The 137,857-nt window shown below is 56.2% G+C and overlaps 5 protein-coding genes, 1 long non-coding RNA gene and 1 pseudogene across 16 annotated transcripts; 4 read left to right on the plus strand and 3 right to left on the minus strand.

The window, feature by feature from the left end:
• The first annotated feature begins 2,161 nt into the window (after positions 1 to 2,161).
• Positions 2,162 to 16,729, plus strand: FADS1 (fatty acid desaturase 1). Its single transcript, XM_017878417.1, has 12 exons — positions 2,162 to 2,685; positions 5,576 to 5,686; positions 6,249 to 6,446; positions 7,846 to 7,947; positions 8,042 to 8,170; positions 12,579 to 12,639; positions 14,230 to 14,306; positions 15,232 to 15,329; positions 15,538 to 15,634; positions 15,884 to 15,963; positions 16,072 to 16,197; positions 16,536 to 16,729. Exons 1-12 carry the CDS (start codon positions 2,311 to 2,313, stop codon positions 16,585 to 16,587), a joined length of 1,506 nt encoding a protein of 501 aa, XP_017733906.1. The 5' UTR covers positions 2,162 to 2,310; the 3' UTR covers positions 16,588 to 16,729.
• Positions 16,730 to 17,089: 360 nt separating this feature from the next.
• On the plus strand, positions 17,090 to 19,432 carry LOC108533601 (uncharacterized; annotated as a pseudogene). The gene has a single exon (XR_001886770.1). The product of XR_001886770.1 is annotated as an uncharacterized LOC108533601 (transcript).
• Positions 19,433 to 22,105: 2,673 nt separating this feature from the next.
• Positions 22,106 to 27,295, minus strand: FEN1 (flap structure-specific endonuclease 1). Of its 2 annotated transcripts, none has more exons than XM_017878419.1 (2): positions 26,299 to 26,691; positions 22,106 to 23,995 (listed from the first exon to the last, which is right to left on the minus strand). In XM_017878419.1, the coding sequence occupies exon 2, from the start codon at positions 23,972 to 23,974 to the stop codon at positions 22,832 to 22,834; it is 1,143 nt and encodes a 380-aa protein (XP_017733908.1). In that variant the 5' UTR covers positions 23,975 to 23,995; positions 26,299 to 26,691; the 3' UTR covers positions 22,106 to 22,831. The 2 variants fall into 2 exon arrangements, with proteins under 2 accessions (XP_017733908.1, XP_017733909.1); XM_017878420.1 differs by lacking the exon at positions 26,299 to 26,691 and adding an exon at positions 26,999 to 27,295 and having other exon boundaries at positions 22,114 to 23,995.
• TMEM258 (transmembrane protein 258) lies at positions 26,682 to 30,179 on the plus strand. Its single transcript, XM_017878421.1, has 4 exons — positions 26,682 to 26,772; positions 28,715 to 28,824; positions 29,401 to 29,537; positions 30,073 to 30,179. The coding sequence occupies exons 1-3, from the start codon at positions 26,770 to 26,772 to the stop codon at positions 29,525 to 29,527; spliced, it is 240 nt and encodes a 79-aa protein (XP_017733910.1). The 5' UTR covers positions 26,682 to 26,769; the 3' UTR covers positions 29,528 to 29,537; positions 30,073 to 30,179.
• Positions 30,180 to 30,795: 616 nt separating this feature from the next.
• Positions 30,796 to 67,394, minus strand: MYRF (myelin regulatory factor). Of its 9 annotated transcripts, none has more exons than XM_017878430.1 (27): positions 67,244 to 67,394; positions 53,854 to 53,941; positions 53,332 to 53,595; positions 49,989 to 50,043; positions 48,789 to 48,922; positions 47,544 to 47,794; positions 47,342 to 47,465; positions 45,148 to 45,343; positions 43,135 to 43,211; positions 42,796 to 42,906; positions 42,353 to 42,443; positions 41,766 to 41,966; positions 41,382 to 41,493; positions 40,761 to 40,870; positions 39,850 to 40,010; positions 39,703 to 39,775; positions 39,328 to 39,416; positions 38,969 to 39,037; positions 38,465 to 38,545; positions 38,212 to 38,300; positions 37,927 to 38,118; positions 37,432 to 37,683; positions 35,682 to 35,784; positions 35,380 to 35,454; positions 34,927 to 35,032; positions 33,443 to 33,517; positions 30,796 to 33,254 (listed from the first exon to the last, which is right to left on the minus strand). In XM_017878430.1, the coding sequence occupies exons 1-27, from the start codon at positions 67,287 to 67,289 to the stop codon at positions 33,174 to 33,176; spliced, it is 3,306 nt and encodes a 1,101-aa protein (XP_017733919.1). In that variant the 5' UTR covers positions 67,290 to 67,394; the 3' UTR covers positions 30,796 to 33,173. The 9 variants fall into 9 exon arrangements, with proteins under 9 accessions (XP_017733919.1, XP_017733915.1, XP_017733913.1 ...); XM_017878426.1 differs by having other exon boundaries at positions 35,682 to 35,769; positions 38,212 to 38,297; positions 48,789 to 49,068; positions 49,982 to 50,043; XM_017878424.1 differs by having other exon boundaries at positions 38,212 to 38,297; positions 48,789 to 49,068; positions 49,982 to 50,043.
• LOC108533606 (uncharacterized) lies at positions 61,978 to 65,998 on the plus strand. The gene is made up of 4 exons (XR_001886771.1): positions 61,978 to 62,410; positions 62,536 to 62,817; positions 64,321 to 64,382; positions 65,582 to 65,998. It is a non-coding gene; the product is annotated as an uncharacterized LOC108533606 (long non-coding RNA).
• Positions 67,395 to 73,122: 5,728 nt separating the features above from the next.
• Positions 73,123 to 101,700, minus strand: DAGLA (diacylglycerol lipase alpha). Its single transcript, XM_017878432.1, is given in 20 exon segments — positions 73,123 to 76,583; positions 79,002 to 79,189; positions 79,748 to 79,877; positions 80,660 to 80,856; positions 82,111 to 82,183; positions 82,555 to 82,623; positions 82,983 to 83,125; positions 83,975 to 84,055; positions 84,508 to 84,585; positions 84,680 to 84,787; positions 85,335 to 85,479; positions 88,893 to 89,017; positions 91,274 to 91,351; positions 91,961 to 92,095; positions 94,179 to 94,266; positions 96,701 to 96,839; positions 97,325 to 97,426; positions 99,410 to 99,621; positions 100,064 to 100,202; positions 101,332 to 101,700. Coding segments are annotated over 19 exon segments (3,147 nt in total). The 5' UTR covers positions 100,159 to 100,202; positions 101,332 to 101,700; the 3' UTR covers positions 73,123 to 75,622.
• Positions 101,701 to 137,857: the final 36,157 nt, after the last annotated feature.

The following is a 137,857-nucleotide window of genomic DNA, read 5'->3' on the forward strand; positions in this document are numbered from 1 at the left end:
GTGAGACTCCATCTCAAAAAAACAAAACAAAACAAAACAAAAAACCTTAAAATTTCGATATAAAGTTGTCAAACTATTTTTTTCCCAATTAACCAACTTACACTTCTAACAGCAGTATGACAGCTTTTATCCCACTGCACCATCACTATAGGAAAAATGGTTTATGTAAAGGACCTCTCTTCTGTTATTTAATACCCCTGAATTTCCTTTTTTTTTTTTTTTTTTGAGACGGAGTCTCGCTCTGTCGCCTGGGCTGGAGTGCAGTGGCCGGATCTCAGCTCACTGCAAGCTCCGCCTCCCGGGTTTACGCCATTCTCCTGCCTCAGCCTCCCAGGTAGCTGGGACTACAGGCGCCAGCCACCTCGCCCGGCTAGCTTTTGTATTTTTTAGTAGAGACGGGGTTTCACAGTGTTAGCCAGGATGGTCTTGAACTCCTGACCTCGTGATCCGCCCGTCTCGGCCTCCCAAAGTGCTGGGATTACAGGCTTGAACCACCGCGCCGGGCCCTGAATTTCTTATATAGTTGTCATCAGTGAACCCATACTACTTTGGGTTCTGCTTATTTCACGGGGAAGGATTCTGTATCTATCAATATAGTTCGCATTCTGGCCATTTAAAATCATTCTTTAATTCTTCATTGTGCTAACAGATCCCAATAAGCTTGGTGATTTTCTTATTGTCAGAACTCGGGGTTGTTTCCAGTTTTTGCTATTAAATTGGCTATTTCTGCAACTTTGCACAGTCTCCCCAACTTTATCAAGAGTGAAACTGCTTGATCAAAGAATAGAAAATGTTTTGTAGCTCTCATTAGACATTGCCAAGTTGTTGGGCAAGGTTTTTAAAAAAGGAGTACTGGCTGTACAGAGGTGCAGCTGTGTGCACCATCATTCTTGAGCAGGGTCCAATAGCCTGGCATCTTACCTGCAAGTCAGGACATCTAAACTTCCCTATGGGAACTTGGGAAGTCCCTTCTCCATTTCGAACCTCAAGTTTCTTGTCTATAAAATGAATAATTTGGATGGAATGAATTAAATCCTTTTCTACCAGAAACCTAGCCATATTTCACCTAGTCTGTTCTGTATCACTCTCTCCTGACTCCTCAGAATCTAGCTCAGTGCTTGGGACGGTTATGTTTCCTTTTCCTTTCAAGTGCCCAAATACCAGTGTAATCAGAAAGATGGCAGAGCCTGGGAGTTCAGAGCACAGGGTAGGGTCAAATCTCAGCCCTCCACTTACAAGCTGTGTGACAAAATAACCTCTCCCTGGCTCAGTTTCTTCACTGTAAACGAGGTTAATAGTTCCTACCTCATAGGGTTGCTAGGAGAATTAAATTGAGTTAAGGTTTGCAAAATGCAGTAAGTGCTTTATAGTGTTTGTTGAATAAATAAAATTTTGGACCTAAACTCTGGGTCTCTTTAGAACTGCAACAGCTTCCTAACTGGCATCCCCACTTTTGGGTGCGTTCCCACTCCTCTTTCTAAAACGCAGATATCTAAATGCCAAATCTCTTTGCTTAAAAAGTCTCCCAGGGCTCCCAGGCGCCTCCAGGCTCGAACAGAAATGCCTCAGCTTGAAGACCCAGGTTTTTCAGGTGAAACACCTAAGGGTCAGGAGATGCTACGATCATCACTCAAGGATCCCAGTGTTTTTTTCAAAATATATATATATATTTAAAAAAAAAAAAAGGCAAACAGGGTTATAAAAATTGTGGGGCATTTTAAATGTTTCATTGAACAAATTAAAGCATTAACAGCCCTCCCCCAACCACCACCAAGCCCAAGAAACCCTAAATATGTTGTTCACAAGATAACTGCAACTTTCAAGGGCTCTCAGGCTTCTACTTCGGGCAGCACAATTGGCGGGGCGACGTGGCGAGTAGGCAATAGTTTCCATCCCTGGAAGGTCATCGTCTGGAGACCCCGGCGAAGGCTTCCAAAGCCTACAGATGATGTCCGCAACCGCCCGGGCAGCCTCGTGCAAGAAAGGTCTCGGCCCCGGCCCCGTCGCCGACCACCCTTCCTGCGGCCACCCCGCAGCCCTGGACCCTCCGTCCATCCACTCCTGGAACGCGGCCCCGCCAGACCCGATCCGGCCAGGCCCGGCACCCGGGGCCTGCACGGGAACCGCTATTCCCACCGCGGCGCCCCCTGGGAGCCAACGCCGTGACGCCCGCCTGACGTCAGGAAGTGGAATCCGGCGGCGACGCCTTTAGGGAGCCCGCGAGGGGGCGCGTGTTGGCCGCCCCGCTGTGAGTTGCCCAAGACCCGCCGGGGGGCGGGGTCTCGCTCCCCGCGCCACGAGGCTCGGCCAATGGGAACGCGCGCTGCGAGGTCCGGAGGTCCGCACCGCGGTGCTGAAAACCCCGCGCGCAAGCGGCTGGCTGTGGGCGCGCGCCAGCAAACCCACTCCTGCAGCCCGCGGACCCAGAGCACGCGCTTGACAGGCCCTGCTGAGCCGGCGGCCGACGTCGCCAGGCTAGCCATGGCCCCCGACCCGGTGGCCGCCGAGACCCCGGTTCAGGGACCTACCCCGCGCTACTTCACCTGGGACGAGGTGGCGCAGCGCTCGGGGTGCGAAGAGCGGTGGCTAGTGATCGACCGTAAGGTGTACAACATCAGCGAGTTCACCCGTCGGCATCCAGGGGGCTCCCGGGTCATCAGCCACTACGCCGGGCAGGATGCCACGGTGAGCGCAGCCAGGCGGGGGCACAGGAGAGGGCGGGACCGGAGGCAGAGTGCAGGCGAGACAGAGTTACGCACCCCGAGCCAAACACCGACTAATTCGGAGGAAAGCCCGGACGCCTGAGCATACCTGTTGCCCGGTGATTGGGTGTCCTGCTGATGCGGGATGCAAAGGCGAGAGAGAGGCCCTGAGAAGTGGAGTCTGGGGAGTGGGGATGGAGGCCAGCAACACGCACACACAAACAAAGGGCCCCGCCGCCCAGTCGTGCATCCCGTCTGCAGCCCCGAGCCTCAGGTCTCCGGGCGAGGACAGGACCCCGGGCTGGGTGCGCTAGGAGCAAGGAGAGCAAGGATGCAGGCCGCCTGGGGAGGGAGGGGGTCAGTGGCCAGGGGAGGGAGTCACACCCTGTCTCGATGGCTAGGAGGGGCAGCGCAGCCGCGTCTGGACCTAGGTGCTGGTCTCCACTCGCCAGCAGGAGCGGAAAGGGAGCAGGAAAGGAGCCCATTCTCGAGGATGGGGCTGAAACGGGAAGCTTGGGGAGACCGCTGCCTTGGGGACCTCTGCGTCGTGTGAAGACTGGAGGACGCGAAAGGGACAGTACTGTTCGGGGAGGGCAAGCGTCGGCTGGCGCACAGAAGGGATTGGGAATGGCATACACTTAGCGAGGACCCCCAGAGCTGTCCTCGATTCGCCGGGGAGGCCACTGAGCCGCAGGCCAGCGAGGTCGTCAGCTATTCCGCGGAGCGGGTCGCTGTTTACGCTCTGGGGCGGTAGGCCCTTCGCGGGGTCCCGTCCCTTCTTCCCTTGGTCTCACTGTGGGGTCGGCGCGCATCCCAGCCCCGGGCCTGCTGCTTGTCTTTCTAGACCACAGCCCTAAGAGTTAAGGCCCCGGCGCCTCTGCTGGGTTGGAGTGCTGGGGACTCAGCCCTGGGAACTCGAAAGTCCGGGCGTTCGCTTCACCGCGTTTCCCCCTTGGCGGCCAGAATGGCGTCCCCTCCTCTTACATCCCTTTCTGATCTCGTGCCCTGCAGCGTGACGCCCTCCACTGTCCCTATCCACTACCCTGGCGTCCCAGAGTGCGCCGCGGGTCACCAGGGTTCCCATAACGTCGCAGCAGAGCTTAGACGCTGCGGGGCGAAGACCCGCCCCACCCTCAGGCGACCAGCCTAGAAGGCGAGGCCAGAGCTTGCGCGGGTCAACCAGAGCGACCACTCGGGAGCCCTGACTGCGGCCGAGGGCGCAGGCGTGGGCCGGCGCATGCGCAGACGAAACAGGCACCAACGCTGGGGCTTCCCGCAGTGTGATTTGGGGCGCGGGATGCCGCGGCGGGGACGGCCATTGGTCCGGATGTGTGGTGCCACCGGCCGCCGGCTCCGCCCCAGCCCCCGTTCCCCGCCCCCCCGCCCCACACGCCGCATCGCTTACAGGGTCCGGGGCTGCTTGACCGGTGGACGTGAATCTTACCGCTATGGACCTTACCTTGCACAACCCAAATTAGCTGCCTTGGGGCAGGAGGTGGCCACAGTGCTAAGGGAAATGTGGAGCCCTACCCAGAACAACGGTGGAGGGAAAAGGAAGAAATGCAGGTGCCCCAGTTCGGACATAGGGCAGTCTTTCTCTTTGTGGTTTTTGGAGAACTCCAGCTAAGAGAAGAAAGGGACTTATTAAAAGACCGGCAAGAAGAGATGGAAGTCTCATAGCCCTGAGAGGTGATGAAACCAGCTGAACTTCCTGGGTCTAGTAGGGACCTAGAGAACTTTTCTGTAGCTAGCTAGAGGTTTGTAAAATGCACCAATCAGTGCTCTGTAAAATCGCACCAATCGACGCTCTGTAGCTAGCTAGAGGTTTGTAAAATGGGCCAATCAGTGCTCTGTAAAATGGACCAATCAGCAGGACATGGGCAGGGGCAACTAAGAGAATAAAAGCTGGCCAGCCCAGTCAGCCGCGGCAACCTGCTGGGTCCTCTTCAGCACTGTGGAAGCTTTGTTCTTCACACTAAATTTTGCTGCTGCTCACTCTTTGGGTCTGTGCCACCTTTAAGAACTGTAACACTCACCACGAAGGTCCACGGCTTCATTCTTGGCCAGTGAGACAAACCCACCTGAAGGAACCAACTGCCGACACAGCCCCACCCATCCCTCCTGTTTCTCACCTATACCGAAATTATTGGGCAAAAGCTCTCTGTGGACACACCCAGGAGAAAGGCCAGCCCAGGCAGTGCTTCCCAATCCTTGATGGACCCTTCTAACTAGAGCAGATGCTGGGTGATCTTAAACTATGGACACCTGGGAAGGGTATGAGCACCCTCAAAAGGCAGCTGGGCCAAGGGAGATGGCCTGTGCTTCTGTGTCGGGAGTTGGTTCCTTCAGGTGGGTTCGTGGTCTGGCTGACTTCAAGAATGAAGCCACAGACCTTTGTGGTGTTAACAGCTCTTACAGGTGGCACCCAAAGAGTGAGCAGCAGCAAGATTTACTGTGAAGAGCAAAGAACAAAGATTCCACAGGTGGAAGGGGACCATAGGTTGTGGCTGCTGTGGGGGGGGGGGGGGGGCGGGGGGGGGGGCAGCTTTTATTCCCTTGTTTGTCCCCGCCCATGTCCTACTGATTGGTCCATTTTACAGAGCACTGATTGGTCCATTTTACTAAACCTCTAGCTAGCTACAGAGTGTAGATTGGTGTGTTTTTACAGATCACTGATTGGTGCATTTTATAAAACTCTAGCTACAGAAAAGTTCTCCAAGTCCCCACTCAACCCACGAAGTCTATCTGGCTTCACCTCTCACTTCAACTTGGGTAAAGCCTTCTGGCAGGCAGGAGAATGGCCTTTGGTGTGAACACTGCCAGAGTCCAGGGGGCTGGCTCCCTCACCTTTCATCTTCTCCCCGCACTTGCAGGATCCCTTTGTGGCCTTCCACATCAACAAGGGCCTTGTGAAGAAGTATATGAACTCTCTCCTGATTGGAGAACTGTCTCCGGAGCAGCCCAGCTTTGAGCCCACCAAGAATGTGAGACCCGGTGTTTGCTATGTGGCAACTCTTGGTTGTTGAGGGGGACAGAGAGGAGATAGAAGGACAGTCTAGATGGGATCACAGTCATAGTAGTCAGTCAGTAGTAGCTCTGGGGAGTCTTGAGTTCCCTGCTTCTTTTGCATAGTCCTGAGGTCACAGGCCCAAGAAAGCGTAACTTTGCAACCTATGGCTCTCCCAAGGCTGCCACTACCATGGCTTCCATCATTGTTATCATCATCAATATGAGCACTTACTATGCGCCAAGCATAAACTCATAACTCTCACACATTTACAGATGAGATAACAGGCTCAGGGAGGTTAAGCAACACAGCCAAGGATCACACAGTTAGTAAATGGCAGAGCAAGGACTTAAGTCCTCTGAACTCTTAGGCACTATCCCATAGCACCTCCTCCTGTCATCCTTATTGTCATGGTATCTTTGCCTAGGACTGTGGACTTCCTACAGCTACCTCAGTGGGAGGTCCTTGAGCCTGAGAGGGCCCTTGTCTCCAGTAGTGTTGGGGTGCAGATGAGAATAACAGCTCCTCCTCTTCTGCAGAAAGAGCTGACTGATGAGTTCCGGGAGCTGCGGGCCACAGTGGAGCGGATGGGGCTCATGAAGGCCAACCATGTGTTCTTCCTACTGTACCTGCTGCACATCTTGCTGCTGGATGGTGCAGCCTGGCTCACCCTTTGGATCTTTGGGACGTCCTTTTTGCCCTTCCTCCTCTGTGCGGTGCTGCTCAGTGCAGTTCAGGTGAGAGCCTTTGGCTTGTCAAGTACACATCAATGCTCAGTATCCCTGGGGAAAGCTCCTTCGGTATTTGAGAAAGGCCAAGAATTCCTGCCCTCCAAGTAGGGCAGATCTGAAGGTATGCGGGAGAGTGCAGGAACATGCATTCCACTGTCTTGGCCTGTCTGCTCTTTAGCTACATGGGCATCTTCATTTCTCTCACTGCCTTTTTAGCTGCTTCTCCGAGGGTTCCCTTCTTTCTACATGGTTTGTCCTCTGCCACAGCCCACCTGTGCCAAGAACCAAATTTCTGGTTTTTTAGCAAAGCCTGGCTCCCTCCCCACCACTGACATTGCCCAACATGTTAATAATGATTGAGCGCTAATTCTTGACCGTCAGGACCCATTTGGCAAACCTTCTGCTCATGTTTGAGTCCTTTCTGTATTCTGGATGTAGTCCATCATAAGTCATGGGCTTCAGGCCGGGCGTGGTGGTTTATGCCTGTAATCCCAGCACTTTCGGAGGCCAAGGTGGTTGGATCACTTGAGACCAGTTCAAGACCAGCCTGGCCAACGTGGTGAAACTCCACCTCTACTAAACACACAAAAAGGCACGGTGGCTCACGCCTGTAATACCAGTACCTTGGGAGGCCAAGGCGGGCAGATCATTTGCGGTGAGGAGTTCGAGACCATCTGGCCAACATGGTGAAACCCCATCTCTATTAAAATACAACAAGTGGCTGGGAGTGGTGGCAGGTGCCTGTAATCCCAGCTACACGGGAGGCCGAGGCAGGAGAATTGCTTGAACCTGGGAAGCAGAGGTTGCAGTGAGCCGAGATGGCACCATTGTACTCCAGCCTGGGCAACAGAGCGAGACTCGCTCTCAAAACAGGCCAGGTGTGGTGGCTCACGCCTGTTATCCCAGCAGTTTAGGAGGCCGAGGTGGGCAGATTACCTGAGGTTGGGAGTTCGAGACCAGCCTGGGGAACATGGTGAAACCCCCCCCAACTCTACTAAAAATACAAAAAAATTAGCCAGGCATGGTGGCGGGCACCTGTAATCCCAGCTACTTGGGAGGCTGAGGCAGGAGAATTACTTGAACCCAAGAGGTGGAGGTTGCGGTGATCTGAAACCACACCATTGCACTCCGGCCTGGGCAACAAGAATAAAACTGTCTCAAAAAAAAAAAGTCATGAGCTTTGGAGCTGGTGAAACTGAAGAACAGAGAAGGGATGGTGATTTGCCCCAACTCACGTGTGAGTCAGTGGCAGAGGCAGAACTAGGACCCGTGTTTCCTGACTCCTGAGGTGCATCATAGGCCTTAGCAGATGAAGGAAGTGGGAGAGGCTGAAGGAGGCACAGAGGTCAGTGAAGGGGACAATGGGGCTGGTGGGCTGCTCTCAGCATTGACTCTTCTCACCTAGGTCCAGGCTGGCTGGCTACAGCATGACTTTGGGCACCTGTCGGTCTTCAGCACCTCAAAGTGGAACCATCTGCTACATCATTTTGTGATTGGCCACCTGAAGGTCAGTGGGATGGGGAGGGGCTCTCTGAAACTCCAGGCAATGAAGGGCTGCCTTGGGGGAAGGTTTTCATACTCGTGTCCCTGCTTTTCTGTAGGGGGCCCCTGCCAGTTGGTGGAACCACTTGCACTTCCAGCACCATGCCAAGCCCAACTGCTTCCGCAAAGACCCAGACATCAACATGCATCCCTTCTTCTTTGCCTTGGGGAAGATCCTGTCTGTGGAGGTGAGTGGAGGTATCAGTGGAAAGGTCTTGGGGAATAGGAGGCAGCCAACATAGGGGGGTTGGGGAAGGTGCCCACAATGTTGTCAATGTGGGCAAGACACTAGAGCTGGGCTAGCTGGGGCTTTTGCCATTTTGGAAGTTCTAGAAGGCAACAGGCAATAAATGGGGGCTGCCCAGGAGGGAATCACCATCCTCCCTAGACCGTTCAGTCAGCAAACCGTTTCTGCATAAAAGGCACCTCATTTTGCAAAGGATCCAGAGGATGACCAGAAGCATCCAAAGGATGAGATGGCCTATCCTTGAAGGTGCTGATGGCACCTCCTGGAGGTGATTTTTTGACACTCTTGTCCCAGGCAAGCATTCCCCTTGCACTTTGTATTTCTCTCCCACACTTAGGTAGCCTTCTTGTCACAGTCTTCTCTGTCCAGGGTTGGACTGTCTTACTCTTCTTTGATGTCCAGTTATCTGGAACATTCATTCACTGAGTACTTCTTCCCACCCTGCTGATCCCCAGCCTGACTTGCTGGGTGGTCAGCGTTGGGTTTGAGTTGTCATCTGAGATTGTAAGCAGAAATAATGTAGCTGCTGAATGCCTGGGGGTGGAGATCTGGTGAACTTTTAGTGAGCATTAGGCAATGGAAGGTTCTGAAAGGCCAGCAGCGATCTTGGGAAAGTTAATTTAAAGCCCTTTGTCCCAAGCCTCTAGGCTGCAGAGTTCTTCCAGGTCCCCTCCTCCATTTTATGACGTTTCAGCTCGCCAGGAATTAATTTGTCGTTAAAACACATTTCAGTTCTAGGCATGAGTCCAAGGTAGCCTGGCTCTCCTCTCGCCCCAGCCGTGAGAACTTTGAAAGTGCTTTGGCAGCACTGGCTGGCCTGGCATGAGGAGCTCATAGCTTGAGGCTCATGCCCCACCTGTCCATAATGCTCTTATTTTCCCATCTCATGAGCATGGACTTGGGCTTGTTACATGTCCGATACCATTACGGTCAGTACTGTGTGGAAGATGAAGCAGCCCTGCCCGCCGTCTGACTCCCGTGGCTGCTTCAAGGGCAGTGTGGTTATTTGCTGGGCAGTAGCATGGGACTTGTGCATTTCTACTATCACTACAGAGGGTTTAAAAAAAGACAAGGGCAGGTTAAGTGGAAGGGAACCATCTCACACCACCACCTTTACTGCTTCCTGGTACTTGGGTTTTCAGGAAATTCCTATCAGCAGACATCAAAAATAGAGAATGGGCCGGGCGCGGTGGCTCAAGCCTGTAATCCCAGCACTTTGGGAGGCCGAGACGGGCGGATCACGAGGTCAGGAGATCGAGACCATCCTGGCTAACATGGTGAAACCCCGTCTCTACTAAAATACAAAAAAAAAAAAAAACTAGCCGGGCGTGCTGGCGGGCGCCTGTAGTCCCAGCTACTCGGGAGGCTGAGGCAGGAGAATGGCGGGAACCCGGGAGGCGGAGCTTGCAGTGAGCTGAGATCTGGCCACTGCACTCCAGCCCGGGCAACAGAGCGAGACTCCGTCTCAAAAAAAAAAAAAAAAAAAATAGAGAATGAAGGGACGCAATTGGCACGTGCCAGTGGTCCCAGCTACTTGGGAGGCTGAGGTAGGAGCATCGCTTGAGCCCAGGAGGTGAAGGCTGCAGTGAGTATGATCACGCCACTGCACACCAGCCTGGATAACAGCGTGACCCTGTGTGTAAAAATAATAATAATTTTTTAAAAAGATTAAAACCAAAAAATATTGTAAACAGAGCTCAAGGTGACTTACAGATTTAAAAAAGTAAAATATGACAGAAACTGAGAGGTAGTCATGATCAGATATGGCCTCCTTCAGGTGCTGACATCTGAACTGAGACCTGAATGATGAAAAGGGCCAGCACTGCAAAAATTCAGGGAAGGAACATTTGGAACAGAGAGAACAGTCAAGTACAAAGGCTCCTGGATGTTCAGGGACAGTAAGCAATGAGAGAATGAGAAGATCAGAAAACTAGGGAGGGGCCAGATCATATAGGGCCTTAGAAAGCCATGGTAATGGTGTGCTAAGAAGTTTGGATTTTATTCCAATAGCAATGGGAAGTCACTGGAGGGTTTCTGGTGGGTACAGCAATCTGCTTTGCACTTTAAAAGGCTTGCTCTGGCTGGAGGTGGAGAGGATGAATTATAGAGGGCAGGTATATTCACAGATGTAACCTCAGAGAGGAGGATGGAGCAAGTCCAGACCAGACCAGGGAGGAGCAGGTGAAGCCAATGGATTTGGGATATGTTTTGGAGGCAGTGTAAACAAGGCTTGCTGAGGACCTGGATGTGGTGGTGAAAATCACCCCATCTTGAACAACTGAGGGAAAACTGAAAGAGAGGCACCCTTGTTTGGTGGGATGAGTGGGGCAGAGCCCCACCCCACCAGGGTGGCCTCCTATTGTGGAACTGTTATGGAAAGGAGCCCCATCCATTGCTTCCTCCTTGAATGGCAAATGCCTTTATGACCCCTATAACTTGCCCCATTATGTTTAGATCCTTGGTGGTCAGAAGGGTTCTATTTCGGTCAGTGTCCCCTGCCCTTCCTTGTCCTCCAGGAATTTTGAGAGGCACTGATGTGGATGTCATGGGGTCAGCACAGGCATCAACATCCCCAGAGGGATGGAACCAAGCAGCCTGTTGCCCAGGCATTCACTAACAGGCAGCCCATCCTTAGCCTCATAGCTGGCAGAGGTGAAGAAAGGCTATTTTGGGTCCCAAACCTTTTTTTTTTTTTTTTTTTTTTTTTTTTTTTTTGAGACAGAGTCTCGCTCTGTCACCCAGGTTGGAGTGCAATGGTGCGGTCTCAGCTCACTACAACCTCCACCTCCCGAGTTCAAGAGCGTCTCCTGCCTCAGCCTCCTGACTAGCTGGGACTCCAGGTGCATGCCACCAAGCCTGGCTAATTTCTGTGTTTTTAGTAGAGATGTGGTTTTGCCATGTTGCCCGGGCTGGTCTCGAACTCCTGGGCTCATGCAGTCCCACCCACCTCAGCCTCCCAAAGTGCTGGGATTACAGGCGTGAGCCACTGCACCCAGTCTCTGTTTACAAATTTATCACTAGCTTCATCCCCTAAGGTTATAAGCTCCAAGAGGGTGGGAAGTCTGTATTGTTCACCTCTGTATCCTGAGCATGTAGAACATAGCCTGGCACACAGTAGGTGCTCAAGTACTTGAATCTGTTAATGTAGAAAGCATGCTTCGTTTAGCTGAAGTGCCTTGCACAGAATAAGCTCTCAATAAATGAACTGTGGACACATGGAAGGGTGAGCTAGTGCTCTGCTCAGGGGTTGAGTGCTCCTCTTGTGCCCTTGTGGTTAGTCTGGTTACCTGAACTAACTGGAGTGCGATACAGACAGTCATGGAGTGAGACAGCAGAACTTTGCTGTCTTGTTTGTGAGCCCACACCAGGGGTTCTAGGCTGGCTGGTTGACATGGTGGCCCCAGCCTATCTCTTCAGCAGCTCAGCTTATAAAAATATAAAAAATAACCACCACCTACTAGGGAAAACTGCTGGAACCTTCAGATTGCCAAATTGTTCTTGGTGTCTTTTCCAGAAATATTTGCCAAACTAGCCTTCAGGGGATTGATAAAATCCCCTGAAGTCAAGAGACCATGTTGAAGTCAAGAGACCAAAAGATTTTGATGGGGAGGATTAAGGGCTGGATATAGAGGGAATACTTAACCTGTATAGGGGCAGATATGGTTGTCCATGGACATTCTGATGTCAAAAAGTACAATGGCGGCTGGGCACAGTGGCTCACGCCTGTAATCCCAGCACTTTGGGAGGCTGAGGTGGGTGGATCACCTGAGGTCAAGAGTTCGAGACCAGCCTGAACAACATGGAGAAACCCCATCTCTACTAAAAATACAAAATTAGCTGGGTGTGGTGGCACATGCCTGTAATCCTAGCTACTCGGGAGGCTGAGGCAGGAGAATCACTTGAACCCAGGGAGGCGGAAGTTGTGGTGAGCCAAGATCATGCCATTGCTCTCCAGCCTGGGCAACAAGAGTGAGACTCCGTCTAAAAAATAAATAAATAAATAAGCACAATGGGAGAAAGGGGAGAGGGCAGTGGGGCCTGGAAACCTTATGACAAAGAGAATGAACACAAGAGGGCCTGTGGTCCTGTAGACTCTGTGCTGGGCACATCCCTCATGTGAGCATGGGCCATCCAGCTGCAGGCCATGGTGTGACACGCTCTGCAGATTACAGCCTAGGGCTTCATGTTCCATGTGCTGGAGGTAAGGCTGGGCCTCTTGGAGCTTTCCAATAGCACCAACAAGCTGTCAGCCCTGGAGGAGGCCTAAACTTCCAAGCAGGGAAAGGTCAAGGTCACAGAGGGAGGAATCACTGGTCTCTGAATGCTCATGTGTTTGCTTTTCTTCACAGCTTGGGAAACAGAAGAAAAAATATATGCCGTACAACCACCAGCACAAATACTTCTTCCTGAGTGAGTGTCCCCATCCAACACAGGGGAGCTGCCTCAGGAGGGAATGCTGAGGGAATGAGGAGGATGTGGCTCTCCAAGGGATTATGGTATTTTAAGGAAAGGGGCTACAGGAAGTACCCCACCCTCACCCCAGTTACTCCCTGCATGACAGCAGTTTGCCATTTCAACTGAGGGAAGTGAAGTTAGGCTGATGATTGGCTGAAGGTTATTTGGTTGGGGCAAACTAGTTCCTCCCATCCAACCCGTTTCCACTAGGAAGCTGGGTGTTTGGAGTATAGAGAGGCCTCTTGCTTTACCCTCAACCTTATCTTAAACTTTTGTCAAGATGGGCCAAGGTAACCTGGTAGAGCCCAGTCCAACCCCAGAGGAACAAAGGGACAGATAGTTCCGGAAGGATGGGTCCTGAGGAGACAGGAATTGCTGTTAGAACTGAGAAGATCTTTCTGATGACTCCATATATTCCCAGCTTTAAAAGTCTGTCCCAGCTACTAGGGAAACTGAGGTGGGAGCATCCTTTGAGCCCAGGAGTTTGAGGCTGCAGTAAGCTCTGATTGTGCCACTGCACTCCAGCCTGGGCAATGGAATGAGATCCTGTTTCTTAAAACAACAACAACTCTGCTCCGTAAGGCCTAAAATGAGCTTCAAACGCCTTTAAATTTTCAAATTTTTTAAAGAAGGAAGGGAAGGAGTCCACTGATTTATTTTAGTTTGAAGGAATTCATCCTAACTGCCTATCACCAACTATCACTAATAGAGAAAGGTGGATGGGGCAGAAGGGTAGACCAGAGACCTCTGGAAGAAATGATTTTAGAATCCATGGCACATCAAGATGGAGGAGCCGTGGGTGGTCATTGTCATGCTAGGAGTTATAGGTAGCATCAGGTGCCACAGAGAAGGGCTACAGAAAAGGAAATGAGGCAGCATGTAGAATGCAACACTTCTTCAACTCCCAGTTTTCTTTCAAGAGAGACCCCTCTGTTCCTTCCCACGATTGACCTCCAGGGCTTCAGATTGGGGTGGCACAAGCCCATCTCCCTAGTCTAAGGAAGTGAGCTTCACAGCCTGTGAAAGATCCACAGCGTCCCTCCCAACACACACACACTTTCCTGCTCCTGCCCCTTCACCTGCGTGGTGGAGCTGCCAGGAACAAAGGGCAGATGACTGTAGGGACAGGGCTGTGGCCAAGGTAAGTAAGAGAGTATTGGCACCCTTTTAAAGGTGTGGGATCCATGGAGTGTGTATGTAGAAAAGTGAAGAAAAATGAAAAATAATAAAGGTGTGGGAGCAGAGCAAGTCCGATGCGTGGGGCCTCAGTTCCCAGGCTGCCTGTCACTGAAGAGTGCCACTCACACCCCTCACCTTCCCTGGCATCCTCTTGGGAGTTTTTGCCCTCCCCATACTTGGATTTATGCCCACCTTCGGTGCCTGCTGTTTCCAGTAGATTGCAGAGCACTCAAGCAGCTGGAGGGGAGACAGAAGGGATGATTGGAAGAGGCAGTCCCCTGCTAGAGGCCATCTCTCCAGCATCAACTGGCCCTTTCATGACCGTCTTGTGCTCATGCCTCCTCTTTCTCTTGGTTTCCTCCCCAGTTGGGCCCCCAGCCTTGATGCCTCTCTACTTCCAGTGGTATGTTTTCTATTTTGTTATCCAGCGAAAGAAGTGGGTGGTGAGTATCCATGACCCAAGAAGCCCACGTCCTTGTCTCCAGCACCCAGAGTAGGGGATAGGGATTCCCCAGGGGAAACTGAGGCTGACTCCAGGCCTAATTTAGAGCAAACTAATAGAACCAGACACAGATCCTCACCTTCTCTAAGTGGGACAAAATGATTTGAGCTTAGCAGGCAGCCTGATTCCCAATGTGCAATTTCATGCAGCCAGTGTCTCCAGAGGTTCTTGTACTGGGCATAATGCCAGGGGGCTGAGTTGGGAATGGGCAAGATGAATGATAATACCTACTTTCAAGGAAACTTCTGATGAAGCAGAATGTGGTTGTTAAATCAGAAAAGAGGTATAGGCAATAGGTTTTGGGGACTCCAAAAGGGGCCTGACTGCACCTGACTTTGTAAAGTCACTTTTCTAGCTGGCCTTGAGGCTGGGCGGGGTTTCTGACAGGCAGAGGTGGGGCAGTGGGGATGAACTCCAAGCAGAAAAGCTGGAAATGGGGGGTAAGTTTGACCACCAGACATACTGTGGAGGACTAGTGTCAGGGGAAGAGTATGGTGCTTGGTTCAGTGTACAGAAAAGCAATGAGAGATTTGATCAGGGCACTGGCACGGACTGAGCCATGGTCCTGGAAGATTCATTTGGCGGCACGCTGAAGGATTTAGATTGGCTGGGAAGAGCTAGAGGCAAGGAGATCTTGTAGGCCTTGGTACTTTTGAAGGGGACAGGCAAGAAGAGCTGGGGGGTGCCAATGGGAATGGAAGAAAGGAGCAGTGGCACTAGATATTGCAGGATTGGACCCCTGAGAAGCTGAAGATGACTGAGTCTGGATACCCAGGAGAATGGCTGCACCATACAAAGAAAGAGCTGGTGACAGGAAGAGGAAGAGCTGTTCGTGACTATTAGGCTCACTGCTTTCCTCACTATAGGACTTGGCCTGGATGATCACCTTCTACATCCGCTTCTTCCTCACTTATGTGCCACTATTGGGACTGAAAGCCTTCCTGGGCCTTTTCTTCATAGTCAGGTAGTATTTGGTGGGGGCGGGTAGGGACTGGTGAAGGAAATGTTGGGGAGTGACCAGTCTGGTCTAGGGGCCGTGCTGGGGCTTTGGGTAACAGTGGGTGTTTCAGGAGTTGGCTTGGGAAAGTAGATAGGCTGGAGCAGTTATCTGAGGGGGAAATCAGAATTCTGGGCTCTGTGTATACTGTTTTTGTCTGTATAACATCCAATAGGTTCCTGGAAAGCAACTGGTTTGTGTGGGTTTCACAGATGAACCATATCCCCATGCACATTGATCATGACCGGAACATGGACTGGGTTTCCACCCAGGTAAGGGACAGTCACTCAGAAGACTGGAGCATAAGGTAACTATTGAAAAGGGTGGGTAGGTGAAAACAGAAAAAACAAAAAGTCCCCAAACAGCATTTTCTCATTAGCCTGAGGCTCTTGTCTGCTACCATGTGAAGGGAGTGACCAAGACAGTCTCACGTCCCTGCCTCAGCCAGCTTTACCTGGAGAATGCTGGGCTGGCCTTTTCATCTGATACTCAACATGCTCTCCCCTGACCTTTTCCTCCAGCTCCAGGCCACATGCAATGTCCACAAGTCTGCCTTCAATGACTGGTTCAGTGGACACCTCAACTTCCAGATTGAGCACCAGTGAGTAGGGAGCCTGGGGAAGCAGGGTCCTGGGGAGGGTATAAGTGTAGGGTACAGGTGGGAGCCGAGAAGCAGGAACTGACTCTCTGCTGTTCGTTCTCCCTGAAGCCTTTTTCCCACAATGCCTCGACACAATTACCACAAAGTGGCTCCCCTGGTGCAGTCCTTGTGTGCCAAGCATGGCATAGAGTACCAGTCCAAGCCCCTGCTATCAGCCTTCGCCGACATCGTCCGGTGAGTATCTGAGCCCAAGAAGATGGCTGGTAGGGAGGGAAGAGGGCAGGGCAATGGAAATGATGACAGGTAGGGTGGGGAGTGAACAGAAGGTGTTCCCAGTCGTGTGGGATGGAGTTCACCATGGCAAAGGCAGGATTCTTTATTGGTCCTGTGGCCAGGTCAGGCCTTTGCCCTCACTGGGCTTCCCCTCAGTACCATGGCCCAAGCTAGCTTTCTCTAAAGTAGAGGGGAGGAAAGCCTCCAGCTGGAAGAAGGCCTTAACCTCACTGCTGCATCTCTGGTGGGTTCAGCTCCGCTTGTCTCCCTCACTGTCTGCCCCCATTTTGTTCCTGCAGCTCACTAAAGGAGTCAGGGCAGCTCTGGCTAGATGCCTATCTTCACCAATAACAACAGCCACCCTGTCCAGTCTGGAAGAAGAGGAGGAAGACTCTGGAGCCAAAGCAGAGGGGAGCTTGAGGGACAATGCCACTATAGTTTAATACTCAGAGGGGGGTGGGTTTGGGGACATAAAGGCTCTGACTCAAACTCCTCCCTTTTATCTTCTAGCCACAGTTCTAAGACCCAAAGTTTGGTGGACACAGAAGTCCCCAGAAGGAGGGAAGGAGCTGTTGGGGCAGGGGTGTAAATTATTTCCTTTTTCTAGTTTGGCACACGCAGGTGGTTGGTGAGCAGAGAGAACCAGGAGGGTAACAGAAGAGGAGGGACCTACTGAACCCAGAGTCAGGAAGAGATTTAACACTAATGTTAAATGCTGGGCGTGGCGGCTCACACCTGTAATCCCAGCACTTTGGGAGGCCGAGGCAGGCAGATCACGAGGTCAGGAGTTCGAGACCAGCCTGACCAACATAGTGAAACCCTATCCCTACTAAAAAGAGAAAAATTAGCCGGGTGTGGTGGTGCACGCCTGTAATCCCAGCTACCCAGGAGGCTGAGGCAGGATAATCTCTTGAACCGAGGTGGAGGTTGCAGTGAGCTGAGATCACGCCATTGTACCCCAGCCTGGGCGACAGAGCAAGACTCCATCTCAAAAAAAAAACCACAAAAATCCACTCATATAAAGGGTGAGCTCAGCTCACTGGTCCACTTCTCAGTGCCTTCTCCATCCTCATTTGCAAACCTCAGAGGGATAAAGCAGTTGAACCTGATGAGCAAGAATTATAACAGCAAGGAATCATTAATGTTTAGAATTCTGAGGTCCAGCACAACTCAGTCTCTAGGAGCTCAGCTCCCTGCCCAGGGATAGGTATGACCTATGTCTGCCTTAGGCTGCTGGGAGAAGCCATTCTCCAGTTTCAGAAGCAGGCAGGGCAAAGGTCAAGACTGTGGTAACTGGAGTCTTTTGGCTCTGAAGGATCCTGGAACCACTGATTTTGGTTTATTCCCTCCAGGGTCTAAAGAGAACAAGAGGTGCTAGCTCTTACCAAAACAGATGGTAGAGAGTTGCTGGCTATTTAAAAGCCCTTTCATCTTTTAATTCACTTATTTTCACTTCTTAACCACCCCACAGGAACAGAACATTCCTAGGACTGGGAGTCTTACTTTTAGCTCCATAAGCAAGTGAGCAGATGGGACAGGTTAGTCTTTTCTCCCTAGAAACAAAGGGGATGTCTGGTGGTTTCCCTTTGCTTCCCAACCTAAAATTTCAAGTTTAATAAAATAGCAGTTAGCATAAGTGACCAAATTGGGAGATAATTATCAGTCATGAGAAAAGATACACATTTCAGTCATAAAGAATGTAAGGGCTATAAGCACAAACTTTCTATAACCTAAATGATGTTATAGCATTAGTATTTTTTAGCAGGAGCAGAAAGATTAAATATGATCACTTCATACTTCTAAATCAGAAATAGGAAGATTAAAACCACAGAACAGTTTGTGACTGCCGTTGCTATAGCTAGGTATCTTACTCTGTCCACTCTTGTTCAAGTGTCTAACTCTTCTGGAGACCAAGTAGGCTTTAGAAGAGATTATCCTAAATTCCTATCAGTGTAATATTAAACTATAACTTTTTAATCATCTGGTTTTTAAAAGATAAACACAGTTTAGCCCATCTCTCCAGAGAGCAAACATAGGAATATGCCTCAGGAGCCTTTACTCCTAGGGTTTATCATCAGCCCTCATACCCGTTTCCCCCTCCAACCCACAGTCTTTGCTTCCAGGTGGGGGGATTACTTCTTTGCCTCTTCAACAGCATCTACTCTAGGCATACTGATCACTTTGGACACTGGGAGAAGAGAACCTCAAACTAGGAAGACAGAGCCTACATTTAGTTTTGGGAGGGGATGGCAGACAGCAAGGAGATGAGCGTCCTAAGGCATGCTGGGATAGGGTCAGAGGCACCACCCATGGAGAGGTTTGGCAACACAAAGACATGGAAGGTTAGAGGTTTGTCAACACAAAGACACGGGAAGAATGGGCTGCAGAAGATTTAGATGTTTTCCATTTGGGCACATTTAACTTAGCTGGATAACTTGGTTTAAAACAGCCTGGGTAGGAAAATTAGAAGCAAGCTGGGTGCAGTAGCTCATGCCTGTAATCCCAACACTTTTGGGAGGTCCAGGCAGGAGGATCGCTTGGGCCCAGGTCAAGCCTGCAGTGAGCTGAGATCTCCACTGCACCACAGACTAGGGTGATAGAACAAGACCCTGTCTCAAAAAAAAAGGAAAGAAAAAGAATAAAAAATAGAAGCAGAATTGAGGCGCTGTACCTCATTGGCTTCCTGACTCCAAAATAGGTGCTGATCCTTCCTATTTGCCCCCTAAGGTTTGTTTGTGGTGTCACCAGCCTGTTTAGCCAAATGGCTTTGGGCCTAGGCTGCCCAATCTGAGCCAACACCAGTGAGGCTCTATTGAGCCAAGACCAGGTCCTCAAAGCACCTGAACCACTGTGGCCTTAGCCTACAGCACAGTGGTCTCTCACATGGCCACAAAGGGACACAGTGACAAAAGGCTCAGAATGTTAGTGGTAAAATGAGTGATCTCAAATCTACTGACAGATGTAAAATAGGCTTAGAGAGGAAAAGCTGCCTCTGGTCAAATAGATCATGGCAGAACGAATTCCAACTCACTTTTTTACAACTCCAACTTCTATGTTTATCTTTGTTCATTTTTTTTACAACCTGGCCAGAGGCATTTTTTTAATCAGGCCCAATATCAGTATCCTTTTTGTGTGTGCCAATTTTATTATCACATGCCTGTGAAGTTGAAAAATAAAGTTAATTTTGACCAAAAGACTTCATTTGTAACCCATGATGTTCCTCTGTGTGCGCAGGATTCCTGAGTGCCTCTGCTACGAGTTACTGTTCACCTCTCTGTGCTCTTTAATCACTAGACTCCCCTTTGTATAAGCTCCTTGGGCAAAGGAAGGCACATCAGGACCCTCCAGAAAACACCAAGGCAAGGGTGGAGTATGGCAAGGAAGAGGAAGGCAAAGTCCTTCTGATGACTCCCGTGTTCAAATGTGAGATTGTCAGTAATCTCACCAAGTTTCACATGTATCACTTCCTCCTATTCATGAGGCAATGCCCTTGCCCTTTTGTCCTTCAGCTTTCCATTCTGAATTATTTTCTCTTTATTTTTACTTACTTGTTTTGAGACAAGGTCTGGCTCTATGACCCAGGCTGGAGTGCAGTGGTGCTGCCATCTCAGTTCACTGCAATCTCTGCCTCCCAGTCTCAAGTCATCTTCTTACCTCAGGCTAATTGTTTTTTTGTTTTGTTTTGTTTTGTTTTTGAGACCAGAGTTTCACTCTTGTTGCCCAGGCTGGAGTGCAGTGGCGTGATCTCAGCTGACTGCAACCTCCGCCTCCTGGGTCCAAGCAATTCTGCTTCAGCCTCCCGGGTAGTTGGAATTACAAGCATGCGCCACCACGCCCAGCTAATTTTTTATTTTTGGTAGAGACAGGGTTTCACCATGGTGGCCAGGCTGGTCTTGAACTCCTGACCTCAGGTGATCCACCTGCCTCGGCCTCCCAAAGTGCTGGGATTACAGGCATGAGCCACTGCGCCTGGCCTCTCTTTACTTTTAAACTCATTTCTAGTTTCCAAATAGTCTCCCTAAGACCTATCTGCCTAAATTCTTTCTCTGCAAGTGTGATCCCTCAGAGCTGGACTGCAGAGCAATGCCTCTTAACCATCCAACTAAGACAGCTCTCCTGAGCAAAAACATTTGTAGGCATCATTAATCTTCCCTGCAGTGTGCACACAGAAAGTTAGATTAAGAAAATTCTATAGGAGACAGACTTACCTTCAAAAGACAAAAGAAAACCACTACAATCTTGACCACCACAGGGTATAAGCCCTTAATTATCAAGAGTTACTGCACTGAGGCAATAACTCCTAAGAAATCTTAACATTTTGCCAGGCAAGGTGGCTCATCCTGTAATCCCAGCACTGGGAGAGGATGGCACACGCAATCCTAGCCTTTAGGAGGCCGAGGCAGGAGGATTGCTTGAGCCCAGGAGTTCAAGACCAGCCTGGGCAACAGTGAGATCCCATCTCTACAAAAAATTGAAAAATTATCCAGGCATTGTGGCCTGAGACTATAATCACAGCTGCTTGGGAGGCTGAGGTGGGAGAATCGCTTGAGCCCAGGAGGTTAAGGCCAAGAACACACTACTGAACTCCAGCCTGGGTGACAGAGTGAGAGACTCTGTCTCAAAAAAAAAAAAAAAAAAAAGGGCCAGGCATGGTGGCTCACGCCTGTAATCCCAGCATTTTGGAAGGCCAAGGCGAGTGGATCATGAGGTCAGGAGCTCGAGACCGTCCTGGCTAACACAGTGAAACCCTGTCTCTACTAATACAAAAAAATTAGCCAGGTGTGGTGGCAGGCGCCTGTAGTCCCAGCCACTTGGTAGGCTGAAGCAGGAGAATCGCTTTAACCCAGGAGGCGGAGCTTGCAGTGAGCGGAGATCGCCCCACTGCACTCCAGCCTGGGCGACAGAGTGAGACTCCATCTCAAAAAAAAAAAAAAAAAAAGAAATCTTACCATCTTTACATCTTTAGTTCCTATCACTACTACTGCAGATTTAGAAGCAGTCTACCTGAATCAGAAAATAGAGCTCAAATAAGTTGTGTGGCTTGGTATAATCTGGGAAAATCAGTTTCAAAAGTTACCTGCCCTTGGGATAGAACTTTTTGTCAACACCAGAGTTTTCAAAAAGTACCCCAGTTATGAGGCCATTGCTGGGTAAACTTTATCCCATTCCAGCTTCAACCAGAGGCACTTGTATATACTGAAATTTCACATAAGATTACACTTGAAGAATAGGTTTCTCCATTAAAAAACTTGAAAACTACTGGTCTTCAGGCTCCCTACCTGTTTAATCTGTCAAGACATTGCCAGCTTAAATTTCGGACAGTTACATAAGTGTCCATGTTAACTTCAAATGGCCCTGACAGGAATGCTAAAACATCGGACATTCAAATGGGCCAGTTCCCCACCAAGCTTTCTCAGGATTATAAAACTTTCAAAGTTCAAAAACATGCGATCTCTATGGGAAATAATACCTTGGATTTCAGTTTACAAAAGGAACAAGAAAATGGTTTCTGAATGGCAGTTTTCAGTTTACAAGTAGTGGCAAAGTAAATGCTTGGATGTTATGAGGTAGATGATCTAACTTGTGAGACTTTCTTAAAGGCACTCCTTTGATCTCACATAAGAGATCTAGAAATCTATTCAAGGTATTAAAACTCCTCTCCCAGCAAGATAAAATAAAGCATCCTCCTCCTAATGGCTGAAGTTCCATCTGCTATGACCATTTTATGGAGCATGGTGCCATCTTGTGGACACTCTCAAACCACCCATTGTTAATCGGGTGCAATTACACAGCATGTTGAGTGAAAAGGAAAACTATTTGGAGTCATGGTCACTTAGGACATTTTCAAATGTTCTCAAAGAACATGACATTTTGGTCACTTTTATAATTTTATTGATCTTTTTTCTTCATAACTTTAAAACAAAAACAGCGCATGAAAACCAGTGTCTTATCCCAGTCTCAACTCAGCTGATTGCCAGATGAACATCACTATCTTACTCCTCTGAATAACCAGACACAAATTACATAGCAAGTTCGAGTTTCTGCCCACCCAAGACATAGCCAATAATCAGTCATAAACACAGAGACAGTCAACTCCAGGGGCTCCAGCTCTCTGCCTATCTTCTCTCAGCAGTTCCTCCCATCTGCTAAGAAGCACCTTCCTGATGGCTCTCTCTCAAGGTGAGTCAAGGCTGAACAAGACAGAAAAGCACAGTCTAGGTCCACCATCACCTCCCACTGGCCACCAGTTGGCCAGCCAGGAAATCATTTCTGTACATCTTTTGTCTCCCCCTTTTATCTCCTTCTCTCTTCTCCAAAACTTGTTGCTAACTATCACTTTCATGTAACAATGGACTTAGTGTCCATTAAACTGCCTGAGAAGTGGTTTGAGCCTGATACATTTTCCTGAGCTAAAAAAGGAAAAGTACCTCTGTGGCCTTCTTGCCATTAAGATCAAGTAAAAAAGGGACTAGCACTACTGAAAAGGGTCACACTAGAAAAGCCTTAGAATCCTCTCTCCACCCCTGTGAAGGTTTCTCTAGTTGTAGCTCTTAAGGGTATTCTGGGGTCAAGGAGGTATAATGGGGAAACACATTTATTTTCCCCTTTTAAACTTCCCTGCTGCCCCAGTCTTTGCCTTCTTCTTAGTGGATCCCTTGGGTTCTGGCTCCTTGCGCTTAGCTGAAGAGAGTGAGCCGGTCACCTTGAAGAAATCATCCAGGCGGCCCTGGGTGCTGCCTTGGCGGCTCTTACTCAGCCTCTTGACCCCACTGCGGATTCGCTCCTCAGAGAACTGCTTTTCACCACACATGAACTTGACCAGCTCTTCTTCATTTGGCTCGCTCCACTTCAGCTCCACAGACTCTGGGTCCAGCACCTCAGGTTTCAAGAAGAGCTGGTGAGCCTCCTTGTGGAGCCAATTTTCTGGCACAGGGTACTTGTTGGGGTCAAGTCGCCGCACAATCTCCTCGATGCTCTTGTGCTTCTGGATGAGGTCCACAGCCCGCTTGGGCCCAATACCCCGGATACTCTCACAGTAGTCACTGCCTAGCAGAATGCAGAGATCCACAAACTGTTCCTGGTTCAGGCCCAGCTCCTGAAGAATCCGGCTCAGGTGGAATTCCTGGATTGGCAGCTTTTTGGCTTCACTGGCAGTCAGGTGTCGCATTAGCACAGGGCTGCCAAAGGTGAGGCAGTCCATGTCCTCGGTAGCCGCAGCATAGACTTTGCCAGCCTTCACCAGGGCAGCACAGCTGGCCTCTGCCTCGCTGGGTGCATCAAGATAAGGGATGCCCATGAGGCTCAGCAGATGTTTGCACTCATCGTTGTGCTGCTTAGTGACCTTCACCAGTCGCTTAGTGAATTTTTCCACCTCCTGCTCGGCCCCAGCAGCCTGAGCCTGCTGCAGCTGCTTCTCTGCCTCAGCCCGCCGCTCACTGCGTTTGGCCAGCTCGCCTGACTTGAGCTGTGGTGGCTTGCCATCAAAGACATACACAGGCTTGATGCCATTCTCCATCATGCGAATGGTGCGGTAGAACATGCCCATCAGGTGGCTGGTGGTCTCACCCTCCTCGTTCTGCAGCACATCCCCACCCTGGCGAACAGCAATCAGGAACTGATAAATGCTCATAGAGGCATCAATGGCCACCTTACGGCCAAAGTAGCTCTTGATGTCATTCTCCCGGATGGCACTGGGGGCCACATCAGCAATTAGTTTGGCCAGGCCTTGAATTCCCATGGCAACACAGAAGAGGAATGACTAAAAAAGAAAGGCAAGTCAGAGACGGAGGAAAGAAGAAGGGTTATAATTGGTGTTATCTCACCAACTTCATGCCTTCAACTAAATTCCACACAACAAAACGGACACCAAGTCAGCACTGCTAAAGACGAACAAGACAAAGTCCCCATTCTCAAAAAACTCAGTCTAGCAGGATAATTTACTCAATAGTAAGGCTTAATGAGTACCAGAAATAGAACCAGGTGCTTAGAGAAATAAGATATTGTTGATATTCTAAGGTAGCAGCATTATTTATTATACAAAAAAACCCTACAACATGGGTCTCTATCAATGACCACAGAAGGCCGGGGTGCCCGGCCCAGCTTGAGGAGTCCAGGGACCATAATGGCAGACCTGAAAGACAGGCAAATACCAGCTAAACAAATAGATCTGACTTGTTTTGAGTCTCTGCAGAACCCTGACCGATAAGGCAGTCTTGAAAAAGGACTGCAAACATATCTGAATGGAGGTGATGTGGCTTTCTCACAAGCTTCTCTAAACTCTCTTCATCATCGCCTCAGCACATAAGAGTTTCTACTTTTATTATGATGTTGCTAGAGTTTCAAGTCTTTCCCTTTGCGTTTTCTCTCCACCACTCAGTCTGAAATGTTAACTCCATGGCTCCTCCCCAGATCCTGATTTAGGGGTCTGGCATGCTGTAGTCACTGGGCTCAAAAGAGTATTGCACTTCAGAGTTCAGTGTTTCCCAGATAGCAGTGTTTCCCAAATCACCCTCATGATTTTTGCCACTTCCAGCTAAAACCTGTACTTTCATTCACTTAGTATTTTTTTTAAAAACTAAACTGGAAAACTCATAAGCAATAATATTTGGGTTCTATTAGTTATATTTTAATATGTGTTAAATGTATAGCTATTAAAAAGGATTTTTAGGAGGTGCAATTTAAAATCATCTTGCCATCCTGGCCAACACGGTGAAACCCCATCTCTACTAAAAATACACATACACACACACACACACACACACAAAATTAGCTGGGTGTTGTGGTGCACACCTGTAATCCCAGCTACTCGGGAGGCGGAGGCAGGAGAATCGCTTGAACCCAGGAGGCAGAGACTGCAGTGAACCGAGATCATGCCACTGCACTCCAGCCTAGCGACATAGTGAGACTCCGTCTCAAAAAATAAAAACTCATCCTGTACCCACTGGCGGTATGTGTCCAATACTCCAAGAAATATTCTACCAGGGCCAGGCACAGAGGCACTGGCCAGTAATCCCAGCACTTCGGGAGGCCGTGGTGGGAGAATCACATAAGCCCAGGAGTTCCAAGCTGCAGTGAGCTATGATTGTGCCACCACACTCCACCCTGGGGAACAGAGCAAGACCCTGTCAAGAAAAGAAGAAAAGACAAAACAAAAGAGAAAGAAGAAACGGAAGACTCCACCAGGACTTTTCATTGTTCCCATTCTTCCTTCACAGGGTTCTTTCTAGAGCATCAATGACTGTTCAATTCTTCCTTCTAATTCAGTCCAAACACTTCAGCATGGCATCACGATCTTTCATGTTCTGGTTCCCAACCTAACCTTACATTCTGGGATCTCAACAGAAAGCTGGAATAAGGCCCGCCTTTTCCCACTTTTCCTTAGCTATGCCCTCCTCTCGCCATCCTTTCACGCGTCCTTCCAGGTCCATCCCTGGATTAATCAATTAATAATTAATTGATAATGAATTATTCATTTGATTAATATGAATAATTCCCCTGTGAATTGCAACGGCGAAGGCTCTGGCCTTGAATCCAGGCGCGGCATTTCCCATCCGTGTGACATTACCAAACCACTGGGGTTTATGAAGAACGATTACCATGATTGTCTCTCAGGGTTGCTACCAGGGTTAACTGAGACAACAGACGGAAACCCCTAACGTCCCCTCTCCAGGCCTGTTCAACCCGTCGGCTCTTGCCTCAAGCCGGCGGCGCTGCTGGAGTGTGGACTGAGGACCAGGCCGTGTAGCCCTTGATCCCCTCGCGGCGTCCCACAGACAGGCAGGCAGGCAGGAAAGCGGCTAAACAACTCAAGTGTCAGAACTCTTTCTCGTCCAAGGTCTTAGGAAAAATACAACACGACCCCATAAGGTAGAACTTATTACCGCCTTTCTACAACGGAGGAAAGAGAGGCTCGGAGCTTACGCGACTGGCCCACGGCTCACAGGGGGAAAAGTGGCGGGACCTCTTGACTGCATATCACGCGCACTCCAGACCCCGGCTCCCCACGGCCCCAGCACCAAGCGGACCCCGTCGCTCCCGGAGGCGCTTCCCATAGGGTCTCACCTGGCCTTTGAGACACGAGGCCTCAGCGGCTAAAGCTTGGTTCGGGGTTGCCCCGGGCAGGCGGTTCCTAAGCCCGCTCTCCCTCCTCAGCTTAGCGGCGGGTCGCCTTACGCTCAGCCGCCTTCCAAAGCCCGCGCTCCCGTCACGTGACCTGCCCGCCACGCACAGCCTCTTGGGGAGTGTAGTGCAGGCTGCGTCCCCTCAGACGGCTGCTCTCATGGCAACCAGTCCCTCCAGGGAGAACAGAGTCTCTCAGCGACCGTGGCGTACCCTTCTCCACCGCTTGTCCCTACTCCACCCACACCAGGTCCCCGCAGGCCCCTGCTCCCGCTACACCCGAAATCGCAGAACTACAAGTCCCCCAATGCCACTTGCGCCGGAGGCACTTCCTTTTCTGGTTGTGCTAGGCGCCTGCTCCTGCCGACGTGTGCTTCCGGTGGCGGAGCGGCGGATTAGCCTGCGCGGGGCGAAATGGTGAGAGGGTTAAGGGGAGCTCCCGACGGAGAAGCGAGGACCCCTCGGGGTCTGATACACACCGCGCTTCTCTCCTCAGACGCCAGAGATCCAGAGGGCTAGACGCTCCTGGAAACTCTGGCTTGGGCTGAAGGGTGGGAAAGGGGGAAGCCCCTTGCCATGAACTCCTTAGGTTTCCGAGCTCGCGATTTCTAAGGATGAGAGGCGTGGGGCGTATTTTGAATACCTTCCAGTTTGTATATCTGTTATCTGTGGTGTGTTATCTTTATCTGGAAAGTTCTTCTGCCGAACTCGTGCCTATCCTACAATGCCCTGGGCAAATGTTGTTTCTTGGTGAGGCACTTCCAACTCTGAGGCACTTGGCCAGACTCTCCTAGGAGCGCCCACAGCCTCTGTACACGTTCCATGGACTCCTTTGTTTGCGGCCGCGCCTCCTAGTGACCACCGTCTGACGCGCATCTAGCTCTGGGATGATGTCTATTCATCTTTGTGTTCCCAGTGCCAAACAGAGGGGCTGCAATTGGAAGCTCAATAAATGGCAGTGATTGTCTTTATCATTTTGGGGGAAGGGAGCCGTGATTGTTTACTGAATTGAATTCCAGTGCCTCAGAACAATGGGGGCAGTTTACTTCTCTAGAGTTGTTATGTTCTGGATTTTAGAAGCGTTGGCTGACGGGTGACAATGAAGTTAACATTTGTACAGATCTTTACGTTTACAGCCCTCTTTCATAGGCATTATGTCATCATGTTCCCTACAACCTTAGGAAGGAAGCAAATACCTGTTGAGCAGAATACTCCCTGCCAGGCACTAGAGTTTTGATTCATCATCTTTCTTATACATCAGTCCTGTGAAATAGATAATACAGTCACTTTACTCAGACTCAGATTACTCAGTAGAACCAGAACTTGAATGCCTTCCCTGTAGCTCACAAGATTCCATAATAGTATATGTAGTGAGGAAAATACTGAATTAGAGATTGAGGGCCAAGCTCGGTGGCTCACGCCTGTAATGCCAGCACTTTGGGAACCTGAGGTGGGCGGATCATGAGGTCAGAAGTTCGAGACCAGCCTGGCCAGCATGGTGGCACCTCGTGTCTACCAAAAATACAAAAAATTAGCTGGGCATGGTGGTTCACGCCTGTAATCCCAGCTGCTCCGGAGGCTAAGGCAGGAGAATCACTTGAACCCAGAAGGCGGAGCTTGCAGTGAGCCGAGTTCGCACCACGGCACTCCAGGCACTTCAGCCACTTCAGCCTGGGCGATAGAGCAAGACTCTGTCTCAAAAAAAAAGAAAGAAAGAAAGAAATTGAGGCTGTGCGTGGCAACTCACACCTGTAATCTCACTACTTTAGGAGGCTGAGGCAGGCAGATCACCTGAGGTCAGGAGTTCAAGACCATCCTGGCCAGCATAGCAAAACGCATCTCTACTAAAAATACAAAAATTAGCCAGGTGTGATGGCGCGCACCTGTAATCCTGTAGTCCCAGCTACTCAAGAGGCTGAGGTATGAGAATCTCTAGAACCCAGGAGGCAGAGGTTACAGTAAGCCGAGATCATGCCCCTGCCCTCCAGCCTGGGTGACAGTGAGACTCCGTCAAAAAAATAAAAAATTGAGATCTGGGTACCACCAGTCAGTGACTTACAGCAGGCGTTCTCAGCTTGGTGTCTATAGACACTGGTCCGCAAAGCTCCGGAAATTGTAGGCAAACTTTTTCTTGTATGTGGTTTTTCTCAGGCAGAGAGTTCGTACCTTTAGTCACATTTTCATAGTGGTCAGATCATTGGCCTCAGAAAATGATAAGGACCATTGATCTGCAGCTACATTTCCAGGCCAAAATCAGCCTCTGTTTCACAGCAGTACCAGGCTCCTTGATAACCCCATGTTCTCTCCAGGCTGAAATCATGGAATTCTTTGATAGCTCTGATCTCTTGCCCTCCCCTAGGAGCTCGAGGCCATGAGCAGATACACCAGCCCAGTGAACCCGGCTGTCTTCCCCCATCTGACCGTGGTGCTTTTGGCCATCGGCATGTTCTTCACCGCCTGGTTCTTCGTGTATCCTTTCATTGAGCAGCCAGAGGACCAGTGATTAGTGGTTTGGGAGGCTGAGGGAGAAACCATGCCAAGTACATGGACCCCGCCAGTTTTGTACATTGGATTGGGGCTGGGAGAAGGTAAGGAGGGGAGGAGGGCTGGTTATGCCCAGGAGCAGGTTATGGCCTTATTTCCCAAGTTCAGGTGAGCTCAGTTTGTCCTTTGGATTTTCAGGACAGTGAGCAGGGAGGTGGTCTGGCTGGAGTGGAGGTGGGGAATAGGGGTGCTACAGTTGGAAAGGTGGTATAAGGAAGGGTGCACTCAGGTGTCAGGAGGTCTGAGGGATAGTCCCAGCTCCGACCCTCATGAACTATGTGACCTGGGGCAAGTGACCTAACTCCTCTGGGTCTTATTTTCTTCATGGCAGTGGAGCACCAGAGTCCAAGGCATCTCTTAGGCCCCTCTGCCTGGCTGCTCTGGGCTGGATAGGCCTCTCAGGAGGCATTGAGCCAATACCTTTCTCCTCAGAGTGCCACTGGCTGAGCTCTCTGCACTCCACAGTCCATCCCTTCACTTTGCCTTAACTGCTGTGCCCAGTTACGAGGTCACCTCTACCAAGTACACTCGTGATATCTATAAAGAGCTCCTCATCTCTTTGGTGGCCTCACTCTTCATGGGCTTTGGAGTCCTTTTCCTGCTGCTCTGGGTTGGCATCTACGTGTGAGCGCCCAAGGGTAAGAGCTGCAATGGGATGAATGATGAGCCAGGGAAGCCTCCCCATACTCAGGTCAGCAGGGTCCTTAAAGCTCTTACCAGCATGACCCCTTGGTTGACGGAGACAGACTCAGTTGAATGGGTAGGGACACTAGACATTTGTGCCTCTTTCCCTGCCCCTCATACAGACTTGAGCCAAATGTGACTTTGTCAATTCTGAGCTCACATAGCCCAAGGCCTCAATCTGCCTTTGGGATATACCACGTAGGAGTGTGAACGCAGGCTTCCCATGGTTGTACATTTATGCTCTTAGAAGTCAGACCCCAGTGACTTGGAGAGGCTGCTGGGAAGTTGGCTGGCTGAAAGGGGGTCAAGATCCAGGGCTTAAAACTTGCTGCAGACAATCCATCAAACAGGCCACTGGGAATCAGCTCTGGTGGCTCATCCTCAAAGACGTGTGCTCGACAGCCTTTGCCCCAGGAGCACGGGGATGCAGGGAGAGAAGGTAGAAAGAAGGGCCATTGGTCTCATTTTGATACCCCTCTCCTCTTTTAGGTAACAACCAGATGGCTTCACTGAACCCCTGCTTTTGTAAATTACTTTTTTTTACTGTTGCTGGAAGTGTCCCGCCTGCTGCTTATAATAAAGGCAGATGTACGGCAGTCCTGTCTGGGGTCCATTCTGCGGGGGTGGCAGGGTGCTGGGACCTACATTCCTTCCCCAATCTCTTCCCTTTCCCGTTTTTCATCTGCCTTTCGCAGTTCCTGCTGCTGATCTACTTCAGGGGGATGAGATTTGTGTGGCACAGGTGTTTTGTCATTGGAATTTAAGGCTCACCTGAGGATAGGAAGGGTCTGGGCCTACCCTTTTCTATTGTTTCTAGGACAAACTTCTCTAGGAACCCACATCAGTCCTTTCTGCCCTAGGCCAGTCCCTCCCATAAACATAGCCACCCTTCTCTGTGCTGGGGCATCCTCACCAGGCTCGGCTTGTCCCCCTAAGAAGGCTTTTCCCCTCGGTGGCTACTTTTAACGCAGGTGGGCAGCAGCGGGTGCATGGGGGGGAAAGGTGTGGCCACGGGAGGGGCTGCTGAATCTACTCCTAACTCCAGTATGAAGCTAAGAGGATAAGGGGTATGAAGCATCCATTTGGCCCTCTGGCTCAGGAGCTCAGAGATTCCAGGCTTCTCAGGAAGAACTTTGAATTCCAATTGGCCCTAGCCTCATAGGTGACTCCTCTCCCAGCAGACCAATCCCAAGAAGAGACAAGGAGGCAAGCTCAGATACAAAGCAGTATTTATACATTTATTTATATATGTATATTTACTTCAGGAGAAAAGAACATTTCGGGGACAGGAAGCAAGCAGGCCCGGGGCTGCTTCCCTCACTGCCCACCTCAGAGTCAGAGTTGGCACACGATAAATACCAAGCTCAGGGAGAAGAACTGGGAGTTAACTGGGAGGTAGGGGGCGCTCTATGCACACGCAGGCTTCTAAGGGGGCACAGAATGGGCAGGAGGATTTGCACTGGGAGGCCCTATGTACAGCTTGAAGCTAGGGGGAGATTAGCCCAGTGGCTACAGGAACAAACGCCAAAGGAGAGAGAAGGGAGGGATGACCTGCTGGACCCCAGGGCAGGGATGGGGCCAAGACACACCATTGCTAGCCAGGCAGCTGGCAGCTTCTAGCAGGTGGCCCACTGACCTTCCCTGAAGCCCTTTTACCACAGGCTTAAGGCAACTTTGGTCCAAGGTTGACCCCCTCAAGCAGCTCGGAGCCCCAGCCTGGCCCCAACTCCTGCACTGAGGAACCCCTCCCCAGGCATGGAAACAGAGCCAGCTGCTAATGGGTTTGGGACTGTGCTGTGTCCAGATGGGCTCCAGGGGGCAGTGGACGGTCACTTTCCAGTTAAGGACTGAGGGGCCGCAGTCCCATTGAGGAAGCCCAGGAATCCTATTACATGGAGTAGGGCTCGGCAGTTTTAAGGCATAGGGAGGATTCCCCCAGTGGGAAGGAGAACAAAGTCATCCTAAGGAAGGCTCGGCCCCTGCATGGTATGGGAATCATAAAATTCCTATGTCAGCGGAACCAAATTGGGGAGGGGGCTGGAAGGAAGCTATCCCTGCTATTCCTGCATCCCCCTGCTGTTCCTGCATCCCCCTGCTGTTCCCTATCCTGAGGACAAGTGCTTTGAGATCAGTGGCAAAAGGGGGCCTGCAGTTCATAGGCTTCAAGGACTCAGCTCCACTATAGAAAGGCCTCCCATTCAAAGCTGAGAATGAGTGGTGGGACAGGGGCAAGGCCTGCTTCCCAAAGAGGTGGCAGCATACCACAGGGCAAGGACGGCAATTCCCTTTCCCATTTCTGGACCCATGGCAGACATGACTAAATGAATACCACACTCCTTCCATGAGCCTGGATGTAGCCTCAGAATGTACCAGGCACCACTAAGAAACTTGAAGTTGGCACTTAAGATACAACTTCTTCCCTAACCCAGGGTCTTGGTGGTCGAGAGTAGGATGGGTGTCTGAGGCTCCCTGGGAGGGATCAGAGTCAGAGCCCTGTCTTTGCAAGTGTCACACCCCTGCTCTGGCCCACTTGGAGCTTTCTAGCTGCATCCTTCCACTCCTTCCTGCCCTGGTTTAAGTGCATTTAGTAATTACTTCATTAATAACAGCAAAAGCTATTTGCATCTGCCCACCAGCCAAGACCAGGCTGCTGCTTGAGGGATTCCTGCTCCTCTGCTGAGAGAGAATGATGTGGTCACTGATCACTGTGAGCTCTGGACGCTCCCAGGAACGCAGGCAATGAAGCTGCAACACCATCTGGGCGCTCAAAAGGGAATTTCCTCTTCCCGGATATTCCTGGTTCAAGGCTCTAGGGCTTACCTGGCCCACTGGCCCCTACTGGTTCAGGCCTGTGAAGGGCTGAGGGTGGCTTCACCAGGCACTGAGTAGACTTAAGGCACAAAGTCATTTTCATTTTCTCCAACCCATCCAGGGCTGGCCTCGGCTGCCCTGGGACTTCTTGGGAGCCAAGCTCTCCCAGGGAGAAGAAACCTCCTGGGCCACACTTAAAGCTTAGAAATCCGAGTCTGGCGTAACAGGCAAACCCCAGAAAGTCCACTACCAAGCCATCCCCCAGGGAACAGCTTTAAGCGGGAGAGCCGTCTGCCCTCCATTGACTCACGAGAGTCCACCCAAGTCTCTTAGGGCTGGATCCAAGTCCCCTGCTGATCTCAAAGATGGGCAGGTCCTCTCTCCAAGGGGGTTGGCTCCAGTCTCAAAAGGGGAGGCAGGGGAGAGTGGGCTCTGAACTAATCAGGGCCGCAGGCTTCCCGTTCCCTCCAGGGTCCCTGAACCAGCCCTCCAACCACCATATCTGGAAAGAGGTAAACTGGTCCTGTCCTGGCCCCTAGGGGGTGGCAGGCAGGAAGGCCCAGGAAGTCTCTGGCTCTCAGGTTCCCTCTGTGCTGTGAGAGGCGACCAGCTGGAACAGTAACTCCAGTGTGAAGACTTCCAGTTTCACCAGTCTTGGGTAGGGCCAGTGAACAGCAGAGCTGGCCTGCAGCAGGCTCCAGTGTAACACCATTGCATCCAGTATTGGGGGGTGCCTGGGCACCCCGGTCCCTGGTGCAGTGCTGCCTCAGGAGGGCAGCTCAGTTACACAGGCGGTAGAAGTGGAAGTAGTAGTCTGTGGCTGGCTGGACGAGAGCCTCCGAACTGCAGTTGGCCTGACCCTGGGTGGAAGGGCAGTGGGAAGGTGAGGCAGCTCTGGGGGTACAAGGCAGACGGCACTCCCTGCTGACGTTGCTTAACACTGTACCCCCAGTGCTACCACATACTGTGCAAACCCCCCATTCCTCAAGCCCCACGTCGCAGACAGGGGTACCCAGACCTCCGGGGTAGGTGGGATGCCCCTGCTCACCAGCAGTGCCACCCGGAAGTGGTAGGTGAATTCGCGGAAGGACAGGATGGTTATTGGCCACTGGTGAGAGGTGCCCTGGAGAGAAGAGAGAGAGGGGTCAGGACAAACTGCTGCCCTTATCCCAACCAGCATCTCACCACAGCTGTTGCAGTTCTGGGGTCTGTGGGGAGTTTTATGAAGGAAAAAAGCAGAGAACTTTGAAGAAATGGGAAGGAGCATGTTCTGCTTTGGCAGAAGGAGCAATGGCAGCTACTCCATGCAGACTGTGCCCGGGACTGGCAGGTCCACAGCCACCTCCGCCTGGCCCCTGCCTCCTTCCCAGTCCTGTTGTGCTGGGTTCCCTCACCCGCTATGCTCTGGGCACATGAAAGTATTTCATTAGCCCCATCCTCAGGACAATCCAATGACACAGTGCTGCTACTAGCCCCATCTTCTGGATGAGGAAACTGAGCCACTTGCCTAAAAATCACAGTGTGGCAAAATCACACAGCTGGGATTCAAACCCAGGTCTGTCTGGCTGTCTCCCTCAGGGTGGCATGCAGCCTGGCCGCAGGCAGCTTGCCCATCTACCTGAGGCTTTGGCTCCGCGTCTGTGATGTGGTTTCAGGCCCAAGCACCATGTCTGCTGCATGTCTAGCTGGGTTCTCCGTTTCTCTCAGACACTGTCTCTTCTGCAGGGCCACAGGGCTCGGGCCTCCCTCAGAAGCACCCCCTCCTTTGTTGCAGGTGCTTCCTGCACGTCTTTTCTCCCTCACTATAGAGTATGTTCTTAGAAATCAAAACCTGTGTCTATTCCACCTCTCTCCCCTGCAGCTGGGCCCACCCAGCACAGGGCCTGGGACAGATGGGGCCCCAATCAATATTTTCTGAGTAAACACATGAATGGGCGAGAAAAAATAATCACTACTTCCCTTAATTTGGCCTGAGAGTCTTCTCCCATGGCCTCTCAGGCCCAAGGAGAAACTGGGGGTCCATCGGCCACAGGGACAGCTATAACTTCCGGTTAGTTGGCCAGGGAGGAGCTGGCCATCCAGTTCTCCCAGAAGAGGTGGCCAAACATGGAGCCTGAGGGGTCCTGTAATGCTGCACATCTAGCTGTGCCACTTCCCCAACCTGAGCATGAGGTCAGCTCCTTCCTGCTTCTGCAGACACCTCCAGTGAGCCACAGCCCTCCCCGCCATGGGCTCCCAGACACCCGCCTGTTTCCATCATTGCACTCATCCACATTAACCCCTGTGATCTGCTTTCTTCCCCAGCTCTCCAGCACGGCAGGGCCAGGAGATGCTCAGCAGAGTGGAAGGAACAAACACGGGCATGCATGCCCCTCCCCAGGACACAGAGGCCCAGGCCCCAGAGTGTCCCTTGTGGAGATGGCTTCACTCTATAACTCCCAGCTCCTGCTCCTTGCCCATTTGGGGGCCCAGTTGTGCCAAGAGAAAAGCAGCTCGGGCCTGGCCAGCCCACAGCTTCCTAGTCCCACCTACCTGGGTGTCCTGGTGGGTGTGGAGACTCTGTGGAAGGCTCCCTTCCTCACATGGCTCCTCCTTTGACCTCAGGCTGCACAGCATCACAGACACGGGGGAGGAGGAACTGGAGACAGGCCCAGATAGCAGAGAAATGAGGTTTTGGAGTCCCTCAACCTCAGCCCCCTTCCAGCCAGCCTGCCTCTGAATCTCCACCCAGCCTGAAACACTGCATAATAACCAGGGCCCTCGAACAAAACCTTTCCCATCGACCATCCCACGTGGTCCTCAGGCCAGGCGATCAGGTCATTTAGCCAATTAACCACAAAGCAGGCAATGAAGTCAGCACTCATCCCACCATGTAGGAAATACCAGAAACTCTCCAGCTATCCTCAGACTTGGCTGTTCTGAGGCTCTGCGGGAGATTCTCCCTGGCTCCCCTCCTGCCTCCCGCTTCCCCATGTTGGCACTCACTTCATCTGCAGAGTCAGGCTGAGGTGCAGTGGGGTGCCGCTGCTGACAGGGATGTGGTAGGTGAAGTTCCCAGGCCTGCAGGGGCAAAACTGGCACCTTAGCCTGAGGGCACCCTGCCACCACCCCCCGTGGACTCCTCAGCCCCCAATCTGTACTGGAGCCCTGCAGAGGCCTAGAAAGGGGCTGCCCTGCCTTATGGGACAGGCTTCTCACTGAGGGGGCAAGTTCTGGGCAATGTGTACCACCTGGGCTCATGTCACCTGAAGGGCCCTCCCTGGGTGAAGGGAGGGAGCCCAGCCCACCTGCAGGCATCCCCTGGAGCACAGTACTGGGAGGTGATGGGCATTGAATTCTCCAGCACCTGGATGGAGGTCAGGGAGGGCACTGGCTCTGCAAGGAGAGAGGCTGTTGGGGCAGGAGTAAGGTGACAAGGCAGGACACAAGTGAGAAGCAGGTAAGTCTTTCCTTGCCAGACTTGGATCAGTCACTCACACCTTAGTATGAATAAGTTCCAAGTTATTTTTTCCCAGACCTCCACAATGGCCAGAATCACACTACACCATTCCCTCAGCAGCCCTAGGACTACCCAGTTCTCATGAGCCTGACATCTGCCGCCTCAAAAGAACTGGAACACCCAGAAGGAGGGATGGGTCTTCACATCCCTTGCCAGGTGTACAGGAGCCCGCTCAAGGCCTCCATTCCTGACTGCGGGCATCTCTCCCAGTTCTGGATTCAGAAACATCAGTTACACTGGTAGCTTGAAATCAGCGGTGGTGACAGCATCACACAAATCAGGCTCCCCCCGCCCCGAGGCCGATGATTACACTGCTACCAGCACGCTGCTCCTCGCAGCCTCCCTGAACAGACCCACTGCAGGCTGGCTGGCTGGGTAGAGGTGGGACTGAAGTGTGACAAGCCAGATGGGGGAGACAGGCCTTCTTGCTCATCTCGTTTACGTACAGTCTTGCTGCTGCCTGACTATCCACCCAGGAACGGGGAAGCTGGGGCCACTCAACATTTGCTGGACCTGGTATGTTTTCAGCTCTGAGGCATGACCCAGGGACCCAAGGACCCCAACAGGATCCAGGACACCCTGTGTGGGGTGTATCAGATACAGACGAGATGGAAGGTGCCCTTCCCACATCCCTTCTGGGCAAATTCCAAAGATCCTTTAAAGAGTCAGCTCAAATGTCACCAACTCCAGAGAAGTTTTCCCTGATCATCCCCACCTGTGTCCAGATTAAGTGTCCTCCCCAGTCCCAAAGCTACCGGCATGTCCCCTCAGAGCCTCATCACACTGCTGTGTTTTCATCTCTGTGAGGTCTTTGGGGACAGGAGCGTATCCGTCTTCATCACCCCCAGTCCCCTGTACAGAGCCGGCCACAGAGTGGCAGGCAGCTCAGTAAATGGGTGTTGTAAACATCTCCCCCATGGGGTTCCCCATCACTTTGAATTTCCATCTCTGTAAGCCACATTTTCCAGGGTTTCTTTTTCTTGAAGCCACAAAGCCCATCAAATGAAAGTTAGTGAGAGCAGAGCTGCCTGGTTGAAGCCAGGAAGCCTCCCACCCTCCCCTTCAACCCCCAGGGCAGCCCTCAGGGTGCCTCAGAGGAACCCAGTTTGAAAACTGAATAAAAGGTTCTGTAGCTTTGTTAAAACCAAAGATACGAGGTTTGGGAAATAATAGGCAAGACCCGGTATAGCACCCTCCTGGTGCTGGCATGGTGAAGGAGGCATCAGACTCGGGATCAAATATAAGCCCTGCCTCAGTGGGGCTGTATAACCCTGGGCAGGTCACTTCACCTTAGTCTCCATCCCATTTCTTCAGCTCAACAATAGGAACAATTCCTTTCTTGCAGCAGTGCTGTGAGGACTAAATGAGATGAGCTATGTAAGGCTGCGGGCCTGATCCCTGACCCTTACTCTATGCTCAGCAAACGTCTATTGACTGACAAGTCTGAACCCAGACAGTCACATGACTGGGCTGAGGTGGGCCCTGGCCAGTGAGCCTTGCCAGGCTGGGCTGGGTATTATCAGGGGTGCAGCAAGTACCTGACTGGCCCTGGGCCCAGGTGGGCTGAGCAGGGCCCACGCTGGACTGGGGGGCCCCTCGGCGGGCCCGGCCATGGAAACCAAGGCTGGGACTGTTCTTGGCTTTGCCCTGCCCCCCAGGGAAGGGGACTGCAGGGCTGGCCAGAGGCTCCAGGCTCTTGTGATGCTTGGAGTGGCCAATGCCATTGGCTGAAAGACCCCAGGACTTGGCTCTGATGTTGGTGACTGGCAGAAGGGCCATCTGGCTGGGGCCTGTGGATAGAACCAGGGACAGGCTGAGAAGCAGGGAGCTGGCTGCTTCCTGTCCAGCTGTCTCTAGGGCTCCATAAGACTGAGTGAACCCCATGTGTCTCTTGGTCCTCTCAGGGGAACTTCCCAGTCATTGTCCAGAGCCTCTTTCTGGGCTCCAGGAGACCCTCCCACCAATGAATATTTGGGCCTTTCTCTCTACTCAGGTAGCCCTCGCCCCAAGCCCCAGCCCAGAGAAAGCCTTACCTGAACGGTTGGTGCTGGGGCTGGGATTTGGGCTGAGAACATGGCCAGGGTTAAAGCTGGGTCCAAGACTAGGACCAGTGGTAGGGTTGGTGGTGGGTGAGGAACAGCAGACGACAGGGCAGGGGTGGCTGGAACACAGGTCCAGGGTGCGGATGGCAGAACCTGGGGCCGAGCTGGTGAGGCTGGTGGTCACTGAGGAGGCCAGAGGCTGTGTGAGCCGGAGGAGCCCCCAAGAGAGAACATAGCAACCTCCCCGTCCCACCCCAGACCTGCCCAGACACGCACCCAGCAGCAAAGTGGGCTGTATGCCTGGTAGCCCAGTGGTTATGGGGGACTGTCGGAGCTGTGTGGTCCCAAAGCTCTGGCTGGACCTGCTGGGGAAGGATGGGCTGAGCTCAGAGGGGCTGGGAGAGCCTGAGGGGAGAGGGCCTGGCAGTCCTGGAGAGGCAGGAGGGCAGGAGAAGGCAGAGAGGGAGGGGAGGGAGGCAGGAAGAGGGGCAGCAGGAGCCAGAGGAGAGGGGTGCCGGTCAGCACGTACCATGGGCACAAGGCCTCACTCCCCCCAGGGGGCTGGGGCCGGAGCAGGGCCAGGAGACAGGAAGTGGACACGGCAAAAGAGCTAAGGGGCAGCAAAGAGGCAAAGGGTGAGACAGGCAAAGGGGAAGAGAGAAGAGAAGACACAGTCAGAGGTGGCCCCAGGAGCTGGGGGTGACAGTGGGCTCACAGAGCCCAAGGCCCTGCCCTGGCCCTCCTTCCGCCTACCCCATGTTCCAACCCCAGCCCCTCAGACAGCCCTGACTGGCAGGCCCGGCTACCTGGAGGGGCACTAAACAGGCCAGACACAAACATCGGTGTCAGCAGGGACTGGCAAAGGCTGCCCACCCTCCAAGGAGGCTCTCCCTGAACCCCCACAGCACCCCAGCAGGCTGAGAGGCTAAGGATGAACTCCTTTAGAGAAGACAGTCTCATGGCTCTCTGACCTGGGCCTGCCCACCAAAGCCCCACCTGGCCTGGAGGCTTGACGTGGCATCCAGGAACCTACCCGTCAGTGTCTACCAGGTCCTCCTCTGTGCGCAGGCTCAGCACGTACAGTGTGGACATGGACACCACGCTGGAGCCACAGAAAAGGGTGACCGTTAGAGCTGGAGCCACCAGCCAGTGCCCTCTCTCTAGGACAAGGCTGTGGTCCTTGCTCCTGAAGCTGGGCTCCCAGGTGATGCCTGCAAAATGGGTCACCCCAGAGGGAGGAGGCAGAAAGGCCCACCTCACTGAGACCTCAGCTGCCTGATCTCCCGAGCTACATCCTCCTCTTCCCCTAGGCCTGAGCCCATGGGCAGGTGACTCCACTGGGCAGCTCCACTCCCCTAGTCAGCCACCCTGAGAGCCCAAGGGACAAGTCACCTGAAGGCCATGACCACCACCAGGGCAATGATGGTTCCCTGCAGGAAGCGCTGGCTGATGCAGGCCTGGTCTGGAACCACGGACGATGACTGAGGACCAAGAGGAAAAGTGCAAATGCAAAGAGGGCCAGGTTGAGGCTGCCTGCAGTGGGCTCTGCTGGAGGTCGGGCGGGGGAGTGGGTGGTTAAGTGGGTGCCCCATTCCCCCAGGGGGCAAAGGGAGAAGAAAGAGAAACTGGGGGCTGGCAGGGCTACAGAGTCACAAGGAGAGGGAAGCGCCAGAGGCAGTGAGGCTGGAGAACTGCAACCCGGAAAGGGAGGCCACAGGGATGGGGAACTGCCCATCCAACCCACCTGCCATCCCTGCTCACCCTTACCTTGCTAGCCACCTTAGGGGGCCTCTTCTTGTGGGGGACACTGCCTGCCCGGCTGAACTGGCTCCCTGCATGGCTGCAGCAAGAGGGCCAGGATCAGGGGTGTCCCTGGGAAGAAGGGTCTCACCTTCCCTCACCCCGCACCCCTACCTGAAGGCGCCTGAGCTGCCGGTGGATTTGAGGCTGTCGAGCCGCCGCAGCTTGGCCAGCTTGTGGCTCCAGCGCTCCAGCTCATCAATGCGTGTCTCCAGGTTGTCCGTCAGCTTGCACAACTCCTTCACAGCCCCCACGTTCTCCATGAAGATGCGCTCCTGCCATGGGCCATAGGCCAACACAGAGGGCCCAGTCAGGCCCGGGAGCCCCAGACTGCCAGACCTCAGGGGGCAGGAGGGGCGGCCACTGTCCCTGGCCACCGGGAGGCCCTCAAAGCCTCCCTACCTGGGCGGGCCCCTCCAGTCCAGCCTCGGCTCCCACAGCTCCTGTGCCTGTCTCCAAGCAACACGCTCACCTCTGCACCTTCACCTGGGCTGTCCCACCTGCCTGAATGGCCCTCCCCACTCCCTGCCAGAGCTCTCCTCCCCTAAGCCTGAAGTCTGCAGCCCCGAGATCTGCCCTCTCTGATGACTGCTGTCTCACATGTCAGCATTTCACTATTCACCTTGGGTGGAGACCCATTACATGCCACCTTGGTGCCCAGACTCAGGACAGGTGACAAAAGTCATCCTCACAATAAATCACGTATTTCAGCGTGCAGGTAACCATATGAGGATGTCTTTGCAGTTCTATTACTGCCCTCATTTTACTGGGGGTGGAAGGCGATGGCCCTCCACAGGGTTTCTCTTGCCCTTGATCACACAGGCTCCAGGGGCCAAATCCCTACCCAGTCATCTCCTTGAACACTCACCCCTTCCCTGTGGGGTGCAGAGGGCACTCTGGAAGCAGCATGAGAGCTGAGGTTGCTCCTGCAGTGCCCCCTCCCCAGTATCTATGGAGGTGATAAGTGTCCCCCAGCTGGCTCCCCCCTTGCCTCTGGGCTCCTTCCCATTGCCCCACCCACAGACCTTGTTCACCACCAGGAAGTTCTCTATGGTTTTCCCATTGGCAAAGACCACGTCTCCGGTGTCTTTCACAGCCTCAGGCAAGATCTCCTTCACCTCCTGAGCGATGACACCTGGAGGTGGGGGACAAGCCAAAGATGGGTGGGGGGTGGGAAAGGGCAGGATTGGAGAGGGTAACATTCTGGAACCCAGAGATTTGGATTCCAAGGAGCCCTGGAGCAGGGGGATCCCGGAACAAGTGTTCACAGGATTGCAATTCCAGGGCTCAGATGTAAGGTTCCCGGGCTGGGGTGGGGCAGATTCCTGGGGATAAGGATCCCAAGGGGAGTGGGTAGTATTCCGGCAGGTTAAAGGCAGGATTCATCTAGGGAAGGGCGAGGGTCCCTAGGCCGGGATTCTCAGATTTCCACTGACAATGGGGGGAGGTTCCGGGGACCTGGAGAAGTGCGATTTTCCAAGGTCTGAGGGGAGGGACTTCTAGAAGGCATGATTCCCAGGGGCGCAGTTCCAGGAGTCAAGAGGAGGGGTTTCTGGGAGTAGGATTTCCAGGTGACAGGGGGCGAGGTCACTGAGACCGAGGTTTCTGGGTTCCCGGACCCCAGTCCGCGCCAGCCCGGTCCCTACCTGTCTCTGGCACAGTGGCCTCGATGCCCGCGCTGACGGCGAACTCGGGCTTGTATCTGTAGTGCACCAGCCGCATGCGCGAGATCCTCTTCAATTGCTCGGTGGTGTCCACCTGCGGGGAGCCAGGCCCGGGAATGAACCCCTCCCCTCCTGCGGCGGTCCTGGAGCAGACCCCGGAGCCCAGGAGGGCGGCAACCTGGAGGCTGCAGTGTGGAGAGGAGATCCCACTACTGGAGTCGTTAGATCGGGATTCGAGGCCAGCCTCCCTCCCTTCCTTCCCCGGCAGCCCCGCCTTTCCGCGCGGTCACGCCCCTCCCCAGGAGCCCCGCCCCGCGACCCACCGCAGCCTCTAGCCCCGCCCGGCCCCCACAGCCCCGTCCCCACCTCCTGCACGTGTTCTTTGGCTCGCAGGTCGGAGGGGTGCATAAGCGAGCCCATGACCTTGACATTCCCGTGCACAACCAGCGCCTCGTCCGGCCGGTCTGTGTTGATGCCCACGCGGCCGTGGTGGAAGACGGTGTCGGGCACCTGTGCCCGCTGCCACAACACATCGCTGTCGCTCTCGAACTGGCCTGGGTTGGAGGCCTACCGCGAGTTAGGGCTGGATCAGTCCTGGGGGATAGGGAGGGGACCTGCAGGGCCCTGGGAGCAGGGGAAACTCCACAGCAGCCCCTCCCCTTCCAGCCAGGGCTTCTCACTGCACCAAGCCCAACTTGAACTGTCCCTCCCATTGTGACAACTTTTTGTCACTTGTGGGATCCCAGAAGCTACCAGGTCTTTGTCCACCTCCCTGCTTTACTGTGAAGACCCTGCAGCCCAGAGAGGGTGGGAGCCTTGCCCAAGGGCACACAGCCAGTGCCTAGCAGGATGAGCATGCCCACTCTTGACTCTCAGGACCCGGGTACTTCTGCTTGCTGTTTCTCCCAGCCCTAGAGAGGGCTGTCTATGCCCTGGGAGGAGGTGGCCCTCACCCGCACAATGATGCGCTCTGAGATCTGGGCAGCCAGCGTGTAGTTCTGGTTCTGTGCGTGGGCCTGGAGGGCCACCACCAGCATGAAGTACCTGGGACACACAGGGGTCTCAGAAGTACTCAGGGCCTGCCCCCTCCCCAGAGCCACCCTTTCCCTGGCCAGATGCATGTTCATCTCTCCGCATCCTACAGAGGAGGAACCTGAGCCTCCGCCAGGGGGCAGAAATTCCCCAGGGCCCACAGCACGAAGCCAGGGCTGTTTCTCAACACAGAAGCCAGGCTTCTGCTCTTCCCACCCTTAAGTCAATGAAGGGCTCTAAATCTCAGGTCTCTCATCTGTGCAATGGCTCAGCCTGTAGGACTGTGTGACTGGCGTGCCACACAGGGCGGTGTCTTCCTGCCTCAGAAATGGAGGGGCTCAGGGGCAGGCTCCCACCTGCTCACCTCTGGTCAGGGTTGGGCTTGCCCTTCTTACGCATGTTGTTAGCGGTGGTCTCGCTGAAGTGCAGCCGCCCCACAGTCACCTTCGTGACCTGCTCAGGGGGCAGATTGACCCTGCAGAGGAGAGGCAGGGTGCTCAGGGGGCAGATTGACCCTGCAGAGGAGAGGCAGGGTGCTCAGGGGGCAGGGAGGGAGGCTGCAAGAGCCACGCCGCTCAGGGGCACCCAGGCTAGCAATGTAGGCAAGGCGGACACCCTGGGTGCCTCCCTGGCTCCTCCATTCCCAAGCCAGCTTTAGTGTGGGTCCTTCTAGGTACCACCCCCAACAGGGTCAAACACTCACGTGACCGGGTTGAAGGGCCGCTTGCTCCGGTCTGACTGGGACTGCTCGATGTTAATGGACTGGTTCAGGGCCTCCAGCTGTGGGGAGTGAAGCCAGTGGCATCTCAGGATGGGGTTACCCAGGTGGTCCTGCCCTGCTGCCCCCTCTCAGCCAGGCCTGGCCCAGCTAGAGCTCACCAGGAAACAGGGCAGCACCCAGCCCTCAGCCGTGTTTCCCACAAGCTCAGATGCCTTCTGCATGGTCACATCCCCTCACACCCTACTTCACACCCACACCCTCCTCACCCCCTCACAGCATAGCACTCCCCCAACTTCTGCACAGCTGCGCATGCACAGTCACTCCCCAAACACCCACACCCCCATTCCACACCCACACACTCCCCCCACCTCTGCATGTGTGCGCGCACACACACACACACACTCACAGCCCCACCCTCCCTCACGTCCATACCCACACACCTCACAGCAGCCTCCAAGCCCATCCACTTGCACCCAGGCCCACTCACTCCCCAGATCCTCTCCATACCCACGTCTCCTCTACTCCTCCATGTGCACTGGCAGAGCCATGCCAAGGTGCCATGCCTGGCTCACTTATGACACCGAAATCGACAGACCCAGCCATGTCCCCAGGGAGCTCATAGACTCAAAATCAGCCACTACTGGGGTTGTGCTGTGGTGCCTCCCAATAGGCCTCAGAGGAGGGGCCCTGGGGAGAGGACCAGCATGGAGTCTGCCCGGAGAGGAAGGATGCGTGTTGGGAAGGACATCCAAGGCAAAGGGAGCTGCAGGTTGGAGGGCAGGGGCTGTGATGGGCACGAGAGGTTTGGGGTACCACACATGGCAGAGCTGGATTGGAGGGCAGGGCCCCCAAGGCCCCCGTGGTGCAGCTTGGAAGCCGGGGCTTTGATAGGAAGACAGTGGGGGCCTTGGAAGGATAGGGAGTGCTGTGGCCGCCTGAGTCTCAAGTGGGCCAGGAGTTGGGGGTCCCAACTGTCATGGACATTCTGACAAGGAAGGGAGGTAACCCAGACCAGGGGATGGACAGGAAAGAGGCAAGGACCGGACCAGGTACAGGGATCTTCCAGGGCAATAGCAGGGCCAGATGCATGATGAGAGGGGAAAGAGGGCCCTGACCCAGATTTGTGGCTCGGGTAACCAAGGCCCTGCGCCCCATTCCCTGAGAGGGGAGCCCAGGGTGGGAGGCAAGTGTGCAGGGAGTTTAGTTTGGGACCTGGAGCTGAGGCACCTGGTAGAGGGCTCAGGAGATGGGTCTTGACTAGGGTTGCAGACTTGGGAATCACAGGCTGGAGCAGGAAACGGGGCGAGAGGGAGGCAGAGAGGCAGGGAGGCAGGGAGGCAGGCTAAGGAGCCCAGTGAGAGGGAAGCAGGCTGAGAAGCCTAACGTTTAAGGGGCAGGCACAGGGCGAAAGGGAGGCAGGGAGGCAGGAAGGCAGGTTGAGGAGCCCAACGAGAGGGAGGCAGGCTCAGGAACCCAGTGTTTAAGAGGCAGGCGCAGGGCGAGAGGGAGGCAGGCTGAGGGGCAGGCACAGGGAGAAAAGGTGGGAGGGTGGGGCAGCGGTGGCAGGGCAGGATCTAGTTTACACACACATACACACACACACATTCGCACACATGCTTGCTTTTTTTCTTTTTTTGAGATGAAGTCTCACTCTGTTGCCAGGCTGGAGTGCAGTGGCACGATCTCAGCACCCTACAACCTCCGCCTCCTGGGTTCAAACGATTTTCCTGCCTGCCTCAGCCTCCCGAGTAGCTGAGATTACAGGCCCGCACCACCACGCCCGGCTAATTTTTGTATTTTTAACAGAGATAGGGTTTCACCATGTTGGCCAGGCTGGTCTTGAACTCCTGACCTCAAGTGATCTGCCCGCCTCCCAAAGTGCTGGGATTACAGGCGCGAGCCATAGCACCCAGCCAACCCTTGCTTTTTCTGGGGTCTTTCAGTGCCCCCCAAAGGGCCCTCCTGCCCTCCCTTCCTTGCCGAGCCCCAACTTGCCTTCACTCCATGCAGCTTCAGATAGAAGCAGTCGAGGGGCTTGAGGCCCTCAGGCGTCTTGACGTACTTGGGCTCGCCCAGCATGCCGATGTACACCGTCACCTGGAAGTGGTTCTTCTTCTGGCACACAAAGGCATCATCGCCCACCGAAAAGTTGAAGCCCTTGTCCGCGTCCACACGGTAGGTGAGCATGGGTCTGGGAACAGGTAAGGGCACTCCCCTGAGGCCCCAGAGCCGGGCCTGGAACATCGGTTCCTCCCACCTGCTAGGTTGCAAAACCACTTCCCACCTCACACCCCTGCATCCTCAAACCACCATTGCAGCTGCCCCCACTCCTGAGAAATGGAAACTGAGTCCCGGAAAGGATTCTGGTACAGGGTTGCAAACTCCTTAGACAACATTCTCTCCTCTACCCCATGCCTCAGGCCACTGCCCTGTCCTGGTGATGGGGGAAGCAGGGCCAGACCCTGAGGCCCACCAGATGGGAGGGAACTCCTGAGCCAGGGAGGGCTTAACTGCCCTCTCCACACTTGGCTCCTTCCCAGAAGGCTGCCTGAAGCCCCCTCACTCACCCGAGAGGGACTGTGTCTGCAGAGCCTCACGGAGCCTGACAGCTAGTTGCCCTGGAAACGGTGGAACCAGGCGCCTGCTCTGCTGCAGACCCAGCCCCTGCCCACCGGCTTGCTCAAGTCCCCAGACACCCTCATTCCCACTCCCTCCTCATTCCTACTCCCTCCATCTGCCCGGGGAGGGAAGGGGCACTCCTGGACTCTCCCTCAGACTCAGCCTCAGTTTGCCCATCTGTTGTTGGGTTTAGTGTCCCACGTTTGGCCCCTTTGGGACGCCTCTAGTTGACAGTAAAAAGAGCAACTGGGCCAGGCTCGGTGGCTCACACCTATAATCCCAGCACTTTGGGAGGCCGAAGCAGGCAGATCACTAGGTCAGGAGTTCGAGACCAGCCTGGCCAACATGGTGAAACCCCGCCTCTACTAAAAATACAAAAATTAGCCGCCTGTAATCCCAGCTACTCGGGAGGCTGAGGCAGGAAAATCTCTTGAGCCCAGGAGGCGGAGGTTGCAATAAGCCGAGATCACGCCACTGCACTCCAGCCTGGGCAACAGAGCAAGACCCCATCTCAAAAAAAAAAAGCAACTGTTGGCCTGTGGCTTAGCGCACCCTCACTCAGGTCCCCAGGCACAAGAGTGGTCACAGGAATGCCCAGTGCCAGCCCGGAGGAAGCTGGGCAGGGAGAATGCTTCCAAACTTGTGGGAAGAGGCCTCTGGGCCTGGCCAGTGTTGCCAAAGGCCTGGGCTCACCACCTCTTCCCTCCCGGAGCTCCACTCACCTGCCTGACCTAGCAAAGCACCCAGGAAGTGCCTGGGCCACTTCCGGGGCTGCAGCTGCCAAGCTTCCTGGCCTTAGGGCCTGGGGTGGCAAGGGTAGCCCAAAGAGTATGGGGGTAAGAGTAGGGGGCTTCCTCCCCATGTCAGAGAGGCTGGAGTGCCATACGACTGCACCCCCACCTGGCAGGACTTCACGGGACCCTCCAGCCACCCAGCAGCCAGACGCCCCCAGCCCTGGGGCTGCTGGCTAAGAATTCCCCCAAAGCCTGGAGCACCCAACTCCATGCAGCTGTTCTAATCTGCTGGCCCAGGCCTGGCCATATCCACAGTTACCCTGTCACTGGCCCACTGGCCTTCTGGGGGAGCCACGGGAGTGGTCCCTACAGGGCTCCCGGCCTGGGGCCTGGAAAGATGGAGCCCTCTGGTGTTGAGGGGGCACTAGGAATGCTCGGGGCAGCCTCTGACCTGATCCTCCCCAGCCCCTCCTCCCTCCCTCTAGGGAGGGGCTGCCGGGAGGGTCCCGCTGGGGCTCAGCTTCCGGCTACCTTCCTGGAATGCAGGGGGAGGAGGCGGGGAAGGAGGAGCCGGGAAAAAGCACCCATCTGCCCACTTCTCCCTGACTTGGTTCCCAGCTGCTCCTCCCTTGCAATCATCACCTTCTCAGGGAGGCCTGGGGCTGGCCTAGGAGTCAGGAGCCCTGAGTGCCAGTCCTGGCTCTTCCCTGAGCCTGTTTGCTCTTCTGTGAAATGAGTGCTCCCAGGCCCTGCTCTAGGACCTTGATGGGGTCCTGGGCTGGGGCGTCCCAAGATGGGGTGGGCTGGAGGAGTGGGGAATATCGCGAGGCACTCACAGCTCCTTGTAGTTAGCGTCATACAGGGTCGCCCACTTGTTCTGCTGATGGGGCTGCCACTTGATGGACTGGTAGTTGGGGTCCAGGTAGGAGCCACTGAGGCTGTCACTGTCCTGCAGGAGGCCTGGAGGGAGGGAATGCCCATGTGGGCCCTGCACATTGGGCCCCACACCCCACCTTGAAGGGCTGGCCAGCCATGTACCTGGGGAGGGGGCACCTGGCGGGTGCCAAGGCGGTGTCTGGACACGGGCAATGCTGAGAGGCAAAGAACCAGGGCCCGGGGAGAGCGGACCCTGGGGAGGCCAGGGTGGGGATGGGGCTCGAGTGGGGTGCAGAGGCAGGGCTGTCACCGTCCCGGGCTCCTGTTTGATCATTCCATTCAGCATCTGGGCATTGAGGGTGCTGGGGGGGGATTCGGAGTGCTTCCTCTTCTTGGAGGGGTGTGTGGGGAGCCTGGGGGGACAGAAGTGTGCACCATGGGGGCTGGCTTTCCCTGAGCCCCTCCCACTGGGTAGTATCCACCTCTCTCCTCTCTCTAGCCTGTTTGGGCCAGGATATGCCCCTCCCAGAGGACACCTCCTGCAGGAAGCCCTCAGGCTTTGCCTCCTCCTACTCCCCATTGCTCTGTACTGTCATTTTCTGCTTCCACCACTCTTTGCTTCCCCCAGACTGTGGCCAGGAGCCACACCTGACTTGGTGTCTCCATCATGCCCAGCAACTGGGCTGGCTCACAGAATCACAGCAATCGCTTGAGGAATGAATGGGTTTGTCTCTGCCTGCAGTGTCACACTCAAGGTCACCCTTTATAGTAGGGGCTCTACGGACAGCAGACCCCGTGATCAGAAACAAGCCACAGAGGGCCTGGGCGACAAAAGCCAGGGAAGGGGAGCTTCCTGGGGCAGGGAATTTAAAGGGGACTGCACAGCACTCCTTCCTCTTCTGGTTTACAAAATGCTTTGACAGCAGAACCTTCCTTTGAACTAAACCTTTCATGGAATCTCCATGTGTAAAACAGATGAAAAGACAACCGTGCAGGTTGAGTCAGAGTGCGGGGCTTGGGCTTGGGTCTAGGAAGAAGACTCCTCAGAAACCTGAGGGTTCCATGAGACAGCTGCAAAATCACTGGGGTGTGGGTAAGAGCACAGCCCCGGGCCCAGTCCTGGTTTATGATCTGGGCGGGACGTTTCCCCCATCAGAACCTCAGTTTACCTACCTGTGCCTACCAGATAAGGTAGTTGTGAGCAATTAGCCATGGCTGTAAACTCCTCAAGGTATTGCTGGGCAAACGTGTGTAAATATGTTGACCCCCATCTGCCCTGCAGAGCCTTCTGCCCTCCCTGGGCACATCCCGGTCCCTACCTCCCTCTCTGGCCTGCCCGCCGCCCTGCCCACCCTGGTTCCTGCACCCCACCTTCCCACCCCAGGGAGCCAGCCGCCCACGTCTTACTCAGCTCCATGCTGCTGCAGGAGCTGGTGCAGCATCTGGGACTGCTGGGTGTGGTGGAGATCAGTGGGCACCAGCCCCTGCCCCATGGCAGCGTAGGGGGGAACCGGAGGCTCGGCCTTCATGTACAGGTCCCGCTGCAGGACAGGGTAGTGAGGTGGAGGTGGGGGGGGTGGCGGGGGGCCTGGCAAGTGGGCTGGAGGTGGGGGCGGATGCTCCAGGCGGGAGGGGACTCCCACGTGGCACAACGTCTCAGGGGTTATCGTGCGCAGGAGATGGGGTTCTGCAGGAGAAATGGGGGAGCAGACATCTGAGACCAACCGCACCGTCCTCCCCAAGGCAGAGTCTCCTGCTTCCACTCCGTCCTGAGCCAAGCCCGGGGACTGTCCCCCACCTACCCTAGGTGGAAGGGCCATTGGTCAGTCACCTACTAGAGGCCTGAGCAGGGAGGCACAACCCTGCCCAAGGAGAGGCAGCCCTTCACCCCATCCTAGCCACCTCCTGCCCCCAGGCTGGGCCAGGAGGATCCAAGTCCAATCTAAAGGTCCCCCTCCGTCCTCATTTCCTCTGAGGCCTGCTCCTTCTCTGGGCCTCAGGAAGGAGTCTCCAGAGACCCCCAGCCCAGGTTTGCCCGGTGCTCCTCCCTCCGGCAGGCAGCCCCTCTTCTGGGCTCTCAGGGGCCAGCCCCCCGGCCTGAGCGGGGAGGCCCCAGCTCCCTTTGTTCCCCAGGAGGCATTCCAGGGATGTTTTTGGTAAGATAAACAGAACTCTTGACCCCAATCCGGACTGCGGGGAGCCTGCTCCCGTGGTGGTTCTGCTCTTGGCCACCTGGGGGCCGGGGCACCCCTGAGCACCCTCTAAGGTGAGGTGGGCCCGGCCTGGGAAGCCTGCGCCCAGGCTGCACCCACGGCCACGGCCTTCCCCAGCCACCCACTTACCGCTGAAGGGTGCGTCCATGATGGCGCAGGCGGCCAGGCGGGTGGCATCACCGCGGGGATACTTGCTCAGAGGCAGGGCCAGGCTCCCCACCGCCCGTGGGGAAACAATAGCCAAGCGCCAGGGAGTATTTGACCAGCGATAATCTCGGCCCGTTGTGCAGCCGCTGGCCCCCTCCCTCCTCCCCTACCTCCCTGATAAGGCCGCCCCAACCACTTGCCCAAACCCTGGAGCAGGAGGGCGGTGCCCGCTGGACTCACCATTCACCTGCTGGGGGGAGTAGGCCTCGGAGCCCGAGTCTGGGGGAGAGTCCGGTAGTGTGCTGTGAGAGCCAGGGGAAGGGGCCGGGGGGTGAGCAGCTGAGCCCCCGCCTTCCAGCTGGGCAGCTCCTCTGCATGGTAGGGTCCCAGAGCCCCCCAGAAGCTGGGGACACTGAGGTTTCCTCACATCCACCCTTAGGGGCATTTCTCTGCATCACCCACATAGGGGTGCCTGGCAGGGCCTGGGGCTGAATTGTGGGTAGGGGGCTGCCCAGGATCCCCTTAGACCTACAAGGCACTTGGGGGGCAGTTACTAGTGTCCTTGATGATGGCACAGGGACTCAAAGACTCCCGCCCCAGACCGAGGGCCAGGCCTTCTTCTCTCTTCCTGCACCCACTGAAGCCCCACAGCTTCCTGGAAACGCAGGGCCCTAGGGGGCTGGGCCTTGGGGCACTCAGCAGGTCGCGGGGGGCTGCCCCACCAGAGGCAGGTGTGAACTGGGAAGAGAGCCAGCACCACCGGGCCTGGGTTTATTTTTTTCTTGCAGGTTTCACTTTATCAGTGTTCAGGAAAAAGAACAAACTCAACCTAAGAGGTCAACACGTCCTGTGTGAACCCTGAGCTCGCCCAGCAAGTGGGAGTCTGTGGCCATATGGGATCCAGCTCTTTGGCCATCCCTGGTCCCCACATCTGGAGCAACTCCCCATTCCCATGCCCAGGGAACTGCCAGAGGCTATGGCCCTGTTGTGGACACAGCCCCAGGACTGGTTCCAGAGTCCCCCTGCACCCTGTGCCAGCCACCCACCCACCTTCGGGGCCTCGTGTAGAGACCTATACAACTATTCAAGAAGGCAGACTCTGCAGGTTTTGTGTGAATGATACAAAAACATGGATGGGACTCAAACCCATACTCCTTGCCACAGCCTCAGGCGCCCTGCGCTGCCACTCCATCCTGCACTTCCCTGGCAATGCCCGGGACTTCTGTAATGTGTGAAGGGCTTTCACACCCTGCAGTCCCTGCAGTCCCATGCCCCAAGTCCACAGCACCTTGTGTCTCTCTTCTTAAGTTCCTCTGGCATCTGATTATTACTCTACTTGGGGATGTATTGGTGAATACCCAGTTAGGCTTCAGGATCCACTGCAGAGCCGTGTGTCTGTATTTTTTTTTTTTTTTGAGAAAGAGTCTCGCTCTGTCGCCCAGGCTGGAGTCCAGTGATGCAATCACTGCTCACTGCAACTTCCACCTCCCGGGTTCAAGCGATCCTTGTGCCTCAGCCTCCCGAGTAGCTGGGATTATAGGCATGCACCATCACACTCGGCTAATTTTTATATTTTTAACACAGACTGTGTTTCGCCATGTTGCCCAGGCCAGTCTCGAACTCCAGGCCTCAAGTGATCTGCCCACCTCAGCCTCCCAAAGTGCTGGAATGCGTGAGCCACCGTGCCCAGCCCTTTTTTTTTTTTTTTTTTTTTGAGACGGACTTTCGCTCTTTTTGCCCAGGCTAGAGTGCAATGGTGCCATCTCGGCTCACTGCAACCTCCGCCTCCCAGGTTCAAGCAATTCTCCTGCCTTAGCCTCTGAAGTAGCTGGGATTACAGGCATGCATCACCACACCTGGATCTCATTTTGTATTTTTAGTAGAGGCGGGGTTTCTCCATGTTGAGGCTGGTCTCGAACTCTTGACCTCAGGTGATGCGCCTGCCTCGGCCTCCCAAAGTGCTGGGATTATAGGCATGAGCCACTGTGCTCGGCCTTTTTTTTTTTTTTTTTTTTTTTTTTTTGAGACAGGGTCTTACTCTGTCCCCAGCAGTGGCGAGATCACAGCTCACTGTAGCCTCGACCTCACTGGCTCAAACTATTCTCTCACCTCAGTCTCAGGAGTAACTGGGGCTACAGGCACATGCCACCACACCCAGATAATTTTTGTAATTTTTGTAGAGATGGGGTTTCATCATGTTGCAGGCTGGTCTTGAACTCATGGGCTCAAGCAATCTGCCTTCCAAAGTGCTGGGATTACAGGTGTGTGCCACCACGCCCAGCCTCATGTCTCTCTTGTTTATCACCTAGACCCAGGTCTGGCCCTGGGTCCCTCCCTAGAGTGGCCCTGGCCACAGAGTCCCTGTGTGGCTCTGGACAAGCCGCTTTCCCTCTCTGAGCCTCAGTGTGCCATTAAAATCCTGACAGGAGCAGCGGTCAGGGCTCCTTGTGGGGTCTCCCAGGAGCTGGATACCCGGGAAGGCTGATGAGTTCACACAACCATAGGCACGTGATACAGCAGTGGGTACCAGCAGGCGCTCACCAAATGTTAGTTCTTCTCCCTCTGCCCCCTACAGCCTCACCGTCTCAAGCAAACAGTTTGCCTTCTGCAGCAAAGGTTCACCCCTGGCACCCCAAGCCTGGCCTCCACTCCCTTCCCCACAGAAGCCAAGGAGCTCAGGAAGCACGGCCGGCCATGTGTCCATGGCCACCATGCACCCAGGGCTTCCTCTGTGCCCTTGCTTGCTTCCCACGATGATCTTGAGGGGTAAGCATTTGAGGGCTCACTTTGCAGAAGAAACTGAGGCCATGGGTTAGTGAAGCAGATGGCTGGTAGTGGGAAAGCTGAAGTTGGAGCCAGGCTGTCTGAACACAGTGTTCATGCACCTAGTGTTTTCATGCTTTTCTACCCAGAGACAGGGGCGCCCATGTTTGCCCTGAGCTCCCCTGCAGACCCACGCTCCCAGCCTCCCACTGTGAACATGTGCCCCGGGGGCTGCCCTGGCGTCTGGCTGGGCAGGTGGCTGCCTGGAACCTTTGGCCAAAGCCAGTCCCAAGGTTCAGCCCTGGGTCAGACCCCTGGTGTGGACTCCTCAGAAAGATGGGGGGAAGGGCCTGGGTTCTGGGCTCCATGAGGCTTGCTTTGGTAGGGGGAACTAAGGTGCCACATCTGAGCCATGGTCCAACTCCTGTGGCCATAGTACACGTCAGCTGGATGCATGAGTGAGTGAGTGGGCCCGGCATGTGTGCGCGGGTATGCAGGTGTTCCCATGAAGGTAAACAGTCACAGCCTCCAGTCCCGCCACCTCCTGTCCACTCTCCACACAGCACCGAGATTTTTCTAGCACTTACGTCAGCCCTCATCACTCCCCTGCTTAGAAGTTTCGTGGCTGCCCACTGCCTCAGAACAAAGCCCAGAAGTCCCCCCTCGGCCTGGACCCAACCTCCCTTCCCTCACCTGCCCACACACAGCCGGTCACCCAACCCATCCCATGCCAGGCCACTGTCCAGGACCTCCCAGGCCATGGCCACAGCCCTGCTCCCTGCCTGCACCTATGCCTCTGTATCCCCCTACTCCCTGCCCTCACTCACCCTGGGGCATAGGGAGCCTTGGGCTCGGCCTTGATGGGGGGCCCGGTGCCCCCGGGGAAGGGCTTGGGAGCAGCGCCCATGCCGTTGTTGTTGTTGCAGTTCAGCGGGGGGCCGTAGCTCGGGGGTGGGAGGGGACCATGGCGTCCCGGGGAGGGTCCACCCCCAGGGGGGCTCAGGTGGTGAACCCCGCTGGAGCCAGGCATCGCAGGCTGCCCGTGAGAGTAGGAGGCCGAGCTGGCTGGAGCAGAGATGTCAGGGAAGCAGCTGCAGGGAAGGGGAGCAGCTCAGCTCCAGCCAGGACCCCGGCCCCAGCAGGGAAGTAGCCGCCCCCTCCCCGCAGGGAACTCTGGAGATTTCGGAGGAGTCAGTGGCTGGGAAAGGACGAGGAGCAGCTTTCAGAGGTGGGACCACAGGTGGGACCACGGGAGACCCCAGGTCCGGCCCTCAGACCTCCCTGGTGACAGAAGAGAGACAAAGGGCTGGGGGCTGGGCAGGTGCAGGGCAGGCAAGGGGGCCACTTACAGGTCGGAGGCATCCTCCTTGCTGATGTACTCCTCCAGGATGCTGGTGTCTATGTTGGAGGGCTCCAGGGCACCGTTGATGTCGTGGCCTGCAGGGCAGGAGAGGTGGGCTAGGGAAGGGGCCCAGCTCCCTGCAGACCCTGGGCATCCAGGACCAGCCCTCCATCCCTGCCCAGGCTGGCCATCCAAAACAGATGCCCCTGCTCCTTTCCACCCAAGTATCCATGTGGGGGCCAGCTCTCACCTCCACTGCCTGGCACCCCTCCAGGAAGCGCTGATAATGACTCCCGCCCCAGCACAAGGCCCCCTTGAGTCTCAGAGGAGAGGGGCCCAGGGCATGGATCTGGGTACAGAGAGGCCGATCCTGCCACGCCCCTTTCTAGCTGTGTGACAGGGAGCAAGTCCTTTCCGCTCATCTGTCAAATGGGGTCACTGTCCCTCTGTCTTATGGGGTGCTGTGAGGCACAAATGAGGTGCTTACTGAGTTGAGAGCCCCATGGGTGCCCACTGCCCTCGATGGGATGGCTCGGACCCAACAGGCACTGTCCTGCCCTGTCCTCCAGGGGTCAGTTCCAGATGGCCTAGCTCCAGGCACGCAGGAGCACAAGGCCTGACTGAGTGGGACCGTATATCCTGGGGGCCCACAGGGCTGTGGGAGCCTCCTGCACCCAGGTCCTGGCTGCAGCGGGGAGTGGGGATCAGAATCAGGAGAGCTCCCTGCACCCATGGGCTGGGGAACTTAGCCCCCTTTTTCCAGAGAAGGCAGAAGCCTAGAGAGGGAAGGGCTTGCCCCGGTCTCCCAGCAGGGAATGATGGCCGCCAGAGCTCCACTCCTCTGCCTGCTGCCCTCTCCTGGGCCCTCTGTGCTGGCCCCGGCCCCACCAAGGGGAGGGGCCCCTAGAGGAAAGGCAGCCAGGGCTCTTGGGCATCATGAGGGAGGACGGGGGAGGTGCTGGCCTTTCCCCTCCCAGGGTCACCTTGTGGGGGGAGCCAGAGGGCGGGGTGATAAGGGGGCTGACGTGGGAGATGCGTCAACCCCGATAATGGAGGACAGCCCCACCCACACAGTTGACCCGGGCTGGCCAGCCCCACTGAGGCAGGAGGGCCCCTCCCACAGGCCTCTGAAGCCTGAGTCTGGGGTCTGCCCTCTTCTGTTGAGCTCAGACAGGTCCAGGAACAAATCCTGGCTCAGCCACTCCCTGCTGAGTGACCTTGGGCAGTTGACACGCACTCTCTGAGCCTCAGTCTCCTCATTCGTGCAATGGGGACACGCACAGCTAGGGCTTCATGGGGCTGTTTTGAGTATGAAACGAGATGAGGTGTGTGAAGTGCTGGCCACTTAGTGGGTGCTCAGCGGTCAGAATAGCCGTCCTCACTTCCCAGCCCCAGAGCCCTGGGGTCCCTGGGAGCCCCCCGCCCAGGCCCCTCCCTGGCCCCAGCCGGCATTTCAAGAATGCTGAGCCCCGCTTAGGTGATTAATGAGCGGCTAAGCCCTCCTAGGAGTCACGCGCTGCCTGCGACAGGCCAGGGCCCTCCTGCTGACCCCCACCCCCAGCTCGCCCAGCTAGGAACAAGGGACACCCACCACACACCACCAATGGCCGTCCAGGGCGGTGTGGCCTGGGGCAAGAGCAGCTTCTCCAGCTGGGCGTGGCCACTCTGCATGCCTGGGTTCCAGGACCCTGCCTCCACTCAGGCCCCACCCAGCCGTAACCACGGGTCCCATTTATTGAGTGCCTACTGTGTGCCAGACACTTTGTGAGTCAAATACATTAATAATCACAGGAGTTTCTTTTCTTTACCTTTTAGTTTTTCTTGAGACGGAGTCTCGCTCAGTCTCCCAGGCTGGAGTGCAGTGGCGCAATCTCGGTTCACTGCAACCTCCGCCTCCCAGGTTCCAGCAATTCTCCCACCTCAGCCTCCTGAGTAGCTGGGATTACAGGCGCCCGCCACCACACATGGCTAATTTTTTGTATTTTTAGCAGAGATGGGGTTTCACCATGTTGGCCAAGCTGGTCTGGAACTCCTGACCTCAGGTGATCTGCCCGCCTCAGCCTCCCAAAATGCTGGGATTACAGGCATGAGCCACCGTCCCCAGCCTAATCACAGGAGTTTCTTATGCGCAAGGCATCCTGCAGGCTCTTCACTTGCAGCGTGTTACTCAATCCTCCCAGCCCAGAATGGTGACCATGACAGAGACAGTGACTTGATAGTGACAGAGACAGTGACTTGACAGTGGCTCACAGTGAGTATCTCCCAGTGCTTCTCAACTCATCATGGTGATGATGACAAAGACAGTGGCAGTGACAGTGACTGCAGCTCACACTGACTGCCTACCAGGCCCGGCACGATTCTAAGTGCTTTATGCATTTTCCCTCTCTAAACAGTGGGAATGTTCAAATAGGTACATGATCACCATCCCCACGGTTCAGAGAGGTCAAATCTCTTACCCAAGGCAACACAGCAAGGAGGATTCCAGCCAGGTGCAGGGGCCTGACTCTAAGGGGGAGGGTGTGGCTAGCGGTTGCTGTGCCTTCCCCACCCCACCTGGAGCATCACCCCCACCCTGGCCGCTGAAGCTGCAAGTTTTTGAGCCTGAACTTGGAATCTACAGTGAATGATGGGCTGATGCAGCCATAGTGTTGCTATTTATAACAGACCCAGCCCCCTCCTCTCCTGGCCAGGAGCACTCCTAATCGCCCCTAATCCTCCTGCCCACCTCCCTCGGGATAGGGGGCCTCAGGCAGAGGCATCCTGGGAGACCCTAACGAGAACCAGATGTGCTTTGGGGGAGGAGGGACCCTCCCGTGCCAGGGTCCGGGCGGACGGAGGACGGAGGAAGGAGGTGGGAGGAGGGAACTGATGGGGCAGCGTTGGGGGGAGGCCAGTGGGTGGGGAAGAAGTTTGAGGGTTGGGGGCTCGGAGGGCCTCCTGAGGAACGCTGACCCCACACCTTCTCCTGGAAGCCCTGGAGGCCACATCGTCTCTTCCCCACGCCGCTCGGCCCCCAGGCCGCCCGTGAACCACACTGGAGATTTCTAACAGACATTCCGGGTGGACAAGACGAGGGTGGGGACTTGCCAAAGCCCAGGGATTGCTGAGGCTGGGATACAGCCCCCAAGAACCCAGGATGGGGGCAGGGTCCCATGGGCACCCTCTTGGGAGTGCCTCTCCCCACCGCTCCCAAAAGAGCCCCAGAACATGACTGGAGCCCAACCAGGGGTACCTGCCAGGCAGAATGTGGAACATGGGCCACATGGCTCACTCTGATCCTCAAGACCTCTCTGAGAGAAGGGAAGCCGGGCCTGCCAGACACCGCCCAGGGCCCAATAACCTGAAAACAGCACCATGAGCTCACAAACCAGCATCTCTGTCCTTCACTTCTCAAACCCTTCAACAGCTTCCCACTGCTTGGGAGAAATCTGGAGCCCTCTGGCAGTCCAAGGCCTGACACGGTCCCCTGCCTGCCCCCGACCGCCTTTTCTCCTTCCCCAGGTCCCCTCCCTCCCCTCCTCTCCGTGGTGGGCCCCTGCCTCCTTTCCATCCTCCATCCCACATCAAGGCCTTCACACGTGCCGTTCCATGCTGTTCCTATTCAGGCTTTAGGTTTTGTCTTAAATGTAAATTCCCCCAAGAGGCCATCTCTGACTCACCCATTCTCTTTAGCAAGGGATGGGCAGAGGCATTGTAATTCCTCATCAGCTCTTTACCCTCCCGCCTACACACAACCCGTTGGGCAGGATGGGTGTCTGTCCACCACCCACCCACCACCCACAGCTCACTCGCCCAGTGGCTGCTCTGTGCCCAGCCCTGTGCTATGCACTTTACATGGCTCATATTGAATTCTCATCCCAACCCTACAAGGTAGGTGATTTTCTTTTTCTTCATTTTACAGATGAGGAAACTGAGGCTCAGAAAGGATAGGCATGTGCCCATAGCTTACAGTGGCAGGTGCTGGGCTCTGAGCGCTGCCCTGTTCTGTCTCTCTGGGATATAGTATGCCAGCACACAACAGGCACCTAGGAAATGTTCACGGAGTGGATGAGCCAAGTGGCCAGTGAGGGACCTCGGCCAGGCCATGCTGTGGTCAGGGCTGGGGCTACCCGGGGCTCCTCCAGGTCCTGACCCTGCCCTGCTGAGCTATGCGCCTCAACTGCTCCTCATTAATTAGGCCCTTTATTACCTGCCTGGAACAGGAGCCAGACACTGCCCCTTCCCAGGCAGGCTGTGATCCAGACTATGGGAAGGCACCCCCTCCTCTCCCCTCTCTTCTTCTCTCCTCTTCTCCTTAAGGCCACCCAGCTGGCCAGGAAAGGAATGGAGGGCACCCAAGCCAGGTGCAGGATGAGAGCAGGCAGGGGCCCAGGTGGTCCCTCCACCCAGGACCCCTCCCTTCCGCCCCTCCTTGTGCTCATGTGCCCCCCCCCGCCCCCCACCAGCTGTGGCCGCTGGCTGAGTCTCGGCCATTGTCCCAGGGAACGGGGGGAGGGTGGGGCACGGCACAGTGGGAGGCTTGTGCCCTGCCCACCCCCTCCCCTGCCCCGTCAATGGGGCACTTGTCAATTCATGCCCCAAACATGGCGGAAATCCCGTCAGCCACGTGGCTGTGGGTAGGGTGGGCCGGGTCCCGAGGATGCTGGCCAGGCCTGGTCGATCTGAACCTGGGGTGCAGGGGGCACCAGGGCCCAGGCGTATTCCTAAAGACCCCAGTTGCTCTGAGTGTCCACTCGGGGCATCTGAACCTGAGGGGTACCCTAGCTTCAGGCAGCAGCTGAGGGCCAGGGTGGTAGCAGTCAGGGGACAGCCCATCTGGGCATAACTGCGATGCCCAGAGAGATCCCCAGAGTCAAAGAGGCCTAGTTTCGAATGTGGACTCCCCACTTCATGGCTGTGACCCTCAGCAAGTGACCTGAGACCTGGCTTCCTTCTCCATCAGATGGAGCACGAATCCCTGCCATGGAGTGAGCCTTAAACGAGGTGACCCTCAGGAGGCCATTCCGCAGTCAGGGTGAACCGCCCTCTTTCCATCTCTTTTGGGACTCCCATCTCCTTTCCTGCCCTCACGCCTCCACCCAGGCTGCACACCTGCTCCGGAGCCTCCGAGGGGCCTCCGTGCCTTCTCCTAAGTCCCTCTGAGGCATGGCCAGCACTCTGCTGCTATTCTTACGCACGCACAGCACAATCCAGCCTGTCGGCCTCGGCCCCAGTCATCCCTTCCAGTGGGTCAGCCTTCTGCAACTGCCTCCCTGCCTGCCCAGGCAGCCCCTCCCGTCCTCCCAATCACAGAAAGCCCCTAGTGTTGTGGCTCATCTCCCAACCAGTTTACATGGGGGCAAGGCACAGTAGGCCTCACCTCCTTTGGTTTGGACTTTCTCTTTTTATTAATATGATCTATAGCCAGGCATGGTGGCTCACACCTGCAATCCCAGCACTTGGGAGGCCAAGGTGGGCAGATCACGAGGTCAGGGGTTTGAGACCAGCTTGATCAACATGGTGAAACCCCGTCTCTACTAAAAATACAAAAATTAGACAGGCGTGGTGGTGCATGCCTGTAATCCCAGCTACTCAGGAGGCTGAGGCAGGAGAATCACTTGAACCCGGGAGGCAGAGGTTGCAGTGAGCCGAGATCGTGCCACTGCACTCCAGCCTGGGTGACACAGCGAGACTCTGTCTCAAAAAAAAGAAAAAAAAAGATCTATAACTGCTAGCTGCCCTGCTTTAGCCTTCAAATTGTCACCACAGCCTTCTTAGTCAAAATGCCTTCAGGTCAAATGTTCGCTTGTGCAAGCAACCCTTTGATTCTCCAAATCAAATCCTCAGTGAGCTTGGGCCCAGGAGCCACACCTCACAAAGATGGGGCTCTTGAGCCATTTTTCTATCAGGTTCTTCAATCTGAGTCACAGTAGTCTTTGTTCTCTCCCAACTTCTTACCAAAAATGCAGAAGAGCCCCACAGGCTGCCTGCAGAGACCCCTCTCTTTTTTCACTTTTTTTTTTTCTTTTTTTTTTTTTGAGACAAAGTTTCACTCTATTGCCCAGGCTGGAGTGCAGTGGCGCGATCTTGGCACACTGCAACCTCCGCCTCCCGAGTTCAAGTGATTCTCCCACCTCAGCCTTGCAAGGAGCTGGGATTACAGGTGCGTGCCACCATGCCTGGCTAATTGTTGCATTTTTTGTAGAGACGGGATTTCATTATGTTGGCCAGGCTGGTCTCGAACTCCTGACAGGTGTTCGAGATCCACCCGCCTCAGTCTCCCAAAGTGCTGGGATTACAGGCATGAGCCACCGGCCCAGCCGGAGAACCTTCTCTTCTAGGAGACCCAGAATCTTTTTTTTTTTTTTTTTGAGACAGAGTCTCATCTCCAGGCTGGAGTGCAGTGGCTCAGTCTCGGCTCACTGCAAGCTCTGCCTCCCGGGTTCACGCCATTCTCCTGCCTCAGCCTCCTGAGTAGCTGGGACTGCAGGCGCCCACCACCACGCCCGGCTAATTTTTTGTATTTTTAGTAGAGACGGGGTTTCACCATGCTAGCCAGGATGGTCTCAATCTTCTGACCTTGTGATCCACCCACCTCGGCCTCCCAAAGTACTGGGACTATAGGCGTGAGCCACCGCACCCAGCCCGAGACCCAGAAATCTTTAGCCACCCTTGGGCTATGGCTACATCCACTCCAAGTCCCCACGAAGCTGCCACCCTGTCCTCAGGTCAACACAAGGCTGAACTCACAGCCCCAACATGCTCCAAAGCCAGGTCCAACAGCACCAAGGCCAGCGGCTAGGACCTGTTCCTACTCTCTCCCACAGGGACCAGAGGAGGCAGGCCACCAGGTGCCAGGTAGAGACCCTGCAGCTTGGGGTGGACACAAGTCGCCACCAGCGAGTGCTCCCACCAGGGTCCACCTGTGCCCCATCTGTGCCTACGCGCAACCGTTGGCCCCAGGCACGCACACTGCAACACACACCACGTGTACATAAGAGGGATACCCTGCAGTCAGGTATGCCCACTGACATGCCATGATCACGTACCACATGCCCCCCTACTCACCGCATACAGCAGTACTGACACCCACGCGGCATGCCCCACTCAACATACCACCACGCATCGCACACACCGCACCGTTTCATCCTGTGTGCTTCATTCATTTGAATCCAGGTTGTTTACTGAGCACCTGTTGTTGTGTCAGGCAACGCACAGTGCCCAGCTGGAGCTACAGCCAGTGAGCAACAAGGGACACAAAGCCTTGCCCACATGGACCTTCGACACTCTAGGGAGCAGAGTCAGACGACGAGAGCAGTAAAATGTCTACCATTCTAGAAGGTTCCAGATGGTAGGGACAGCCGGTGCAAAAGCCCTGAGGTACGAGCATGCCTGTGCATGTTCGCACCTCATCAGACTTCACAGGTGTGTATGCCAGGACACGCATGTACACAAGTGCTCACTGACCCAACGGCAGGCCCAGGCCCACAGGCACAGCATCCCATGTGTGGGTTAGGTTAGTAGCCACCCAGGAAGAGCTCCCGCCTCCTCTTCTTCCCTCCAAGCCCCCTCCCGACTTGCTGTCAGACCCTCCCTAAGCAGCTCCGGCTGAAGCTAGGCCCCACTCAGTGAACTCAGTGTCACAGGTGCAACTCCACTCCCTAAAGGCAGCCCCCTGCCTCCAAGCTAGCAGGGCAGGGGATGGGGATCCCCTTCCCCCAGCCATGGAGGGAGAAGAGAGGGGAAGTGAGGGAGGCCCGAGGGAGACAGGATCCTCAAACTCCACAAAGGAGAGACAGATGCTGTGGGTGTGCCCTCCGGGGGCTGCAGGGACCCGGGTCAGCTGGAGGGAGAACTTCCCTCACTGATGTGACCTGGGGCACAGGGAGGACAGAATGCCCGGGAACCCCTCCATAATCTAGGCCGGCAGGGGGCTCCGGACCCAACCGTACTCCCCACCCAGGGGCTTTGCCCCTCCCCCTGCACTCCAGGCCCTGGCACTCATGGGGTCTAACTGCTCACGTCGTGCAACCTTGCCCATGTGAGTGAGGGCTCTGAGGTCTAGAGAGGTCAAGGAGGCTGCAGGGACGTCATCTGGTGTGGCCACCCATGCTGGAGCCACTCCTCAGCATGTCAGGAGGAGAGGCCCCTTCCCTGCCCACCTCAGGCTGGTACCCAGCTGGGACCCAGGCTCCAGTCCCAGCTCTGCTGTGGCCACCTTAAGGGAGCCTGATACATCATCGCCTTCCTCTCCTGCCTCACAGCACGCCTCAGAAATGGGAGGACATCACCCACCCTTCCACTGCACCCCAGGACTCCAGGAAGACAACATGCAAAGAGCCTGGGTGCGGCAGACGAAGCCACAATATAGTCAAGCCCCTCCCCCTTGCTGGCAGCAAGAACAGGACCCAAATCTCAGAGGGGGAGGTGGGGTGGGCCTACTGGATGTGCCAGGGACCAGGACCAGGTCACGCTGGGCCAAAGCTGTCATGGTGCAGGCCCTGTGCACAGAACCACAGAACATGCTCAACAAGCCGCCTAAGCTTAGGGGCACTGACCTATCCTGGGGACCGGTAATCTTCAAGGTAGGATGTAGAACACCAGCCATGGGCCAATGGAGTGCTCACCAGGCCAGGCACTATCTTACCTAATCACCCCAGAAACCCTGGGATGGAGGCCCTGCCATTACAACTGCATTCCCATTTTACAGATGAGAAAGCGGAGGCACAGCGGTGCCCTGATACGGCCAAGAGAAGGACTGTGAGTAAGCAGCAGAGCTACGAACAGACCCCAGCTGCCCCCGCTGGCAAATGCACAGAACCATTACATCATCCCACCCCGAGACCCAACCAAGAGGTACCCACACCCTGTGGCAGCAGGGGCTGAAGGCCTGGAAATAGGAGAGGAGGCCCCCACATACTCCAGTACCCAAGGCAATGAGAGAAACTGAGGCCCAGGAATGTGCTAGGTCCGTGAGGAGGAAGGTGGGAAGGTAAGGCAGGCTGCCTGGGCAGGGCGGGGCCACCCGGTTAATGATTCAGTTAATGATTTCTGCTCCCCGCTCCTTATCAGGGAGGGCAAAGTCCAAGGGTGACAGCCAATCAGCAGCCCCGCTGGGCTGTTACCCAGCAGCCTCTGCTGCCAGGGCCCGCCAGTCTGTAACCCCTTGGGAGTTTGTAAGTGGGGAGCCAGGCCCCAAGGGAAAAGGCCTTTCTGCCCTCAAATGCCCTCCTTGGCTCTACCTAAGACCCCAAGGAGCACTCCGTCCAGCTTTCCAGTCTCAGGAGAGTCCCTGAAGCCAAAGGGTTGGTAACTGCCTGCTTCTTACCCCTGCACTGACCCCAAGCCCTCCAGAGAGGTGCTTTCTGGGGTGCGTCCCCCACCGCCACCGCCTCTGTTCACATACCCATTGTTGCCTCCATTGACCCTGAGAACGCTTCCTGCCCACTCCCCACCCCTGCCCTGCACTGGGTGCTGGGGACACAGGGATGAGTCAGACCCCCCACTACCATTTCCTCCCCTGCCAGGCTCAGGGCCTGGGGCGGGTCTGGCAATCAGCTCCATGCACTGGGGCTAGGACCAGAGTCCTCAGCAGGGCTCTGGATGGACCCAGGAGGCAGGTCCTCTCCCTGGGAGTCAGGGGTCAGGAAACCCTGTGCCTGGCCACCCCTCCCATCTACTTACTCCCTGGGTACACCAGGGACAGACAGAGACAGACAGGCTGACACGGGCCACAGTGCCACCTCTATCACACAGCCCAGCTCAGCCCCGGATTCCTGTCCAGGTGGGGATCCTCTCTTCCAAATCGTCAGGTAGTCTCTACCTGGGACCTCTTCCTGCCCTCCAGAGGCAGAGATGTTGGTCCCTGACAGGTAGGTCCCCACACCAAGGTTCTGGTGGCAGGGTAGGGAGCTGGGGGCTAGGTGTCCATTCTGGCTAACTCTGGCCAACTCCCTTCTCTCTGAGCCTCAGCCAGCGCCATTCCCCTCCCCTCACCCATCCCACAGCTGGGAAGGGTGGCTTTTGAACCAGTATCCTGGTGCTCCAGGGGCTGTGGGGAGCCCAGCCCCCCTTATCCACTGTATCTGCCCTATCAGAAGACTATGAGTTTGTTTGATGGTTAAAAAATCACATTGGAAGCCCCTGCTCTGGTCCAACCCACTTACTTACCCTGGGAGGGGAATGAGGCCAGAGAAGGAAGTCACTAGTCCAGGCCACCCATCAGCTTCAGAAGGGGCGAAATCCCAGGCCTCCCTCCTCTAGCCTTAGTAAGGCTCCAGAGGCCAGGCAGAGGCCCCACTAAACTCCAAGTGGTCTCTCCAGCACCTGCTGGAAGGCGACTTCCCTCCATCCTCCAAGGCTCCCTGCACACCCACCTGCTTTCTGGGGGGCACTGGGCTGCTCACTCCAGCCTCATGTGCCCCTACAATCTGGGGCCAGCAGCCACCCCTTCCAGGGTCGGCCATTCATACTCTAACATGTCCCTCCTCCCCAGGGCTGGGTGGTGAGCTTCTTCAGAGCTGAGGTTCTTCTCTGCCACCCCCTCCTGTCTTGCAGGTGAGGAAAAAGGGCCTAGAGAGGGCAAGAGCTCTTTGGGGGCTCCCTGCCAGGCACAGACGGTCACCCTGCTCTCAGTGGTGCAGTCTGCACCAGAACTCTGAGGTCCTGGCCAGATTCTCAGACGCTGCCCTGTCCCGTGCCTGCCCTGGCTCTGGGGTCCAAGGCCCCCTTCCACTGTGGCCCGGTTACCTGCTGGGAGCCAGTGCATCCTGCCCGGCGGGTCCCCTCTCTGCAGGCCCCGTGCCCGCCTATCTGGGCTGCCCTGCCTCTCTCTAGAGGATTAGCCGGGCGGTCACGGGGGCCCGGCTGTACCAGCCTCGAGGGGGCCGCCCTGTCCCGGCCTCCCACCCGAGGTCCAAAGCGCCTTAGCCCCCAGCCCACCACCGGCACAGGGCAGGACCCAGCACCTATGCTTGGTGTGCCCAGGGAGGGGCACCACATCAGGTGAGGGGGCGCGCTGTGCTGCAGACCCTTCAGTAAAACCCTTTCCCAGTCTCCCAGCCCAGAGCCGGGAGCACAGGGTCCGCTATCAACTGTCCAGAGGGATGACCAAGGCCAAGTGGGGACCAGAATGAGAGCTCAGGTGTCCCCAGCCCCAGTCCCGAGTGTGAGAGCACTCAAGAGTGACGCAGCCACGGCTCAAAAGCACAACTTCCCGCTCCCTCGCACTTTACACTCACACTCACAAGCACACCAGGCCCTGCCGCTCCCAGGCCCCCTCTCACACCTACAGTGGGTCCTCCACATGGGCCTTCCCCTCCCAAGTGGCCCAGAGACCCTAGCCCTCAGGGCCCACCCACACCTTCCCCCATCGCAGAGGCTGGGAGCTGTTTCCAGCCCAGCCCTCCTAGGCGGGCAGCCTCACACCCCTCCCCTGCTCCCCACAGACATTCTTGAGTCTCCTCTTATCTCTCTGGAGGGAGCAGCTCAGCCTCCCCCCGCCAGGCTGCCAGGCCGCTGCATGGCTAAGCCGTGGCGTCAGCCCCCACCCCCCAACCCATGGTCAGGAGAGAGCCAGGGAGTCCAGGCCAGCCAGGCCCACCCCTCTGCTCTCTGTCCAGGTCCAGCGTCCTGGGGAAGGCAGTGTGGAAGTCAAGGGAGCCTGGCCTACAGGTCTTCTGCGTACCCAGCAGGCCTAAGGCACCCCAAACAGTAACCCAAGCAGGCACGAATGTCTGGTCCCCTCTTCCCTGAAGGCCTCAAACCACGTCAGGCCCCTTGAGAGCTCCTATGGATCAACAGTGTCTGGGGAGAGCCAGAGCCCCGGGACAGATGGGGGGCTGCGTAAGACCCTCAGATGGCCCAGCTGGCACAGAGTCAACCGTTCAATCTAGTCCAAGCCTGAATTCTTGGGGTCTGGGTCTGTGGGGTGTTCAGAATCCTGAAGTGGGATGACTGAGGCTTGGGGGTGCTCCTGCCTGGGCTGCTCAGCCAGTAGGCGTGAGTAAGGGTTCCCGCCTCCCAAGTCACAGAGGGAGAGAAACTGAGGCACTGGAAGACCTGCTTCTCTCTTCCACAGGACTCCACAGGAATCTGGGGCTTGAAACTTGGGCCCTGGTTCCCTGCCCTGTAGCCCTGATAGGTTCACACATGAAGGGAATGTTCTCAGTGCACCAAGGAGCAGGATGTGGCCTTAGGGACTAGGGGGAGCTCGGGGCAGGGGCTGGGCTCGCTACATTGGTAAGCAGGGGCACAAAAGGGGGCCAGAGGGTCTGGCTAGATGTTCCAGGGAGGTTCTGAGAAGTCCAGTGAACTGGGAGGCGTCAGCTTGCACTTCCCCTCCCCCTCCCACGGCTGTCCCATCCCTCCAGAACCCACCACCAGGAGGAGTGGCGGCCCTGCAGGAGGGGCAGGGGCTGTCCAGGAAAAGACAGGGAGTTGGTTAGATGTAGGTGCAGACCTCCAAAACCAATGTAGGGGTGGGGGCAGAAGAAGATATTATGGAGTGTATGTCAATTCCACCCCAGAGGGCTCCTTTCAGGGTCAAGGGGGGGGTGAGGTCACTCTTTGAGGGGGTGAGGTCAGAGAGGCACAGCTCCAGGGTTGGGGGGACAGAGTGCTGAGGAGCCTCAGAGGGCTGGTGGGATGAAGTTCACAGCACCAGAAGGGTCTCGGAGAGCAGGGGTAACTGGTGGCAGGGACGTCAGCTTCAAGAAGGTTCCAGCCCTAGGAGAGCATGCTAGGGAGGGGGGTCCCAGCCTCAAACAGCAGAGGAGTCACTAGAGGCAGCACTGTGGAAAGCAGGTGGCAGTCTCCAAGGGGTCCCAGTCTCTAAAGCGGTCCTACCCTCATGGAAGCACAGTGGGGAGGTCCCAGCTCCTCCTAGAAGTCAAGGGTGATGGCGCCAACCTGAAGGGCACACAGGGGGTCTTGGTCTCTAGGCGGGGGTCACAGATTCTGGGAAGCAGGCTGGGGTCCAGCCTCAAGAGGTATGGAAGGTCCTAGAAGGCACGCTGGGGTCTGGGCCTTGAAGGGGGTTCTAGCCCGCTTAGGGTTCTGGGGAAGAACAGTGGAGGGTCCCCAGACTCGGGAAGTTTGCTGGGGGCGGGAGTGTCACAATTTAGGGAAAGTTCCGGGTCCCGGAAGGCTCAAAGGAGGTCCGGACCTGGAAGGGGATACAGTCCCAAGGAAGCTGCGAGTTGAAGAGCGGGGAGGGGGAGCCCAACTTCAGCGGCGGTGGGTGGTAACCGCCAGGGGACTTCCAGCCCCGGCAGCCTGTCTTGGCGGGCTGGTGCCAGCCTGAAGGAGGGTCCCAGCCAGAGGAGGCGGAAGCATAGCGGGGGGCCCCAGCCCCCGGGGAGATCAGCCGGGGGTTCCCATTGCCAGAGGGTCGCCGCCGCCAGCCAGCGGGCTCTCACCTTCGAAGAAGCGCTGCAGCGCCTCCGTCTCGTCCACCACCTCCATGTCCCGCCTGCCCGGCGCGCACTCCAGCCGCGGCCCCGCTACAGCCCGGCCCGGGGCGCGGCATCGTCCGGCGCGGCCCGCGCGACAGTCCCGGCTAGGCTTCCGGCTGCGGCCGCCCGGTCGCAGCCCGCGCTCCGCCCCCGCGCGGCCTGGCCCGGCCCCGTGCCGCCCCACGCGCCCCCGCCCGCGCGCCCAGCGCCCCCTGCCGGCCCGCCGCGCGCCAGGCCCGGTCGCGGGCACCACGCTCCCGACTCCTGCAGGCGGCGCTCAGCGCTGGGCCGTCCCAGGCTTGCGGGGCCTGGGGCCGTCCCAGCGCGGGACCGTCCCCGGTCGGGGGGCGCGGGGCCGTCCCAGGCTTGCGGGTCTAGGGGCCTTCCCGGATCCGGGTGGCGCGGGGCAGTCCCAGGTTTGCGGGGCGCAAGGCCGTCTCGGGTCGGGGGAGCGGGGTCATCCCAGGTTTGCAGGGCGTTGGGCCTTCCCAGGTCGGGATGGGGCGAAGGGCCACCTGGCTTCTGTGGGGTCGGGACTGGAAGGGTGTGCCCTTGCCGTCCTCGCCTTCGTCTTGCACAGGACAAGATGTCACGATTCCGAATCCAAACCTCAGAGACAGCCCCCATCCCTCTCATTAGCCACCCACCCAGCTCAGCAACAATAACAACCTGCATTTAGGGAACGTGTGTTATATGCCAGGCCACACAGGCGTTATCTCATGTAGTCCTCACAGGCACCCTATCAAGGAGACGTTGTTGTTACCTGCATTTTACAGATGGGGAAACTGAGGCTCAATGCATTAAGGACTGCCAGGAAGTCCTGTCCTGTGACTGTGATGACGAAAATGTTCCCTGTGTTGTCCAGTATGGTAGTCACTGGCCACAAGTGAGTACTGGAAATGTGCCTATTGAGACTGAAGAACTGATTGTTTCATTTTGTTTAATTGTAATTAAACAGTTACGTGTGGCTGTGGTATTGGACAATGCAGGTCTAAAAGTTTCTTTTTCTTTGAGATGGAGTTCTGCTCTGTCGCCCAGGCTGGAGTGCAATGGCTCGATCTCAGCTCACTGCAACCTCCGCCTCCTGGGTTCAAGTGATTCTCCTGCCTCAGCCTCCTGAGTATCTGGGATTACAGGCACCTGCCACCATGCCTGGCTAATTTTGTATTTTTAGTAGAGACGGGGTTTCCTCATGTTGGCCAGGCTGGTCTTGAACTCCTGACCTCAGGTGATCCGCCCACCTTGGCCTTCCAAAGTGCTGGGATTACAGGCGTGAGCCACGGCTCCCGGCCCTGGCCAAGAGTTTCAAGGTCATTAAAGTTCAGCGTCAAATCCTGGCTGCCCTGGGAATCCAAGCTCTCCTTTACTATGGCCCTGTCTGGTATAATGAAACCTGGAGGTTCTAACTCGATATAAGTCCAGGATAAAGCCATTGTCCTTGTGCCCCTGCCTTCACCCTTATGACTGACTGCCTCCGCATCTCTGTCCCGCCCAACTTGCACAGCCTCTTGTCTCAATGATTTCCCCTTCAGTCCTCCCAAATCACCCTTTCTGAAACATACATCCAATCATGTCATTCCTTTGCAAAACTAAGTTTCCCTTTGCACTCAAAACAACATCTGAATGTCTTGCTCTGGTTTCTCAGGCCCCACCTCTACCACTGACCTCAGCTCTTCCCTTCTCTACATTGCTCACTGAATAACAGCTACTGAGGCCTCCTTGCCATTGCTCAAACATGTGAGGTCCACACCTGCCACAGGGCCTCGGCACATGCTATTCCATTTGTTTACAATGCTTGTCTCCACATGGCTAGTTCTTTGTAGCAGTTGGTCTCAGCTCAAACGTCATGTCCCCAACCACCCTACCTAAAGCAGTTCTCCCTACCTAGGCCTTTCTTGTTCACCATGTAAATGATTCCTATTTAGTTTCTGTTATTATCCTTCTTGCTCTAGAATGAAAGCCCTATGAGGGCAAGATATTTTTCTGTATCGGTCACTGCTATAACTTCAACACCAAGAACATGACCTGGCAAGCAGTAGGTGCTCAATAAATGTGTTGAATGAATGGATGGTAGCATCTTCAAACTACCGAATCCAGTCAGGCTCCAGTGGCTCACACCTATAATCCCAGCACTTTGGGAGGTTGAGGCAGGAGGATCGCTTGAGCTCAGGAGTTCAAGACCAGCCTGGGCAACATGGCAAGATCCTGTCTCTACAAAAAATAAAAAAATTAACTAGGCATGGTGGCACATGCCTGTGATACAGCTACTCGGGAGGCTGAGGCAGGAGGATCACTTGAGCCCAGGAGGTTGAGGCTGCAGTGAGCCATGTTTGCAGCACTGCACTCCAGCCTGGGTGACAGAGCAAAATCCTGTCTCCAAACACAAACAAACAAACAAAAATCTACAGAACCCCAGACCTCTGAAACCTTGGGAGCAGATAATTCTGGAATCCCCAACCTAGAGAATCATCCCACTTCAGAGTGGCTCAACTTGAAGCCTCTCAGGACCCTTCAAGGCAGCGTGTAAAAGCTGGAAAAACCTATCTCACCCAATCACGGCTTGACAAGCCACTAAACAGAGGCCAGAGGTGTGGGGGACTGTTGGCAGATCAAAATGCCAACCTAGCCCGCCTCGGACTCTCACCTCTGCCTTGCAGCATCCCTGGGGAGGGCGGGGCACAAGCCGGGCCACCCGGTGGGGATGGGGTGAGAGGCCTGGAAGCCGCTGCCACCCCAGCCTCCCTGTCGGTCCTCAGTGGCCAGCCGTGGGGGAGGGGCAGCCAGTGCCTGAGTCCCAGATGTGGCCCAGTCAGCAGGCCCGTGGTGGCCCGCCGAGGGGGGTCAATGCCACAACAGTTCTGGGGTTGGGGGAGGGGGTGCTGAGGCCGGCGGGTGCCTCACAATGAGGTTTTGTCCCTCTGGGGGCCGCTCTCGGAGCTGTTGCTCTTAGATATATAGAATGGGATTTTGCTGGAGGCCCCAGCTGTGTGTGCTGACAGCAGCTCCCCCATCGCCTGCGCAGGGGCTGGGCTGAGAGGGGGGAGAGGGGCCACACTGAGACTCCTATTCTTTTCCAGCTGATACACCCAGAGGTTTTTCTCCCTCCGCAGACTCCCTTAAGACAATTGTTATTCTCCACCCTGCCCCTCCTCCACCCGGGGTCAGGCCTGCCTGCAGACAAAGTAGACACCCGCCTACACCATGCGATTCTTAAAAACGGATTTACATTATGAGTTGCCTGGGACCAGCCACAGAACCAGCTTCTCTATAAGCCTCCATGTACCCATGGATCTTTCCTCCATATCCCACGTGCTACATAACTGACCATCATCTAAGTTCTCACCACCATCCGTTGAGCTACACATTGTCCCTGTCCTGGTCAGCAAGGGCTGGAGGTAGAAGGGAAGACTCGTACTTTGTCCCTAACGCTCCAACTCCATTGAATTATAAGCAATTAAGATTATAGATTATTCATTTTCTGGGGTAGCCTTGAAGTTGGAAGGGGTGGAATGGAGCCTTCTGTTAACCCCATAGGAGCTGATCCGGCCAAGGGAGCTCAGGCCCTGCCATCTCCCCTGTTCAACTAGGTCACTGAGCAAAGGAGCAACTGTCCCCAGGGATTTTCATCTCTGGACTGGAGGAAAGAGGTGACTGAAATGTCCCAGACTCAAGGGCTCAGCCAAGAGTCGAGGCTGCCATCTGCCAACTCCATAATGAAGTTGGGGCCCAAGTACCGCTGGGGCAGGAAGGTGGCTAGGCTGGTGAAAGGGGCCCAGGGGACTTGCATACCAGGATCTAGGGGGCCCATCAATGGAGATGAGTCCCCATCTGTGCCCCTGGCTTCCCTACCGTGCCACAGTGAGTGAGGGGCTGAGATTTCAGCCCTAGCCCAGAAGACATGGCTGTCCCCTGTGGCCAGCTCCACCTAGTCCCCAAGGCCTGCCCTCTGTCCTCAGAGGCCTCATCTATAAAGGATGCTCAGTATCCCTGCCTCACAGTGGAGGTAAAGTGCCAGGTCAGTGATCAGTAAATGGTGCCCTCTCCAGTTCCAATCAGCTCCCAGCACCCATCACTGGGCCTTGAGTGGGAGCAGGGCCAGGAGGAGGTGGCAGACAGAAGGCAGCACTGGGGAGAGGGATGCTGGGACCTGAGGGTTAATGGGTAATGGGTGTAGAGGCCAGCCCAGGAGGAGGTAGAGCCCTGTCCTCCCCACCCCGGGACTCTCCTGCCCTCCCGTGGACCCACACAGCACTGGCATCAGGCCATTTCACAGAGGAAGAGAAGGGCTGAAAGTGGGGTGAGTGTCAATCCAGCAAGCCATGAGGCTGGGGGTCCAGCTTCCCTGGACTAGGGCCCAAGGGTGCACCTGAGTGTGGGGGCCTGCAGGGTAGATCCCCTTCCTGACTGCAGGGGCACCAGGACAGGAGGGGGCTGCTGCAGGTACTGAGTGGAGCTCAAGGCAGAGTGCCTCTCTAGCCCTTCCCAGCACTGACCTCTCAAGACCCTCCCCATGCCACACCCTGGCTGCGGCCCCGGGCAAGCCACAGAGCCTCCCTGGCCTTCAGTTTCTTCTGCCTGTGCTGTGCTCACTGGACAGGATAATTTGCAGACCAATGAAACCACTGAGGGCAAAGAACCTCTGAAAATCATCGGGTGTGGTGGAGGCCGGAGTCCTAGGCTGGGAGGCCCTGATTCTGGTCCCCAGTCTGTCCCCACCTCCCAGGCGACCTTGGGCAGGTCTTCACCCTTGTTTGGCCCGTTTCTTCTTCTGTTCAGTGGCTGTGGGTGAAGACAGGCTCTAAGGCTGAGGGCATTCTTCTATCACCCTCCCCAGCCCCTCACCAAGTAGGGTCACTGGACACTGGGGGCTGAGATGGGGGCAGGGTAGGGGGAAGGGAAAGGTCCGGTCAGCTTGGCTGGGTCAGTGCCTGTGACTTGACTCTGCGGCCAAGGCAGGACTGACTGGATGAACAGCGCCACCTGCTGTGTGGAGGGGGCAGGCCCCACCACCTGGGCCTTCCAGCCACTCCCCAGGCCTCACTGCCCCGAAGCCAGGCTGGGTTGGGGTTCCTGGGCTGCGCTGGCCCTGGCCAGGTATTTTGTGCCCTCTTAGGAAAGCCCTCAGCAAAGACGTCTGGTGGGCCCTGCATTTCAGTGCTGTCCCACTGGGATCTTCCACCCCTGCCTGCCCTAGCTGTCCGCATTGTTGGGGAGGGAGGTGGGCATGGTCAGACCAGCCTGGTCCCCCAATTGCTGGCTCAGCAGTCTTGGGCAGCTTATCCTCTCTGAGCCTCAGACCCCTCAGGGAGGAAGGGGTGGCCAGCAAGCTGCATCTTTCCAGGCTGCAGTATGAACGTGCACCCGCTGGCACATCTCTCACACAGGCAGGACTCCGCAAGTGGCTGCCCTCATTCACAGGGGCCTTCGAGGGTCTTCTACTCCCTCTCTGCAACTCAAAGTGTGGCCCTGGGCCAGGGCACTGGCTGAGCAGGAGCAGGTTAGAAATCTATACCTGCCCCACCCCGGACCACTGAACCTGCACCTGCATTTAGCAAGCGCCCCAGTGAGTCATGAGCACCGTGAACACTGAGAAGCAAAGCTCTAACCCAGTACAGACAAAGGGCTGAACCTGAACCACCCAAACACACCTTCCATCTTGGGATGAAACGGGCTCTGGTCCCAAGGAATCTGTTTCCCCCTTAGGCTTTCTGTTCCATCCAGGGAACAGTGGCAGAGGCCCTCCTGGCCCCCCGCCCCATGCCCACCCCTGCTCTGCTGCAACCTCGACATCAGGTTTCTACACAGTCCCCACCTGAAGCAAAGACATTCGAGGCAGCCAGCGTGCTTCTACATCCGGTTTATACACAGCTCTATACAATATACAGAAACCTTTATATACAGATATATTTATAGAATAAGCTATATTAATTTCTCTTCTTTTTACAGCAATATTAGTTTGGATCTTTCATACATTAAGTACAAAAAAAGTCTGGGGAGAATGGCACGTAAAGTGCGTGAGGGTCTGTGGGGCCTGGCTGCTCACTACTGATTGCATATGGAGTCGCCTAGGCCCCTGGGCGGACAGGCCCGCACACTTGTGCTGCAGGTCTGGGGATGGAGTGGGGGTCGGTCTGAGCCGAACCGGGCTGAGGGGGGTGGCTCAGATCCCCCAGTGTGGTATGGGGTGGAGGAGGGAGACGTGCAGCAGGCCCATCCTTCAGGGGCAAGGTGGGTAGGAGGCAGATTAGGGGTGGGCTGCCCCTGGGTGCCCAGGACTAAGCCCAAGCCTGCCCCAGCCCCAAGCCTGAAACATGCTGTGGCTGCAGCCTTGGGGGTGGGGGGTCTGTCCCTGATGGCTCAGTCCTGGGGTGGGCGACATGCCCACATTAGAGGTCCCAGGACCCACCCTGGCAGAGGAGGAATTAAAAGACCAGACATCAAGTCTCTCCCTGTGACTGGCCGGGGTACTTGTCAGATCTTTCCTCTGAGAGTCTATCTTGTTTGCTAAACTCTCAAGAGCCACTGATTTTGTCTTGTTTCTGTGCTGGGCTGAAGCTATGCCTCAGCAGGGCCAGGGTGTCCTCGAGTCTGGTGAAGGTAGGAGTTACACAGGATAAGGGGAGACCCAGCTCCCTCTGTCAGGGCGGGCAGGGGTTCCCAGGACAGCCATCCGGGCCAGTCCCAGCTATGTGGGGAGCTGGGGGCCAGGATTCAGGCCCCCAGGTACCAGTGATCATGAGATGGGGGGCTCTTCGTCAGGGGAGCCTAGGCCACTCAGGGAGGCTGTGGGCGGGGCCAGAGTGGGAGGGACCATGCCACCGCAGAATGAAGGCACGAGCAGGCGATCAGCCGTGCAGTCAGCGCCTCGGTACACACCAGTCTTCCAAACCAGGGGTCAGAGCAGCAGGCGCGATAGGAACAGATGGTGTCTAAAGCTGAGCTTGTCCCTGCAGCCCTGCCTCGAAGGCCCCATCATGCTCCCTGACCGTTTCCTTGGCAGGCTGGGAGGGACAGCAGGCAGGCAGGGCAGGTAGGGTGGGCGGCCCCAGCAGCCCCTTCCTCAGGAACGGTGCACACTCATGCACATGCACACGCGCTGACACTAGCATGCACACCCTCCCACCCCGCTTCTGGGGAAACACCGGGTCGCTACCTCCCTAACTGCTTCCCAAACCCAGCAGGGAAGGAACCCCTATGGAGACCTCAGGCTAAACCAGGACTGCTCCCAGCCCTAGGCCCTCCCTGGGCAGTAGACAGAGGTCTCCAGCCAACGCCCACCATACCCCACTCTTGGCCCCACCTCCTAACAACATGACATTGAGGGTGGGAGGAAGGAAGGCCTGCTCCCAGGAGGGTGCCCAGGCCAGCGAGGAGGGAAAGCTGAGGGGGACTAGATCCCCAGCCCAGAGCTGCCTAGGCATGGTGGGGGTGACACCAAGGGGTCAGGTGGCGCCCTCAGAGGAAGGGAGCTCTCGGTGCCTTCCTTCTGCCCAGGGCACTGATGCTGCAGCTGGGGTGGTCACAGCAGTGCCCACCACCCTTTGGGTGGCCAGGATCCTTGGGGGTAGAAGGTAAGCCAGGAAGTAGCCAGCAGGCGCAGGGCAGCCTGGGCTGCCCAGGGCCCAGAGCAGAGAGAGGCAGCATTGAGAGGCACAGCAGAGAAGGGGCGGCCCTGACCCCACCCTCCTCTCGCCCCTCCAGGGCCCCGGGCTGCCTGGGGCCCTGCGCAGGAGGAGGCTACTGAAAACCAGAGTGGGCAGGGGGCTTGCAAAGCCCACAACATATCCTGGGCCAAGCCCAGCAGGCTTCTGTAAACATGATACAGCCACTGCAGGCCACCTTGGCAGGGGCACCCAGAGGGGCTTGCCAGCAGGCCACCAGATCTGGGGGTGGCCAGGGCAGATGCCAGCCTGGGACCACAGATGAGAATACATGTGCGCGGGACACTGCTCTCCCACCCAGGCCCCCGGCCCCTGGGGAGAGCAGCCATGCAGGCAGTGATGGGAGGCAGCTTGCCTGTCCTGGAGCAGGGGGTGCCAGAATGCCCCCATGGAGGCCAGTCAGGCTGAGTGTGGCCCACCCAGCAGGCTGCCCAGGCTCCTCTCCACTCCACACCCTTCCCCATCTTTCCCCATCTGCGGGGCCAGATCCCAGCCACCTTGGCTCTGGGGGTCCTAAGCTGAGGTAGGGATACGGACCCCCAGCTCAGCAGCGATGCCTGTGCCTGAAGCTAAACTGCCCCTGGGGGGGTCTGTCCTCAAAGCTGCCCGGCAGGGGACAGGCACCAGGTGCCCATGGGGCCACCTGCTCCTGCCTGGGCCCGCTGGCCACACAACAAGGGTGCTAGCGTGCTGAGATGACCAGCTCATCTTGCTTGGCGGAGCTGGCTCCGTGGCCAGTGGGGGTGGAAGTCCGGATCTTGTCAGCTGCCAGGCACTCCTGGCTACTGAGGCCCGTGGGCGTCAGGTCCATGAGCTCGCCCGAGGAGCTGAGCGGGAAGGAGGGCGAGAGCGAGATGCCCGAGGAGGGGTCGGCTGAGCCGGCAAAGAGCCGTGGGGGCTTGGGCACCAAGTTGGGCTCAAACTGGGCACGGAGCAGGATCTCTTGCTGGCTGGGGGACTTGGGGCCCTCGGCATAGTCGCTGGTGGGACTCTCAGGCACCACCATGCAGTAGAGATCCTGGAAGGAGCTGCTCTTGCTGTCCAGGTTGAAGAGGCTGTCGATAAACTCCGCGAATTCCAGCACCTGAGGACTGGGCGAGTCCCCCAGGCGCCCATTGTGCAGCGCCAGCTCCCCACGGGAGGCCAGCACACCACCCCCACCCCCAACCTCTTCCTCCTCGTCATTGGCTGAGGCACTGGGGGGCCGCTCAGGAGTGACGCCCCCACTGCCCAGGGCTGCCTCCAGGGGCTGCGTGTCCTGCGAGTGCTTGGACAGGCTGTCAGCCGCCAGCAGCTCAGTGCGCGAGCTCAGGGATGGGTTTTCCTCAGGGATGGCAGGGTCAATGTAGAACAGGTGGCCTTCGTCACGCTCCAGCACGGCGTGGAGGCTGGGCGAGCCACGGATGCTGCGGAAGCCCGAGGAGCGGCGCGAGTCGAAGCTGTACAGGGACTCAGTGTCCGAGAGGCTCTCCATGGTGGCCAGTGGTGCCCGCCGGGCCTGGAGTTCTGCTGCCAGCCGCTCCTGGGTGGACAGCAGCAGCAGCTCCACCGGGTCCTGGCGGGCTGCCACTGCCGCAACCACCGGCGACAGCAGCCGTCCCTCTGAGAAGCCCTCCAGGCTCATCTCAGACTGGGACTTGCTCCTGCAGAGGGAGGGGAGAGCAGGGGGTATGAGACTCAGAAGGGAGAGGGGACTGAATCCTAGCTCCCTGGCTAAAAAGAACTTGCAGGGAATAAAGGGTACAGTTAATTTAGCAGTTGTTGATGGTTTAGGACAGGGAATGCTTATATTTTTATTTTTGAGACGGAGTCTCGCTGTTGCTCAGGCTGGAGTGTAATGGTGCAATCTCGGCTCACTGCAACCTCCGCCTCCTAGGCAGGTTCAAGCGATTCTCCCGTCTCAGCCTCCTGAGTAGATGGGATCACAGGCATGTGCCACCACGTCCGGCTAATTTTTATATTTTTAGTAGAGATGGGAGTTTCACCACATTGGTTAGGCTGGTCTCGAACTCCTGACCTCAGGCGATCTACCCACCTTGGCCTCCCAAAGTGCTGGGATTATAGGCGTGAGCCACCGCGCCTGCCAGGAATNTTCTCCTGCCTCAGCCTCCCGAGTAGCTGGGACTACAGGAGCCCGCCACAGCGCCCGGCTAATTTTTTGTATTTTTAGTAGAGACGGGGTTTCACCGTGGTCTCGATCTCCTGACCTTGTGATCCACCCGCCTCGGCCTCCCAAAGTGCTGGGATTACAGGTGTGAGCCACCGCACCCGGCTGGAATGATTATTTTTTAAAACAACTCACAAGAATCCAAGATAGAAGACAAAATAGTTGATGCTGGGTTGAGCCGTGGTGGGGGGTCCCTAAGGGGCTAAGGCCCTGCTGGCAGCACTAGGACTTCAGGAGTGCCACTGGGGTTCTCTGCACCAGAACCCCTGTCATTGTACCGATGCAAGAATGAGGCTCCAAGAGACTGGCTGCTCCAGGTCACTCATGAGGCCACAGTGGAATGAGAGAGACAGTGGGAGGGAGGGAAGGAGGGAAGGAAGGACAGAGGGTACACCAATCTCAGAGCCAGCACCCCTGGGTGCCACTCCCAGGGATCTCATCACTTCCCTTCTCATCCGGGTCTCCTCCTGGTCTCTCCCATGGGCTGCAGCCCTCTGCTGGGTGGGGAGCCTGGGGCTCCGCAGACCAGCCTGCAGGGAGTGGGTGGCGAGGCAGGAAGTGGGTGGCTTGCAGCAGTCACTGCAGCCGGAAATGGACACTGCCTTCTTCATCTGGTTGTGCAGCTGCCACAGGAAATGCACAAATGGCATGGAGAGACGTCCAGGTGTCCCTACCAAGGGCCAGGAAGCAGCCTCTTGACCAGATCTGTGACCAAGCACACAGGGCCTATGTGGGAAGGTCCTAGAAAGGCAGGACAATCCTCCCCTGGAAGGACTACCACTTAAGAGCCTTGCAACCCTCAAAGAGTGTGTGAATAGGAAGGGTGCTGTGGCCCGCACGTGCGTGCCACTGTGAGCATATGCGCGTGCCCCTGCATGTGTGCACGCCCCTGTGAGCACGTGTGCACGCACCCATGAGCACGTGTGTGCACACCTGTGAGCATCTGTGCACACCTCTGTAAGCATGTGTGCATGCACCTGTGAGCAGGTGTGCACACTCCTGTATGTGTGCATGCCCCTGTGAGCACGTGTGCACGCCCCTGTATGTGTGCATGCCTCTGTTCATGTGTATGAGTGTGTAGACCAGATGTCTGTGTATGTCAGCTGGCCTGTGTGTCTGGGTCTGCGCACGGGTGTATTCATGCATTTCCATGAGCGGCTGCCTGTCCACGTGTGTCCTTGTATATGTGTCTCCACCTTTGTCCTGGTGTGTGTCTTGTACATGTGCATGTCTACAGGGGGTGACATGTGTAATTATAACTAATAATGTATGTGTGTAAGCTTCGATACAAATATGGAAGTAATTGGGTGTCCATCTGTTTGGGTCTAAGTGTGAAAGAGTGAATCTGTGCAGGCCAGGCATGGTGGTTCACCCCTGTAATCCCAGCACTTTGGTAGGCTGAGGCAGGCGGATCACCTGATGACGGTCAGGAGTTTGAGACCAGCCTGGCCAACACGGTGAAACCCCATCTCTACTAAAAATACAAAAATTAGCTGGACATGGTGGCAGGTGCCTGTAATCCCAGCTATGTGGGAGGCTGAGGCAGGATAATCGCTTGAACCCAGGAAGCAGAGGTGGCAGTGAGCCAAGATTGCGCCACTGCACTCCAGCCTGGGGAAGAAGAGCGAGACTTCATCTCAAAAAAAAAAAAAAGAAAAAAGAAAAAAGAGTGAATCTTTGCTTCTGTTTGTGGATCTGTGTGCCTCCCCTGGCCCACGTGGGATTCAGGGACAGCAGGCTGGGGGATAGCTGGAGCACAGAGCGGGGGTTTGACCCCTCCTGTGCACGTGTGCAGAGCTGAGCCCAGTACATGCACAAAATGCACATGCACACAAGTTTATGTGCTCTGAACCACACTCACCCTGGGGTGGGGCTGGGAGTAGCCAAGGCTCACCTGACGCTGCTGTTGCGGTGGTCTGCAGTTGGCAGCTCCAGGGCGAGGCCAGCGGGCATGGGTGGCCCCGTGGGGAGTGGCTGCTGCTGGAAGATGAGCTCAGGAGTTAGGTCTACCTCGGTAGGGCTCACCATGACCTTGGCAGCAGAGAGCAGAGCGGTCTTCCCCTTATTGTAGTTCTCCAGCACCTGAGGACAGGACAGAGGAGGCTGGGGGTGGTGGAGGGACAGCAGGCCCCATTCTGGGGCCAATGTGGAGCCAGGGCCCAGGCCTCTCAGGCCAAGCAGAGCCTCATGGAGTCACCTGGGTCCCACTCTCCTCCTCCTGAGGGCACCACTCCCCAAGGCCTGAGACTTGCCCATCTGGTCACAACTTGCCCCACAGCCCGGCGAGTGTTCCTGCCCTGCCTGCCTTCAGCCTTTCCGCAGACAGGGAGTGACTGTGGCTGTCGCTGCTTGCCCATGCATCTGTTAAGTGCCAGGTGGCCTTCAGGGCCTCTGAGCTGAGCCTGCCTAAAGGACAGGCCCCTGGAAGTCTCCTTATCTCCTCCCCACCACGGGGCAACGTGATGATGTGGAGAGAGCCAGGGGTGTGAGGTTGAAGTATTTGAGTGGGGCTTTCTGGCCCAGCTACCTACTTCTCTGAGCCCCAGCACCCATGTCTGTAAAATGGGGCAGTGATCCAACGGTGCTTACGGGGTTCTGATGGGGTGACAGTGCCTTGTTCCCTGCCAGGAACTGCCTCACCTTGTTGAGCCCCTCCATGACCACATAGGGCAGGTGCTCGTGCAGCATGGCTGGTGAGATGATCACCTCATTGAAGGCCTTGTTGTCGCCCCAGATGGCGAAGTACGTGGGCTCCTCCTGCTCACAGCAGCTGAGAGGGACGTGGGCAGAGGGTAGTTAAGGATAGGGTGGTGGCCTGGCCCTCAGCTCCTGGCTCTGCTCTCTGCCCTGCTCAGCAGGGCTGGCATGGTTTGGAGGCCCGTGGCCTGCCTGGCAGCAGGGCTCTGTTCCCTGGCCTGGCTCCTGCCCTGCCCTCAGCCTGGGAAAGGCTGACCTTGAGCCTCAGCCATGGTCCCTCCACAGCCTTCGACCAGCTTTTGGCCTGGGTCACACCCATTCCACCTGCTGCAGGGCCCAGCTCACCAGCTTTGTGTCAGGCGAGGAAGCTGACCCTGGAGGGAGGAGCCAGCGCCCAGCTGTCTGAAGGAGCGCGGTGGGAAAGGGCTGCCCACTTGCCTGCTCCTGTTCTCTTTCCTGGCGCGGCCCCCACCTTGCTCACAGCTGTCTTCAAGGAATCCCCTTGATGAAGCCAAGTGACAACTGAGGTGTAAGCTGGCCAGGGCCTGAGGGGTGAGCCCTCCAGGGCACCTACTTTTAAATGGACCATGAGTGGGGAGAGTTGCCCTGGGGGACACCAGGGAAGGGCTGACGCTGGGGGCAAAGCCAAACTATGGAGAGAGATGCCTGGAGTCCTGCTCAGGGCTGGCCTTTTGTTCCATTTCCAGAGCCCGATGCTGGGGAAATCCCTCCATGGAAGCCCTGGGCCATCTTCTCCCAGTCTCCAGCCCCAGCCCCGAGGGATGACTAAGCCAAGGCCGGCCCTGCCCTCCACGGCCGCTACCCCCTGCAGCAGCAGACCCTGGCAGAACCTACCAGCACTGCTCCGCAGGGTGGTTGTGGACCACGTGGATGATGCGGCCAGGCGGGTAGAGTGGAGTGCTGGCTGAGAGGGCGATAGTGAGATCGCTGGGGTGGGTCCAGAGCCGTGTGCTGGCCAGAGTGGTCACCTCTACCTCCTCGGGCAGTTCTGACTTGGGGATGCATTTGGTGGCCCCCACGATGATCCGCCACTGTGTGGGGTGGAGTGGGAGACATGGGGACAGAGTTAAGTGGCACTGGTTGGGGGGCAGGGGCAGGGGGACTGAGAAGGAGGGCTCAGGAGGTGAGAGGTGGGTGGTGAGATGGCAAAAGGGGCAGGGGAAGGGCAGTGGCCGGAGCATTAAAGGTCGGTGCCCACCTGAAGAGGCAGTGGCTGAGGTGCACGGTGGCCAGACGGCCAATAAGGTGCCAAGGACAGATGACATGGAATTGTTGAATTTCAGGGCTGGCAAGGGGCTGGAAGCCCAGCCAACCCCTAATCTAGTAGATGGGGAGACAGGCCCAGTGAGGGGAAGGGACTTATTCTGGGTCACTCCGCAAGTCCAAGACAAAACACACCCTGGAGTTGAGTCCAGCTGGACCTGCCAGGCCTGGCCTGACGAAAGCCCAGGACTAATCTGGTGGGAGCAGTTCCACCTCCCCAGAACCAGGCTCCTCCAGGCAGGCACAGTCCCACAAAGCTTTGCTGCCCTGCTCACCGCCTGGCACCTGGTACCTGGCCCAGGGCCCTGCCTGCCACAGGGTCTAGGGCACCAAAGCTGGGAACGGTCCAGACGGGGCTGAGACGGTGAATGGGTGGAGGGCTCGCCCGGGGCAGGGGTGGGGGGCGGGGCCAAGAGGGGTGACCACACAGAGGACCCTCTCCTCCTGCGCCTGGCCTGCTTCAGTGTGTCTGGCCACCACGTCCCCACCCCCACCTGGCCAACCCGCCCGCCAATGTCCTCCAGAGACCTGATGCGGATTAGGAAGGGCTGACCCTCTCCTCTCGGCCACAGCAGAAAATGAGAACAAACTGTACCCAAATCCTCTCCACAGGCCACTCCCAGCCCCCTCCGAGCCTGGGGAATCTCAGAGGCTTCGGCAGAGGTCTTTCCTCACCGCTCAAAGTCTCCAGATCGCTTTCTCCTGACTGTGGGCAGCTCCCAGTTCTGTGTGGAAGCCTCTCAGTTCCCATCCAGATTCTGTTCTAACTTGTTATCCGAGTAAATGCAAGTCCCTCCCACTCTGGGTCTCAGTTTCCCTATCTGCACAATGACAGGTGTTGTATGGGTTGAGCCTAGGGAATGCTGAGGGGCTGACATCCTAAAGTTCCCATGACACCAGCCACACCCTGCCCTGGCCTCCCATGGCAGGGCCTTTTGTGCTTTGTCCCAAGAAACCAGTGGGGGTCAAGGGCAGGGACAGATGAGGCTGCACAGAGGCAGGGTGCCCAGGCGGGGGCTCACTTTGGGCTTGGTGCTTCGCTGCAGGACGTCCAGGAGCTGTCTGCGGAAGCCTTCCAGCTGGGAGAGGCCAATCCTGGGGAGGGAGCGAGACAGGGCCGTCAGCCAGGCCTGGTCAGGGGCTATGAGAGGTATGGGGCGAGGGGCGGAGGAGCAGGCACACGCCTAGCCCCTGGAACAAGAAGACACATCAGCCAGGGTCAGGGGGTAGAGAGGCATCCACAGAGCAGCTCCCCAGAGCAGAGCCGAGGAGTGGAAGGACAGGCAGGGAGGGCACCAGCACGTGTGTTCACCTGGGCTTCTCACCACTGGGCAACTAACGGTGGGGAGGGGCATGGAGAGACAGGAATCGGAGTGAGAGCGACACAGGGGCTGGGGGGTGGGTAGAGGCCTGGAGGAGAGAGGAACAGCCTGGCAAGGCACCGTGGAGTCGGGGGAAGGACTCACCTGGGGACGAGGTCTTTGCCCAGAACCACAGCAGTCACGAACTCCTTGGAATACTCCATCGCATCCTCACTGCAAGGGAAGCCGAAGCAGAAGCTAAGGCCAAGGGGGAGGGCGGTGGTGTTCCGGCATCGGGGGCCAGCCACGAGCAAGCTCTGTTCTTGCACTCCTGGGTTGGCTCCCGGGGAGCTGGCTGGTGGCAGGCTGGGCTGCCTGCCCCCTACTCTGTCTTTCCCGCTGGTAAGGCTTTGCTGGGTAGATCCTGGGGGGCGCATGGCATTTCAGAGCCCCCACCCTCCACTCTCCAAGCCACTCCCAGACCTTCATGGGACTAGAAGTCAGACTCCCAGTCCAGCCCCTAGCACCAGCCAACCCTCAGCCTCCACTGGTCCCAACTGCCCCAGCCCACTCTGAGGCCCCAGACGGCTCACCTCAGCAGGCCCCCTGGCGGGGAGTAGGCAAAGCACTTGAGGGTTGGGTACTGTGGGCGCAGAAGGAAGGAGAGGATGGCAGCGGTGCCCGCACCCAGGGAGTGACCCACCACAATCAGGCCGTAGTGTTTGGTTCCGCGGCCCTGGAGACCGAGAGAAGCCTGAGAGCCCTGCCCCGCTGCCTGCCAAGCGACTGTCTTAGCCAACCCAAGGAAGGCAGAGGGTCTTCCCATCTTCCCAGAGTCCTGGGATCATGTCTGTGCTGTGTGAATGCTGGGGCACAGAGAACCAAGCTAGGTCCCCACAGAGCGACTGCTTAGGCTGACTGTTCTAATAAACCCTTACTTATGCTTCCAAACCTTGCTCAGAGGTTATGTCCTTGGGGAAGCTCTCCTGATTTTCCAGGAGTGGCTCGCTCCCTCTAGTCATTGCATCTGTACCTGGGATGGAGTTTTTTATGACTACAGTGATTACTCTGCTATAAACATGTGGTTACCTGACCCCATCTCTCTACCATCACTACTAGACTGAAGTCTCCTGAGGCCAGAGCCTGCTTTGCTTTGGAAAGGGCAGCTGGTGGCACCTCAGGAGCTACCTGCACTGACCGTGGCCAGTGGGCAGGACTCAGTTCCCGCCCCTCCCTCAGTTCCCCCCTTCTCTCTGCTCTGTATTTTGAGCCTCTCCATGTTTCCTTCTGACAAATGGTTCTGCAGCTATGAAGCTTAAAAGCCGCCTGCCCTGAATCATCTCTGTGCCTCTGGTGTCTGGCATGAATCAGGGGCCCAATGACTGTAGGTGGGGCGGAGCAGGACGCCCACGGGACCTGGCACAAAAGAGGAGGGGTTGGGAGCCAGGCTCGAAGAGGTTGCAGGAGCCTGGCTTGCGTGGGAGGTGCGAGGCTCCATCACCCATCCATCCTCTTCTCTCTCTGCTGCCTTGGAGGAGGGGGACCCAGGTGTGACAAGGGCTTGGTGTCATGGAAAATGCCTCACCAGGTCTCGCCCAAAGGCCTGGGAGAGGACCATCTCCTGCTCCAGTTTCTTCTTGATATACTCAGCTGAGAGGACCATTCCCTGGGTGGGCAGGAACAGAAGCAGGTGTTGGTGGGAGGCCTCCCAGTGACCAGCAAACCCACAGTGACCTGCAGCTCAGGAACTCCGCCCCATCCATTTTTCCCTTTGGGCCTCATGACAACCCGATTGTGGGGGCTGGCAGACATGCTGACCATGTCACTTCCATTTCACAGGTGGGAACTGAGGCTCAGAGGGGCGGTGTGGCTAATGAAGCTGCTATGATCACTTCCCAGCTGCCTCTCAGGTTCTTCCATGGACAGGCTTTGGGCTGGGCAGGGCAGTGGGGGTCACAGCAGTGGGCCGCATGGGCCTTCCAGACTAACCATGCCTCTCTGACCAACCTCTTCCAGTGAGCCCAGGAGGCAGGGAGGAACCCCCAACAATACACGCCTCTGCACGCTGGCAGGGGAGGAAAGAAGCCCAGGGGCCCTGGGGTCCATGATGTGGGGTACCTTGTGGCCTAGCCAGGTGCCGTGGTGCCCCTCCACGGGGAGGCGCTCAGCGTCACCCGTCAGGTCAGTCAGGGCATCCTTGGGGAGAGAGGAGATAGGTGAGGGGTGGGCTAAAGAGGATAGGAAGAGGGAGGCAGGCACCCCCGGGGGCTGGGAGCCACGGGCAGCGTACCTTGGGGGACAGGGTCCCCCGGATACTGATCACCACCTTCTTCTTGTCATGGTCCACCGCCACGTAGAAGGGCGTTTCGTAGACCTAGGAGGCGGGCAGCTCGTGAGCCTGAGCGGCCCTGGTGGGGCCAGACTCGGGGAAAGTGACCTAGGCAGGTATCCTTCCTGGCCAGGAACTCTGGCTCCACCAGCCACGGGGCCTCTGCCGCTGGAAAGGCTGACGGGCTCCCAGGGTCACCGGGGATCTCCTCCCGACCCCAGTCACAGGCCTGCCCTGCCCTCCCAGCTCCTTGCTGGCTCTGGCAGCCCTGAGTGCCACCACTTGCCCCTCAGTCCAGGTGATGTCTGCCCCTCCCTGCTTCTGCCCTCACTTCCTTTCCCCAAAGGGCTAGGGCCCGGCAACCCAAACACTGGGTGTGGGGTTGACGTCAGATTTCCCAGCCCCAGAGGTGGTGCAGGTAGGCCAGGGTCCAGGGAGGAGGAGGGGGCCACCTCTGGTCTGCCCAGCGAGGGATGCCTGGAAGCTGCAGCCAGCCAGCGCCAGCCAAGCGAGGGCTCCTGCTGGCCTGGAAGGACAGCCTCAGCACCCTAGACCCTCAACTGCCTGCTCCGGACACCAGGCTCCCGCCCTGCCTGCCCTCACCGCATTCCCCGGCAAGGAGGTATAGACGAATGTCCACCGCAGTCATGTTCTCATCCAGGAAGTGGCGCCGGATGGCAATGGCGTTACAGCCACAGCAGTTGTCTTCCTCGATGGTGACTCCAGGGGCGAACCGCGGCCTCGCAGGACACAGGCAACACCTGGGGTGGGGTGACAGAGAGTTCAGGGCCAGGGAGTCCCTGAGGGAACAACTGTCTCCTGCCATCGTCCCTGGAACCAGTTCCAGTTGGGCGTTCAGCCCCACTGCCTCTCCCAAATCACCCTTGCTAAGTCCTGGTGACCCCCACGTCACCAAAGCCACCGGCCACTCTTAGCCTTCCTCTTAACTGAGCTCTTGGCAGCACCTGATCCTGTGGGCCCTTCCCTCTCCACACCCGGCTGGGGCCCCCTCCTCTCTGGGATCTCCCCTCTGGCCAGGGCCTACTCAGCGATGCCCCCAACACTGAGGTCCTGGGGTCCCTCTGGGGGCACTGGCTCCTCCATGCAGTCTTGTGTTTTAGACACCATCTGCACGCTCAGGAATCCATCCCAGGCCTGCCCCAACCCCCAGATGCTTCCATCCAATGGCCTAGCCAACACCTCCCTCAGAGGCCTGACAACCTGCCAGCTCTCAAACCCCTTCCCTGCTTGTGTACCCCAACCCTCCTGAGGTCTTCCCAAGGCCCCTTGGTTGCTTGGCCTTTGGCTTGCAGCTGTCTGTGGCTCCTCAGCTCTCACCCCCATGGCCATGCTACTCGGTCAGTACACGTGCTCGGCTTCCCTTCACACTCAGAGCTGGACTCCAGGCGTTCCCTCACCTCCCCTACCCCTGCCCTGGCAGCTGTGCCTGGGACTGCCACAGTGGCCTTGACTGGCCTCCTTGCCTCTCTTGCACTTGCCCTATGCTCTCAGCTCCAGCAACAGAGTGGGCCTTTTAAGATAAGTCGAGCCACAATCATTTTCTTTTTAAGACCCCTACAGCAACACCCTGTCTACCCACTGGCCTGGTCTCTCTGACCTGCTGCCGGCATGGTTCCAGCAGCACCTGAGACAGCGTGGCAGTCTGGCCTTGCTCCTCTGAGCCTCTGTTCAAACATCCTGTCACAGGTGAGGTCTCTCTCTGCCACCTCATCTAACAGCGAGGGCTGCCCCCCCCCAGGCCCCCAGGCACTGGCTTCATGTGGGTCCAAAGTGCCCATCTGCCTCACCATGTGCCCCTATTCGCCCTGTTCTATGTGCTGTCCACCTCCCTGCGCTGGAGGCAGTGATCACCACAGAGAGGTCCACGGCTGTATCCCAGCACCCAAACAGTGCCAGCGGCACACAGGAGCCTCCCTTGAGGATGAGGCAGCCCGGGAGCTGGGCACCCAGCTAGGTGCAGCTGCGCCTCAGGCCACCAGAGGGAGCCAGCACCCAATGGCTGGGGCACCAGGCGCTGGAGCCCACGTGACTGGGCCTGCCAGCTGTCACAGGATGACAGCTGAGATTTTATTAAGAAGCTTGGATTCTGGTGATGCTGGGAGGTTTGTCTTCACTTGGAACATCACCTGAGTGACTATTACACACTTTCCAATGGGGAGAGGCTTCGCTGAGAAATCCACGGTGTTTGCGGAGGGGACAACCCCAATGTACAATGAGAGAGCATGGTCCCCCCTACTGCAGGTCAAGTGGTGGCGGGCCAGGGTCTAGGGCCTGAGCTCCTGTGCTCGGCAGCTGTTCCCTCTCCAATCTCAGCTGAGCATGAAGCGGTAACAGTGTGGCCTTTGGAGACTGGAAGCTTGAGTTTGAACCCTTGCTGTGTCACTTCCTGACCGCAAGGGCCTGGAGGTCATTCAGCCATTCTAAGCTTCAGTTTCCTCTTCTGTAAGAGCAGGTGCTGACAGCTACTTCACAAGGCTGGTGTGAGATCAAGGGTCCAAGATGCAGAAATGGTCTGGCCTATTATAAGTTCTTAATAACGGGTGGCTCCTCCCTTCTCTGGTGACAGGGCTGCCTCTGAGTCAGTGATCTGCAGGCCAGGGGGACCAGTCAGGGGAGCAGGGCCAGCACCCTGGAAGGCAGGGCCCTGGGGCTCATCCAGGGCAGGGCTGGGGCCAAGCCAGAAGCAGGCCTGGCTTGCTGTGCTCTGCATGGGCTGAGAACTGCTGCCAGGGGAGAGGCCTGGGCCTGAGGCAGATGGGCAGCCCTTCTCCCTCTGGCCAGGCTGCTATGGACAGGCTGGGGCACTGAGAAGGACACTGGACTCTGGCCTCCTCCCAACACTCTGGGCTGCAGGCCTGCCTCTCTCAGCCCCACAAGTACCTGGTTCTTCTAGGCAGGGGCCTGGCTGGGCCCTCATGAGTCTAGGGACTCTGCTCTCTCTGCAGCACTAAGGCACCTAATGCAGATACCAGCATCCATCCTGTCTGCAGAGCACCAAAGAGCCCTGCCTGCCAGTGATGCCCTGGGTTCTGAAACACCCTATGGGCAGGCAGGACAGATACCACCTGTTACAATTTAGGAAACTGAGGCTCCAAGAGGTCCTCACACTGCCAGCGAGTAATGGAGCCCGGTGCTCATTTTGAGAAGTTCTCTGCCATGGCTAGGACTCCCAGGGATGCAGGCAAGAATGCCAGGCACGTGCAGCTGACAAAGATGGGAAGTGGGCATGAGGTGATCTAGTCCTCTCTGATCAGTTGCTGGAGGGATGGTGAGATTCGGCCCCGAGAGCCACCCAGCTTTCTGAGGACAGGGAGGGCACTGCAGAGTAGGTGTGGCTGCTGCGGGTCCCAAGGGCAGAGGTGTCAAGGAAAGAAACTGCTGCCCAGAATGCCAGTCTTTCCAGAACGGGAGCTCAGGGAGCTGTCCTCCTTCTGCCTGGCATGAGCTGAGGGCGGAGACACCCAGGACAGGGAGGGGTTCCTCCTGGAGCAGGTGCCCTTCTCTGGCCCACTTAGGAAAGCAGAGTCCACCCAGTCCCCAAGCGGTGGGCTGAGGGTGGAGCCAGGCTGCAGGTCAGGTCTGGGACTAAGGCCTTTCCTAGACCCCTACGAGGAAGGTTGGAGCCTTTAAGTAACAGGCCTTCTTGGTGCCTTTCCAGAGACCCCTATGGATCGGGCCTCCCTACCAGGGAAGTCCTTTCTTCTAGAAAGGCAGAGCACATGAGGGGAGCTGAGAGAAGGGAAGATGTGGGCAGAAGGGAATGGCTGAGGGGGCAGAGAGAGAACGCCAGAAGGGGAGGGAAGGCAGCAGTATGAGTGTTATGCAATATCTCATCTAGCCCTCTCCAAAAAATTCCACGAGGTATGTATCAACATCTTCACTTCGCAGATAAAGAAACCAAGGCTCAGAGAGGTAGACCCACTTGCCCAAGGCTGCAAGTGACAACATCTGGATTCAAACCCTTAACTGTGTGACTCCGAAGCCCACAACTTCACTGCTCAGGGATAACAAAGAACTAGAAAGGCTGAGGCCCACAGGGGTGCAGAAAAGAAGCCATTCAGGGCAAAGCAGCGGGCGCAGCTCCTTAGCCCTTCCTCACATACCACCCGGGAGGAGAGGCGCAATCGCTGGGAGACGGGACAGGGGTACTCACGAGCAAGACCGAGCCAGTTGGCAGAGGCCGCAGGCAGGCTTCCGCATCAGGTACATGGGCCACCCATAGGCAGCCAGGGCAAAGAGCATGTAGTAGCAGACCTCTTTGTAGCGGAGCATCTCTTGCTAGAAGAGAGGAGGCAGAGGGCAGTCACCTCCTGCCCTTCCTGCCTGCAGCCTCAGGGCCCAGCAGTTCCCCAGGGTGGGAGACTGCAGACCCACCCCCAGGCAGGGAGGCGCTGCTGGTCCCCTGCTGAGGTGTGGGGCCCAGGCCTTGGAGGAAGGCCACGCCTCCAGGCGATAATTGCATTTCCCTAATTATCTCCATGCAACCAGAACACGAATCCTCAGAGATCTGTCCTGTTGCTCCAGTCTCAGAATGAATGATTTGGGGACAGAAAATCACTTGGTCCATTTCCTTGCCTGTTTCCCAGAGAAGGGAAGAGTTGAGGGGCTTGAGGAGTAATCCCCGCACCTCAGCAATCAGTGCTGGGAAAATGTAGCCCTGAGAGGCCCCGGCCCTCTAGCTGGGTGGGGTGTGTGGGCCTTGAGCAACAGGGCAGCCACGCTGGGCCAGGAGACCAGTCACCAAATCTCTGGCCCTCCTGTTCTTTGACTGCAAATATCGGGAACCTTCAACTTGACTCAGCCAGCTGCAGGTTCCCAGGGCTCCGGGCAGGGGCTGTGGTGGTGGGAGATTGGGATCTCTCCGGAGAAAGGCGCCAGTTTGCAAGTCAGTGTGTCTGAGGCCCAGCGGCCACTGTGGACACTGAGGAGGTTATTAGCTGCTGGGGTGGAGGCAGGAAGAGGCAGGGGTGTCCCAGCAAAGTGTCTGCCAGCTTCCAGTTTTTCACGAGTGCCCCAGGCACTGGGAGAGGGAATTAGTCACCTTGTAAAAGTTAAGGAGGGTGATTAGTCACCTTGTGAAGTGAAATAGGTAGCATCTTGATCAGGGCCCGGAGGGGTGGAAACATCCCTGGCCAGCTCAGCTGCTCTTCAGGAACGAGAGTGGGAAGGAGGTAATTATCCTCTCCCTGTCGGGAGCTCCCTGCAGCCCTGGGGATGGGGTGGGCCCTGGCAGCCTCTGCCAGGTGGCAGGTGTGACCCTGGCACCTCAATGGGAGTCACTTGATGGGAGTCACAGCTGCCTGCCCTCCCCGCTCCCTGTGAGGAGTGGGAGGGAGAGGGTGGTGAGAATATCCAGGACAGAGCCTGGCAAGCAGAAATGGGCTGGTTTGGGGCACCTACTATGGATATGGCTATTTTCAGAGAGGATACAAATGCCTGCTTTAGTGGGGAGTAGGGACAGGCAGGGAGGACTGAGGCTTTTCTAGAGGATTGAGTGTTGGGGGTTTTTTTCTTCTTTTTAAGGGACAGTGCAGCTGGAGTGCAGTGGCAATCATAGCTCACTGCAGCCCTGATCTTCTGGGCTCAAGCAATCCTCCTACCTCAGTGTCCCAAGTAGCTGGGGTCACAGGCATGTGCCACCATGCTTGGCTATTTTTTTATTTTTTATAGAGACAAGGTCTCACTATGTGGCCCAGGCTGGTCTCAAACTCCTGGCCTCAAGCAGTCCTCCCACTTTGGCTTCCCAAAGTGCTGGGATTGCAGGTGCAAGACAGCACATGTGGCCTAAAGGACTGAGACTTCTAAGAGACGGAATCCTTTCCATTAGCATCCTGGCTGGCACTGAGGCTTCCTGGCACTGTGATGGGAATGGCTCGCATCCTCTCAGCACAGCTCTGGTAGAAGGTGTGCCCAGCGTCATTTCACAGATACAGGATCAGGCTCAGAGGGGATGAGGGGCCTGCTGGAGGTCGCAGAGACAGGCATCAGAGCAGATGCATGCTCCAATCATTTGCTTCCTAAGGCAGGGCCTGTTTCTCCCGGCTGCCAGCTGTGGTTTCAGCCTGGGCTGCACTAGGCCCTGGGCTGGGGCCCTCCCACCATGGTACGGGCACCACCTTTCCCTATAACACACTGGATTTCTACGAAAGACGATTGAGAAAAGGTTCCACTACAAGAAAGCTTGGAAACCCAAGTACTATGCCCCTTGTGTTTCATAACAGCAGCAGGAGCGGCAAAAGCCCTAGCAGCTCACCCTGGGGAAGCACTCTGTCATCTCAAGAGGCCAGGACCAAACACTTCGGAACTTGGTAAAGGAATTCAGGGGATTTGTTTGTAGAACCGGTGTGAGGTGGGTGGTTCTCGTGAGGGGCATGATCTGAGCAGAGAGGCTCTCCGGAGAGCCTGGAGGAGGGGGACAGGGCAGGGGCAATGTGGCTGGCACTGCAAGGGCAGCTAGGAGGAGTTTGCTTAGGTCATTGTGGCAGAGTGCGAGGGATGGGGATGGGGTGGGGTAAGAGCTGATCTCTGACTCACCGAATTCTTGAGGTCGAGGTACTTGGTGTTTCTGGTCACCGGCATCCCAGACAGGAAGGCCAAGATGTCGTTGTTTGCCTGTAAGACAGGCAGGTGAAGAGGGACAATCGCTGGCCCAGGCCCTGGTGTCCGCCCGCTTCCCAAAGGCCGAGAAGCCCAAAGGGCTTGCAGCTTCTAATTCTTCCAGGATTCAGCCACTTTTCCAAAATCTGAGGTGTCCCCATATTTCCAGATGCTCCCCTTCTACCCAAAACATCAAGCCCCTGAGGACATTCCTGGCCCACAGCAGGGGGAAGGTATTTTGTATGAGACACTGAGAAACCCTAACTGGGGTTGATGTGCTGGTGGGGATGTGGGGTGGGCAGAGCAGCCATGTAGAAGACCGACTCGGGAGCTCACAGCATCCACTAAGCCTGCGGTTAGAAGTCCTTTGAGAGCCAGCCCCAGAGGCAGTCATGCATGGCCTGGAAAGTCCCTCGAATAGTAGTCACGGAAAGCCTGGCCGAAGGACAAGCTCAGGAAGGCAGGGGGAGCCAGAGGAAAAGGTGATCTCCAGGGTGCAAGAGGGTGCATGGTCACTGGGGAGTGGCATGGGAGCTGAGTCCTCTGCTGCAGGGGCCACAGGGAAGGGGCTTGAAAGGAGGGTGGTGTGGAGAGGTGACCTGGAGAGGGGCTGGCAGTGCTCACCTCATCCAGCACGGCATTGCGCTTGGCCCGCTGCCGCTGCCGGAGCAGCACCAGGCCAGCAATGATGTCGGACGGTACAATGTCAAGGTCCCGGAAGAACTCCGCAAAGAGGTAGGCAATTTCTGAGTAGGCATCCTATGAGGTCCAGGAAGGCAGGAGGCAGTGGCAGGGGAGCAGGAGAGAGGACGAGAGGCCAGGAGTAAATCCCCCAGGACTGGGACGCTGCAGAAGCAGGTGTCTGCTCGGGGATCCCCTGGGCAGGTTCTCCCTGGCACCTCCACAGCGCCCGCTGAGCCTGACCCCATGCGGCCCTGTGCGCCTGTGACCCTGAGGGCCCTGCCCAGGGCTCTGGGCTCCTAGACCTGGCAGTAGCCTCCCAGCCCTCTCCTCTCCTTGGAATTTGCGCGGTGCCCACTGTCTACCAAGAGCAGGCGCCTACTTGAGTCACTCTGCTTTCCCAGATGCTAGGATCAAGGCCGGGTGGCTCTGGCTCATTTCTCCTCTAGCCATTCTCTCGAGCACAGAAACCAAACTAAGCTCCTGGCTGCCTTCGCCCCACCAGCTGGGACCTTGGAAGTCCCTCTTAAGGCCTCTGTGGAGCCTGCTAGGTCTCAGGTCCCCTCCCCCAGCTACCCACAGGTTGCTGGCTCAGTGATCCCCACAATGTGCCCTAGAAGGTGGGTGTTCTCTCTGGTCCAGTGGCCCCCCTGTGGCTTCTCTCCAGGTCCTTGGCCTGAGGACAGCGCATGTCTGGGCCTCAGGGCAGGAGGCGAGCCCTGCTGGCTGGTGCACTCTTAGTCTTCCCTTCCTGGCCCCACGCTGCAGCCCCAGCCCTGAGCCTCTTCCCTAACCTGTCAGGAGAAGCTGAGGTGGGAACAACCACATGGCCATGAAGTCTGTCTCAGTGGGTCTCGCCCCTGGGTGTTTGGCACTCGTAAGTGAATAAATCAAGGGCTACAAATTCAAATGCCGAATGGAGCCAAACAGAGCCAGCTACTGCTCAGCTCCAGCTGACCAGAGGCCCTCCAGGGCCCACTTCGCCAGATTCAGAAATACAGAAGTTTATGGAGACACCCCTGATTTTTAAATACTGGCATCCAATTAAAATGTAAGCAACACAGCACAGGCTGATCAAAACATGCTTGGGACCGGACCTGGCCCCTGAGGCCATCAGTGTCTATCAGGACCTTTGCCCTGGGGCTCCACTGTGATGTGCTATCTTTTCCCCAGACTCTGACAACAGCCCCAGCTCTGCCCGTGCACCCGGAGGGGCTGGCGTGCCCTCCACACAGCAGCCCCAGCCTCCATCCGCCAGGGGCCAGCTCTCTGCCCTCTGCAAGGCCTGCCTACAGCCCAGACCCCTCAGACCGCCCCAGAGAGACCCAAGGGGGTGCTCCCCGCCCACCAGGGAACCTCGCGGGCTTTCTTACACTTGATTACTCACTCTACGGCTCACCAGGGGACGCTGGTGGGCAGGAGCCACTCGAGGCTTCCCGGTGGCTTCCATGGAAGGCACTTGGCCGTCTGCCTCAGGGAGGAGTGGTCTCCTGACCTCACTGGCTCTGCTACTAACTAGCTGTGGGACGCTGAGCAAGTCACTCCACCTCTCTGGGCCTCAGCTGCCTGATCTGTAAAATGAGGGGTGGGACTAGATGATCTCTAAGGTCCCTGCTCGCTGCGGGGTGCCCCTGGAGGATCCCGGGGCCTGCTTCCCTTCCCTCCCCTTTGGGGGCCACCCCCAGCTGGCCGTGTCTTCCTTCTGCAGTGCCCTGGCATTAAGTCTGACCCTCTGGCCACTCCTCCGAGCTCCCAGGTGCTGAAGGCTATGTGTCCCCATCTAAGACTGTGCTAAATGCCTATCGGCTTTGCCAGGCCTTCTTGATTAATTTGCTGCTAGTGAAATGCTACTTTTCTTTGTCTTTAGGTCACCCTGACTCTGCGTATTTCTTCTCCTAAACTACAGTATAAGTTCCAAGGGAGTCTATGCAGTCTTCACAGCTTTCTGTTCCCTTGACAAAGCAAGTGGACGCAGTCTTGCATGCTGGAGCGAGTGGCTCAGTGAATAACAGGCCCTGTGTGAGCAGGCTGTACTTGCTGCTGGAAACCCAGCTCCTTCCCACCAGCCCTGCCCCACCCTGCTTTGCCAAAGGAGCAAACAGCCCCTTAATCACCTGACCACAGGATGTGAGCCAGAGGGGAGCGACCTCCCAGTACTTACTGACTGGGAGTCCTTCGTCCGCGTGCAGCAGAGGAACACTTTGAGCCGGCGCGACCAGCTGGTGGCTTGACCCTCCTCTAAGCGGTGCCTGCAAAGCAGGAGAGGCAGTATGTGTGAGGTCAGAGGGCTGGACCAGAAGAGCTGGGACCCAGACATTCTGGAAACAGGGCAGCCTGTTCCCAGGACCTTACCAAAGGGTTCCCACAGGGGGTTCTTGGGGGTTACAGGGCCCAGGCCCTGTCAGAGCTGGTGGCCAGTGGCCTGGCCGCTGGCCAACAGCGGCACTCCCTGACAGACTCCTGCTAGCCTAAAATGGTGTGTGCTGTTGGCCAAAGGTGGGTGGGTGGAAGAGGGAGGTGGGGAGTGCTGGAGAGACTACCTGGCTTTTGGAAGACTGAACACAGGCAGGCTCTGGGGCTTCAGAGCTGGGAGCCCAAAGTGGGAGCTACCCTGCAGCTCAGGTGTCCAAAGACTCAAACCCCGGGAGAGGTCAGCAGGGTATTGGGCCTCTCTGTCGTCTCGTTCGAAGGCCTGGAACAGACCTTCCAGAAAGACCTGCTTTTCCCCAGAAAGGATTTCAGACACTTACATACTTACATACTCTACTTACAGGAAATTTATGGGGCTGAATGAGGTTCTGCATTTCCCAATTCCTTGGATCTGATACCTAGGTAGGGAGAGGGCTCCATCCCTCACCCACATGGTTGCCCTTGTCTATTCTTACCCCCCAACCCCACCCCCAGTGGGTCTGGCTGCTCAGATGGAGATTCAGGGTCTCCAGGAGTCTGTACCCAAAGGCAGAGCAATGCGCCAGTTATTCACAGAGGTTCCTCCTAGGCTGGATGTCTGCAGTCGGTGTGTTTTGAGCGTAAAGATAACAGATCCAACATTAAAAGTGCAGACCTCTAAACCGAGCAAGAAGGGGCTGGCTTGCTTTTGTGCCATGTGCTGGCCCCTTAAAAGCCTGATGCTGGGTGGTCAGGAGAGGAAGGCAAGGGTGGCCCTCAGATGCATTCAAGGCACTTAACATCCATCTGGAGAGACAGGCCAGGCCTTTTTTGAGCCTCTTGGCTCCTCCATCTGTCTAAGGACCGCTTCCTGCTCTCCAACCCTGGCTCCATAAGGCAGATGGCCACGAGAAGGAGGACAACAGGGTCTTCCAGGGCTAAAGAAGGTGGGTAGGGAAGGGTGCAGGGAATTGCTGCTCTGGGGACCTGCTGGCTCTTAGGGACTTGGACAGCTGTATATCCAAAACCAATGTCCCACCTTCCAGGGCTTGATGAAGGGACAGTGTGCTGGCCAAGCAGGGTTCCCAGAGCACTGTGGGATGGGTGGTGGTGGCCAGCTAGGCTGGGAGGGAAAATGGGCTATGGAGCCTTGGCTCCTAGACCTGACATTTTGGGCTGGGACGTGGCCAGAGCAGGCACGGGTGTGGCTCTGGCTGCAGTGCTGAGCTGACGTGGAAGGTCCACGGGGAGCCGAACACAGCAGTGCAGGAGGGTGGGATGGGGAGAATTCCTGCCGAGCGGGGGGGCGTCCAGGCAGCTGGCTCCCCAGGTGAGGGCGCTTGAGCCAGCTGCTCTGGGCTGCAGGTGTGGTGCCAGTTCTGCACCTCAGCAGCTTGACCTGGGGCAGGCGACCTGCCCTCTCTGGGACATGGATTCGTCATCTGTGGAATGGATCTCACAACCATGCCGGGGTTCACAAAGGGATTAAATGGATGAATTGTGTGAAGGGCTCGGCATGGGGAGCTTCTTACGTAATGCACTGTAGAAGCCCCATTAATAGGAGGTACTGGGACCCACCCTGGAAGCCCCTGTCTTTTTCTTTCAACAAACAGAAATTATTGTGACACTGCCTGGATGCCCTCTCTTATTTTGTCTGCCATGGCACACTTTCCCCATGGTTAAAACATCATGCAAAATTCACGCCCTCTAGGAAGCTTTCCTTGACTTACCTTTCTCAATCTCTGAATCCTACAGGCAGCCGAGCCTAATTTAACAGTTAGTTAAGCAAGGACTTTAAAGCCAGACAGCCTGGGCTAGTTCCCAGCATTACCATTTTCGAGCTGTGCAACCTCAGGCCAGTCCCATCATCTCTCTGTACGTCAGTTTCTCCACCCATATGATGGGGAAGATGACAGCTGTCTGGTGGACTTGTAATTTACTACACACAATGCTTGGTTTTGCTGTTATTATCACTGTTATCATCAGCAGTGACAATGATGACAACAGTTACTATTAACTGAGCACTTACCCAGTGTGAGCACTGTATTAGTCACTCTGCAGGTATCATCTCAGTTAAATCTCACAACAACATCACGAGACAAGAATTGTTATTCCCACTTTATAGACAAGGAAACTGAGGCAGGCAGCAGTTAAGCCCTTTGACTAATGCCCATGGCTCACAAGATGTTGGCATGCAGTCTGGGAGGCCTGGGATCGCCTCCTGGAGAATGGAGACCTCTGCCCACCAGTCAGCAAAGCCCACCTTGCGACTGCCCACCCAGCCCTCTGACTGACCGCAGGTTGTAGGTCCGCAGGTTACGCTGCCTCCTCTTGGTGGCTCTCAGCTTGACAAAGGTGCGGCCCGTGGGGTCAAAGACGCACAGGACAGTGATGCACACGCTGAGGATGACTACCCAGTTGCAGACAACCATTCCTGCGGGCAGCAGTGGGAGGCAATAGGCAGAGGCGTTGGGGATACCTCTTTGGCTCACCCGCTCTGAAGAAAGGGACATTGGAGCCTCCCTAACTCCAAATGCTGCTGAGGACAAAAGCCAGGCTCCAAAGCCCCTGGTCCCAGTCTCTGGCCACATACGTGGCCACCCTCTTGCCCACCCACAACCCCGAGGGCCACTCTTGGCTCAGAGCAGGCAGCTTTGTGGGTTTCTAAGGAGGTGCTGAGGAGCCTTGACTTGACCTGAGCAGCTCTGTGCCTGCTGCAGCCCACCCCAGACAAGGGTCCCCCAAGGGTAGTTGGCAGGCCTCAAGGGTGAGGGAAGCAGCCTCGCCCAGTCAACCTGCTGGTGCCCCCACAGAAGCCACTTCCCTCTGGCAGTACCCAAGCTTCTTCCTCTCTAAACTGATCCTGTCTCCTGTGCCCCCGGGGCTGCTGAGGCTCCAGCAGGCCTCACCCAGACATACCGAGGGTGACATTCTTGGCAGTGAGGTCATTGCAGGAGGTGTAGTACTGAGTGAGCCAGACGATGCCCACGATGGCGTAGATGAACTCGATCACCAGGATGGCTGCAAGGAGAGCAGGCCTGGCTGAAGGATGGCTGCCACTTGCCCGCCAGGGAAGGGCCTAGAACCCTGGCCTGGCCTTTCCTATTGTGAGGCTTTCAGCCAGCTCAGTAGCAAAGGCAGAGGCAGCGGGTCAGCAGCACTCCCCCACCCCCACCTCCACCTCCCAGGCCCAAGCCTGTCCTGTCACCATTTGGTCCTGCTGGCCCCTGCCCGACCGCTTGCAATGGGCCCACCACCTCTCCGAGCTTCTGTGCTCTCAGGTCCCCAGGGCCTCCCTGATGGAGTTTTGCTCTTGTTGCCCAGGCTGGAGTGCAATGGTGTGATCTTGACTCACTGCAACTCCTGCCTCCTGGGTTCAAGCGATTCTCCTGCTTCAGCCTCCAGGGTAGCTGGGATTACGCGCACCCGCCACCAGGCCTGGCTAAGTTTTATATTTTCAGTAGAGACGGAGTTTCACCATGTTGGCCAGGCTGGTCTTGAACTCCTGAACTCAAGTGATCCACCCACCTCGGCCTCCCAAAGTGCTGGGATTACAGGCGTGAGCCACCGCGCCTGGCCCATTTCCTCATTCTTTCAGGATTTCAGAATCGTATGTCCGAACTCTGGAATCAGACATATCTTAGGCAAGTTACCTATTCTCTCTGAGCCTCCATTTCCTCATCTGTAAAACGGGAGTGACAACATCTATGTCATAGGACTGTGCAAAAATTAGATGAGAGCATGTTCACTTCATGGAAACTATTTCCCAGCAAGAGGCCTCTGGAACCTGATGGAGGAGAAGGGAAGGGTCCAGCAGCCAGTCTGCATCTAGCTCAGGCCCCTCAGGGGCCGAGACTGGAGGGGAGGGGTATGGAGTGGTGGCTGAGGAGATCTGCTGGCCTCAGGAGGGCAGCCTGGGAAGCCCCAGCTCCATGGGCAGCAGTGTGGCAGCTCAGAGACCAGACTTTGGAGCCAGACAGCGTGGGTTCAAATCCCAGCTCCGACATTTACATGCTTACTAGTTGTGTGACCTTGAGGGGGGCTAAGACTGGGCCCCAGTTTCCTCATCTACAAATGGAGACCAGTAACACCTGCTCCCTGTGAATTAACACAGGAAAAAGGGCTTAGCCCAGTGCACAGAAGCACAACAGCAGTGTTCACTAGAAATGACCAGAAGAGGCTGCAACCTGAGCCCAAGAAGAGGACACAGGCTGGTCCCCTGGCGAGCTGGCCCAGACCCCTGAGGGGGTTCCCAGGAAGCAGGGGGCCTGTTTTGAGAAGGATCACAAGGAAGATGTGCTTTGAAGAGATGCACATGGTTTAAGATAGGGGTCGGCACCTTTTTCTGTAAAAGGTCAGAGAGTAAACATCTTGGACTCTGGGACTCCTCAACTCGGCTGTTGTAGGGGCAAAGCAGCTGGAGACAATACCTAACTGAAAGGATATGTTCCAATAAAACCTTATTTTCTCTTTTTTTGAGACGGAGTCTTGCTCTGTCACCCAGGCTGGAGTGCAGTGGCACGATCTTGGCTCGCTGCAACCTCCGCCTCCGCCTCACTGCAACCTCTGCCTCCCGGGTTCAAGTGATTCTCCTGCCTCAGCCTCCCAAGTAGCTGGGATTACAGGCATGTGCCACCACACCTGGCTAATTTTTGTATTTTTAGTAGAGACGGGGTTTCCCCATGTTCGCCAGTCTGGTCTCGAACTCCTGACCTTGTGATCCACCTGCCTCGGCCTCCCAAAAGTGCTGGGATTACAGGCATGAGCCACCGCACCTGGCCTAAAACCTTATTTAATAACACATACAGCAGGCTGGATTTGGCTCTCAGGCTGCAGTTTGCTGACCCCTAGTCTAGAATGTAAGCCATAGAAGGCCTTAGTTCACTGCTGTACCCCAGTCCTAAAACAAGGCCCGGCTTGCAACAAGTGCCCAGTAAATACTGGCTGAACGAATGGAGAGGTGGGAGTTGTCTGGGGCAGCACCCCAGGGTGGGTGGCCCTTACCCAGGCGCACGTAGAGCACGTACTGCATGGAGTCGCGGGGCTCCGTGTAGAGGATGCCCCCGCGCATGCTCAGCCAGATGATGGCCATCTCAGCAATCATGCAGCTCAGCAGGATGCCCAGGTAGCCGCGGCCGTGGTCCACCAGGTTCAGGGAGCAGGCCTCGTGCGGGTTATAGACCAGGCCGAAGAGCACCACGGACAGGATCACAAACCTGTCACAGGAATGCCCGTGTGAGCGAGGCCAGGCGGCCCCTGCACCTCAAGATGCCACTAGCAGGCAGGCCCCTCCCCAGCCTGGATTCAGTGGAAGGAGGGGTGGCAGCAGGCGCCTCCTCCATAAGACCATAGTCCACCTGGCATCGAATGCCTAGAAGGGCATGGGCAGCCAATAAAAGACTCAGGGTTAGCCACGGGGAGACAGCGGCAGCAACTCCCCCCAGTGTTGAGGTCAGGTCCAGCAAAGGTAGCAGGGGTCTCAGCTCCATGTGGGTATTGCCCTAAGGGGCTCAATGGTTCAGGCACCTCCTCCAGGCAGCTGGGGGCATGACAGGGTCAGGACTTGGGCCCAAGCAGAGAGGAACAAATAGCCAGAAAGCTTCCTTCCAGGCCTTGCTCCCCAAACCCAGGCCTGTGGCCCTGGGCCTGGGGACTCACCAGGTGGTATGCAGGAGGAAAAGGAAGATGGCCGGGAGGACGAGGTCATCGCTGCCCACAGACCAACGCCGCCGGAACACCACGATCCCGGGCATGGCTGGCGGCTCTGCAGAGGCTCAGCGGGCCTGGTGCTCACCTCCTGAAAGAAAGCAGAGGACCTTGTAGCTGCCTAAGGAGGTGAAAGCACCCAGGGCCACTGCATTCCTGGGCCACGGGACCAGTCCCTGTTGTGGCCAGAAGCACAGGCATTTTTGGAGCTGGCCACTGGAAGTGCTGACCCATCTCTAGGTGGGAGCCAACATAAAGGACCTTAGCAGCAGGAGACAGACTTCAGCCTTCCCCCTGGGGCGGGGGGGGGGTCTCTCCTGTCCCCTGAGACTGGCACTGGCCCCTAGGGATTGGCTTCTACCTGGGATTACCCCAACAGTCACTGTTCAGCTCTATTAAAGACCCCTTTTTTCCTCCTTCATGGGATCAGTGGGACCCTCAGCCCAGCCCTCAAACCCTATAATCTTTAGGCCTGGCCCAGTGCACACTGCCCTTGGAGTCAAGGGAGGGGCTTCCCAGACCAAGAACAAGTCCATCCAGTAGCACAAAGCCTGGCAGTGAAGGAGGAAAGCTGAAGGCCTTGGGAAGGTGGGAGCAAGGGACCCTGTATGGTTGGCAGCTGGGACTGACAAACATGGAGGGTGAGGAGTGCCTGGCATAGAGCAGGTGCTCAGTAAGTATTTCTTGAATGAGGGCTTCAGTTTCCTGCTTTGCTAGAAGCCAAGAGCATGCTCTATGTGTTGGTTTTGAACCCATCAGACAGAAGTCCCCACCACAGCTATGCCTCCAGGGAGGGAAGGGCACGGTTGAGGTGCAGGGTCAGGAGTAGGGCTTGGGACACCTTCCACCCCACACTGCTAGAAGGATGGGGTGAGCCCTTTGGGGTAACAACCCTCCCGGCAATCATACCTCCCAAGCCCACCCTGAGCCATGCAGCGTTTACAGCTGGATTTCCAACTCTCTGAAGTAGTTGAATTCAAATCAGCCTCGGCAAGCTCAGGAAAGAGTGCCTAGGAACTCAGGGCCCCACTCCTCAGCACCCCTAAGAGAAAGGAAGCAGCATGGGTGGGAGGCGACCCAACAGGGAGTTAGGTCCCCAGAGATACCCATAAAGGAATTCAGGGTAGCCCTACACTAAACTGTGGAGAGGGAGCCTTGCTGCAGGGGGCTGGGGACCAAGTTAGTGGGCAGCTGCCCCCCCGACGCCAGCAGAGGCTTACATGGCACCTGGTCCGGGGCAGGCGGCAGATCCTCCTCTCCCCAGTGGCGGCTCCGGGAAAAATGTGTGTCCGAGGAGCCCGGCATCATTCGGGGAGAAAGCAGCCAAGTCTCCCTTGGCCAGTGGGCATAGCCCTCAGGGTGGACGAGAGGGCGTGGGGCCGGGTGGCCAGCCCGCATGTCCGCCCGGCCCGCCTCCCTATCCCCGGTGCAGTCACTTGGCGAGCTGTGGCCTGGCTCCGGCTGGCGGCTGGCGGGCTAGCCTGCCGGGGTCGTGCCTACTCCTCCCCCCACCCTCAGGAAGTGACATCATCCCACTCTCTCTCCAAGGAGGAGTCGGAGCTCAGCTTCTGGGAAGCGGGGAGAAGGGTGGAGAGTGAGGGAGCGTGGTGGTGGGGTGGCTGGGCTTGGAAGGGGGGTGGTCTGTGGACTGCAGGGGGCCGGGGCTTCAGCAGTGCCTGTGACATGTGGCTGACAGCACCAGCTTCAGATTAGGGTTGGACATGATAGGACAGGAGGGGGCCGGAGCACCACGGGTGGCGGTTGGGCTGGGGCAGAACAGAGCTGCCAACAGCTGGCATTGCCGCCTCCTCCCCATCTCCAGGTGGTTCACAGAGGGTGAGGCGCAGTGCCGGGTCAGGCTCAGGGGGCTGTCGGGGCTGCCAGGAGCCCCTCACATGAATGGAATGGAATGGAATGGAATGGAATGAATCTAGAGGTGGGGGAGCAGCACGCCCCTACAGGTGCTGTGGCTCCGCATCCTGCTCTGATCTGGCCAGACTGGGGGAGAAGGGGGCAGTACTGTCCCAGAGGGGCTAGCTGGAGGGCTAGGGTCTGGCCCTACCCAGCCTGCCCCTAGGCCTGCCCCTGCCAGCAGCCCAGAATATCTCCTTCTCAGGTCCACCCCATGGATGGCCCCTCTCAGTCACCCTGGGAGGCCCCTCCTCTCACTCCCACCCTTGGCTCCATGGAGCCCAGGACAGCTAACACTCCTCGAGATCACACACCATCCACCCAACATGCTCACACTCACTCTGCACTACTCTCCTCTGCCCGAACCATGCCCGCTCGCCCCAGCTCTCAGGCTGGAAGGAGTGAGCCCAACCTGGCACTGGGCCCTGCAGAGGTGGCTGCAGGACTGTCAAGACGCTGGAGGGATATGACCAGTGGTAACCACTGCCCCCACCTCAGGGTGACCAGCCTGAGGCTAATTGCCATGGTCAATGCCAGTGCCTACCTAGAGCATGAGGCAGGGCTCGTGGGGCCGACACTGCTGGGTACCCAGTGACAGGCCTGCACCTGTGACCGACCCACCACCATAGAATCCGAGGCACAGAGGCTGGGATGCAAGAGCCAGGCTGGCTGGTTTTGAACCCGGGCTCTACCACATACCCACTGTGTGACTTATTAGCTGTGCCTCAGTTTCCTCAACTGTAAAATGTCAATTTGTAAAATGTCGATTATCCCTACCTCCAAAAGTCCTGGTAAGAATCACATGAGAGAAGGTCTGCAGAGGCCCTAACTGTCTGAGCTGGGGCGGGCAAGGCGGAGGGAGTGCAGGGAACCCCTCGCTGGACCAGCCACCCCTCCCGCCTGGGCTGGTGGAATCTCCAGCTGGTCACCAACAAGTCAAGGTCTGGGGTGGGGGTGGCAGGGCCTGTGCTGCATGGAGCTTGGGGGTGGGCCGCACCAATCTCCAAGTCAATTCATACATCTCTTGGGGCTGCTATTTTTAAGGGCCTGAATGGTGCCCTTTCTCCAGAGACCCCGGCCCATCACAATAAGGGCCTGTTCCCCTGCTGGGGATGTGATTTCATCTGGAGGAAATGTCTCAGGAGTGGGGAGGGCAGAGGCTACTTCCTGGTCTGGGGCTGCCACAAAGCACCTCTTCTGGCTCTCCTCCCCTGGGGCACAGGGTCCTCCCCTCTAACAGCCACAGTGGGGCGGGGGTGGGCGCTGCCTGCCCTTTCTATCCCACACCAGTGGGGCTTCCAGGGTAGGCACGACATACCTTCCAGCAGGGGCCACAGGGGCATTGCTGGGGGCTCCTCCTGCCTCTGGTTGGCCCCCCAGCGCAGGCAAGTGTGAACGGGGTGCCAGGAACCCTCTCACATGGATGGAATGACTGAAGCAGCCCAAGGAAGCTTCGTTCTTCCCCCACCCACACAGCCCAATTTTCCTGCTGGTGATTCAGGCCCCTGGACTAAGTATTAACCATTCTGGGAGTTCCTCTTTCTAAAAATGCAAACTCTTTTTAAAAACGCACATGCTGCCCCCTACTTTAAAACCTTCCTGGCTCCCCACGGCCTGCAGGACAAAGTCCAAGCCCTTGGGGCAACAGCTAAAGGCTTCTGTTACCCTTCCACTGACAGGCAGCACAACCTCAGGCACATGCCTCGCCCTCTCTGAATCCATGCCTTCCCTTCTCCCCTGAGCAGAAAGGGATCCCAGTGCAGACAGACTCCAGCACAGAGCCCACCCTCAGCTGACAAGTCCTTCTGGCTGGGAAGGCTCTCCAGCACCTTCTTACACTGCCACATCCTTCTTTCTCAGCACCCCCCAAACGTGCTGCTCCCCAGAAACACATCACTGGAACGGTCCATGCTTTGCCCACTCCAGTTCTGATGGGTGAAATCCAACTCATCTCTCTAGGTCAGTTAGAAGTCACCTCTTCTTTGAAGCCCTCCCTGACAGGCCTCATGCATTCCTCCTGGAGGAATGGCTACTCCCTTATGGGAACCCCAGAGCCCTTCCCCAGTGCGGCCCCGGTTACACTGTGTTACCGTTAACCCGCTGACTCCTTGCTGCCCATCCCCGCCCCAGCTCAACAAACAGTCTCTGGGGCCAGGGTCTCACAGCATCCATCGCCACACCTCCGGGTGCCAGCTGCAATGCCTGGCTCCAGCGCCTCAGCCCCACCCCATGGCCTCCTCAGCACAGCTCCCCTCCCAGTCACAAGGGCTGAGACAGTGGCTCCTTCCCCCTCTGAGCTCACACCCTTCCCTTCTGGGGAAATGTCCCTCCCTTCCTGACTGCCAGGCTGGGCTCCCACCCCAGTGCCTTCCCTGACAGCTCAGGGAGAACCCTCTCCCCCTCCTCTAGCTAGATGAACTGTTCTCGGACCTCAGTTTCTTCTCTTGTAAAATGGGGCTAACAAGCCCCTCTCAAGGCTGTGGTCAAAACGGGCTGGGATGACGTCACTACAGGACTCTGCACAGGCCATGCACACCCCAAGGATCTGCTGATGGCTGCCGTTGCATTAGCAGACACCTGAAGGGCTTTGTGGGGACCTCCTGTGATGTGATCTGTGACTGGGTGCTGGGGTCTGGAAGGTGCAGCTGGTGCCCAGCTGGTCGGAAAGGGCTGCAGTAAGCAAACAGAAGCCCTGCGGGAAGAGCCTGCCCCCACCGTGAGTGCTCCGGTGCTGCTGGTAAAAGCACCCCGGGCTGGGCCTCGGCCCCTCGTCCTAAGGCACCCTGTGGGCTTGGCTCTGGGAGCAGATTTTAGGGAGCAGAGTCCCTTGGCAGCCGGGCTCCCAGCAGATGGGGCTCCAAGAGCTCCCAGGGGGGTAGGGGGTGGGAAGAAGGTGCTGGCTCAGCCCTCTGGAGTGTCCACAGGGAACTGGATAATGAGCTTGGGAACCCCAGCCAGTGCCACCTCCAGCCCATGAGACTTCCCACCTGGCCAGAGGTGGCTTTGGTCACTGGCCTGGGGATGGGATGGAAGTCGGGCCTGAAGGAGGGGATGACAGCCAGGTCCAGCCATAGGGATCCATCTGACATTAGCTGAGCACCTTCTGTGTCCCAAGTCCTAGACTAACTGCCTTCAGTCCTCACAGCAGTAACACAGGGTGGCAGTGTCGCTCTCATTCCACAGAGTGTGCAAGGGGTGGTTAAGACCCTGCACTCTAAAGCAGGCTGCATCTGAGTCTTGGCTCTGCCACTTACTGGCTGTGTGACCCTGGACAAGGTACTTAACCTCTCTGTGCTTCAGTCTCCTCACTTCTAAACCAGGGATAAGAAGAGTACCTACCTCCGAATTATCAGGAGGGTTAAATCCGTCAACACTTCAAACAGCGCCTGTCATCTGGTAACTGCTCAGCAAATGCTGCCACTGCCATTACTATTACTACTGAAGAATGAGATTGAGATGTAGAGACTGCCTGACACCATCCTAGGATCAAGAGGACAGGCAGGCAGGAGGTGCAGGTCATTCCTGCTGCCATCCAAAGCCCACACCTAACAAAGGTCAGAGTTAAAAGGAGTCTCAGAACAGTCCCACTGTCCCCTTTTAAAATGGGAGAGGAACCTAAGGTTCAGAAAGAACACAGAGGCCCCAGCTCTTCCCATGATATCCATCCCTGCAGCATCACTGCCGGGTGCTGGACACACAGCCTGAGCCCCCAAGCCAGCCTGCTCCTTTCTACCTCACTACATACCCCACTCAAACTCCCCATTGACAACAGCATTAACAGCCTGTCACCCCAGGGAGCCTGGGCTGAGATCCTCTTTCATGCTCTTGGAGATGCCTAACCCTCCCAGAAGCCAGCAAAATCTGCAGGAGCTCCCTCACTGGAAATAAATCTGCAGGGAGGCATCAGCCATGTGCCTACTTCAGTCACCTGTGACTGCCTCCAGCGGTGGAGTCCCTGTTGCTCTGCAGCAGCTGTGGTGACAGAGAGGAGACTCTGAGACAGATCCAGAGAGCCACCTTCCTTGGGCCTCCATTTTACTCCTGCCTCCTGGGGCTGGTGATAGGGACCAGATCCAGCCACATCCTAGAGTTGCCTAGTGCTGAACCAAGAGCAGTGTCCCCAGGACAGAAAGTCCCAACCCCTCTAGGCCCCAGTAAATTAAAATAGAGGGCCAGGAGGATGAGTCCATTGCACACGTGTGAGACATAACGGCCCCCACGGTTGCTATATGTAAAACTAGCACTGGACGCCACACTTCCTGGTGGCCAAAGTATATGCGGAAACTGGCAAGTCTGTAAGGGCTCTTTTTCGCTCTGCAGGGTTTTTTGACCCTTGGTGTCCTGAAGGGAGAGCCCAGGACTCCCATTTCCATGATGAATGGGATTTCTATGTAAAAGGGCTTTGAAATTGGAAGGTGGTCCAAAATAGTTGAGAGGAACTGATGCCTGCCGCTCTTGTGGTCCATCTGATTCTGAATGTGCCTTGTTGGGCAGGAGCTTATCTGGTCTGGGGGACTTAGGACAGTGAGGCTGGGTCCCCCGGTGGCCCCCTGCAGGACACTGGTGACCCGCCCCCAGCAGAGGCGTTGTGTTCAGAGGCTCTACCCCAGCTAGGGCAGGCTCACCAGCAGGTCGCTGTCTGGCCTCGCTGGGCTGGCAGACAGGTCCTGCTCTCTTTAGCACAGGCTTTGGCAGTGGTGAGATCCTAGCTGTTCACTCTGCGGCTGCAGGACTATGGTAGCGAGTTAACCTCCCTGCACTGGCGAAACTGTAGGCTCCAGGATCCTGGGTGGTGACAGGGACAGAATGATCTCAGCCACCTATAAGTCAGGGGCTTCAGTTCTCCTAACATTTATGAATTGCCTACAAGGTCTTGGCGCACGTCTATGCCCTTTACAAACATGAACTCACCTAGTCCTCATAACAGCTCTGTGAGGTAGGCACTACCCTTCCCCTTATTTGACAGATGAGCTGAAGTGACTTGCCCACAGCCACACAGCCTAGGCCCAGAACCCAGGTCTTAACCTCTGCATGCTGCTTCTGAGAAGCAGGATTCAGCTAAGCACCTGTTTCTGAACTCAAAAGCTGGCTCTAAACCTCGTCTTATAGACTGAGGAGTTCTCTGGGTCTTCATCTGGCTTCAGACTCACAATCATGTGGGACAGCATGGGACCTGTTCTGCAGATTAGGAAAACCGAGCCCAGAGGAATTCCACGGAGCAGGCTGCGGAGTCGAGAGCACGGCACTAGAAACACTATGTGTCATCCAACTCCAGCCTCATCAGGCCGCAGGGTATTACCCCAGCTTTACAGATAAAGAAACCGAGGCTCAGAGAGGCAAAATGGTTTGCCTGAAGATCCCTCCACGAGGACATCGCAGAGCTGGGATTTCAAGCAGCCTCCTTGAATTACTTGCAAGAAAAAAAAAAAAACCCTCTCTGCCTGTCAGTCTGACTCCTTATTTTCACAAACACAGACAGAAGGACCCACAGGTCCCACCCTGGGCTCCCGGGGCTGCAGTACCTTCCCCTTCTTCCCAGTGGCCGAGTGGCCAGCCTCTGAAAGCACAGGAGGGGGAAGGTGACAAGGGAGATGATGGAGAGAAAGCACATGTGGGCTGGGGGCCGCGTGCGCCACCAGCCTGTACCCGGGTGTGTGCAACCCAAGTTAGGGGCCTGAAAGCTGTCGCTTTTCACACGTCAGCTGTGCTGGAGCAGAAGGCAGAGTGGAGCCTGCCCAGGGCTGGGGCCAGATTTCAGCATGATATAGGTCCTCACACGCCCAGGCCTAGGGATGAAAACAGTGTGCCTGGTGCAGCCGGGGGCAGGAGTGGGAGGCCACTAACATTTGTGCCCTCCTACCCGCCGCCCAGGGTCTTAGGCTAACAAACGCCTTTCCCACTCTCCTCCAGGATGGCCTGGAAGGACCAGGGGAGGCATCTCCTCCACCCCTCGCCATGTGCCAGCCACATAACCATCCTCACTACAACTCCAGGGGTGGGTCTAGCTGTTCGCATGTCGTGGATGGGGAAACTGAGGCTCCAAGAGTTTAAAGACCTAGTGAGTGAGTGGCCGAGTCAGGCTCTGAAGCCAGGTCAACCTGCTGTGTTCTCTCTGTGCCCTCCTCGTGCTGCTTGGCCAGAGACCCCTCCCTACAAAACAGCAGTCAGGCAACTGGGCACAGAGTTCAGGGAGGAGGATGGAAAGAGAAGTCCCAACGACTTGGGGGCAATGCCATCCTGGGCTGGACCCAGAAATAGTTCCAACAATTACTCAATCGTGTTTATTTAAAAACAAACTCTTATATAGCATTTACTATATGCCGGCTACTTTAACAAGCAGTTCACAAAGATTACCTCTTTTAACGTAATCCTGTTAACAACCTCTTATGCCCTGTATTATGGATGAAGAAATGGAGGCCCAGAGAGGCTAAGTAACTTGCCCAAGGCCACTCAGCTCTTCAGCAGCAGAGCCAGGCCTGAGGTTGCAGAGCCTGTGCTCCAGGCCTCTCCCCAGAAGGCCTCACCAGGGCTCCATTTATTACCAAGGCTCCAGCTACTCATTCTCACGCTAATTATTTTCTACTTGTCTACAATGAGCAGAATTTGCCATCTGCCACCAGCCCTGCTACTGACACCAGCCAACTCCCTGGGAATCAATTGGGGCCTTTCGTTTCCTGCTGGTTGTTTTGGAAGGATGGCTGGCTGCTGGGGAGCGGGGAGTGAGGGCCAGGAGGGCAGCAGGACCCTTCCCTGGTGGCCAGGCTGGGCCCTCCTCCTGCCCCCAGCCTCCCTCTGACCTCTCCTCCCAGGAGGATTCCTACCAGAGCCCACTCAGTCCTGGGCTCCGACGATGTTTTCCAATAGTGAAAGGAGTCCCCCAGGCTCTGGCCAGGCCAGGTCTGGCTTCTGGATTCTTCCTTGGAGATTATTCATTTTTCTGAAACTCGGAACAAGCCCACACCCCATACGTCCGTGTCCCCTCTGGAGAGGCCCAGACAGGCAGGCCCTGCTGGCCTCTGTGATGGGTGCGGCCGGGCAGCCTGGTTCTCCAAGCCCTCACGCAAAGGCCAACACCGCCCCACAATGTGTGGCACCAGGCTGTTTTCTCCTGCCTGTCTGTGGGGAAGGGTGTCTGTGGTTTGCGTCCTTTCTACCTGCCCCTGTGGTCTTCTCAGTCCCCTCATGCTCTAACACGTCTTTACCCCACTCTCCCGGGAATGTGACTCTCAAAGGCATCGACTTGGAGGGGGTGGCCATCCAATGAGCCGACCAAGAGCTGCCTTCTGGCCTCGGAGCGGGGCAGCCCTGGATTTGAATCTTACTTCCATCACTTCTAGTTGTCTATGACTGTCACTTCTCTAAGCGTCAGTCTCCTCATCTGTAAGATGGAATAATGAAGGTACTCACTTCACAGGGACTGAGTCATGAGGAGTCAATGAAATAATGTACATAAAGTGCTCAGCTCTTAGAAAACGGGAGCTGCCATCACTGTGATTTAGTAACCATCTCTCCCCAAAGTGCGCAGAACCTTTTCTTCACCTTGCATGGCAGGGGCAATAACTCTCAAACTCTCTGCAATCTAAGTCAACCCTCCCAAACAGACAGGTGAGCAGTCTGACCCACACCTGCCCTCCCCCTTCCAGCCTGCGTAATCCTCTGACCTGCCTTCTTGGGCAGGGAGGGCTCCATCTCCTAGGAGCCCAGCACGGCTGTACTGGCACTGCCTCCTTTAATCCATAACCACCCAGGGAGAGGGGACTCAACACCCCTGGACCAGCTTGAACCACAGAGCTCTCACCCAAGGCCACAAGACTCTAGAACACTCCAAAGCCTGAGATCCTGCCAGGATGCCCCGCATCTATCTGCTTGCATGTCTGAGTTTCAGGGTGTCTCGTTGCAGGCCCCTTCCCAGCTCAAACACAGGATGCTCTGAGAGGTAGAGGTCCCCCCTCCTTTTAAGCCCATCTGCCCTTCCAGCTTTCCACTGGCCCCACCCTCTGCTCCTCCCCCGAGAGACACCCCCTCTCCTAGGAGCCACTTGCTGGGAGCTCACTCCCCAGATGGCCGCCCTGCCAGGCAGTTCATCAGCTCCCAGCACGAATCCCAGTGGTCTGGCTTCTGAGCTTCCTCTCAGAGCTTCCTCGAGAGGAGACTCCGTCTGGGTGCTGGCAATGCCTCAGTGAAGAATTAGCACCTTCCACTTCATTAGGGGGCCCCCTAACGAAGCTGTTAATGATATGCTAAGTGGGCACACCTAGCCTGACACCTCCCCTCTGGGGGCCCCCGCCCCCTTGCCCAGCCTACCCTGAGCCCTGGTCCTGCCGCCTCCTTTCCTCAGGCTGTGGGTTGGCCCTCGGGGTCTGACTGGAGTGGGTGCATGCTGTTCAAAGGTGGGGAGGCTTCGTGGGTCACCTCCCTAAGCTGCATCGCCATCTAGGGCACAGGCTGGCCACTTGGGTTATTGGGTTTCCCTTCGACTGTTCCCCGGGCATCTCAGAAGCAAGCACGGATCAAGTGACTTTGTAACAGGAGCTCTTTCCCCAGGGGAGGAAGTCTGCAGAGCTCTAGTATGTGACAGGAAGGGCAACATCCCCTGCCCCCATGAAGACTGGAGAGGGAGGTGGCATCTGCTGCCATCAAGGGCACACAGGCTCTGGCCCCGTCCCCTCCCTCTGTCACCCTCCTCTCCTTCTGTGCTCAATGAGGGGGATCTCAGATGAGAGGAGAGCCCTCAGGGACCCCGGATGAGAGGAGATGGCCATAGTGGGCAGGCTTCAGCAGGCTTGCAGGCAACGTCAATCAGAGCAGCTTTCAGCGGCTATACGTATTGGCGTTCCTTGTAACATTGTGTTTGAACAAAACAATTTCAGTGCTTAAAAATGTCTGAAGGCCAGGCACGGTGGTTCACGCCTGTAATCCCAGCACTTTGGGAGGCCAAGGTGGGTGGATCACCTGAGGTCAGGAGTTTGAGACCAGCCTGGTCAACATGGTGAAACCCCCTCTCTACAAAAAATTAGCCGGGCATGGTGGTGCACGCCTGTAATCCCAGCTACTTGGGAGGCTGTGGCAGGAGAATTGCTTGAACCTGGGAGGCAGAGGTTGCAGTGAGCGAAGATCGTGCCATTGGACTCCAGCCCACCTTGGCCTCCCAAAGTAGCTCAGAGCTTTTGAGACTCTGTCTCAAAAAAAAAAAAAGTTTGAAAGCCACTGAACAGGATGTGCTCTCAGGTCCATTCTAGCCTTGACTTTTAGAGTTTTACTTGCAGAATGGCCAAGGAGAGAGTCTGGGGGCTCCATACAGGTATCTGAGCTCACACAATGATCACAGAATCTCCTCCCCTCGCCTAAGCCAGGAGGGCAAAAGGGGCCACAGAAAAAAGTCACTGACCCAGAAGCTTAGACACCTGGGCCTATGGCTGACAATTCTGTCCTTGAGACCTTCCTATTCCCTCCCATCACCCCAGGCAGGGCAAAACTGGACCCAAGCACAAGGCCTCCAGTAAGGGGCAGGGGCTCAGAAGGCCCCCTGCTGCTGGGTGGAGGACAGGACTGGACCCGGCTTTGATCTCAGTGCCTTGATTAACTCAAACGGCGACAGAGTTGTGACCTTTGATATACAATGCAGCCCTCTCCTTGTCTATAAAATAGGATGAGGATGATGACAGTGCCTCCCTCTTGGGGTGGCTGGGAGGACAAAGCAAGTTAAAAGTTGTAAAGTGTTAGGCCAGGCGCGGTGGCTCACGCCTGTAATCCCAGCACTTTGGGAGGCCGAGGTGGGTGGATCACGAGGTCAGGAGATCAAGACCATCCTGGCTAACACGGTGAAACCCCGACTACTAAAAATACAAAAAAAAATTAGCCAAGCATGGTGGTGGGTGCTTGTAGTCCCAGCTACTCGGGAGGCTGAGGCAGGAGAATGGCGTAAACCCGGGAGGCGGAGCTTGCAGTGAGCCGAGATCACACCACTGCACTGGAGCCTGGGCGACAGAGCAAGACTCCATCTCAAACAAACAAACAAACAAACAAATAAATAAATAAATAAATAAATAAATAAAGTTGTAAAGTGTTGAAAGCAGGCTCCAGCTCAGAGGAGGCGATTGGTGACATACAGCTTTAATTAAATCAACCCCCAAGCCGGGCGAGTGGCTCCTGCCTGTAATCCTAACATTTTGTGAGGCCTAAGCAGGCAGACGACTTCAGGCCAGGAGATCGAGACCAGCCTGGCCAACATGGCGAAACTGCATCTCTACTAAAAACACAAAACCTAGCCAGGTATGGTGGGGAGCACCTGTAGTCCTAGCTACTTGGGAGGCTAAAGCAGGAGAATCGCTTGAACCAGGGAGGCAGAGGTTGCAGTGAGCAGAGATTGCATCACTGCACTCTAGCCTGGGCAACAGAGCAAGACTCAGCCTCAAAATGATAAAATAAATACATACATACATAAATTCCCTTCTCAAGAGCATATTATGACTCCTAAATGCCCTTTAAATAAAATTAAAACTCCCAACCATTAGCTATAAAGTTCTACACCAACCGCACCCCTACCCTGCCCTGCCCAGCTGTGCTGTAAGCACCGACACCATCTACCTCGTCTGACTCTGTCCCTGCCAGCCAGGCATGCCCACTCTCAGCTCCTGTCTTTCCAGCCACTGAGTGCACCCCGTGCCCGGGCATTTCCTCCTCTCCAGATAGCCCCGTTTGCTTCGGGCACTCCTCCCCGACATGGCCTCCACAGCCTCCGAGGCCTGCTTGGGTGTCTGTCCCAGCTGGCCTTCAGCCCCAGCCCTGGCAAACCAGCCCACAAATGACCAGGTAAGCCCGTGACCCACTTTCCTGCATGTTTCTGTTGTGCCTGCCTCGCCTCCTCCGTTACACTGTAGGTCCCAAGAAGACCCTGGCCTCTACCTGCCTCTCTCCCGGCCTGTGGGGGAGTAGGCCAGGAGGCTCCGGGCAACAAGGAGACTCGAAAGGGGAGGGGAGCACAGGCCTCCGCGATGAGGACAACCCCATCAGACCCCTGAAAAGTTCCAGCCTCTGCCTGCCCATGCCTGAGCAGGGCCATGGACCCACTCTGTTCTGGGTAGGTAAGGGCCCATCTGCTCAACCTCTAACCCTGGAGTTTGGCATCACTTTCCTTCCCAAGGGACTCACCCTCAGGAGCTTGGGGCCCCAGCCTTGTCACACTGTCACTTCTGTGGCCTCTGCTTCCCGACCTGCTCAGGGTGTGGTGGGAGGTGGAGCTGGGGCCACATGCTTGGCACAGCCCCTCTGGCCCCAGTGGCACTCCACTCCCACTTAATGAGGACATGGCAGAGAGGTGGCAGGAGTGCAGGGCTTCTTCCCAGTCAACCAGGGGCTGGTACCCTTGGCCCCCTTAACCATCCGCAGTGGGGAGGAGGCAGGCTCCTGCTAATGCCTACTGGCCCAGGGGAGGTCAGTGAAGCTGCTGTAACTCCAAGGGATGAACCTTTCTAAGAAGGAGCTGAAGGCAACATCTGAGAGAGACCAGCAGTGCTAATGGGACGCCCAGCTGGGGTTGTCAAGCCAGACAAGGTCCTGGTGAGATCGGCAGAGGCCAAGGCTCCCGCCAGGCAGAAAGTGGCACCTCGTCTCCTCCAGGGTTTGGGGAGGCAATGTGACAATGCCTGCTTCCTCAGCAGGCCCAATCCTAGGAAGACTCTGGGATGGGGGTGGCGGTAAGCAAGTCAGCGAGAGCTAGGGGACCTCAGCGGGGTCAGCCTGCGTCACAGCTCATGCTGACTCCTCCACCTTCAGTGGCCGCCGGCTGCTATAAATATCACTCCTGTCTCTGGATGTTGCAGGAGGTGACCTAGAATCATGGGCTCTGAGGCCTCCTGGGTGCACCCCCCGCCTGTTTTAGACAGAGCCTGCCTGACCAGAAAATCCTTGTAGGTTAGAGCCCACCCCCAACCACAAGCAGGGCCCTCGGCCAGGAGATAAAACCCCAACACTGAGGGGAGATGGCTTCCAAACCTAGAGCTTCCTCCAACTTACACCTCGACATGTTTGTGGGCAGGGTGCAGACACCAGGTCCCTGCGAGCAGAGCCCTGGCCAGCCCAAAAGACCCAAAAGAGACATGGCACCCAGGGCCACTGGTTCAGCCTGAGACCTGCTGCTATTCATTCTCCTCCATGCCCACCCCCCTCTGGAGCCCAGGTCAAGGGTGAAGGCTCCAAAGCCATTTGATCCCAAGTCCCTTCCCCGCCCCCAACTTCTCAGTCCTATGGTTGTCCTCGATTCTTGATTCAGCCTGGTTTCCAAACTTGTCACCACCCTGGCAGCCTCCCTGGGGTGTACTCTACTTCGAAAGGGGCCCTGTGAGACTGTTCTACAGTTGCTCGGATGAGTCCTTGACAATTTCATTCTTTCATCTGGTAGCATGCTTCTGAGTGAGCCCTTCTCTCCTCTAGAGGTCCCAGCCAGGCCCAGGCCTCAAACCCCAGGCTGGGCTGGCCCAGGAGCAAGGACAGGAGGTGGTACTGGCCCCGGCAGGTGTGAGGACACCAACACTCACAGATGGCCAGGGTTTGGTTCCAGGCTCCCTGGCTTAGGGCAGGGGCAGGCTCTCAAAGTAGAAAAGGCTGGAAACAGCTCTGGGGGTGGGCCCTGGGTGGTGTGAACACATGTGAAATCTGATTAAAGTCAAATTAGTGCATGCAGTCATTCTCCATCCATCCACAAATCACCAGAGTGCCTACTACGTGTCAGGGATTGGGTGGATGGTGACAAATAAAAGCCGACACGGTGCCAGCCCTTATGGAGCCTGCAGTCCAGGAGGAAAGAAACTTCAAGCGAACCTTCACATACAACAAAGAAAAATCCTCTGATGCGTGCTCAGACGGGGAGGCTGCCTGCAGAGCTCGGAGCTGGAGCTGTTTGGGAAGGACTAGAAGAGGGAAGCGACCACAGGAGAGGGCGGCGGGGAACATGCACTGGACGATACCCTTGGCAGCAGGGCCCAGATGTGAGGACAGTGGAGGCCTGGAGGATGGAGCCAAGGCCAGGGCCAGGCCAGCAGAGAGGAGGCCAAGGCAGGCAGGCTGGCAGGGCCAGGCCCTGGGTTCTGAGCCTGGGAACAAGCCAAGGTGGGTGCGAGGGTGAAGAGAAGCGGGTGGCCCAGATGGAGATTCAGCAGACAAAATGGGGACAGACAGGGCGGGTATTAAGGATGTTTACTGCCCGCTGTAACACTGGCACAGTTGTCTGGCCCGTGCAATTGGGCAGGCAGAGGGGGCACCCGATCCCAGAAGAACGCCTTGAGAACGGAGGTCTGGGGCTGCCCACTCCAACCTCAGAGCAACAGCTCCAGGAGTCGGCCCTGGGCTCTGTGAACACAGGTGAAGTCTGTGTCCTCCCCCTCCCTGCAGTCTCAGCTCAGCCCAGACCCGAGCTCAGGCGAGCCCGGGCACAGCAGGTCAGGACACCAGTCCAGGAGTCCCACTCAGGGGCAGTCAGTGGGCTCGGCCCCCACCGCCGAGGGTCCCCAGTCATGTGCTTGAGGGGGTTTGAGGCATTCTTCTGAACATTCAGCTCCCCGCTCTTCCTGCCATCCGGCCCCGACCATGAATAGGACTCCGCAGAGGAGCTCTCAGAGCTAATTCAACCTACTACAGGAGGGGAATGGAGGGAGGGTCTCTGCATGCCAGTCACCCACTCTTCCAACCATGTGTTGGGGCTCAGAAAATGGTACCCCAAAGTGAAGGCCTCACAAACAGCCTCAGAAGCAAAGCTTTCCTCTGACCTTCTCCTGCCTTCCTGTCTCTATCCCTCACTCTCCTGACACAAACCATAGAAACTAGAATTCTCTTCCCCACCCCTCACTCTCCCCAGAGGCAAGCCATAGAAACTAAAATTCCTCTTTCCAAAGCAGCTCATAGAAACCAGAACTCCTTTCCCCTAAAGCCACCCACAAAACCTAAAAGTATTAGCCTTTCCCTGCCTTTCTGTGTAAGACTTGGCCATAAAGAAATTCTCTGGCTGGGCACAGTGGCTCATGCCTGTAATCCCAGCACTTTGAGAGGCCGAGGCAGGCAGATCACCTGAGGTCAGGAGTTCAAGACCAGCCTGGCCAACATGGTGAAACCCCATCTCTAACAAAAATATAAAAAATTAGCTGGGCATGGTGGCACGCGCCTGTAATCCCAGCTACTTGGGAGGCTGAGGCAGGAGAATCGCTTGAACCCGGGAGGCGGAGGTTGCTGTGAGCTGAGATCGCACCACTGCACTCTAGCCTGGGTGACAGAGTGAGACTCCAACTCAAAAAAAAAAAAAAAAAGAAAGAAATTCTCTGACCTACTTTGTTTGATAGGAGATCATAAGACCCCCATTCAGAATCCTGCCCCAAACCCTGAAGGAAGGAATGCAGCACACAGAGGCCAAGAAGAATCTCAGAGCAGGCCTTGCTGGGTTTCCCCACTCAGTCTGCTCCCATGGTGTCTTACTCTTTTCGTCCCATCACAGTTCTTCATGGTTGTCCATTCCGCCTCAAACTTAAGCATAAAAATGGAATTTTCATCACAAGAACAGAAAACAAAACACCGCATGTTCTCACTCATAGGTGGGAACTGAACAATGAGATCACTTGGACTCGGGAAGGGGAACATCACACATCGGGGCCTATCATGGGGAGGGGGGAGGGGGGAGGGATTACATTGGGAGTTATACCTGATATAAATGACGAATTGATGGGTGCTGACGAGTTGATGGGTGCAGCACACCAACAGGGCACAAGTATACATATGTAACAAACCTGCACGTCATGCACATGTACCCTAGAACTTAAAGTATAATAAAAAATAAATAAAAAAAAAAAAATGGAGTTTTCCCTGGATCTTTGGGTCTTCATTCTGAAGGCTCCCATGTCACGTAAAACTTTGAATAAACACATTTGTTATGCTTTCCTCTTGTTAATCTGTCTTTTGTTATAGGAGTGTTGGCTATGACGCTCATGATGGGGAGAAAAGGGATCACCCTATAGCTGCGCCTACAATCCATGCATCCATCATCCATCCATCCATTCCTCCATCCTCCATCCACCCACCCACCATTTCCAGTCATTCTACGCTATTCATCTTGCTTAGAAAGCCCTCTACCTCTCACGCTGGCCTGCCAGCCCTGTGGCCTGGCCGCTGCCTGCCCTCACCCACCTCCCAGGCACCCTGGCCTTCTCTCTGTTCTTACAACAGGCCAGACGTGCCGAACGCCTTTGTCCTCACTCCTCCTCTAGCCTGGACAGAACCCCACCCCACCCCACCCCAGAGCTCTGCGTGGCTGGCTCCCTCCTGTCATTCAGCTCCTAGCTCAAACATCCCCTCCTGGGACCTGCCTGCCAAATCTCAGGTACCCCAAGCGCCCCCATCATAGGACTCTGTTTTCCTATCAGCACTTCTCACCATCTAAAATTCTGGTTAATGTGTTTACTGTCTGGCTCCCTTCACCAGAGTGTGGCTTCTCATGGGAGGGGTCTCGCCTGTTTTCTTCCTTGCCAGGTTCCCTGCACTGAGTAAAGGTTTGGCGGGCTGGGGGAGCTCATCACATCCCTGCTGCCTGAAACAGAAACCATTTCCGAGCACGGCCTGAGAAGGACAGAAATAGGAGATTATAGGAGCCAAGGCAGAACTGCACCCAGAACCCAGGGCTCCTGACTCCCAGCCCTGGCCTCTTTCCACACCATCTGCTGGCCATGCCTGGGATCCAAAGCCCTATCCTGAACTGCCCACATATGCGACTTCACTGGCTACCAACGACCACGCTGTGGGCGAGGCAGGGAGGAAATGTGGCATCTTCATTTTACTGATGAGGCCACTGTGGTAGGAAGGGGCTATGGGGTGATTTGCCTGTGGTAATGCAGTGAGTGGTCCTGCTACTGGAGGGCTCCCCAGCGTTGACAAGCCTGGCTCCCCTCCACCTCCCTGTGCATCCGGGCAAGTGTGACTTGCATCCACCTCTGCACAGCATCCTGTGGGAGGGAGAGGGCACCTCCAGGAAAGAGCACAGAAAGCTACGTTCTCAGGATGCAGCCAGGAGACTCAAGCCCTCTCCCAACCGGGGGCCCGGAGGGCACCTCAGCCATGGCCTGGCTGTAAGTGAGAAGGGGAAGGACCTCGGGAAATAACTTCTCTTCTAAGAGACTCAGTGTCTTCATCTGGAAGATGAGGGGGTTGACCAGATGATCTCTAATTTCCCTAGGATCCACTTTTCTCTCCACCCCATAATGCTCAATTTATAAGGGTCTGCAGCCTCTGACTCAGGAACATAATCCCACAGAAGACTCAGAGCCTTAAGGTGCTATCATCTTTCTCACCCACTTTCTCCTGGACCCTGACAATGCCCGGGAGGTAGAGAGGCCAGGAATTTCTACACCATGGCCCAGCGCTTTGACGATCCCCACTTTTGAAATCTGTCAGAACTAAGTTCAAAACCTAACATGTCCAGCTTGTAATTATCAGAGTGAGAGAGAACCTAACATGGGCTAGGTATGGTGACTCACACCTATAATCCCAATGTTTTGGGAGGCCGAGGCTAGAGGATCACTGAGGCCAGGAGTTTGAAACCAGCCTGGGCAACTAGTAAGAACCCATTTCCACACACAAAAATTTTTTTTTTTTTTTTGAGGCGGAGTCTCGCTCTGTCTCCCTGTCTGGAGTGCAGTGGCCAGATCTCAGCTCACTGCAAGCTCCGCCTCCCGGGTTGACGCCATTCTCCTGCCTCAGCCTCCCGAGTAGCTGGGACTACAGGTGCCCGCCACCTCGCCCGGCTAGTTTTGTATTTTAGTAGAGACGGGGTTTCACCGTGTTAGCCAGGATGGTCTCGATCTCCTGACCTCGTGATCCGCCCGTCTCGGCCTCCCAAAGTGCTGGGATTACAGGCTTGAGAAAAAAATTTTTTTTAAATTCAGCCAGATGTGGTGGTGCATGCTTATAGTCCCAGCTACTCAGGAGGCTGAGGCAGGAGGATTACTTGAGGTCAGGAGTTTGAGACTAGTTTGGGCAACATACAGGGAACCTGTATTTAAAAAAAAAAAAAAAAACCTATCTGGGCATGGTGGCACATGCCTGTAGTCCTAGCTACTCAGAGGCTGAGGCAGGAGGATCATCTGAGCTGGGGAGTTCCAGGCTGCAGGGAGCTGTGATCGCACAACTACATTGAAGCCTGGGTGACAGAGCAAAACTCTGTCTCTAAAAACAAAACAAGAAAACCTAACTCCCCACTGACTGCTGCTGTGTGACCTCAGCAGGCTTGGGGATGAGACTTGGTAAAGGGCAGGTTCTCAGGGTCCTCATCTGCCCCCTTCCCTGTGACACAGAACTGCCCTTTGCCAGCTTCCCTCGAATGTGAGAACAAACAAGATATACTGAGGGCTCCTTAGAGGAAAGCACCAGAAAAAGCCTCAGCAATACTCCTTCCCTTTAAGCAGAGCCTTGGGCTCCTGCATGCACACATCCCCACCACATGGGGTCTCATCGAAGCCCGGCTTCTTTCCTCCTCTGGGTTCGTATAATCCAGGAGACCAGAGGAAGACAGCAAGTACCTGAGACGTGCCCAAGCCTCAGCAGCTTCCCTACCCAGAGCAGAGGGCAAGCCAGCCAGCAGAGCGGCTGGCTCCTAGTCCCCATGGCCCCTTGGAGCCCAGCCTCCTCTCCACTCTTCTGGGGCCTTGGCGGGACACATGACATCACATCTGGGCAGTGCTCAGGGCGTCTGGGAGAGAAAAGGCCCGAGGGATGGAGGTGGGATTAATGATGTATTAACATGCTTCTGTATTAGCACTTCTGTTTACTGCAGGGCACAGTGGGAAACACATGGGGCTTGGTGTCAGAGAATCCAGGCTGGAACTGGGGTCCGGCCACTCAAGAGGTGTGGGCAAGTCACAACCTCTTTGAGCCCCAATTCCTGGAAAAAGGGGATGAACAACATCTGAGCGATGCTGGAGAAAGCGTGACACAAATCAGATTTCCTCACCTGCCAGTAGGATTGCAAGAACACCAGCCTCCCAGCATCGCTCACTGTGAGGAGGCCAAGTGCCTGGCCTGGGGCCACATGTGACTGACATGCAGGGGGTCTCATTATTACTGCTGGAGGAGCAGGGAGGTGCAGAGTGAAAGGCCTGAGGATCGGACTGTTGGCAGTGCCGTTCAGGCTGGCACTCTCTGGGTGTGTCCCAGGTGGGTATACTGGGCCAGCTCTCCCTAGGCAGATCCCCACAGCAGCAACAGAAGGAAGGGGTTGTGCAGCACTCCAGGGAGGGAGGCACCGGGCTCCTTGCCTAGCTAATGCAAGCCCCTCTTTAGGGTCCCAGTTGTGGGACAGAAAGGGCTCCCTCTTCCCTAGGATGCCAGATCCATCAGCAGCTGATTATCTAATCTGTTCCCCTTGGCCTGAGGACCACGACCACAGCCTCAAGGAGTCACTGACCATGAGCTGCGTCTGACAGGAGAGGACGCTTGGAGGCCACACCCTCAGGAGGGCAGGTGTTGGGGAGGCAGGTCCAGGGCTTTTGCCTCCAGGGCCGGCCCAGAGGCTAGAGAAGTCCAAGTTCAAGTTCCTGGGGCCGACTCATCAGAAAGAGGGTGAAGAGAAGGTCAGGGCAGGGACTGGTTGAATCAAGACAGGCTCTCCTTGCTAGGAAGAAGGGTGAGGGCCTGCAGACAGGCTGCTGCAGAAAAGAAAGGCGCAGATGAGTCCATAAATACTCCTCGATTCAATCACGTGCTCCTCTGCCTCCTGTCATACAAAAGTCTCATTGATGCATCCCCTCACCCCCACGACCCAGCACCAGTGCCCCAACAGGAGGGCTCTGGGGCCCTCTCCAGCTCCTTACTGACAGTCCAGCTGCTGCTGCCGCTGCCCTGGCACGCCAGGCATGCCAGGCCCGGGTGCTGCCAAGTCACATGCTCTGCGCAGGCGAGGCCAGGCACTGCTGGGGCAGCCTTGGGGATGCAGGGTGGCGTGGCATTCGCAGGCACTGTGGGTCTGCAGAAAAGCTGGGTGCCCAGAGGCAGCTGGCCACCTGCCTGCCACCCTCCCCAGCCCCACCCACCTTCCAGGGGAGAAATCCTTGGGCAAACAGTCAGCCAGGTGTGAGCAGCACAGCAAATGCAGGGCTGGGAAAAGCAAACACAGAGGGCCTCCATGCTGCAGGCCCGCTGCCCTATGGGGTGGCATTCGGGTGGCCCTGCCCACAGCTGCCACTGGTGTCCCCAGCACTTTGCCCACAGTATTTGGAGGGTCTTCCAGGATGAGTGCTTCGGCCTTCCCTCCACTGTACTCCCTGGAGGGGCCCGACTGTGAGGTGACAGAGGCAGCCGCAGGGAAGAACAGGCAAGGCATGAGTCTTCAGAGGGTGAGACAGACCTGGGCCTGGAGTCGCTGCTGGGCCACGCCTTGGCTGGGTGACTTGGAGCAAGTCAAAGGACCTCAGGGCCAGGAATGCCCACTGCGCATGGCCTTTGTGAAGGTTAAATGGGATGAGGCCCACGTGGGACCACTGAGAGAGGATTTGGCACAGAAGAGGGTCTGGATACGTGGGTGCTCAGCTTAGTGCCACCTGTGGGTGTGGGGTGGAGCCAGGGCGGGTCGCAGCAGGAGAGGCAGTGCCATGGCGGTCTGGCCCACACACTCTCCCAAGCCATGCTCACCTGGCTGATCTGTGATCCCCTGGCCTTAGCCCTACGGCAGTAAGGCCAACACCAGACTTCTGGCCAGTGGCTGCAGGGCCAGCCAGGAGGGAAGGACGGTCCAGTTCTATTCTACCAGCAGGGGCTGCTGCATCTGCTAGCCCCAAATTCAGGGCAGAATTCCCCCCAGCTGAGAAAGGGCTGTACCCCCAGTGTCTCCCATCCAGGGCTTCGGCTTCAGATTGGCCTCCACCCATAGGCAGCCAGAGGAGGTCCTGTCTTTCCGAGGGTGCACAGCACGTCCCACTTTCTCTGCTCTGCTGCACACCACAGTTGAGCCTGCAGGCAGTCCGCAGGCCTCTGTGCCCTTGCACAGTCTATTCTGTTTGCCCAAAAGGCCTTTTCCAATCTTGCTCCCCTGGGAACTCCTCAGTGTTCCAAAGCTCAGCCTAAACACAACCTCCTCTGTGAAGCTGCCAGGGCCCACCAACCCCCAAGTGCAGACCTAATCAGTGTCCCCTCCATTCCGGGCTCCCGGCTGGGCTAGGAGCTCCAGGAGGGTAGGGCTACACTCTGCATCTCTGTGTCCTTGGCCCCCAGCACCATGCCTGGTGCCTAGCAGCTGCTCAAGAAATGTCAGACAAGGCCCCCGGCCCAGCTCCCCTGCTCCTCTCAGATCATGCTGCCAGCACATTTGGCCAAAGAGACTCAGAGATGGCATGTGGGAAGCAGGGCAAGAGTGAGCTGCCCCGGGGAAGCAGGTGGGTACGAGGATTCCTTTCCTTTGGAAACTGTCCGTGCTACGTGCACCAAGCTTCACCCACAATCAGAAGTGGCTCTGGAGGCTTGCAGGCTGCCTCCCCATCTCCAAAAGCAGAAAGAAAAGTTAGCAGGGGGGTGAGCAAAGGAAAGGGAAGTGCACCGGAACTGCAGAGAGAAAGGCAGTTGTGGCTGCCATCTGCTGTGAGCAAGATGTTTGGAGAACATGCGCTCCTCATTCTGAGGTCTCCCAGCCAACTTGCAGAGAGCTGGGCCGCCCTTCTGCAGATGGGAGCCGGCAGCTCAGCCAAGCTGCAGAGGCCCCACAGGAGAGATGTCAGGGACCCTACCTGCCTGCCCTGACCCTCTAGCTAGCCCAGTCTGACCTTCTGATTCTTGAGCAGACTGGGGGCCAGGATGCCAGCCCAGGACACGAGTCACACTGCCTTTTCCAGGGAGCCCCCAACAGGCCCTGAGAAGGCAACTCCACAATAAGACTGATGACAATGTAAATATAAAGGTGATAAGGGCAGTAGTACCAGCCATTGCTCACTGAGAGCCTGACTAGCTGCCAAAAGACCTGATACTGGGAACTTCCAGTCATTATCTCACTTCGCCCCATGACTCCCAGGGGAGGAGGAAATGGAGGGTTCAAGAAGGGGCCCTGGCACTGCTCCTCACTGCAGACACACCTGGCTACCCAGGGTCATGATGGGAGGAAATTAGCTGGGCATGGCAGGGCATGCCTGTAGTCCCAACTGCTTGGGAGGCTGAGATGGGAGGATCACTTGAGCCCAGGAATTCGAGGCTGCAGTGAGTGCAGTGAGCTATGATTGCACCACAGCACTCCAGGATGGGTGACAGAGCAAGACCCTGTCTCTTAAAAAAAAAAAACAAAAAACAGGAGAATATCCGAATGGGAAGGAGGCTCTGAGCCACTGAGTCACAAACGCTCATTTGAAAGAGGAAGATGAGGAAGGATGTAGACAGCTGCCCCAGGCCACACCGAGGTCAGCAGCAGGCTTAGAGCAGAACTTGGAACCCTGCCCCACAGCCCAGGCTCCGGGGGCCTTGGTGCGCTCCTGCGCAGGAATGGCTGCTGTCCTCCTGTCCTTGGCACCACCTAGGGGCTAAGCCATTCCCCCAAGCAGAGCGACGCATTTCCAAGGACTGAGGTAATGCTGGCCTTGCCTGGAGGGCCCATCTCAGTTTAGGCCAGGCCTCCCCTGCCCTGGCCCAGCTTCTATGCTCCTGACCACAGCAGCGGGCCAAGCTCAGGAGGCTGGGCAGGGCTGGGCCTATCAACCACATTCCTGTCCAGGGCCACCCTACCCTGGGGCTACCCACAAAGGAATTAGCCCAGCTGACAGCCTCATCAGAGTCACTGGAGCACAGAAACTGCTTCATTTCTCACTGGCCAGGTGAGCAGGTAGGGGGCTGAGAAGTCTGCCTGCCAAGACCGAACCATGCCAGGGTCCTGAATGTCACCCTGTGCCCTTAGCCCTGGCAAACCAGTCCCCAGAGGCTACCATCCCCTGCTATGCCATCCTAGGGAGGTCAGGGGTGGCCTCCTTCCCCTTGGCAATAGGAAGGTGAGGGTCTTGGGGCGAACCACCCAGATCCACACCTCCCATCCCACCCCGCGGCTCTGCTGTCACCGCCCCCACAGGCCAGCTCGCAAGCCATACACTCCACATTTCTGTCTGCTCAGTCCTCCCCCAGCCCCCTACACACCGTAATTGCAACACCTCCGCCCCACTGACAGCGCCTGCCGCTGCCTGCTCGCTGCCAAGGGGGCTGGGAGGGCCCAAAGATGTGCTTCATGCAAACCTTACTGGGGAAAGGGACTACAGTTTTCCCCTTTTCTCCAAGGGGTCCTTGGATCCAGGTGCTGACCCCACTTCCTGCCTCTCTCACAGCTCCCCATCCCACCCCATCCCCAACCCTGGGTCGCCCAGTCTGTGAAATGCCTCTTACTCTGGGAGAGATGAAGGGAATCAATGGCTTCCCTATTCTCCTGCCTCTCCCACAGGGGAAGAGGAGGGGAGGCATGTGGCCCCTGGAGAGATCTTTCAGGGCGTGCTTCAGCCCCACTGCTCCTCCCTGCTGGGAAGTGGGGGTGGTGTGCTTGATGGACGGCTGGGCCTCAGGTCCACCGGAGTGGAAGACAGGCGGCCAAGGTGGTGGGCACCTCCACCCCCACTCTCCCACTCCCAGGACTCCATGGGAATCGCTGTCACTATCCAGATACCTTCACAAAGAACTCGTGCCTAGGCTGAGGCACAGCCAGGCCGAGGGTGAGTCAGCAGGGAAATCCCGGCACTGGCGCCCACCGCTGGTGACGGTGCCGCTGACACCTACGGAACGGGGTGCCCAGCCCCTCCCGCAGAGGGTGAGAGGAACACCCGGGCTCCCCAACTCCCATTTCCTGCTCCCTGAGAGCGAGCCTGGTGGTGGGGGCAGGGTGGTGTCTCAGTGGGGGCGGAGTCCTGGAGTGAGGCCTCAGCAGGCTGCTGCCGTCTTTGGGCCTCTGGTCCCTCACCCTTGAACATCAGCAGGGGAGGAGGTGGTAGAACGCTCACCACAGCCCCTGGGCTCTGGCCTGGAGCCTGCCACCCACACTCTGGGTATCTGGCTTTCCAGGGTCTCACTGGGGTGCATGGGGATGCACAGCCTACCTCATTCCTGAAGGGCCCTGCCCCTGCCCTCCTTCCAGGCAAGGCCACTGCTCTGCCTGAGCCCAGCACCCCCACTATATGCTGCCCTGGACCCCAAAAAGGCAGGATGGAGAGCAGACTTAGGCCAGGAGTCAGTACCCTCCCTGGGAGGAGAGAGAGAGGAGGAGCAAAGAGGAGCTGAGAAGAACAGAAAGCCAGGCACAAAGCCTCCTCACAGCAGGACATCCTGTCCCTGGAGAAGCGCCTGTGGCCAGGTCCCCACAAACCCGCCAGACCGGTTGGCTGGAGGTGGGTGGGAGGCTCAGACCAGGGCCAGAGAGCAGACCTAGGACCTGGAAGCTCCCAAATGAGAAGCTCCCACTGCTTCTCCCCACTGGGAAGTGCGGGTGGGTTGGACTCAGCAGGCCCTTAGGCAGGAGCTTCTGGGGACATGAACTGGAGGATGCCAAGTCCCATTCTCAAGGAGCTCACAGTGCAGAGTAACAAGGAAACCGGCCGGGCGCGGTGGCTCAAGCCTGTGATCCCAGCACTTTGGGAGGCCGAGACGGGCGGATCACGAGGTCAGGAGATCGAGACCATCCTGGCTAACACGGTGAAACCCCGTCTCTACTAAAATACAAAACTAGCCGGGCGAGGTGGCGGGCGCCTGTATTCCCAGCTACTCGGGAGGCTGAGGCAGGAGAATGGCGTCAACCCGGGAGGCGGAGCTTGCAGTGAGCTGAGATCCGGCCACTGCACTCCAGCCCGGGCGACAGAGCGAGACTCCGCCTCGAAAAAAAAAAAAAAAAAAAAAAAAAAAACAAGGAAACCGGGGCGGGTCAGTGAGCACAGAGCTCTGATACTGATGCCCTGGACCGCTGCTCAGCCCCAGGCAGACAGAGAAAGCTTCCGGGAGGTGCCTGATGGTTGAACAGAAAGAGCAGGGAAAGCAAAGCTAGCTACCCTCCTCTTCACCCTCCTCCCACCTCGTTCCCCAGAGCCTGTGGCAGATACACCTTGTACAGGGCCGGATTCCAGCCAGCAGAGAGGCTGGGCACCACTTTAGCTCCCAACCCTGCCTCTTGGTTGCTGGCAGATGTAGTTTCTGCAGGCTCCCTGGGCCAGGAAAAACACGCTTGAGAGTACACAGAGAGGGCCCGTGGGGCTGCTTCCTGGCATCACCAGAACACAGGTGCTTGGTGTTCCCCAGGCAGAGCCCCTCCACTGGCGGGGAGACATGCACATGTTCGGGTTTCACCAGGCCCCCAGCTTTTATCTTCCAGGCTTCCCCTCTCCATGGTTCTTCCTGAAGACCAGGCCTCTTGCTCTTCCCAGGCAGGGAAGTGGGTAATGCGAGCGATCCAGAAACCCATCTATTACTTTGAAAGAAGACTGAAAACATGTGACCGCATGAATCCCATGGGTTTACTTCAATGTCTTTAAAACAAATGACTTGAATGGATTTCTCCCACCCTTCCTCCCCACGGAGCCACTCAATGCAAAACAGCAGCTCAAAGGGCCACAGACTCAGGGCTGCTGGAAATGGGGTATCAGTCACAAAGCCTGGCGGGGGGCACTTCAATAAAGGCTGCTTTGGCCAGGAGAGGATGAAAGGCAGACACCTGACAACCAACAGGCAGCCAGCACAGAGGCACAAAGGGTACGCGCGAGGCGGGTGTCAGGTCCAAGCACACACAGGCACCCCGGCCCTCTGCTATGGGTGGTGGATTGCTCTTGTGCCCCAGCACTGGTCTCCCTTCCTCCTGCCATGGCATGGAAGCCTGGCTGTGGGGACAGCAGTGGCCTTGCTCAGGCCCTTGCCTGGAGAGCCCTGCCCTGAGTAGCCATTTATGCGCAAACTCACTGGGCAGCTGGAACGCGCAGGTGAGGTCTTTTTGGGCAGCACAAATTGCTTAGAAAAAAACAGGCAAGGAAGCAGGACTGGAGCCATGTGACAGTCCCCAGAAGTTCAGAGCTGGAGGGGCCCAGGGAACTTAGATGCCAACCCTCCCAGATTCCCTGAACCCTACAAACGAGGACCCTAAGCTCATAGAGGAATACTGATGTGCCAGGGTCACACAGCTTCGAGCCTCTGCCCCATCCTCGGCTGCCTTCCCAGCCTCATTCATGCAGCCATTACTCTGCGAGCATATCCTATGTGCCTAGACTCTGGAATTGAGATTTAGTTGCCTAGGTGATGCCAAACTAAACTTGGCCTCAGAGGTTTGCAAGCTGGGGGCTTCCCACCTCTCAGCTGTCCCCGCCCCACCGTCTCTTCTTATGTAAAACGGAAGGAGTGCTGGCCATCATCAGGGAAGACTCAAAGCAGAAAGGAAGTAAGAAAGCAGGAGAAGCAGTGTGAAGCCCTGGGGATCATCAGCCACACCCCGGAAGTGAGGGAGGCGATGGTGAAAGTCACCCCAGTGGGGGAGTCTGGGCTGCCCCTGGCTGAAGGAGGCCTCATCTTAGGCAGGGTAGGTGCACTGTGACCGGGGACCCCAGACCAGACATGCTGACTTATGCATAAGAAAAAGGCTTATCTTTTTCTTACTACAAAAATATACGTTCTCTATAGAAAATAGAAACTGGCTGGGCGCAGTGGCTCATACCTGTAATCCCAGCACTTTGGGAGGCTGGATCACCTGAGATCCATGAGCTTGAGACCAGCCTGGCCAACATGGTGAAACCCCATCTCTACTAAAAATACAAAAATTAGCCAGATGTGGTGGCGGGTGCCTGTAATCCCAGATACTTGGGAGGCTGAGGCAGGAGAATGGCTTGAACTGGGGAGGCAGACCACACCACTACACTCCAGCCTGGGCAACAGAGTGAGACTCGATCTCAAAAAAAAAAAAATAAACCAAAAAGAAGAAAATAGAAATCACCCATGACCCCTCTAGGAAAACTATCAACTATTAACAACCTTCTAGTCTTTTTTTTTTTTTCTCTATCTAATTGTGGGACCATTTGGCACCTACCACTTTTTGCTACTGAACTAAAAGGTGAGCACTTCTCCCAAAACATTTTCCTACCGCCATCTCTCCTCATTACCATGGAGTAGTCCACATACATGACGGACGGAAGTTCATTCAACCAACTCCCTACTGGGGGATGTTAGGTTGTCTCCCTCTTCTCAGTGTGAGAAAACCCCACAGCTGGGCCCCAGGCAGAGTGGCTCTGGGGTCCTGGGCTTTGGTGGCAGGATCCTGCAGGAACCTGGAACTCCTGACCCCAGCCTGGTGTTCCTTCTCCCCCTAGCAGGGGCAAAGGTTTATGCATAAAGTGGGGGAGCGGGGATTCTGCCCTTCCCCATCTCTCAGGCAGTAAGTGGTCCCCAGTGACTCTCAAACTTATGCAGACTCCCAGGCCCTGCCCAGCAATTCTGAATCAGTAAGCCCAAGGCAGGGCTCAGGAACCTATATTTATAGGTTCCAAGTTCTACTATGGCCAACCCCAGGAGCCTCTGAGGCTGGAGTTAACCCACCTGCACTCAGAAACTCTGCTCTGAAGGATGAGTCCTGGCCAGGACTGCTCAAGTGTGCATAAGCAGAACTTCCAGAGCTGGCTGCAGGCCCCCTCCCAGCGATTCTGATGTGGAGGAGGGTGGTGGTGAAGGGGTGCTGAGGTGCTGCATTTCTAACCTGGTCCCAGGCCTGCAGCAGCAGCATTACTGGGAGTTGTTAGAAATGCGCATCTGGGCCCAGCAGCCTGAACTGGAATCTGCGTTAGTAAGTTCCCCAGTGATCTGTGTGCCCATCAAAGAAGCACAATGCTGAGTCTGTCACAAGCCAGCATCATCTCATGTCACCTCCTAACAATCCTGAGAGGCCAATTATTCCCTGATTTTACAGGTGGAAACTGCAGCTGAGAGGTGAAAGGACCTGGTTAAGGACTCGACTACCCCCAGCAGGAGCTGCAACAGGAAGCCAGACCGTCTGGCCTGAGCTCTCAACCCTACATCCCAACACCCCCTGTGGTTTCCCATTCAATCACCACCAGCACTCCAAGGTGGGTTCACTCCACTTTATGGAGACTCAATGAGGTCAAATCAACTGCTCCAAAGCACTCCCTGGAGCATGGTGGAGCCTGCCCCTGTGCCTGTGTTCGTTCCCTCTCAGCCCACTCTGTCTGCAGGCACAGAACCAGAGTGCAGGGCCAGGTTGGGGGGGTCCCACCTCCAAATCCTGCAGGCTCTGCAGACACAGTTGGAGGCAGGAAGTGGGAACCGGGGCGGAAGAACTAGGAGCTCGATTTGGGCTGAGGATACTCTTTCTTCACAGCCAGACTCACTTTTGTGTGCCTTTTGAAAGGAGACAGAGAATAGCTGGGCTCGGCCCAATGAGACCAGCCTCTTTCAACCTTCTGGTTGCTGCCATTTCCAATTACAATTTCAGAGGGCTCCTATAATTTATACATCCCAGGATGCACTGCCCCAGCTGCTTTATGATGGGAGTTCATTACACCATTAAGGTTAAACTTTTGTAAAGTACCGAGCAGCTGGTGGGCTGGGCGCCCAGCTTCGTTACTGCTGCCGGAAGCCTGCTGAATAGGGTTCACCTGGGGAAGGGAGGGGGGTTAAAGGTGCCAAGAAATGGAGAAGGCAGCTGCTCAGGTGCCCTGAGCCCTCCATTAGGCGGTGTTCTAAACTGCATAGTATAGCAGGCAGGCAGCAAGGAGAACAATCTGGAATGGCACCGGCAGGGGCATGTGGGGTGAGAGGAGCCATGCTGTGCGAGCCTGAAAGCCGCCTGCCGCAGCCAGCGAGGTACAGGGTCAGTGAAGGTCGGGTTGGACAGCGGGAGTAAAAAGGTGGTGCAAGCCACGGATGGGTCTACACACGGGGAGCGGCGAGGGCTTCCTGGGAGCAGGGCCTGGTCTTCACAGCAAGAGGACAGCCAGAGGGGGCCTTCCTTTTGTGGGAGGCTGTTCCTCCCGTGGTTCACAGGATCCCCCAATCCCCATGCCAGGTGAGGAGAATGAGAACACCACACCCTGAGAGCAGGAGCCAGACAGATGGGACCTGAGTCCCAGCTACAAACACGCAGCCTCTAACAGAGTCCTTCAATTCCTCAAGGAAGCTAAGGTCCTAGACCTGAACCCCCGCTGTGAAATGAGTGCTTCCTCCATGGGTGCCATGGGACTGTCCTGAGCACAGAGCCTAGAGGGGGTGAGTGTCTAGAAAATGGAAACCATCACTGTTCATGGCATTAAATGTGTGCCTACACATAAGGCACTGTGTAGCAGAGAGGACTCTCCACATCACGTTTGCCATTGTGGCTGCTGGTAGAGTGATAGTGTCTGTTTATGCCAACCCAGGAACTCCCTTAGGACGAAGTGATACCATTTATCTTATTATTCCCAGCTCCAGGCATAAGGCTTAGCAAGTAGGTGCTCAATAAATGTCCTCGAATAAATGGGTAGATGGCAGATTACACGTGGCAAAACTATTCTCTGCTCCACGGTCTGGCCCCAGTCCCAGTGAAGGTGTCAAAGGAGAACCAAGTTCTTTTCAAAGGTATGAAACTGAAACAAACTCTTAAGAAAAATTCCTTAAGTTCCTAGGGGGAAAGAGGCTTCGGCACGGCTGGTGTTCTGGCCCTGGGGATGCACTGGGGCTGATTCTGGCCTTGCAGCCCAGGAGAGTTTGTGGTGCCTGGAAGCTCAGGCCTCAGCTGGTGCTCTGCAGACCCGGTGGGCTGGGCTCCCATTGCCCTGGAGAGGCTGCCCAGACCAGAGAGGATGGCATGCAATTCTGTGAGGCCAACCAAGTCATGACCCCCCAACTCTTAGGAGGGCAGCTGGAGAAGCTGAGGGGCTTTGTACGGTGAGACTCAGAGAGTCTGAGGAAGAAACTGGCTTCCCCCAAGGGCCTCAGAAAGGAAAAGTTAAAGAAAAGGCAGTGGATAGAAGAGGTACCAAAAGAGGCTGGGCACAGTGGCTCATGTCTGTAATCCCAGCACTTTGGGAGGCTGAGGTGGGTGGATCACCAGGTCAGGAGTTCAAGACCAGCCTGGCCAAGATGGTGAAACCCCGTCTCTACTAAAAATACAAAACTTAGCCGGGCACAGTGGCAGGCGCCTGTAATCCCAGCTATTTGGGAGGCTGAGGCAGGAGAATCGCTTGAACCTGGGCAGCAGAGGTTGCAGTGTGCTGAGATCGCACCACAGCACTCCAGCCTGGCCAACAGAGCAAAACTCCGTCTCAAAAAAAAAAAAAAAAAAAAAAAGAAAAGAAAAAAGAAGAGGTGCCAAAGGAAGGAAACCAAAATAGAGGAACCAAAAGGAACCAGGGACTGTGGGGTTGGGATGGCCAGTTCTCATGGAGGGTCAGGCCAGGAGCAGGGTGAGGTACCGGACGGGTGGCAGGAGACTGCCAGCTTTGAGAAGTGGCCCAGCTGCTTGTGGGGAGCAAAGCCCAAGAGGCCAGCTCCAACACAGGAGTGCTGCAGGGCAGCCTCAGCATCAGGAAAGGGAGGGTCCCATCAGACATAGCACATGCTTGGGCTGATGGAGAACAATTATGAGAAGTAATTGTGGTCATTAATAATAGCAGTTAACATTTCCTGAGTACTTACGATGTTCTTGGCATTGGGCGGAACTTCCTACATCATCTCATTTGATCCTAACACGCCATGTTCCATTAGAGCCCCCATTTAGGAGATGAGGAGGCCAGGCACGATGGCTCACGCCTGTAATCTCAGCACTTTGGGAGGCCGAGGTGGGCAGATCACGAGGTCAGGAGATCAAGACCGTCCTGGCTAACACGGCGAAACCCCATCTCTACTAAAAATACAAAAAATTAGCCAGGCCTGGTGGCAGGTGCCTGTAGTCCCAGCTACTGGGGAGGCTGAGGCAGGAGAATGTTGTGAACCCAGAAGGTGGAGCTTACAGTGAGCCGAGATCGCACCACTGCACTCCAGCCTGGGTGACAGAGTGAGACTCCGTCTTCAAAAAAAAAAAGAGGAAACTGAGGCTCAAACAGGTCAAGTGACTTGCACAAGTAGTAGTGGTCTTAAATAAAGCTCTGTCTTTATGCTAAAGCCCATGTCTGAAGGCCTATGCTATGCTGAATCTAAAGAGGGAGAGAGAATGAATCAGAAGTGGATAATCTTGGAGACCAGGCAGACTCAAGTGGGTGAAGTGGGCAGGTGCTAACTGGGAGGCAGGGCACTGGGAGTTCCCAGCCCCTGCAGCTGAGGCTGAAAAGGCCAGGACAGTCCCCTCAGTCACTGGGCCTAGGGCTGCCCAGTGATTCTGCAGCCTGCCCCAAAACTGCAGCGGGGCAGCTGTCCCAGGGCAGTGGAGGAACTTGGATGAAGTAGGAGTTGGCTAAAGGGCGTGCCAGGGGAGCCTGATGTAATCCTGGCCTGCAGAAAGCAGAAACTTGGGAAGTGAAACAAAACAATCCCCTAACGGTAGCCTGGCCACAGTTTCCAATGAACGATGGCAGGCATGCCTTGCCCCCACCCACAAGTCCAAGGGCTCTGCCTTTTTCTTCAGGCCCCGGCAGCACGTGTCATCTTCCCCAGCCCCAGCCCAGCACTGAAATGCGCTCCGAGTAAGGCTGATGAGAGAGCAGAGGATTCCCAGCCAGCGCCCCGGGAGCCTTGCCACTGTGAGGCTGGTGGCCCCACCGCTTTCCGGAACAGACGCAGGGCTCACCTCTTCACAAGGCTTTCCGCATGTGTTGAGGGGTGAGGGGAGGTCTGGGCGGCTGCCTGGCGAGCTATCCTCCTTCCTCCCCACACCCAGCCTGAACTGACCTAGTTAGGCTGCATGTGGGAGATGGGAGAGGAAGTAGGACCCAGAAACCCCCGCAGGCCCCCTGCACTTCCACACAACCCAGGCGCCCAGAGTGGGAGGGACCGCCTCCAAAGACCCAGGCACTGCTCACCCAGCCAGGACAGCAGACCAGGGCCTGGCAGCCACTCTAAGGATCCCCCGCCCCTCTCCTGGCCACACAGGTTCCTCAAGCAAGTTCTTGGCAGCTGGCAAGCTGTGGAATTCATCTGCTGGGCCGGGGTGGCTCCGAGGGTGGGTACAGATGCCTTGGCTTGGGTCTATGTGCCCAGCCTTAAGTATTCTCAGCCTTCATGCCAGCTCTTGAATCTCATATACGAGCAATCCTAATCCTTTGTTAGTTCAATGTCTTTCCCAAAGGCCTTTCCCATCCAGTGTTGCCTTTGAACAGTGAGGGAGACAGGATAAATATTGCTGCTATTATACAGACAGAGCAACCGAGGCTAACAAAAGAAAAGTGACTTGTTCACAGCTGCCCAGCAGAGCCAGGAACACTCCAGGCCCAGCAGTCCCATGTTCCTTGTTATGGTCATGAGGATCAAATGAGAGAAGGTACAAAAAGTGCTGAGCTTGGTGCCTGGCACCTTGCTCCCTAAATGTTATTTCACCATGATCATTATGCTTCATTGAGGACACAAATCAGTGAGGGGAACACACATGCTCTCTCTGAGGGGTGCCAGCACTATCCAGATAAGACAGTGCTAGAAGATGCCTTTGTTTGGCTGGGCGCAGTGGCTCACGCCTGTAAGCCCAACACTTTGGGTCGCCAAGGCAGGTGGATCACCTGAGGTCAGGAGTTCAAGACCAGCCTGGCCAACATGGTGAAACCCCGTCTGTACTAAAATAAAAAGTAGTCGGACGTGGTTGCGGGTGCCTGTAATCCTAGCTACTTGAGAGGTTGAGGCACGAGAATCGCTTGAACCAGGAGGCAGAAGTTGCAGTGAGCTGAGATCACACCACTGCACTCCAGTCTGAGCCACAGAGCGAAACTCTGTCTCAAAAAACAGAGTGCTAGAGTCAGTGGAGCACGGAGAAAGGCCTCATGGAGGAGGTGGGCTTGTGTGGGACCTGAGGGAGAGAGAGAGGTGGGGTGTGCACAGGGACACCGAAAAGAACCCATCCTGGGTTCAAACCCTGGCTCCCTGCCCCGCTGAGTGTCCCTGAGCAGGTGATGCAAGCTCCCTAAGCCTCCTGTAAGACAGAGGTTGGAGGGATGGGAGCGTGCAGGGGGTTGCTGTTGCAAAGAATAAATGACAACCATCCTCTCTACACTCTCCTGGGTTCAGTTCCTCCACACTGAGAAAATGGAAGTTATTGTTATTATTATTTTGTGGCTGACCAAAGCCTCCTGGAGACATGCCCTGGTGCCCTCCCTGACCTCAAACCTGAAAGGCTTTGAGAAAGCTAAGTGCAGGGCCCTGTCCCCAGGAGACAGAGGTGCGGCCCCAGGGAGCCCACTCCACTGTGTGGCCTGCCCGTCAGGAGCAGCCAGGGGCTGAGAGGTGCAGGGTGTGTTACATAAACGAAGGGCATCAATAATAGATTAACCTCAAGGAAGTCCAGGAACATCAATCATCAATTAATTAAATGGCTCCAGGAGAGACAATGACGAGGGGCCCATTCGGGATGAATTCGAGGCAGCATCCTGTCTCACCTTACACAGTGGAGGGCCACCGTCCCGACCTCGACCCCAGAGCTGTAGGCTCCCTGGCCAGGACCGTCTCCAGGTATAGGACTGGTTCGCAGAAGCAGCCCCCAAACACAGGCGAGGGCAAGCCCTGTTCTCCTCCATCCTCCCCCAGGCTCAGAGAACTCCCAAACGCTGAAAGGGTTTTGATGAAACTTCCCAGAATAGTAACCTCCTGGGCTGAACTCAGGCAGGCGAAATTTCAAGGGGTAATTTGGTGAGAAAATGATCAAATGCCTGGAAATCAGTGCTGTAAACACTCGAACCCCCCTCAGTGGGTCTTCGGGGATGGGAACGGCCTCGAGGGCAGCCCTGAAAGCCTGCCGTTCACGCTCCCGCCTGGCACTGACGGGAGTCAGACCCGCTGAAAGTCAAAGTCAAGTGTGGGCAACACATTCCAGGTGGCAACTCCGAGGCCTAGCTCAGCTTTCTGGCCCCACTTCCCACCCCTTCCCCTCCTAGTGACCAGGCTGACCAATCTCATGGCTTCTGTCTCCCTTCCACAATCAACCAGGCTTTGTCTCTCCCCTTGCCCCTGCAGAGTGGCCACTGCCCTGGTTCAAGCCCTCCGCACCTGGGCACCCCCTACTCCTGTCCCTCAGTACCCTAGCACCTGCTGCCACACCACTCTTCCTGGGGGGTGGCACCAGGCCCCAAAACCTTGCTCAGAACATTTCAGTGAATGCCCATGTGTTCACAGATTGGAGACTAAACCTTCAGCCCTGCCGTCGGGGCTCCCGGGGACCCAGCTCCAGCTCATTTTTCCAGCCTTAGCTTTCACCACTTCTGGTGTATGCACCCTACACTCGAGCCAGACAGCAAACAGGCAGCAGTTCCCCCTCCCAGCCACCAGTCACCCCCCCAACCCACCCCCGTTGCTGCCAGTTCCTCTACAACTACCTTCCTTTGTTCATTCCCACTGGTCCCCATGGCCCACATAAAAAGGCCGTGGCCACCCAAGTCTCCCCGACCTCCCTGGCTGGAGTCACTCTCCCTCCTTTGACCTCTGGCATCACTCATTTCTAAAAATTAATTATATCTTCTCAACAGATTTTAAGCAACTTGAGGTCAGAATCTATACCTTATAGGCTCTGTCTGGTATGCCCACCTCATCTGTATGCCCTCACTAACCCCCAACTCACACCTGGTGCTCAAGAAACAACTATCGACTATGTCCAAATGGAAACATTCCTCAAGGCTAAGATACACTCTTGCTGATGACACTGTTGATGGATATGCAAGATTCTGTCTATCCCAAGGATGTGGGAAGCTAACTTCTTATCAAGTAATGAGACTCATTACATCTTCCCTGCTGCTAATATATGCAGATCACGACATAACCACTTTTCTATGGAAAGGATTCCGGCCACAAGAGCAAAAACATTTTCTCAGTGCGTGTTTTCATCATGATCTCTCTATGCGCCAGGCACTACCCGGGAGAATTCTTGCCATTCGGCCCTCAGAGGTTTAACTGTCCCCATCTTACAGATTAGGAAACTGAGGTGTGCCAGCCTCCAATCCGGGTCCGTGAGGTTCCAGAGTCTGAAGTCATAACCACCCATGGGCTACAATGCTATCTTCTGTCATGGGGGGGAGGGGACTATCCCCAGCTGACTTCCAGGTAGCTCAAGGAGGAGCATGGAAGCAGGCGTGTGAGACACCCACAGGTAGCGCACAGAAGGGTGTGAGAGCCCCGCCTGCAGCCTGGCTTCCTTCTAAGGAATACTGAGAAAGCACTCGGCTCCTCATGTTAACAGTCATAACATGAGGTATGAAACCCACCCTCTGCCCTCCCACAGCCTGAAGGCAGCCTCCTCCGACACCCACTGTTCCCTCCTGCTGTGAAGAGCCCGGCAACACCCGGCTCCGCACACCCACCTACGCCAGGCCAGCCAGACACGGGAGTCCGCGCGCTCCCACACCACCAGGCGCTCCACACCCCCTCCGCCCTCACTTCCCACAGAAACACTTACGGGCACAAGCCGCTTTACACACGTGCACTCCCCGGGCAGCCCCGCGGTGATAACAGCCCCATCCCCAACTACAGGACTTGGGTGTTCCTGCCAAACGCCCCATGAAAACAACACCCTTACCCGTGGTCACACCGATCCCCTCCATGGCATCTCCCTGGACTCCTTCCTCAGTAGCAAAGAGGTCCTCACAGATAAGGCAGTTTCCTGGGTCTTTCCTGCCCACATCCACAACCCACATCCACACCCACACTCACGCTTCCCATCCAACCCAGAAAGACCACGCCCAGCCCAAGTCAGTGTCAGAAACAAAAAAAGAAAATCAAAATAAACCATTTTCAGCCCTGCCCGCTGGGGAAGTAACCGCATCCTGCAGTGTCCTGGGCTTCGCGGTTCTAAAAGATTTATCTTCCTCTGACCACATGCTCATTGATATTTCCCCCAGCGCTGCTTGTCCAGTCCGCTGGAGTGTAATGCAAAGCTATTCCAGTGAGAAATTGAAATCACAGAGTGACGGGCCAACAGGTAGATTAAACACTAGGGTTCCCCTCTCGTCTCAAGGAGAGGGACTGGGGGACGAGTGGCTTCTAGCGACAAGCTGTGCCTTCAACTGCAGCCTTCTGGCCTGCTGCTGTCAGCTCTGGTCCAGCATCCTCTGGCCACAGATGCCTGGCTCCCTGGCACCCCTAAAGCAGAGCCAGGCACTGTGATTTATGGAGCAGCTGAGGAATTGCCAGGAGCTGAGTAAAGCAACTTTTAGAGAAACATGGACAAGGAAAATGGGAATATGACTGGGGACCAGGGTTGAAATATTGCAGCTCCCGGGAGCTGTTTGCCCTCGAGGTCCACTCCTAAGTGACTGGCCCCCTGCCTCAGCTGGAAGTTACTCGAAATCAGCATCTGTGCACAATGACAAGGGTGCTAACCTGGCTGGGCTCCCTGATGCCCCCAAAAACCCCAGGACTGGAAAGAAAGCTCAGCTCTCCTTTTGGGGAACAGAGGCCAACTCCTCCTCTCAGTGTCTTCAGATCTGCCCTGCCTGCCACCCAGCTCTGCTGTGCAGTCCCAACATCCCAAGCAGATGGCAAAGGGCGGCTGAAAAGGGCTCCTGGAGCCCCAAACCATAAGGCTGAACCACAAATCAGAACAAACAGGCGGAGGTGTGGAGGGTGAGCTGAGGGGACTTGAATACTGAATATTCACAACAGGGTGGCTGGAGGCTTCCTTCTTAATGGACTCGGCACTTAAAGAGAGCTTTCCAGACACGAGCTGAAGTGCCCAGCAACTCCTCAGGGGAGGTATGAAGGCACTGCAGGGAGCGGGTG

This window comes from Rhinopithecus bieti, unplaced genomic scaffold, assembly GCF_001698545.2.
Source record: "Rhinopithecus bieti isolate Rb0 unplaced genomic scaffold, ASM169854v2 scaffold_11488, whole genome shotgun sequence".
NCBI lineage: Eukaryota > Metazoa > Chordata > Mammalia > Primates > Cercopithecidae > Rhinopithecus > Rhinopithecus bieti.

What these genes read in the sequence shown, in the direction of transcription:
- FEN1 (XM_017878419.1), bottom strand. Translation starts at nt 23,974, where the DNA reads ATGGGAATTCAAGGCCTGGCCAAACTAATTGCTGATGTGGCCCCCAGT.
- FADS1 (XM_017878417.1), top strand. Translation starts at nt 2,311, where the DNA reads ATGGGAACGCGCGCTGCGAGGTCCGGAGGTCCGCACCGCGGTGCTGAA. An exon ending in ACGCCGGGCAGGATGCCACG is followed by an intron (nt 2,686 to 5,575) that starts GTGAGCGCAGCC and finishes CCGCACTTGCAG; the next exon opens with GATCCCTTTGTGGCCTTCCA. An exon ending in GCCTTCGCCGACATCGTCCG is followed by an intron (nt 16,198 to 16,535) that starts GTGAGTATCTGA and finishes TTGTTCCTGCAG; the next exon opens with CTCACTAAAGGAGTCAGGGC.
- TMEM258 (XM_017878421.1), top strand. An exon ending in TTCACCGCCTGGTTCTTCGT is followed by an intron (nt 28,825 to 29,400) that starts GTATCCTTTCAT and finishes TGCTGTGCCCAG; the next exon opens with TTACGAGGTCACCTCTACCA.
- MYRF (XM_017878422.1), bottom strand. Translation starts at nt 67,289, where the DNA reads ATGGAGGTGGTGGACGAGACGGAGGCGCTGCAGCGCTTCTTCGAAG. An exon ending in AAGCCCAACCCTGACCAGAG is followed by an intron (nt 42,444 to 42,795) that starts GTGAGCAGGTGG and finishes TGTGTGTCCCAG; the next exon opens with GTACTTCATGCTGGTGGTGG. An exon ending in ACTTCCGGGTGGCACTGCTG is followed by an intron (nt 33,255 to 33,442) that starts GTGAGCAGGGGC and finishes CCTTCCACCCAG; the next exon opens with GGTCAGGCCAACTGCAGTTC.